Source organism: Equus przewalskii, chromosome 15 (genome assembly GCF_037783145.1).
Source record: "Equus przewalskii isolate Varuska chromosome 15, EquPr2, whole genome shotgun sequence".
Classification (NCBI taxonomy): domain Eukaryota; kingdom Metazoa; phylum Chordata; class Mammalia; order Perissodactyla; family Equidae; genus Equus; species Equus przewalskii.
In genome coordinates this window covers 21,233,000-21,377,178 of record NC_091845.1, presented here as the reverse complement: position 1 = coordinate 21,377,178, position 144,179 = coordinate 21,233,000, and the positions used below count along the sequence as shown (strand labels likewise).

The following is a 144,179-nucleotide window of genomic DNA, read 5'->3' as shown; positions in this document are numbered from 1 at the left end:
GAAGACTGGCCCTGAGCTAACATCCATGCCCATCTTCCTCTGCTTTATGTGTGGGATGCCTACCACAGCATGGCTTGCCAAGCGGTGCTGTGTCTGCACCCAGGATCTGAACCAGCGAACCCTGGGCCACCGAAATGGAACGTGTGCATTTAACCGCTGTGCCACCAGGCGGCCCCTGGAATCTTTTTAATGGTGGTAAATATCATAACATAAAATGTAACATTTTCACCGTGTAATGTGTACAATTCAGTGGCGTTAAATACATTCACATTGTTGGGCAACCGTCCATCCATGGAGCTCTTTCATCTTTCCAGTTTGAAACTCTGTTTCCATAAAGAACTCTTCGTTCCTCCCTCTGCTCAGGCCCTGGCAACCACGTTTCTAATTTCTGTCTATGAATTTGACTACTCAAGGAACCTCCTATAAATGGAACCACATTTTTTGTCCTTTGGCATCTGACTTATTTCACTTAGCATAGTATCTTGAAGTTTCATCCATCTTGTGATTTTTTTCAAGATATTTGTTCTCAGTACTAAATGGTGAAGATTTTGCGATACAAAAACTCTTCTTCTTGAAACTGACTTTTTTCCCCAAGGCAGTATTAGAGGTTATTTAAGGCAATATTCAGTTAAATTTAAATCAGAAAAATTTATTAATCCCTACAGACAAATCACTGTCCTACGCCTTCCAGTATAGTAATAACAGCAACACTCCTTAGGGCTTTCTATGTGCTAGGCATAATTCTATTCAAACAAACTCTGCCTGGATTCGTTTATTTAATTCTTACAATATCCCTACAAAAGTAGTCGATTATTTTCCTCCTTTTGTAGAGAGTAAACTGAGGCACAGGAAGGTTAAGTAACTTGCCTATGATCCTACAACAAGTCAGTAGTATAGCCAAGTGTTAAGCTCAGGCTATCTGGTTCCAGAGACAGTGGCTTAATCACTGTATTACGCTTCTTCTCATGCACCCTCGCACCAACAGGAGATGATACTTGAATTGGTTTGAGATGAGGTCTGAGCACTCACAGTGCTATAAAGCTCCTCAAATGATTCCAGCGTATAGTCAAGTTGAGAACTCCTGGAATAGAGCATAGGGAAATAATAGAAAACGAGCCTTGCCACCTGGCTGAATGGCCTTGAACATTAGTCTCCTCAGCGAAGCTTGGCCTTAATTTAGTTAGCACTGGAGGAATCACGGCCATTGAGGGGCGTTATATAAACAGGGTTTGTTTGAAGAAAGTTAATCTGGTAAAGTTCTCGGTTGCCAATTATCTCGTGGAACCTTATGGGAAGTCTTGCTGTTCTTGTTGACTTTGATCCGTGGAGAAGGCGCACCCTAACAGGGGAAAGTATGCACCAAAAAGGGAGATTTAAATATAGAACGGAGGGAATGATGCAGGGGAGAGACGATATCCAAAGCATAGGGCATCATGGCATGAGCCAGAATGGTGTTTCAGGACCATCCAAGAGGCAACAGAATGTATGAGAGGCATGGACCAATCAGATCAATTGACGAAATTCCTTGATTAATTCTTTAAAATTTATTTTTATGTTTTTGCAACTCAAATAAATTCTGGTGACTATCTTGCTTATATTATTCACTTTCTTCTCTCTCAAAATGCTATACTAAGTATCAGTATCTACAATCTCAGACATGTCACCTGTCTCATTTTCCTCCTTTGTAAAGTATGAAGTCTCAAGGGTCTCTAAGGGCATTTCTGCATTGACTTTATGCCTCTGAGATTTGGGGTTTATTCCTCTGGATTTTTAAACCCCTTACCTTGATGCAGAGCTCCAGGGGGCCTAAGGCCTGAGGAAGGGAGCTTTTTCAGAAGATAATGTTAGCACGTTAGAATTGGACAATAATGGAAGATAGAATCCTCGTTTCTCTTCTTGGTGAGACAGGCCTTGGTGATCTATCTTTTCCCTCTGTCACCCTAATTTAGGTCATTCCTATTGTGAGGCTTCTCAAATAGTACCTGTCTGGACACAAAATTTATGTTGAAGAAGCATTAATGCAAGCTCTTAATAAGATGAAGAACTTAACAGTATGCTGTTATCTGGGGATGATATATTTTATATACTCAAGACATGTTTAATTAGCTTTGCAAGAGTCAAATTGGCTTGGGCAATAACGAAGCTTTCTTTTTACGCCTTTCTATGAAATCTGCTATAATAACAGGCAATATATTCAAGAAATCTCGTTTCAGTTTTGGTGTATTTGTAAATCAGTCTCTCTCTCTCTCTCTGTTTCTGCAAAACTAATGTGTTTTGAAAATTCAGTTTTTGCTAAGGGTGGAAGGCAGGGAAGAGCTCCTTGAGAACTACACAATGAAAAAAATAATAGACCTGAGAGGTGTTAGAGCTCCTCAAATATTGAACATGCATCCTTTTGAAACAGAGTTACTAAATATTTAATATGCATTTACATCTACCAGCACTCAAGGGTTTTAAGACCTTTGATACTCACTCCCATTTTGCAGATGAGGACACTGACCAGAGTTCGAGTAATTTGCCCAAAGCTTTAAGTATTGGAGCCAAGACTCAAAATAAACCTTCTGCCCCAAATCTCTGCCTTCTTCCAACAGAAAGATCAAGTTTAATTTATGAAGGCCATTCCCCTACATAATGCATAAAGGAAAGGATGAAATCCACCAAGCCAGCAATACCTTTGAACTTCAGGGGGCGGATGGGGATTGTTTCTGGTGGGTCTACCCATCCAGAGCCGAGGAAGAAATGTAATGAGCATGAGGATTTTTAATTTTATCCCAAATCACTGAGATGTTTTCATGTTTGTGGTCTCACTTATTCTCTCAACATGCCTTTGAGGCAGGGGGGTTGGCCTTTTGATCTCAGTGTATTTTTGAGAGACTCTTGTCGAAGATCACACACAGAGTCAGTGTTGATGCACGGCCAGGAAAATGCTGCTCCCAACGTCCAACCAGGGCAAACAAGAAGTTTTATCAAAATCTTCAATAACTGATATTTTGATGGAGACAAGACTAACGAATGAAGCAGAAAAATGATGATTTGATCAAAAGTGGCAAAAAACGGAATGATGTCATCTGTTGTAACGTATTTTTAAAAAAAGGAAAGGAGCAATTTAGAAATCATTGGAAGAATAAAAATCTTAGCAAGAACAGTTATTTCCTTTGATAAAGACAGGTCTTTGGGTTGAAATTTTGATGTTTAAACTCCTGGAAAATGTCTGTTTTTTTTTTGTTTGTTTGAAAGAACTACAGGAGGTAAAATATGGGGAAAATCTCTTACAATGCATATTTCTATTTTAAGATATAGAGAGTTGCTACGTTGTTCATAAGGAAGACTAATTGGGATTACAGGAATGCATTGCTTCATTCACAAAGTGCCGCCAAATGTCTGCAGTGTAGTGAGAGAATTCAAGAATAGCGGGCTCAGAATTCCTTTACAAGTTAGGTATTTGACACACGTAAACTTATTTTCTTGCCTATTCCTGCTGAGTTCATTTCCTGGGTGTTTGAGCCTTTAGAAAGCTGAGTAAGCAGAAATAGGCTCAAATCTCTTTGTCTAGCAGTGAAAAACGATAGAGTAGTCTCCCCTTATCCACGGTTTCACTTCCCGCAGTTTCAGTTACCTGCGGTCAACAGTGGTCCAAAAATATTAAATGGAAAATTCCAGAAATAAACAATTCAGAAGTTTTAAGTTGTGCACCGTTGTGAGTAGCGTGACGAAATCTCGCGCCATCCTTCTCTGTCTGGCCCAGGACGTGAATCATCCCTTTGTCCAGTGTATCCGCACTGTATTCGTGACCCCCTCATTAGTCACTTAGCCATCTTGGTGATCAGATCGACTGTCGTGGTATTGCAGTGCTTGTGTTCAAGTAACCCTTGTCTTTCTTAATGGCTCTAAAGTGCAAGAGAAGTGATGCTGGCAATCTGGATACACCAAAGAGAAGCTGTAAAGTATTTCCTCTAAATGAAAAGCTGAAAGTTCTTGGCTTGATAAGGAAAGAAAAAAAAAATTATATGCTGTGGTTGCTAAGATCTATGGTAACTTTTATTACAGCATATTGTTACAATTGCTCTATTTTATTATTAGTTACAATTGTTAGTCTCTTGCTGGGCCTAATTTATAAATTAAACTTTATCGTAGGTACGTACGTATAGGAAAAAACATAGCCTATATAGGGTTCAGTACTACCCGTGTTTTCAGGCATCCACTGGGAGTCTTGGAACGTATCCCCAGTGGATGAGGGGGCACTACTGTGTAACAATAATTTGGGTAAGTTTTTAGAATGTATTGTATAGGCCTTTTACCTTTTCCAAAACATTTTTATTTATTTATTCCACAATCATTGAGCATTTCTCAGTGCAAACGTATTCCCATCAAGATTTAATCTAGATGCGGGGACAATAAACAATTGTCAAAGCACATACCAGTCTGGCTACCTGGAATGGTGGCATAGAAGGATTTAGAAGTTACATCTGAGCTTTCTAGGCAAGAGTCCCTCAATATGATACCTTCCATGGCCTCATGCATGGGGGGCATGGGGTAGCACATGAGTCAAATTATACTCTCAAGAAAATGTAGATGGAATAATGTGGTTGTGTGCTTATGAATCACGAGTGATATGCATGTAGTAATTTATAGAGGAGGTTAGAAGAGAAGCGTCTTTAATGGGATGAAATGCTCTGAAGAGATTAGTGGAGCTTGAAGAATAAGGAGTTTTGATGAGCAGGAGGGGTAGAGACCTTTAGTAAAGAGAATGCTAGTACAATATGCCAAATTAGGAACGTCTGGGGCAGTAACTTAACCAAAATAACTGAAGCCGAGCTCATTTTGGAAAAGCCTGGAAGTAATTTGGAAAGGTAGCTAATAATTCTAGCTACCAACCAGTGAGCGCTGACTCTATGCCTAGCTTTCCTCAGTGTTTTGCACGCCCTGCCTCTGATTCTCAGGATGATCTTGCAGGAGACACCATTATTAACCCTATCTTACAGACGAAGACTGTAAATCTCCAAGAGGTGATATCACTCACCCAAGTCACACAGCTGGTAAGTGGTAGAGTCAGATTTGAAGCCAGATCATTTTGACTCCAGAGTCCACACTCTTATACCCTCATGGGTTTTTTTTGTTGTTGTTGTGGGAGGATGAAACCAGACTTTGTAAGGTCTTAAATGTATGATTGTAAGGGTTTTTTTCAATTTTATTTGGCATATCAGATAATTCATCTTTTTTTTTTTTTTGATGAGGAAGACTGGCCCTGAGCTAAGATCTGTTGCCAATCCTCCTCTTTTTGCTTTAGAAAGATTATCCTTGAGCTAACATCTGTCCCAATCTTCCTCCATTTTGTATGTGGGATGTTGCCACAGCCTGGCTGGATGAGTGGTGTGTAGGTTTGTGCCCGGGATCCAAATCTACAAGCCCTGGGCCACCGAAGCAGAGCATGCAAACTTAACCACTATACCACCAGGCTGGCCCCCTAATTCACCTTTTTCAAGTGTACAATTCCAAAAGTTTTTAGTAAACTTACCAAGCTGTGCAAACATCACTCTAAACCAGTTTTAGAACATTTTTATCATCCCAATATGATTGCTCATGTACATATTTACTTTTAATTCCTTTCCCCTGCCCCCATTCCCATTCCCACCAACTACTAATCTACTTTCTGTTGTTATAGTTCTGTCTTTTCTGGGTACTTCCTGTAAATGGAATCATATAATATAATCCTACAACATGTAGTCTTTTGTATCAAATTTCTTTTATTGATCATAATATTTTTGAGGTTCATCAGTGTTGTGACATGTGTCCATAGTTCACGCCTTTTTATTGCTAAATAGTATTCCATTGTAAGGATATACCACATTTTGCTTATCCATTCACCAGTTGATGCACATTTAGATTGTTTCCAGTTTCTGGCTCTTATGAATAATGCTGCTGAGAACATTCATGTCCAAATCTTTGTGTATACATATGTTGTTTTATTTTTAAAAATTTTTTTATTTATTTATTGTTTTTGAGATTAGCCCTGAGCTAACTACTGCCAGTCCTCCTCTTTTTGCTGAGGAAGCCTGTCCCTGAGCTAACATCCGTACCCATCTTCCTCTACTTTATATGTGGGACGCCTAGCACAGCATGGTGTGCCAAGCCGTGCCATGTCTGCACCTGGGATCTGAACTGGTGAACCCTGGGCTGCCGAGAAGCAGAACATGTGAACTTAACCACTGCACCACTGGGCCAGCCCATATGTTGTTTTTATTTTTCTTGGGTATATACCTAGAAGTGAAATTGCTGGGTTAAAAATTGTATTGTTTTATCTCTTGCATTTAAGTTTATGATACATTTTGAACTAATTTTTGTATATATTATGAGGTAAGTGTCTATGTTCTTTCCTTTTTGATTGTTTTTCTTTTTTTGCATATAGATCGCTTATTGTACTGTTTGTTAAAAAGGCTATCATTTCTCCAGTGAACTTCCTTGGTATGTTTGTTGAGTATCAATTAACCATAAATATAAGGATTCATTTCTGGATTCAGCTCTGTTCCTTTGATCTGTGTGTCTATCCTTATGCCAATACCACACAGTCTTGATAACTGTAGCTTTTTAGTAAATTTCAAAATTGGGAAGCAAAAGTCCTCCAACTTGGTCTTCTTTTCCAAAATTCCTTCACTATTCTAGATCTTTTCCATTTCCATATAGATTTTAGCATCAGCTAGTCAATTTTCAAAAACAAAAAAAGCTTGATGGAAATTTGAAAGAGATTGCATTGACTCATACGGTATTTGAATTTCTCCCTCTGACTTATTTCACTCAGCATAATACCCTCAAGGACCATCCATGTTGTCACAAATGGCCGTATTTCATCATTTCTTATGGCTGAGTAGTATTCCATTGTGTATATATACCACATCTTCTTTATCCATTCGTCCCTTGATGGGCACCTAGGTTGCTTCCAAATCTTGGCTATTGTGTATAATGCTGCAGTGAACATAAGGGTGGATGTGTCTTTCTGCTTTTACGTTTTCAAATTCTTTGGATACATACCAAGCAGTTGGATAGCTGGGACATATGGTAGATCTATTCTCAGTTTTCTGAGGATACTCCATACTGCTTTCCATAGTGGCTGCACCAGTTTGCATTCGCACCAGCAGTGAACAAGGGTTGCCATCTCTCCACATGTGAAAGGCATTCTTAATTTTATTTTTGGATTGTTCATTGTTTGTATGATGAAATAAAACTGATTTTTGTATATTAATCTTATATTTTCTGACTTTGCTGTACTTGTTTGTTAGTTCTAAATTTTTTGTGTATATGTAGATTCCTTAAGATTTTCTAAACACAGGACGTGTCATCTGCAAATACAGACAATTTTACTTCTTTCCAATCTGGATGCCTTTTATTTCTTTTTCTTGACTGATTGCACTGGCTAGAACTTCCAGTACAACATTGAAAAGAAGTTGTGAGAAGGCATTTGTACCTTGTTCCCAATTTTAGGGCACTTCCTTCAGTCGTTCACCATCAAGTTTGATATTCATTGTAGGTTTTTCAAAGATTCCCTTTGTCATATTAAGAAAGTTTCGTTCTATTCCAAACTTGTCAAAGTTGCCTGTGGCAATTTAAAAAGTGACAATTTTCTTTTAGACTCTTCTACACTGAGTACTCACCTAGAACAAAAATTTAGTAAGTTCTATATCATTGGGATTCAGAATTTGTACAAGTCTCTTAAGAGATTTTCTCTTCCTTCTCCTCCAGCGAAAGAGAATATTGGAAATAGGTAACTAGATATTATTGTATTTTGTGGATACTATTTGCTCTAGTTGACTTCTGAGCTAGCCTTATCTTACATATCAGCACTGTCCAACAGAAATATGAGATGAGTCTCAAATGTGAACTATGTAGGTAATCTCAAATTTTCTAGTAGTTAACATTAAAAAGGTAAAAAATGCAGGTAAAATTATTTTTAATAATATATTTTATTTAACCCAATATATCCAAAATATTATCATTTCCAATGTCATCAATATAAACATTCTTTCTTTTTTTGTACTCAGTCTTTGAAATCTGGTGTGTGTTTTACACTTATGGCCTATCTTAGTTTGGAATAGCCATGCTTCCAGTGCTCAATAGTCACATGTGGCTAGCAGCTACTGTATTCATTGGACAGTACAGCTCTATATACTTGCATATTAAACTGTAGTTAGCTAACAAATAAAATAAGTAGATCAGTGGAAACATAAATGGCTTGTTATTTGCTGCGTCGTAATAGGTACAGAATATACAGTCTGTGATTTTCGTATTTAAGTAACACTTGAGCACAACTCTAGCATCTTCTAATAGATGATCTTCTTGTGAAATGCCATAAACGACAATAAAGACCATGTTTTAATGCAGTATTTTCCAAAATGCAACTTAGTCCATATTTTCACAGCCTTTGGACATGATGAGCAATATACGGTCTTTTGAACAATACAAATCTAGTAAGATGCCTATGAGAACGTGGTGACTGAGAGATTGAGCTGAGAAAAATATGGCGGGAGTACTCCTTTCAACTTCCGCTTAGGAAACTCTGGATTTTCTCCTGCTAGGAGATCTATATCTCTTGGATATTTGTTCAACGAAATGCATCAGCTTTCTTGCCAGCATAAAGAGTGTTAGGGGAACAAATGGGCATCACAGAACCAGATGAACATCAGCACCGATTGCCTATGACACTCTAGCTGCTAAATCTTTCATGGTAATGGGCTGTGCTGGAGATGGCTGCTGCGATAGACTTCATGCTGGAAGACGTCTGTGGTCATTGCAGGTGGTGCTAATGTCGTCTTATCACTGAATTTGAAGGATCGCTGGTAATGAGAGTGGTTAGAGCTATTGATTTTGGACTACATCTGAATGTGAAAAAGACGATGGTTTTGAATCTGGGAGAGCCACTCTCTCAGGGAACAATACCACCCTCAAAGAAGCAGTTTTAAGCAGTGAAAAATAAAGCATTGTTTCTGTGCTCAAAGATGCGCTCCATGAAAGACCCATGTATTCTGAGTCAAGGGTAAAGAGTGCTCTCCTCATGCTTTTGTATTTCATCTTTGCGTGTCTTGGTTAGAGTACTAGTTCGCAGGCTAGAAGAGTTCAAGGGCACAGGTTCAGTCATCACACAGGCCAGTGAACTTCAGTATTTCCCAGCCACAGATGCTCTTCCTTCATCCAGCAGCTGTCTTGAATGAGTGCGTAGTTGGTCCCAAGGGAATTAAAGGAGACAGGGGTGATAGATAAGAACCATCCATCACCCCTATTGGCAAAACAACTCATAACCTATGAAGTGTGGGCCAGAAGTGGTACCTTTTAAAGAAAAACAGCACATAGAGCTTATGCCATCAGGAAGAGTCATATGCTTCTAAATTGGATCATGGTGAATTTTAAATGAAAGCATTCCTTGGCGCTAAGGCTGAGAGTGGATGCAAAGCCAGTAAACAAGGCAGCAGAAAAGATTAGCTCTTTGAAATATGGGACCATCAGTAGATCCTAAAAGAATACAAGCCGGTGTGATCAATGAGTGCAGATAAGAATGCTGTTAGACTTAGCATTGGTAGCCAACATCAGCACTAATGTTTCCATATCAATACTTATTTATAGCCCCTCTTTTTAACATTAGGCTTACTTAGAGTGTTCCCAATAGATAGCATCATTTCTGCTTGTACATCAATTTATTAGCACATTTCTTGTTATGTTTACAGTGAATTTTAATTTCCTGTACTATTCTAAAGGGGGTTGTTGATTATATTTTACCAAAAAACAACAGGTTACACGTGGCACTCAAACCAATGTCTTTGCTGATTCTTGATTGAAGTTCTCCAGCTGTTTTCTGTGTTTGCTAGTTTCCAATTCAATAGCTGTGTGTTTATCACTGACTATGCTAAAATTGCTCTAGTAACAGAAACCTTGTAGCAACAAGGTGCAGACATCAACGTCCCTGTCCAGAAAGAGCTCAGTATCTAGCTGGCGAGGAAAACTCATTAAACAACTAAAATATAAAAGGAAAGTTGCTATCATGAAAAGTGGTTTTGCACACGTGTTTAATGTCAGAGATGTGGCGGAGAAAAGAAATTTTGGATAAACTTTTGGTTTTGCTTATATCGCTACCTATGAATAATCTTTCAAGGCAAAAATCCTTCTCAGTTTTTAAGATAGAAAATATCATTTGAAGAAGCTTAAAATAAACATAAGTATCAAATACACTATGAAGTCATTGAGTGAAGGCTATTCAGGCACAGCTTACAGGATATCAAAAAAAGCATACGATGTTTTATACAAGGAGAATTTGTGCCTTGTACTTCAAAAACTTTATGGATTTCAGAAAATGTTTGTATTTCTTATTTGGTATGATTTAGGGAAATATTTCTTTAACATCTCCTTTTCATATTGTGCAATTCACACTAGAGACATGACTATGAAATATTTACACATGATTTTTATTTGAAAAGAAGTAGCTGGTTGCTGCAGGAAAGCTTCATGGCGAAGATTCCTCGCTCTCAAAAGAAAATTGAAGCGAAATAAAAAGATTTCAAGGAGAGTTTAGAGAGGTTTTTTTTTTTTTCCTTTTTCAAGAGGTAATTGATTTGCTCCCCCAAAGGGTCTTTCTAGAACTCTAGGTAGACAATGCTCTAACCTTGTCAGAAGAGGATAATAAATTTAGAGGTAGACTGGTTTGGAAGGAAAGGCTTAGAATGAACTACATTTTATAGAAACAGAGCGCCGAGGGTCTGTTGTTAGTTTATAGGGCCTTGATTGGATAGGTTATTGATTTTGGCTGCTGGCGATACGGTTCATGTTCAGAAGGTATCAAACTCGTGCTGAATAAAATAGAAGCAAACGCTTTAAAAAAAAGAAAACCCAGAAAGTAGCGAGACACTGGCTCGCAGAGCAGTTGTAGTTTTTCAAATGGAACGGGCAGCTGTGCCTTACTGCCTTTAGCCCTCTGGAAGCAGTTATGTGTATTAAATACTGGAATAACTTGATATTTTAAAAGCTTATATGCTCATCCAAGTAAAATGGTTTTAGAAGACTACCGGGAGTTTTTGTGATTTTATAGTTAAATCAATACCCAGATTTATGCCTTTTGGACAGAGAAACTTGAATTTAATTGAGAAAATGGATCTAATGAGGATAGACATATTTTGTGCAGATGTAGGAGAGTTTTTTTCCCCCTTATTATCTGAAAAATGAAACAGGTACTTTTGGTATGAAGATGAATACAGCTTTACAGGAAAAATGACAAATGTTCAGAAACTTTAAAAGAAGATTTGTGATATTATATAGAGGTTGCTTATTGTCTGGAATCTGAAGGAATAATTTTTTGTCTCCTTTAAATTTTTGAATTTAAGATTCATTAATTATACAGAAAAGCACATAATATTTTACTTTGTGCTGCACAATTAATGGCCATATGGTATTAAATTGGCAACCAGACTTTCAAAAATAACAATTTTAAGCAGAATCACTTGCAGTCTAGATTTTACCTTTTCTTATTATGTATTTATTGTGCTTCACACAGACATTTGTATTTTATTCACTAGCTAAACAGAGATAAAATTTAAAAAAATTTAAAGGACATTGTTAATTTTTTTAGAGCTGGCTATAAATAAAAATTCTCTAGATATTACTTTCTGTGTTCTCAGAAGTCTTCTTGGCATTTTCCAAGTGGAAGGAGAAACCCTATAAGAAAAATTAGCAACTGCAGAGATGTTTTGCTGATCTGCAATTTATTTTCCACTCACCCTGACTCTCCACAGTCTTTGACCACATTTTGCTTTGGGAAATATTCAAATTCACCATTCTTACACAAACAAAAATTCAATTTCATGGTGATTCTGTCTGTGTAATAAGTACGAGATTAGACCTTGAAATGCAATGAAGCAAATTCAACTTCTAGAAACATATGGACTCAAGTAACTTTAAGAAAAATCATTGGAGGGCAGAATTTGGCTCTGTGATATTTTAATGCAATGAAAGAGTTCCAGAAATAACTGCCTGCTTTCCTGCTGTCCAGAAAACATACGTTTAAAAAAAAAATTTCCCATGTTACTTTTCTCTATACTCCTTACAAATTAAGGAGTCTCTTCTCTCAGGATACTCTATGAACATTATAATTTTAAAAGTGGAATTTGTATATCAAAGCGTCAACGATGGACTCTCCTATGTTTTTCACAAGTGTCGAAAGCTGATCACTGGTAAATTTGGGTGTACCTAAGAGTTATCTCTCGAAGGTTAGCGGAAGCTTTACTTCATTGCTATATATTTCTGCTGGAAGATATTGTGAATAGAAGCTAAAAAAAATCTTCAGACATATCAAACCCATACTGTTCAGAGCATTTACAGGTTTTATGTATAATGCTATAAATAAAAATACACTTTCAAAATGGGCACTGAAGAAAATGGAAAATCTGAGTATTACTTTTGGCTGAAATAATTTTGAAAAAGCACCAAAAAACTGGACACTGGTGTAACTTAAAAACCACAGTCTTTGGGGGAGTTTTACTCCTAGTTTTTTACTCGAATATGAATGATCTTCATGAAAAAAAGAAAACATGAGAGATATTTATATTCTTCTACTATAACTTCATGTAGCGTATTAAGATTTTTATATCTGTTGTCCTTTGAACCTTTTCTATTCTTTTCAAAGAACATAATCGCTATCCCAGAAAATCAAAATAAGAATCAGTGGATATTCAAAATGAACGAATTTCCCACCCTCCACCATGAATTTTAGGAAGGCACGTGGCATGTTAGACAGAGATACAGAATTAAGTTGAAGACACTTCAAGTTGCAAGTTTCTGTATTTTAAAGCTCTATTGGAAGTAATTCGGTTTGTGCCAACAAGTGATTTGAAAAGGAAGCAACGACTTGGTCATTTTGTCTCCAGAAAGTAACCTGACCAGTTTACCATCTAAATGACAATGATTTAATCTGGACAGCTGATCTGATCCCTTAGAACTACGCTTACCATTACAGAGAGCTTTCTATTGTTTTGTTCAACTCAATTTTATTTTTTACATATTTTGCCTTTATTCAATAGGTAACCACAGGACAAGTGAAATATTCTTAAATTCCTTATATGCTAGTTAGTTATTGGAACTCAAACAGATTTTCTCCCGTAAGTTGTGACTTTGTTTCATGAATGGTCTTTTTTTTTTTTAGGTGACAGTCTCCTGTTGGCCATGGGGAGTTTTCTGCGTCATGCTGGAAAGATTTTATGGTCCCACCTGCATCCATGAGAAAGAGAAAACAAAGCTTCATTTTTAATTCCTTGGAAATTTCGTGCCATTAAGGAAACTGCTATTGCCAGCTTTCTCATGTTATTTAAAGGGGTAAAAATTTCGTTACACTAGTTTGCTTGTACGTGCTATTTTATTTTCTGGTAATTTGAAGAGATATACTATTTAATAACAATAAATTGCTTAGAAGATGTCAGACTCATGTTTGGGTGAGTGATGGCTTTGGGCTGCAAGTAAGGAATCTCAAATAAGAATGGCTTACATATAAAGAAGGAGGAAGGGCTAAAGATAAAGGCATACGCCTGTGGGAACTGTCCCTTATAAAGAAAACCAGGTTTTCCCTAAAAGCTCATTGAACAGAACCGTTTCTCATGGCCTATCACAGCCCAAAGGGCACCTGGGAAATTCAGAATTTGAACTAGGCACATTTACGATGCTGAACAAAATCTGAGGTCTTAATCTAAGGAAGGGAAGACTATCAGGGAGATGTATTCTCCATAGTAGTTATTTACTTGTTTATCTGTAATAAACATCAGTTCAGGTCAAATATTAGTTTTACGTCTAAGTTGTTTTTTTCTATATTGGAACTTGATAAAAGTTCTAAGAATTTTCTATTTTTAGTTAAGTTCACCTCATAGCATCCTCAGGAATTAATTTCATATTGGTTCTCTCCTACTGAAGATGATCCAGTGCTAGGCAGGGATTAGGAGGGTATATAAATTATTGCTTGCATACTTAACCACTAACAGTCTACTGCATTTTTCTTCTTGGATAAATATAAGCAGCTTAAATTTAGACTGATAGAGACATTATTACCCTATCGTATTAATGCATTGAGAGTTTAATAGATTGTAATACAAGCTACTGTTTCTTCAGCCATTTATTTTTCAGCATGGATTCCCCTTAAAATAGTCTCTGTTCTCTTTGTCACATGGCCTGTGTGATGCCGCATTAATCAATTCAGTTTAATTCTTAAAAACATTTATCGAATGCCTACGATTTGCTGTGGCTTTTCAAAATCCATTTTTAAAAATGGCTTTTGAATATTTCAAGGAATGGTGTAAAATTTGCCCAAATTTTTCACAGCAGTAAAAAACAAAATCCACTTTAACTAAAAAAGCAAATATATGTCATAACTTGTAAGTCACTTTGTGTAGGCATTGTATTATCTTTGACACCCCTGCCCCTAACCCTACTGCTGTGTGTGCTCTTAACACATAGTAGAATTTATATATGCTCAAATGGAATGATTCTTGCAAAACATTTTAAAATATTTTTCTATGAGTTGTTGTTGATTGCTCACAGTAATCATACGCCAAAATGACAAAGCCTGATACTTCTTAAAATTTGGCCTAATGTGTTTTCACTGTCTTGTTAATCACATTTGCCAGGTAAAAACTATATGTCTGTTTAATTTTGTTCTCTAAACAGAATACAAAAGAGGGTTATTATCCTGAATACTCATAAAGCTTTCTCCTTGAAGTGATATTTCCTTACTTTTTTTTCCTTCTTTCTTAAAGCCTCTACTTTAAGACACGGAGAAAAATCTTACAGGTACATGTGGAAAAGTAAGACACGATCACAGTTGAAAGTCAAAATAAGAAACAATTTTAGGCATTTGAGGTTCTAGGGAAATAATCTAACTGTATCCTAACATGTTAGCAAGTTCTGCAGTTATGTATCTGGGAATGCAGAATGGCTGGAAATTAGAATGGCTGATTTAAAAATTACAACAACAAAAGAAAAAAACAAAAAACAACACAAACTCCCCAGGAATGTTACTCAAGGCAAGAACCCCAAACAACATCCTCCCTTTGATTATTTGGGCCTTGTTTTTGTGAGTAAGATTGGCTCTGAGCTAACGTCTGTGCCAATCTTCCTCTGTTTTATGTTGGATGCCACCACAGTGTGGCTTGACAAGCAGTGCCAGGTCCGCGCCCAGGATCCAAACCTGCGAACTCGGGACCGCTAAAGCAGAGCATGCAAACTTAATCACTACGCCACTGGGCCAGCCCCTGGGTATTCTTTTTATGAGGTGCCCCATCCAGTTTAATCTCTCACATATTTCCTAGGTGATGAGTAGGTGCTGTTTTCTTTTTACTGAATTTCATATTTTTGGAGGAATTACATTAATTTGTGTTTGTTCTCCGGCTTAACCCAAACACCTGTACACCTGAGTGTTTATAAAGATGGTATAGAGCATGGTGAAAACAGAAATTGTTTATGGTAGGAAACTGCATTATTTCATCTCTTGGAAAAAGTCTAAATGGTAAATTTAATCAAATTTTATATCTTTTTAAGTATGTTTTAAAGAACTTAGGTGGCTGAATAGGGAAAGAAAAGTGTTAGTTGCCTTATGAAGCAGTTGTATCTGAAATCCAGGCTCAGACTCAAGCCAAAATGTACAGCATGTGCTTGTACAGCCTTGGAGAATGTACAGGAAGGCATGCAGAGGAGAGGAGCTGAGAAAGATACAATGTGGAGATAAGGAATCTTGGAAGTGGCTACAGATATTTAATAACTCTAGATTTAGGTAAATAGCCATTAATTGTAAGAAAAACAATTATGTGAGTTAGAGGTACTTCATGGTATCTAAAAAGAATTATTTTTTTCAACTCTTCTCAATAGCATATCTATTTTTCTTATAGAACCTAGTTTCATTGTGTTCATAAGCCTACAAATGAAAAATCTAGAAAAGGTTAATCCTCTATCCTTTCAATTATCTACTCAATTAGTATCAATGAGGTCTAAGATTTTTTAGGCTGCCATCTATGAAGAAGTAGCCACTGAACTGGAACCACTTTTAATTATAGATCATAAATCCTAAGTGGACATTCTAATTTCAAAATCATGAACCAGGCCAATTCTAACATATTTTTGTATTATAGCTTATTTCCCAAATTCTACACCCCCCCTTTCCTATATATATTATAATGTTTTTAAATTGAAATACATCTTAAAATCAATAGGGACACTTAATGCAGTAGTGTTCCTTTTATATCACAAAAGCTGGTGTTTAATTGGCTTAAGTATAAGGAAATTTGTTATCTCACTTAGAGAGTCTAGAGATGAATAGATTTGCTTTTTAGTTGACACAGTGGTTTAACAATATTAGGGACCTTAGTTCTTTTCATCTCTTCTCTGCCAATGCCATGAGTATAGATAGGCATTGATTTAATCATGGCCATCAATTGGCTGTCAATAACAACCAAGACACCTTACTTCCTGATTCATGCCAAATGAAAGTGAGAAAGAGTACTTCTCCCCTTAGCCTAATAGGTATGTCCTTTCTTTCAGTCTGACTGGGTCAGTTGAGATCACCTGGCCACCCTTGGACCAATTAGAGTTACCAGGGAAATGCCTCACATTGATTGGCTCATGTTTATCAGGCTCTAGACCTGAAGCTTCACCTGAGTCCCATGGATCACGTGACCCATATGAGAGACAAGAGGACGATGACTGAAATTAGAGTTCAAGGAGAGAGGTGGAAAGAAGAGATCTGGAAAGACAACTCATAGTGTCCACCTTAGGGAAGTGGATATTTGGGAGCCAACCCTGATCCACAAATGTAGTGCACTTAAATAAATAAGTAATAAATAAATAAAGGCTGAGACCTCATAGATATTATCCAAGGATTTGGATTTATCCTTTCTTTAGCCCCACTCCCTCTGCAATCTCCTCCAGAAACTCTGCCAAATGACTGGATAATGAATTTCTGATGAGGTGATAATGGTTTGGAAAGACAATACGATAGCCTTCTTCGGATTACTGCATTGTAATAAGGAACTCTTGGCATAAAACTCCCTTCTGATAGTGGTAAAAATTTGGGTCCTGGGTCCCGCTAGGAGAAAGTTAGTTTGAAGATGGGGTGCCTTGACGATTCATGGTTGCTCCTTACATGGGCCCCCAAAACACCTTTGCACATAGTAATTAGGCTTGACTTTTTATTGTTTGCCATTCAAGAGCACATTTCATCCAGAGACATTCCTGTCCCTGCTCCAAGACTCAAATTCAGCATAGTCCTCATACCCTCGTGCATTAGGGATTCACACTTCAGGTAAGAATTTGAGTTCACCGAATTCACCAAGACACAAAATATTTACAAATGGAATGGAAAAGACGTTCATTGCTTTCATCATGCCTTAATATATTTCCTTAGGTGAAATTTAGGAGTAGGCAAATCAGGGAGGTAGAGTTGGGGGTGTAGGGATCTTCAAACCATTTGCACTTCACAGCACTATACCTACAAGAGGCCATTTGGTAAAATTCTCATTGCTCAGGGGGAACTGGGGAGATGTGCTGGAAGGGAACCCTGTAAGTCTTGGTTATGCCAAAGTCATCAGAGAAGGAAGAAAAGCAGAAGTATCTTGTGTGGGTAACATGGACTCACTGTATATGATGATATCACCCTTTGAGAATTTAGCCTTAGCAATTGTTCATCAATGCCTTGGCCTGACATGATTTAAAAAATATTTCTGTAATGTGAAATTTGGAATTTTCTTCTTCTTTCCAACTCCCCCCAAAAGAGATGTTTTATGAATTGTCCTAAAGATAATTAAACAAAAGCTTTCATATCTGACCCCGACTTAAGCAACCTTCCAGACTAGTAATTCTCTATTTCTTCTGGAAAACATAACTCTGATCACTTGGAATGACTAAGCTATTCTAATACCCCTATCATTTAATATGTATACTAACAAGAGTCAGAATCAGCTGACTACATTCCCAAATCTGTTAGTGCCTAAGGTACTTGTTATATACGTAACTAATTAAATATTACATAAACTGATAAAATAAAAGCATGAAAAGATTTTTTTTCCCTAAAAACAAAGTTACATATTATGGAAAGGTTTGCTAAGGGCTTAAATTTAAAATTTCTCTCCAATTAGGTGGACAAGAAGACTAAAAAGGCCTGGGGGTTTGAGTACCATAAATATGTAGAAGAATTCTTCACACAGGTTTTTTTAAAGGATCTATAAGATCCTTGCTTTGAGAGCTAAGGCTGAAAACTTTAGGTTATGCACTAAGGAGGCAGGAAATGCAAGTAAAATGATGCCAGACTTCAACAAACAGCCACTTGTCCTTTGGCATTATCCTAAAAGATTAGGGAAAATATGGACATCTATGTATTCTCAGTGAAAAAAGTGTCTAAAGGGAATATGTCTTTTCTTCCACTCTTTTGCTTTTTCTGGACTTCTTTGTTTAAGAGATCAGCTTTTACTGTGATAATTTATATTTGTACATCTCTCTGACTAACCAAATCTCGCACTTCCCACTGGCAGTTCTTTCTGCATAGGGGGTGTCATCATTCACAATAGTTTGTTCAATCAGCATTTATTAAGCACCTACAAGGAACCAGTCTCTGGTCCAGAAGATGGGCAGACAAAGATGAAAAATACGTTGTTCTTGACTTCAAGAAGGTCATAGTCTAATGAAGAGAGAGATCTACAATAGGGTAAGTACAATGATAGATGTGTGCCTGCGGTGTAGTGAGACCTACAGGAGGGACACTAAGTTGTCGAAGGCTCCAGATGGACACTGTATAATATCTTGCCATTTGTTTTGACCCCTCTTGGATCTGAAAGAGTTTTGGTGGTCACAACCTGGTACGGTATCTGGTATTAACAATACTAACATTTACTGAGAGTTTCCCTTGCCCTTGACCATGTGCTAAGTGCTTTGCATGCATAATCCCATGTAGTCCTCACACTTACACCATGAGGAAGACCCCAGTATTATTCCCACTGTATAGAAGAAGTCACATAGGCAGAAAAGGTAATGCTGGAATTCACACCCACTTCTGTTTGTCTTTAAAATGTGTGCTCTAAAGTATCTACTATGGCACCTTGAGCAACTTTTAGTAGAAAGAGATCCTTATTTGTTCATGCTATAGCTTAAAAATTGTTTGAACATATGGGCAATATATGTGCGTGTTTGTATGTCTGCAAAATATACAGTTGGATGGTCTCTATATGTACTTGCTGTGAAAAATGTATGGTGTATGTATATATCTATAAACACTCCCTCCCCATATGCTGAGCTTTATAGTTAGCAAGATGAACCAGTTGGCCGGTACACATGCTGGCAGGGCCATCCTAGGAGCAGTTGCTGGGATGGATAGCACCCCCAATTGTCCTATTGTCTTATGAGGGCTCTTCAAAAACAGTTCCAGGCGCTTCTCCAATGCCAGCATTTTCGTAGCCAAAGGATATTTTCTGCTCTTCTCTTATGCTGGGGATGTGTGGAGGGAGGAGGGGGTATTAAAATAATTTTCTGCCCTAGGCTCTGATACACTTAAGACAGCCCTCTTCCTGGAATATATAAATGCCAGCAAATCAGCATTTCTTAAGCTGCAGTATCCTTCCTGGAAATCCTGTTAAAGGACATACCCTGGCTACTTGTCTCGGACTGAATGAGAATATAGTGAGCCTCATGATTTCCACGGCTGAGATATTAGCATAAATCTCCCACTAATGCACCTCTGCCTGTTAGTGGAAGAGTCACTGCAACCCAAAGAAATACATTACATCGAGAAGGGGCTGATGTTTCGCCACTGGGCCATGGCACCGTGCAGGAAGCATTTGCCAAGAGTTTCCAGCTCTGCAAATACGACTGGGGAGGCCTTTAGAATTCTTCCCTAATTGCGTCATGTGAAAAGATTAGATGCCTCCCTAGGAAAAATGATTTTTGAGTCGCTCATGGAGCGATAATAAGAACTTGACAGCAGATAGAGCAGTTTCATCCGATGTTTTTTCTTCTGACACCACACATCACAACAAGCTCATGAAGAAGGCAGGGTAATTACTCCCATTTTAAAGATGGGGATATTGAGGTACAGGAGATTAAGTGAGGATGAAATTTAGAACGTCTAAACTGGAAGGATTATCCGAATTCTTCTAGACCCATGGTGCCCACCCTTGCGGCTGCTCTCTGTTTTCTTTCCTTTCTCTCTTTCTCCCTCTCCCTTCCCAAACCCTCGCTCCCCTTCTTTTTAGAAGGGACATTTTTAGGCACGTAAATGTTGTCTGCAGCATTGTACTCAATACACTGTACTTTTGGTGTGTGTTGAGTGAATGTTAAGATGAATGGAAATGAGGTCATATGTGGGACCACGGTACCTAAGACAGAGAGAAGGAGAGTTGCTGGGGCTGCAAGGGAAGGGCTGCCCAGTATCTTGTCCACTCAACTGCCCTTGGCCGCCGCCCGGTCTCCACCAACCGGCCAAAACACCATCCTGAGTACCCGCCTAATGGCATCCAATACCTCGGTTTATTGAGGCCGACTTATTTGCTGAAGGCCAGTATCACTAGGACCTTTACCCACCAGCTCAGGGCTTTGCTTTTAAGCAAGTCTCTACTTGTAAATGAGAAGGACTGTGTCTCAGAGCTGGAGGAAAACTTAGAGCTCACTGAACCGCCTGGTGCGTGTTGGAATACCCTCTGTTATCTCTGAATGGGGCTAATGGGCTTCTGCTTGAACTCTTGGGCTAAAGCGACAGGCTGGCTATGTCCAGAAGTTTTTAGGGAAAAGCTCAAATCACAAGGAAGATGTACTTCTGGAGTGGATGGATGGCTATGGCAACAAGATGCTCAGCGGACCGTTTCAACAGTACTGAGGCCTTCATCGTCCTGCTTTTTGTTTTTCTCTCATCATGGAACAGATTTTTATTGTTTTACTTAAGTTTGGTGTATTTGTGTGTGTATGTGCATGCAAGAAGAGAAAAGATGGATAAAGAGGAGAGAGTTTTGTATTTTGCTTTCTTTTGAGGGTCTGAGTGATGGAATAACGAACTGGAAGTCAGTTGTCTTTGATGATAAGTGATTTTGAATAAACTTAGATTTTAATCTTGGGTCTAAGAAATCTCAGTCAGATATCATAACTGTTCTAAGCCCTAATTCTTCAAATGTAAAATGAGAGCAGTAATACCTTTTAATGTATTTTTTTAATGAAGATTGAACTAAACAATATATATGAATTCCTTAGGCCAGTGCCTAGCACATAACAAGTTCTCAGGTCAATGGGGACTATTCCAATAACAGTAATAAAAAAATTATAACAAAATAATAATCAAGTTGATAGTTATTAATATATATGTATATATTACATATAACATACACACTATATATAGGCAGTATATATAACACCTATATACATACTAATATAGGTGTTATATATACATATATATGTTATATAACAACTGGGCCTTAGAAAATAGATATCTAATACCTTAGCCTTTTTACAGTCCAGACTCTCCTTTACATACCTTTTATATACCTAAAAGGTGCTAAGAGAAACAAAGGCCTCCTCATCTAAATGGAGGTTTCAGGGGGGAAGAGACCCAAATCAGTGAGTTGAAGAGTGATTTGGAGCTAGCCAGACGAAGGAACAGCAAAAGCAAACGGCCTGCGGTAGAAAAGAACTCCTTGTGTTGGGGGAACTGACTGCGGTCCTGCTAAGGCTGGAAGCTTTGTGCAAAGATCATGGTGCAAATCATGGTGAAGAGCTTGGAACTCATCAGGGGAACAATGCATGAACCTTGAGGTATTAAGCAAGGAGGTGACCAAGTTGCAGTTTACATTTTTAGGACTTCGTTGGCACCATGATCCCACCAGCAGCTGCTGTCCTCTTGTTCCATTCCAATATGTAGAAGCCCAACGATGCTTCTGCCCTCTCTATCTATTGAAACACTCCCAGAGAGAAGGACTCCATTTTTTCACTCCTGATAAGGTAAAGTGGCTGATGAAGCTGTATATTTTGTCTTAAGAGAACATTTATATCTTAACAGAGATCCAAGTTGATGCCAAAGGAATGAATCTCTAAGTGTGATTTTTCTTGCATCAACCACTGCAAGAGCTGAAGGGGCTTCTCTTGGAGAGGAACATGGCCAGCCTAACAGTATTTGAGAGCTGAAAGACAACGAGACCAGGGATCACATCCAAGCCCTGCCTCCTAGGAGTGTGACTTGATTATACTTAACCTTCTTAACCCTCAGTTTTCTTGTCTATAAATAGGGACAATAAGAAACCTCACACCCCTACCTTGTTGAATTAACTGAGACGGCGCATGGGAGGAAACACACTCCTGGGCAACTCTTTATATTCGATACCACTGTGCAGGGTCCGAGGGGGAGCTCCCTTCCCATGAATTCTCCTTCTTTTGAAAACATTATCGCAAGGTTCCAGGATAATTTCAAATTGACTTTCTCATGATCTGTATCATGTCATCTATGTTTAGACATTTTCACACTTTCATCCGAAAACATTTTGGGTGTTCTTCCCTTAAGAAACATATACTTTCTTCCACACATATTTTTGCATGTTACAAACTGTCTCAACGTGCAAATTATTTCCTTGAAATAATTGGCAATTTGGTGTCGACGATGGGCAGGGGTGATTCATCTGAGAGTTCAAGAAAGAGAGATGAGACAGATAGCCTGGATGGGGCAGGGGAGGAGGTGGGCTTCAGAATCCACGGTGACGGACGATGGGATGAGATGAATGTCAAGGAGGCTCAGATGCTCCGAATTCCAGTATCAAGATTGGCTAGAGGTCCTCATTTTGCCTTCAGAAGGGGGCCTGGGCAGGAACGAGTGTCTAATGGCGGTAACAAGTTTTTCAATTCCCATGGCATATGCCCTCAGAAAGCTTGCTTATCTCCCCAACACCCGCCCCGCACCCCCCTTCAAAAGGAAGGGGTAGGGGAGCTGAAAAACACTTGGCACAGGTGCAAGAAAGCTGAAAACGTCTGGCAGAGCTCACAGGCGTCTTTTTCCACTCGGCACCAAATGTTTTACAGTCTTCGTGAGCCCATATAGATCCTGGCTTCTGCCCAGTCGTTTGTTTGAAACTGTAGGCTCCGAGAAAAGGCTCCACACTGCAGCTGGCCTTTAAACCGTATTTTACGGCGGAGAGCGTTCAGGGTACAATTGGAATGAGGAGAGCTTGCCTTTGACGTTGGACGTAAAAGTAACAGATTGGAAAGGGGCGGAGCTAACGCTAAGGAATTGTTGGTCTGTTCATTTTCCCCACGAAGACTAAGCTTTTGGAAATTTCACCTCCATCTCAATGATTTCACAGGCTAATTTATAGTGAGGCCCCCAAATGTGACTTTAGCCCAATTTAGCTCAATTTTACTCAAACATAAATCTAACAGTTCCAAGTAATGGAGATGGCAGAGTGGTTCTCGGTGATGTAAATTTCTCGCTAATTTAGGACAATTGTGGCTTAGCTCCCACCTACATACAAGTTCATTATGAATGAACATTTAATAGTTAACGATTCGTCTTTCTCCCTCTCTGTAGCCTTTTTTGGTTCCTTATCAGGCTATGGCTCATAATTTCAAAGGACTAATAACTAATTGGTAACTATGTATTAATGATGCAAAAGAAAAAGACTCCAACATGAAAGTTAATCAAAACTGAAACTTGAACATGAAAAGTCCGTCTTACTCTGACAGTTTAGGGAAAAGCAGGGTTGAGTCCTCCTCAGGCCTCTGGATTTAAATAATGGTTATTCTTTATTGAATACTCGCTATGTGTCAGTCACTCTCCTAAACGCTTCCCACGCACTTTTTCATTTTATTATAACTATGAGGGATGAGTATGATCTCCATGTTCCTGGTGAGCAAACTGAGGCTTAGAAAATTTAAATGACTTGCCCAAAGAGATTATTATGAACATGCATTATAGATTTATTTGTCTGGTCCTTTTTAGTTTTTGGAAACCATGAACAAAATGTTCCACAATTCCCAGAGTGAGTGTGGCACCCACTTCTCTGTTCTCCGCGTTTACCCTGGAATGAAATTGCAAACAATCCCGATACCCCAGGGGTGAGGTGCTTCTCAGAGGTCAAGACTAATTTCTTTTTCAAACAGATGAATTATTGAATATGCGACTGAATCTCTGACAACGAATTAGCTAATATGGAAGTTTACAGGTTCTTTATTATTTGGGGAGCAGCTTTCTCTGAAAGCCAGCAGGTATCCAGTATACCCTAGGATGTCGGGATTGTGTGAAAAGCTGGGGGCCATCTTGAAACAAGCTAGTTATCACATAAGTGGCATAATGTGAATGAAACTCCCCAAAGTTGTGACTCCATTCTATTCTTACGAATTACATTAGTAAATAAATGAGCATTTTGCCAATTCTTAAATTGAGAGCAGTTAAAAGAAAAAATAATAAGAGCGTAGATATATACTTAGAGGCATGGAGAGGCTGAGGAGGGGAGAGCAAGTTGCATACCATGAAACAAAGAGAAAGATAAGAAAAGAGAGTGTCACTATTTCCCCGTGGCAGAATCAAAATCTTCTTTTGGATGTCATATTGAAAAGATTCCCAAATTTTAGTTCTGTGAGCTAAAGCAGATGGATGCTCCATGTTGGTGCAGATTCCTATTTGAAGCAGTGTGGTTACAAAGATGGGGTGGGTCATTTGATTTTCTCTGAAAAACTGTCTTGTACAATTATCTAAAAGAATTGCAATACCCAATGAAGTGCATCATCTGTATGCTTTAAAAACATTAAATAAATACTTCAACCAATGTTTCAAATACATTTGCCCTTAATAATAGGCAGGCTTCTTTATTTAATATATGTTTGGAAAATGCTGAGTTAAGTATATTTATACAGATTATTTTTACTGCAGGACTTCTCAGAGCCTTTAGTATGCCCTATGAGCCTCCAAGCAGGAGCAATATTATACCATTGATCTTAGAATGCTTCTTCCGCAAAGCATCTGCTTGAAATTCCTGTGCTGCCAAACAGCCTTAGGGAGATGCTGGAATACTATCGCTTAGCTAAAGAAGGGTTTCACTTTTTAAATTGTATTTAGAGTAATTGTGGCTAAGCCCCCACCTCTGTAGAAGTTCACTATGAATGAATTTTTTCACAGTTGACTCTTCTTCTTTTTTCCTCTCTTTAGTCCTCTTTGGTTTCTTATCATGCTTGTAGCACATAATTCCTAAGGATTAATAACTAATTAGATTTTTAGACAACCATAAATTAAAGATGGAAAAGAAGAAATGAAAACGGTAGGGTAAGTTAAAACTGAAATTTGGAGTCTCAGCTCCCACTGAATAATTTAGCTGTAAGCACTTGCTGGAATAACTATGTGCAATTATGTCACCTTTATGGGGAATCCTTGGGAAGAATCCTGAACAGGAGCCGGAGACACCTCTTGGCGCATTGTGTTTTACTTCTCAAGTTGTCAGATGAGACTGATGCCTGGGGTCCTGTTCTGAAGCACGATGTGCCAGGTTTGCTGTGCCCTTGTCCTGGAGGACAGAACTGTCTACGCCAAAGGAGAATGGGAACACATGCAGATCCCCTGCTGAAGTCCTTTCTGATTCGACGTCTCCATCAATAAATGGCAGGAGAATTTGTTCTATTGTCTTCCAAACAGAAGTTATTTACTTTGAAGCTAATGAAACTTAAGCTTCCAGGATCCTTGCTTGTGCTGAGCCACTTTCAACGTGCTAATATGTTTTTGTAAAATTGCAAGGCCAGGATATTTTTGTATTCATGATTCTTAAAGAGGTTGTCCCAAGTTTTAAACATCAAGCCCCACAAATGTGGATCTGCCTTCGTCCCAAAGAAAGCCTTAATTGGATTTTACCACCAAAGGGGGGGGCCATATTGAAATTTCACCCATGGCACACACCTAACCACAGGGAACATAATGAAAAGGCTCAGAACACCCCTTCCACCTGCTGGAAGGTTCACTTAAAGGTTTCATACAGGTGGTCAGCTGTAGCTGTGAATGTTCATTTTGTCTTTTCTCCCCTCTAATTATGGGGCCACACAATCTTCAGAGCCTAGAACTCTCCAGTAATTGAAATTTCCCACCCACCTCTAGACAGAGGATTGAAAACCTTGTAGAGAATATCTAGAGATAGTATAAGCTTTACAGGACAACGGAAAGCATGAAGAACCTCTGGGGTGTCTCTGGCACCTGCTTTTTGAAAACTCCCTTTTCGTGGCAAGTAAAAGAATCAAGTTTTGAGTCAGCCCTGATGGTCTAGTGGTTAAAGTTCGGCATGTTACACTGCGGCAGCCTGGGTTGAGTTCCCAGGCGTGGAACCACACCGCTCATCTGTCAGTAGCCATGCTGTGGTAGCAACTCGCATAGAAGAACTAGAAGGACTTACAACTAGAATATATACAACTATGTACTGGGACACTGGGGAGGAAAAAAGAGAGAGAAGATGGGCAACAGATGTTAGCTCAGGGTGAATCTTTCTCAGCAAAAAAATCCCAAAAAAGAATCAATTCTGGCAGATCCAGAACATAGCACCGAAAGTCAACTTACTTCTATTTTAAACTCTTCCATGGGACATTCAAGTAGGTGGTGCCATAGTCCTGACTCAATGATGCCAGGAGCTTGTGATACCACCTGCAGAGGCCCCTTCACTCCATCATCATCTCAGTACTCCCACCTGAAACACAGATAGATCCTTTCCTCATCACAAGGTATGTTATACAAAGCTTCGTATACTCTAATAAGCAGAGGATTTGTTAATACTACAGTTTTGCTTACCTTGTATGACCATATGTTCATCCATTGGAAAAGAAAAATCCTGATAATGTTCTCCTCGTATTCAATAATAAAATTTTTATTTGAAAAATAATAGTTTATTTTGACAAAACTAATAGTTTCCTAATAGTCAGAAGAGATTAAATTGGCAGTAGCGAGTTAGAGGATGGCTAGGAAGAAAATCAGAAACTGAACCTCTTGGCCCTTTCTTGGCTGAGTTGTGACATGATCGACACAGAAGAGCCCCTACGAAGCTTTCATGGGGTTATAAGAAACAAATGTCACCAATATGTTGAGCAAGTAGTATTTACGGCACACAATCATAAAAGCAACTTTATATTTGTCTCTCACCATCCTTTACATTTTTTCCACAGAGTGAGTTCTTCCCTGGCCCTTGGATGTAAACTCAGGGAGGCCCCATGACATCCTGTTTACTGTTCAGAACTAGACAACCTGTAAGTCATAAACACAGTCTCAATTCATAACTTTGACCAATAATACATAGTTCTGGTTCATTCAGCCAGTGTCTTCTCCCGCTCTAGTTGATGACTGCCGTGTGAACTGGCTGCTGGAGGAGAGGTATGTGGACCTTTTCTCTTTCTCCGGCTACCATTTTTCCTTCTGAACTCCTTTGCACACCGTGGTTGCTGACTGTCCCCAGGCTGAACAGGTTGAAGTGAGAGAGGAGGGGAAAGAAGATAAAAAGCTCCTAATTTGATTGATACCCTTGCAAGCTAGTGTCATCTCTGGATCTGGCATATATGTAAGGTGCCAGTTTCATTCATAGTGTCTTTTGTGGGTTCTTCAGAGACCCCATCATAGGGAATGTTTTCCCACCTGTAGTTTCTTTGACCTGGAAAAATTAACCCTATTTCTCCAGGATGTGGTGTTGCACACCTAATTTTGTTTTTGCTGAAGTCTCATACACACTTTGGGTGGCCCTATGAGACAGGACATGAGGTAGCTCTTGGACCAACTCTCTCCCATGTGCCTCACTCACATCTGAAACACCCACACAAATCCTTGCTCATGCTGACTTGGGAGGGCAGGCTTTCTCTGGGTGAAGGCCACTCTCCCTCACTCTGCTGCCCAAACGGCTCACCCTTCTGATTTCCTGAGTGGGAGTTGGTGCAGTCCATCTCTTTCCCATAAGACAAAGGGCACATGTCAAGCTCTCTGAGCGTTCACACTGATGCCCCTCTGATCAGGTTGAGGAGAAGGGCAGGCACTCCCACTGCCCTCCCTTTTTAAATCCCCAAAGTCTTGAATTGGCCAACCTGGCCTTCAACCACGGTCGTCTTATGGCTTAAGTGGTTAAGAACCAGGGCTTTGGAATCAGATAAACTCCTAAGTTCAAATCTCCACTCTGCCTCCTGTGACCTTGGTATTAGAAAGTTATTTAAATACTGCAAGTCTCACTTTCCTCATGAGAAAAATGGGCATGGTAATACCTTCCTCAGAGATTGTTGAGGAAATTCGATGAGATAATGCATGAAAGACTGCTCATACAGGGCTTGGCACAAAGTAAGTGCTGGTTAAATTTACCTACTGCAGTAAGTATTATCCTAATCTTGAAAGAGAAGGGTACAGTATCACAAGAGAAGGAAAAATAAAGAGATCCGGGAATTAGAGGTGCACACTGGCTGGAGAGTAACCAGGGAATAACGAAAAAGGTTGTCTTAAAAACTGGCTATGATGTGGAGCATTGCAGAGGTAAAGCACAGACATTCCTCATGTGTTATAGAAACAAATGAAGTGGGTAGTGATACTAATAATAATTATAGCTGAAATTTAGTGAAATTTACTGCATGTACTAAACCCACATTAAAGGTTTTGCTGAATTCTCTCTTTTACTTCTCACAAGGATCCATAGGGTAGGTATTATTAACCACATTTTATTGATGAGGGACCTGAGGCTCAGAGTGGTATAGTCAGGAACTCAACGCATTTAGGTAGTAAATACTTGGAGGCAGGATTTGAACTCATGAGGGTTTGTAGACCTTGACCTTCTTGTCTACTGTGACAGGCTAACATGAAGTCTTTTCATGGAATATACTTGCATTATAATAGTGTATTCTGGAGCAGGCATCTCCTAATAGCACAAACACCCCAAAGACTAGAAGGGAGAGTGCTTAAGACCGTGAATCTTTAGGATGCTCCTCTCGTCCAGAGTGCCTAGGAACTATTCGGCCCCCACTCACGGAGAAGCTAACCCTTCTAAGATAACATTAAACCAAAGGATGTCCTCTACTCTCCCACCTCCCTCTGCTCCTAGGGGGAACTTGAATGACTAATAGTTGCTGCATTTATGACAGATAAAACCAGAGAATTGACAGGGATTTTCCCTGTATAAATGGTATTAGTTATAAAATTTCTGCTCACTTGCTCTAGTGTTTCAAGGGGAATCCTGATCATGGCATTGGTCTCCCTCATGCAGAAAACCCTCAGCAAGGGCAGAGAGGGAAATTTCAGCCATGACCAATAATATATAGACTGGGTTCTAAGCCAATGCAAATGTGCTGAAAGTTCATCAGATGAATTTTCCCTGATTATTCCTATAGGACCAATCCAGCTATTGAGAAGTCAGTTTCCATTATTCTTCTCCATGCAGCAGAACTTGCCAGAGGCCTGGAATACAATTTAGGCTATAGTCTGATGGGATTTGCACTTCGTCCAACCCTGCAAAGTCACTCCTTGGCTATTATTTTTCACTCTATTGCAAATAGCAAGAGGCAGATGAAAAGGTAAAAAATATGTTGGTTGGAAGATACTTATTCTCGCCTACCTAGGTAATCAAGGGGAGACATCAGCTCCAGATTTGGTAAGTGATAACTCACATTTGACTTTAATACACTGTGATAAACTTTGAGGAATATATCTTTTAAAGCATAAAATGCTTTACCTCTGATTTAAAGTTTGGGGGATTGGTCCTGTACCACAGGCAAGTTAGATTTAGCATCTCTGGAAATTCCAGAGCAATTTTAAACCACTCTTTTTGATCACTTGCTGCAGCTCCAGCTTTCAAAGAGAATGAGATGTTTTGGGAATGAATTGTGATGGACTTATATGAAAATTTATATGACCGAGAATTGGATTTGTTCCCCTGGAATATTATAGATTATGTTTTATGTTGGAATTACATCAGTGTGCAGAGCAGCAGAAGGCTGGCTTAATGTAGCTAAAAATATACCTTGACTTTCCACTTGGAATAGAACTCCCCCCCCTCCCCAACTCATTTCTTCCCTAATGAAAATAATGGCTTCATGACTCATATATGTGATAGACAGTAGGGAATATTTGAGTCTTAAAATAAGAAGAGTTTGAGAAAGGACTAATGGTCCTTTTCTAATTTCTTTCCCATCCATCTCTTTCCTCCTGTTTTCGCTGTCACCATCCTATTTCAGGCCTTCATCACCCCATGCCTTATTGCAAATGCTCCTTTGTCAGTCTCCAGTCTCTCCTTGCCTTAATTTGTCTTGTGCGCTGCTGCATGGTCAGTCTTTCTCCCACACAACTTTAATCGTATAATCCCCTGCTACTCCTCAGTGTCTTTTCATCTGCTCCTAAATCAACAGCAAACTAGCATTCAAGGCCCTTTCTAGATATGACTATTGCCTCTTCTTTCTCCCCCACAACCACTCACCCCACAACCACCACCTTAGTCCAGGCCTCTGCTAGGTCTTGCCTGGAGTTGGTCAATAGCCTTCTGACTGGCCACCTAATTGGTCTCCCTCTTGCTTTCATCTAACCTAGCGTTTCCTGGTATATTGTGCAAGTATCATTGGTAGCACGCACAGTGGCTTTTGGTGCTACGTAGACTCCTTTATTCTCCAAATTATTTCTAATACATTGCTGGTACATTATTGTAAAAATGTGACTAGGAGATAAAAACTATGAATTTAGGCATATTACTGCTTAAAATGAGAGTCATCAAAAATGTGAGCTAAGAGACAATTTCATGAGGTCTGTGGATCTGGTGAGCTCCTTCTCCAACATGTAGAACCCGGTCTCCACCTCACCTCCCAGGGGTAGTTCCCTAAATCACCTCCTGAGCTGAGTGGTTTACTGCCCTGCCCACATCAGCAATTATTTGATTGTAACAATGGCAGAGTGACAGCACTGGCACCATCCTGCCTTCTTGCCTTCCTCCCCCATTGCAGGGACCTGCACCCAGTATTGCAAAGCTGTGCAGAAGTGATTCGAAACGTTAATGCAGCTTTCCGAAGAGCCTCAATTACAAATGATGAGTAGCTTAGCTATTCGGAGACCCGTGTTCAATATTCTTATTTTATTTTTTTAAAAATTTACGGGAACTTGATATTAAATGAGGACTACATAGGCAGAAAGTGCTGAAAGAGGAAACAAAGAGGATGTTGGAGAGTGCTGAACCTAGTGAAAGCTCTGTATCCACAAAATAAGTTGTGGCTTTGTAAATTCACTCTAAGTACATTTGAGGAACAATAAACCATAAAAGAGGTTACTGTGACCTTGGTTTCTGCATAGCTTTTGAGATAAAAGGTCTAAGTATCAGAATGCATTTCGTTGACTGTAGTGTTGTTGACTGATTAAAAACAACTTACGCTCCTAGAACCTCTCGCGGAATGCTGATGAGGGGCTGGCCTGGGTGCTGTGTGCGGGATGGACTTTGAGGCAGAGATCAAAGTGGCTCTGCTAAAATGGAATGCTAAAAGGTAAGCCTTCAGAACCGTAGATGAATGGGGCAAAGCTAGTGACATAAAGATTAAATTGCAATACATTGACTTTGCATTTATTACTTATCGGCTACATATCTTAAAAGCATTTTGAAGATGTTTCCAATTCTAATCATTGCCCAGGATAACAACTTTTAAAACATTTGCTATCAGTGAGTGGTTTCCTTTGAATATAGTCATTATATTTTTCTGATTACTTTTGCTTTAGAAATGAATACTTGAACTTTATCTTGATTTGATCATTTTTCGTGCGTACAACTTTTAGACTTTGTGATTCAAAGCACGGGCTTTGGATTGTACAGATCTGAGTTCAAACCTTGTGACAATTGCTTATTTGGTGTGTGACCTTGGGCAAGTGATTTAATTTCTCTGTCTCTATTTCTCCTAGGAAAAGAGGAATAGTAATAGAACCTATTTCACAGGACTGTTTAGAGAATTGCAATAATGTAAATAAAGTACTTAATCAAATATTTTGTACTTGATATTTTTCTCATCTGTAAAATAAATAAGAATAATTTGGTGAAGGGTAGATGTTGGGTTCTCTGGTTCACTCCTAGCAGTGTAACAAGAGTGCACGGTGAAGTTGAGTGTTAGGAGGTGGTACTGCAATCCAGGTCCAAGAAATGCTCAGTCTGACCCTCCTACTCACCCCTTTTCCCCACAGAGCTTTGACAGAGGGAGCTTTATGGAAAGGAAAGTAGCTAGATAAGGGAAAATTCTCCCTTATAGCTGTGCCAGACCAACCAAGATGGGTCTTTCTGACCAAGACTGAATCAGAAAATGTGGTTTAGATGTCAAGGCCTAAGTGAGGACTTCTGCTTTCTACCCCTTGAATAAAGATAGCCCTTGGCTGAGGGGCCTTCTCAGTTGCCAACAGAGATGTGAAGCGGAGAGAAGGAGCCGTGGCCAACTTAGTCTAAGGCAGTAGGCCCTCTGTAAGCCTGGGACAGAAGGGAAAGTGAGAGCGTCCTGCTTCGGAGCTGCTGTTGAAGCCAGGCTCCCCCGACCTAAATTACACTGCGCTAAAATGTAGGGCAATGAACATCCTGACCTCTGAACAAAGAGATAAACAACTCCTCCTCTCTTGGAGGCAGGGAGGGAGTTGAAGGGTCGCCACTTCCATAAACTCCTTCTCAAATTGTGGAGTCTTTTGAACAAGGGCTGCTAGACTTAGCAAATAGAAATGTAGGACAACCAGCTCAATTTGAATTTCAGATAAGAGAGGAATCATTTTTGTAGCATCAGTATGTCACAGGCGATGGTTGAGACATGCTTATATTAAAATGTTATTTGTTGTTTATCTGAAATTCAAAGTTACCTGGGCATCCTTTATTTTATCTATTGATAAGGCAACCCTGTTGCCAACAGTTTTTTAAGGTCAGTTTGGTGATGGTTCATGGAGACTAATAGAAATACTTTCAGAACTCTTTCTTTGTTGTTAGAGGTTGTCCTGGGTATTGTAGGATGTTTAGTAGCATTCCTAGCTTCTACTCACTCAATGCTACTAGCATCCTCCCTCCTTCCATTGTGACAACCAAATATGTCTCCAGACATTGCCAAATGTCCCCTCCAGGAGGGAGTGGGCAAAATCACCCCTAATTGAGAACCATTACTTTAGACATAGTGGCAAAAGCAGGACTGTGAAGTCTATCAAGATGGTAGACCAGAAGGTGGCACTTTTATGCAAATAATGATGCAGGTCCTGCCCCTACCTCCACTCCTCACCCCCTCCCTACAGTCTGGGTTCCTTCCCAGTAATGTGAGGAGCTGTCTTCCTCTGTAGAGGAGCCCAATGATACAATTTTAGTCCCATGTTGACTATAATCACTAGAAAATCGTTCTGCATCCACTTTGCCTTTCTAAATAGCTCACATGAGGCTATATATGGCAAGTGTTTAGATTTTAACTCAGATATTTTCTTCAAAGAACACCCAACAAACAAGTACTTAGATTTCATCACAGGTCATCAGTTCGTGTGGCCTGGAGGAACTTAGCATGCGATGGGCAAAAGTCTTACAGTCAAACCAATTTACGTAAGTGTGCATATTATTCTTTTGCTCCATTTTATAGATGGAGTGATTTGAAGGCACTGGATAAAGAATTCTGTCCTCCTAACACTTCCACCTACACATTTATCCTTGAAAAAAATGCTAATTTTCCACCACATGATGTTTCCTATTTGTAAAATTTCTCTGCCTGAATATGTTTTCTTACTCCCTTGGAAAAAACTGTAGCGACTTTCACTATATTAACTTTGTCCAGCATTGATAATTAATTTTGAAGGCCTATCAGCTTATGTAGTGGGAAAATTTCATTAGCAAGTTAAATGTAACTTGATTTCTTTCCATATTTTGTAGTGTTTTAGAGAAGCAAGGGTTTTATAAAAATCCATTGAGCAAAGCAAAGACAATGTAACTATCTGGTTATATTGCTATGGGAAAAAAAAATCTCTGTTCTCCACTCCCTACAAAGGTTGTATATTCTCAAATCTCTTTTGTCTAGTCTACTTCCTTAAATAGGAATACTCTGTTCCCTAATAAGCTCACCTTAAAGAATAACATTATCTTTATTTGTAATCACAGGCCTTCATCATTGCCGGAAAAAAATTGAGCTTTCTCAGATTCTGATATTTATATTTAATCAATAACCACATTCCTTTTTCATCTGTCTTACCTCTGCAATTGTATTTTCCCAGCTGCGTGTGTTTTATTGTGTAAGAATTCAATTGAAAGAGCCATTCATGTTTGCAAAAAGGATGATGTTTTATTATTGGTTATAAAGAAAAGAAATTTCACACTTTGTATAACCGACCCTTTCTGTGATAGCATGGTGAATTCTGGAAGTGGGGAACAAGTTAACAGACCATGGAAAGAGAGGCCACAGAAAGACCTTGTAGTATTCTGACCACCTTATAAAATAGGACCTGGCAATTTTTACGTCTCTAATTGACAAGCATTCAAGTCACATTTGAAATGTATAATCTTTGCACAATTTAAGGGTATATAGACCAGAAAGAATAAGGGGATGATAGTCAAAATATTGAACACCAGTATGGCATGGCTTGACCAATGACACCAGATACCATATTATTGGGACAGGATTCCAGAGACTCTCTGCAGGTTCTTTTCATGGCTGAACCATGGGAAGGTGGGGTGGGTGCTTAGAGAGGGGCCAGGATCTCTGGAAGTATGGGGAAAGCACTAAGGAGGTTCAAGGTAGCAACTGTTTATGAGCCAGGCTAAGGGATTTAACATTTGAACCATTGGAACAGCCGTACCACTGTGTCCCAGCTGGACTAAGAAGTGGAGAACTATGGAGCAGTGCCCTGTAAGTTAGAAAGTTAGACCTCCAGTAAGAGTTCCCGACACTGCCATTAACGCACTAAACAGTCTTGGATAAGTCAGTTCCTGGGACCTCTATTTTCTCTTGTGAATAACGAGAATATTGGATAAGAACAGCCCTAGTTTCCCTTCCTTTCTGAGACTCTACTTTTTTTCCCTCCTAATGATCTGCAAGTTCCATGCGTAGCATATAGAGCTGTCTGAGCTTCTGAAAAGCAGAGAGACTGCTTTCCAAAGGAGGGTGGGACACTCTCATGCTCTGTGGCTTGTGAATAATGATAGACAAGAAGCCGGCATTAACCACGGATGCACTGTGCTATCAGGAGCAAGACAGGAGCAGTTAGATACATTTTTAGAGGCAGTTTAAAAATATTTTTTTAAAGGTTACTAATTTTCAATGTTTGGAGGAATTTATTGCAGCACAGAAAAATGTGCTAGTTTGCTATAGAAACAAAACAAGTGTTTTTGCCTGAAATTACTAAAGTCAGGCAAAAACAGATATTTTGGAATTTGTCGTCGTTTGCCTAGATTGCAAAAAGTTCCTTCTAGTCTCTACTTCACTTTCATGTCCTTTGTTTTGATATTGATATCTTCTGCTTTTTTATATTCAATGAATATATTGAGATATCTCCATGGGAATATATAAGCACACATTAATGAGTAAAGTCATGCCTACCAAAAGTAGAGAAGATTCCAGAGTAACTTCAACCTACATGTGTTTTCCTCCCAAATTATTTGTTATAATTTGTTTGAGTTGAAAATCACTTTCCAAGTTTTTAATCAAATCTTTAAAAAACTGTTTTTGTAAGTATGAAGAAGTGCTTAACATAATTATGAATTACTTTAATTATCAGAAAAAGAAAACAAAATTATGCTTTTTGAAGCACATGCTGTATTAGGAAAGTCAGTGCTGAATACATCCCTGCACATGTATTTCTTTTGGGTGCCTATACAAATGATAAAGTTTAGTAAAATGAACTGATTCTGTTTTAATGTCCTCTTGCTTATTGTACCCAACAGAAATGAGGAAAATGAAGAATTGATTATCTGGGGTCATTTTCTTGAAACTTGCACATAATTCCCATTTATGCTCATTAGAATAAAGAAGAGCCTTTCTGTAACAAATTAAGAATATGCATAACCTGTTATGACATAGTCATAGAAGTATAATAATATGATCTAGAATTACAGTACTTTCTCGAAGTACATCATATTCAAAATTCACGGGAGATGTCTTAGAGACATCTGTTGTAATTACAGGAACATGGTTTCTAATTCATTTAATTCCCTTTCCTACCTAAACTGTACATATAAGTGAATTTTAAGAGACTGTATAAATAAATTTTTAATTACAAAATGATGTTATACAATACATTATTAATAATAACCAACAATGCATAATGTTTATGCATGAGTCCATTAGAAAGACAAGCTAATGTGTGTCAATTCTAAAAGAATGCACTAATTTGTCCTGAATTTGTGAATGAAGTTGAATCCATGATGCAAGCCAATGAGCGCAATAACAAGAGTGTTTAGCATGCTATTTGTAGTCAAGAAACATCTTGTACCTATGGCATTTAAGAGGTTTTTAAGATTGGTTCATCACGTGTGATCAAGATCTTATTTTTCAGCGAGCCATGCGGTTGTGGAATTTGGAATAAGACGGTTGAGTTGACAATACTAGCTTTCCTAGACAGGTGCAGAATAAAATGGTCGATAGCATCCAAAAAATGTGTACAGTCCTTACAGATCAGCACATGGAAATCACAGTCTCATTGCAATGCAATTTCCCTGTGCGGCCAAAGGGTCTGCCAGCACGTGGTTCCTTCGTGGCACTAGCGGTAACAGATTTCTGAAATCTCCATGGCCAGCTCCAGACACTCGCTGGTCTCGTGGCAAGATTCAAAAAGGCTGCAGTCCACATCACAGTTACAGTTACAATCATTCCGAGAGTGGCTTTCATCTGAGGTATGGTGATACCTGTGAGAGGGGCAGCACAGGTTGATACACACCGTTTCGCACGTATCCGGGAGCATCAGCAGACAGTCCCAAAACTGGCAAAACAGACAGGTGAGGATGAGAGAAGCGCACTCCTCTGTTTAAAGAAGAGGAAAGAAAATTAACAGGGGCACATACGGGGGTGTTGGGGAAGGGCAGGCGTGTGAGCTGGGATGCTTGATAACTTCATAGCCAACTCTTAATTATTTATCCGTATTAGGGGTTATGTACATCGCTAACCTCTCAAACTCCCCTCCCCCACACCAGCACTCACTCTACTTAAGTAATTGCTTTATTAACTTGCTGAGCATTTCCTATTGATTCTACATAATCTGGTTATTTAAAAAGTGCTGTCACTTTTCTAAACTCCTGTATTTACTTTGCCTGCAGAGGTGCTGGGAAGCCACACAATTAGCCACCTATCTGGAAAGCTTGCAACTGTCTGAAAAATCGCCAGTCCTCCCCAAGTGCAGGGAGCTTTCAGGAGCAATTAGAGTTGGGGACAAGGAGAGACTGTGCAAATTTCTGGCTTCTTGTCACAAGGCTTTCTTATTTGTTTGATGTGGATTCCCACAAATCTGCCACACCCAGATTCAAATGCAAGCAAAAAGCACATTTTGAAACCTAATATAAATGATTTTTTAAATAATCATATTTTTATTGTATTTTATTTTTAATCCCTGTCTCCTTTTTCCTCCAGTTATGTAAAACCTTGATTTTTATATTCAAGTTAAATGAATTATGTCATCATTTGCCTAAAAGGGTATAAATCTTATCAATCCTCTTTAAGAAAATTGGTTTAAAAATTTACTATGCACACTTGCAAAAATCTGAAAAGTATCTCTAAGGCATTGAAGGTAATTGGTAATTCAAGCCAAACAGCTGTGATGGGTTATAAATTATTGTATTTTTTGTTTCCATAAAGGGAATTAGTTAGAAGATGTAGCAGTTCTCTTGTTAAAATTATAACTTTTCTCTTTTTATTTTAAGTTAGCAAAGTCTCAGAAACTTGTGAAGGTTTTGTAAAGGGTGGCAAATGTTCCCATGATAGATCACCTAATTCAATAAAATCAGTATCCTAAAGATAGCCGATGGTCGAAGGTAACATTCTACCATGAATTGGAGCAAACTTTCTCCTCCTTGATAGGCTTATCAATTGATTAAAGTTAGATTTTCATAAGGATTTGTTTTTCTTCCCAGTAAGAATGTTTGCTTTTAGTTTTCGGACTTCAGTCGACTGAGACTGTGTGAGCCCATAGGAGAGACTTGCTCTCTGAGTCGTGTGGTAGGCTGTTCTAAGTGTTCTTAGAGCCCCATTGGTTTACTTCTAACAGTGTTTTCCAGAAAACGGTTTTTCTTTTATTATTCATATACTTGTTAATCTTTAAGAGAAGGGAGAACCTGGAAATTTGCTCTGAAAGGGAAAAAATGTTTTAAAGAAAGCCATTTTAATTTCTCTTAGAAACACTGTACAAAGGCCCAAAGCTAGACCTGAATGTAGGTAAACAGGAATCTTCCTTCCTCCCCCATCTCACCCTCCCTCCATCACTGCCTCTCACCCTCCTTTCCTTTCTTCCCAGTAAGATGGTGGTAAAGAACCACACCATGACTTTTACGACGACTTTAATTGCCATATATTGTTGCAGGTGCTGTGGCCATTACTCAGTATTTATAGTTTAGGCAGCATATCCCATAATACCTTTATGATGTATGTACTCATCTCTTTGCCAGACGGGGTGTATTTTATTCACTTGGAGCCAGCTTCTAGCATATGGCCAACTCACCCATATTTCATAAGTCGCCACAAGCCACCCACAAAAATTCAGGAGTGAGTGAGTACAGTACCTAGACTCTATTTTGCCTGTGCATTTCTGAAGAGAGCATGTTGGTGGTCAAAGATCGGGGGCATGAAGCCTCATCAAGTTTTACCAATGCCAAGACTGCTACTAGAGCAGCCCCTGGCAAGGAAGAGCTTCTCAGTAGAAAATATTTCAAGCAAATACTCCGTGATCCCTTAGGCTCCAGGCTCAAGAGACGTCCTCAGGCAGTGAGCATCTAAAAATGATGCCACTAGATTCTGTCCTTTGTAGAGGCGAGGTTGAGATTTTGGTTGGGAGGTTAAGCCGGGTTGGGTGCAGGGTGACTTGTGAGGATAGGAGCTGGTGTTTCCTCTCAGAGTGTGAAGAACCTGCTTGTAAAATGTCCTTACAATTTCCTGAGGGCATATAACCTTTTGGTTCAGTTCCTCTTGCCAAGGTCCCCTCAAGTTGGCCGGCTCTGGAGGGCTCCGCTTCTGATGTATACCCTAGATTTTATTTACCAAAAAATATTTTGGCCTAATCCTTTGGCCAAATTGGCATTTGTTTCCTTCCACTTCTGTATTTTGCACTTGAGAATAGAGCCCATTTTTTTTTCTGTTTATAAGTCAGTTCTTTTTATTTGGTTATAAAAGGTGGAGACTTTGCCCAAAAAAACACGGCCACATTAATGAATTGAAAACAGATTTTTCCAAACTTTCAAGTGTGTCCCATGCTTTTCCTAAAAGACAAATTAAATAATTCTACCCGAGCAGGCAAAACTGTTTTGCATATGGCCAATTTTTGTTTGCATAAAGGAACAGAAGCGGTTCGACGGAAAATCTTCAACTGTTTGAAAAGAGTGTTAGACTTCCCCTTCTCCTGAGAGGGTCTATTTTCCCTTGCCTGCACTATTTCTTGGGGCTTTAATGTTTAGTAAACAGGATATTTAAAGTCATAGCCCATGATTAGCACTCCTTCTGTCATACGAAAACGTATGCCGTGCGTCTAACCACCTGCTCCACATGTCGGCTGCAGTGTCTTCAAACATCCCCCACTTAGCAAGGCCCAATTGCATTATGAATCTCCCTAGCACCCCCATGGTCTGCAAACCTTGCCCTCCTCTGCTTTTCTCTTGGAAACAGCTCCTGAACACTCAGATGAATTTGGCAGAAAACTGGGACTCCTTCTTGTCATTTCTAATTCCTCATCCTACCCTCTCATCCAATTCTCAGCAGAGTTCTGCTGATTTGATTTCCAATTCCTACTTGGAATTCGTATTCTCTATCCACCTCCAGTGCCACCACCTTAGTTCGAGGCACCATCAGCCATCATCAGGGCAACAACCGTAGCCTCCTGTCTAAGATGCTGCTTCCGCATGAACCCATCTCAAATTCATGAGCACCTGTGATATTTTTAATCATAACTTAGAACCACTCACTCTCCCCTTAAAGTTGCAAATCCCTGCCCTAGCCAGCAAGACACTGTGTGACCAGGTTCCTGCCTATGTCTCTGACTTCCTGTGCTACTCTCCTCCTTACTTGCTGCATTCTAGCCACACTGGCTAAATTTCAGCTCCTGGGATGGGCCTAGCTCAGGGCCTTTGCACATGCTCTATTTTGGCCTGCGTCGCATACTCTACCCTCACAACTTTACCTAACTCCTACTCAACCTTTGGGTCTTTAGCTTAAAACACCTTCCTCTAAATCACATCCTTGCTGAAACTCTCACAACGCTCTGCTTTATTTTTTCTTTGTAGCACTGACCACAGAATGATATTAAACTAGTTTATTTGTTTCTTCCCTACTAGAACCCTAGTTACAAGAAAACCATATATTTTGTTGAATGAATGAATAAATGAACAATAAGATATAAAGAAAGTGCTCTCCATTTTTTAGATGAAAGGACTAAGCCTAGGAGATTATCACTGACTGTCCCAAATCTTTCAAGTGTAAGGTGCCGAAGCAAGGATTCAGATCTAAGTCTTTCTGGATCCAAAGCTTGGGCTCTCTTTCCCATTGTTACACATGTCAACTGTTTCATGTGAAGTAAGTTTGGGGTCCTCCACCCTTTATGTACATCTCACATAGGTCTTTAAATAACCCTGAGCTGAGTGCTATTACTATTCTTGTTTTATCAATGAGGAAACTGTGACTCAGAGAGTTTGAGAAACACTGGGAGTGGTGGGGCTGTCGTTTGAACCCAAACTGTCTCCTCCAGAGCCCGTACCTCTGAAGCAGACTGCCCTTCCTGACTCTCACACTTTCTTCCATTCACGTTGGAGCATGGCGCAGGACGCTACAGGCTTCCTGATCCTGCCCTCCCTCCATTGTCTGCTCTTACCCTCCTCTGCTCTGCGTTCCCAAGGCGGCTAAAGTCTGTCTTCCAGGTTCCATCGAGTGGCGTCTGGCTGGCTTCAGCTGATAGGAGACAGCGGCAGGAAGTGGAAGGGTGGGAGGAAGGGAAAGCCTGGGGTATTTCTCCTCCCGCCTCCCTGCTTTGAGTGGTGTCTTAGGAAGTGTTTGTATCTTCCCCTTGGTTTTATCTCTTTTTGACTGCCTTTTTCTCTATGGCTCCTGCTAATGCTGCCTACTAGTGGTATGTCCAGTAAAGGTTAGTTACTAGTGTTCTATGAGCTAATGTCAGTACTAGTGGCCTACTAGCGACTGGGAGGGACGAAGGAAAGAGGTGGCAGAGCTGTCCTGTTGCCGAGTTCTGGGTGGCCTCACCGTTCCATTACTTGGCTTTCCACCTCTTCTGACACCTTGGTGACAAGTTCTCTGTATATTAAATTCCCTTATGGAACCACCTGGTATCCTGGCATAGGCTCTCATCGCTGCTGTCAGAGAGCCCATCTCGCTTTCCCACTTCTTACTTTCTTAAACTGGATTAAAGAAGGTTTAAGATGGATCCAAGACCTGCAGGCCATACAGCCAAAGTGGAATTTGGCCGTGAGCAAGAAGCCATGACAAAACCCTCTTAGGGTTGTTTCACTTCCTTTTACACCCCTAGGGTACCTTCAGGACATCAGGCTGTAACGCGCTAAGTGATACCCTAATGACACTGAAGGACTAATGCAGCCTCCAGAAGTGCTAAATGTACAACTGGGGATTGGCTAATTAAGAGAGAGAATCTGCCTCATTAGAAAGAATCATGTTTAATTATAGCAGAAAAGGTAACAATGCAAAGAGTTTCCAAAAATGCACCTGAGCTCAGCCTCATGGAAACGGTCCTCCAATTCCCGAGTTCTCCCTCCCAGCTGTCCATCTTGACCCCATGATGCCTGGGATTAGGAGGAGGGAGGGACAAGAGACAGCTGTAGCTGCCCACTGTAGTTCCTGTAGCCTTCCTCAACTCCAGAAATGTCCCTCCAGCTGCTTTGGGAATCTTTGTCTAAAGCAGTGAGAAAATAGTTCTTCCAGAAGTGACGCCACATAAACCACAATCTCTCCTCCAGTCACCCCAAAACAAAGTAAGGAAAACAAAAGGCAAAATGAGCCTGACCCAGGCCCAGTGGCACAGCAGTTAAGTTCACGTGCTCTGCTTTGGCAGCCTGGGGTTCGCCAGTTCAGATCCTGGGTGCAGAGCTATGCACTACTTGGCAAGCCATGCTGTGGCAGGCGTCCCACATATAAAGTAGTGGAAGAAGGGCACAGATGTTAGCTCAGGGCCAGTCTTCCTCAGCAAAAATAGGAGGATTGGTGGCAGATGTTAGCTCAGGGCTAATCTTCTTCTTCTTCTTCAAAAAAAAAAAGAACTTGGCCCAAACCCAGAATTCTAATATGTTAGTGGTTAACATGCTATCATAGAGAATTTGGTGTAATAATGAGATTCATGATACAATGGCTCGGACTGATTCCTAAAAGTTTTTGGTCAAAAAGTATAAAAATTAGTTCCCACTCTCCCAAAATTATGTTCTTTGGGGGAAAAAAACCCTCTGTAATGTAGAATGGGAATAAATAAAGTATGACTTCATGCCTTTCTCTAGCTGGGGTATCATCCCTGATGTTATCAATTTTAATAGCTATTTAAATATGTCAAGATCTATTTAAGTTCAGACAAGCACAACTAACATTCTAGTCAATTCTTTAGAACTAGAATGACTAGATTTGGGTGATACTTAGTAAATTTGTGCTTATGTTTTTTTCTGAGCAAATGAACTGAAATAATTATAAAATTGAAACATTTTATAAGGTGACACTATTGCATTTAATTGTATGAAATTTACAGTGTAGAAAATGTAATCATTTTATTCAGTAGTCCATGGTGTAATTAAGACTATTCTTTTGAGGTATCTTGTATTTATGATTTTCCTCTTCCACCTGGTTGAGGCGTCTCAAATTCAAAATTATACATCAATTAGGTCTACTCTCAGGATTCTTTTTAAGGAGGCTGTTTTCTAAGATCGTGTGCATCCCTGGTTTTATTATCCATGGGGATGCTTTTGCAATCAGAGCACAGAAACAGAAGCAGAGACACAGACAGTGCTGTGGACTTTTTCCATTTTATTGGGGAAAGGGACCACACAGGATGAGCCACAATTTCATAATAAAGTAATGTTGCAGCACATAGCGTGTGATGTGCAGTAAAGATCCTTTTAAATTCCCATCAGAGCACACACCATGAACTGTGCTAATGGATGTAACACATTTTACAAAATCTGCATGTGTGAGGTTTTTCCATCCTGTTTTAAGTGGGGCAATGTATATAAATAATAGATATTAGCAATTAAGCATGCATTCCTATGCACTCATTTATACATTTGAAAATAAATTAACCACAAACTACATGAAAGTGGATGCAATCTTCTCTTTTCCCTTCTGTTTCCCCTGCTGTTCCCGAAAGATATTTCTGTATTTATCTCAGTACGAACAATGACCCCAGCTCTCAATTTCTGCATCCTTAAATTAATTACTATCAAAATTTCCCTAAAAGGAAGTGAGTCTGACTTAACTCTTGATTTCCTTGATGTTTGCTCTTTAGGATAATGAGAGTTTCTTAACACTATTTGTGAGCCTTAATCTGGATTTTTCACTCTTTCTTTTATCCAGGTACCAAAAACTCTTACCTCGGTGTTTTGTTGGTTTTTTTTTACATTGCAGAGGAGATGAAGGATGGGCTACTACATGTGTCGTCAGCTTAAAACTGGAATTTTTTGCATCCTATTGGTCTCAGCCCAGGCCTTAAGGAAACAATCTAATTGAACCATCCTCGTGAATCTCCTTTGATCTTTTGATGAAAGAGTAATTGGTTCTTTTCCTATGTGAAGGCTCCTGGATATGAGTTGCCATTTGAATGGAGTAGTCATTTTGGCCCTTCCCTAAGAATACAAGGGTTCAGGTATCATGCTAGCTGCCTCAGCCCTTCCCATTCCCCAGAATCCCTGAAACAACAAATCAGAGTGGTTGTGGAGGGACACTGGGTTGTGCCGTGTGGCTACATGCAATGGCAATTCCTAATGCTGGGACCATTATGGCCAAGATCCATTGCAAGTAAGATCCATGCGTCCCTGATACAATCTGATAAAATGCTCTAGCGTCAGAATGCTTTTGCAGAGAACTCTCCTGTATTGTCTGTTTTCTTGATTAGTGTCAAACTCTAATAAAGCCAGAAACTTACGAATCATCTTGGATTTGAGGTCGTAACCTGGCAGCCTACAGGCCAAAGTTGGCCCAAAGCTGTGTGTTGTTGGGAGTGTCTGGAGCTTCATAAAAGGAATAGAACTAATGTCAACAGTTAAAAATTTGGAGATTTCAAATAACACTCTAGATCTGGCAACACTGGGCCTGTATTTCCTTTTGGCAGCAAGCAGCTGGAGCTGAGTAGAGGCATCGACCTTTCGATGAGACATATGTTCTTCACTTTGACATAGTCCTCACCAATCCCTATTATTTACTTCCAGTTTACTTTATTATTCATATTATCTCCTGGCAACCACAGGCAATTGTGTCTGTAGCTTCTGATCAAAAGCATCCATGACAACATTTGAACAAGACACCACATATATAACATATGTTAGAAATCTTCTCTCCCCTTACTTTCTAAAACTGTAATCACAATAAAAGCAAAAATTGAATATCTATTATGTGACAGGTTTTGTACTAGATGCTTTACACATGTTATTTCATTTGATCTTCAAAACACCCTATGGTGTGTTACTAGCTCCATTATATAACTGAGAAACTGAGATTCAGAGATGGGGAAAAACTTATCCAATTTTATACAGCTAATAAATTTCAGAGCCAGGAGTTAAACTAACGTGATTCCAAAGTTCTGTTATACAAAGTTTATTTAATTTTTTTTCTGATTTTCAAAAAGTGGATATGAATTTAAATGTAAACCAGAAACTATACCATATTACATTTTCCTTTGGGAAACTCCTAGCGTTCTTTAAATGCAAATGTAGATATTGAACACTACAAAATTCTTGAATGGTTTATGTCTCTTGTAAAGGTTACTGCAAAGTTAACCCGAGTACAATTCCATGCCTTGGTGTGGAGACCATGACTTTGAACTTGACTATGCTGATCACATAGCACCAAATCAGTTTGAAATTGGCTTTGCAAATGGAATGTGCCTTTGATGTCGTATACAGGGATGGTTTGGTGTAGGTTTGCACTGATCGGAATGCCGAGGAAATGATATTACCTAGAGGAACCAACACTGTTTCACAGGTTGCTATTGTAAGCATCTTGATATTTTATACAGTCTGTATTTATACATTTCCAGCATCTCAATACCATTCCACTCTCCCTTCATTTCCTCTCATCCTAGACTCATGGACTGAATAGTCCCAGATCTGAGAAGAGAAAAAAGTTTGCCGTTTTTCTTTGTCCACTTCATAGCCCCATAGCAAGAATGATTACACCTCGCCCCAGCTTTTTAAAACACGTTGCCTCTGATGCCCAGCTTCAAGAGCAAACAATCTGCCAAGCACCTCATAGTTGCAAAGTGACCTTGACATCTGTCATTCACCAGGGTTTTCAAATAGAAGTCTTCCTGTTTAATATTCATAAAGACTTTTCTTTTTGGTAACAGCATATGTGATGATTTTACAGGGGCTGGGGGTTGAGGAGCTTTGTTTAGAGAAAGGTTGATTCTGAGAAACATACCATCAGTGTCTCTCTGATGAACTGAAGTATCAGTTTGGAGGTAGGAGAATTTCGCTTGGCATTCTTCAAGGGAGGACAGTGATGTGCTGGATTCTGACAGTTTTTTCTCACTGGGGGTTTCCTTGGCTGGTCCATCTGTGATATTGAATTCGGATACTGAATTTATAACGATAGCATTAATGGGTTTCTCCTCTGCATGCTTTTCATTTGTGAGCTGCGTATCTAGATGAGAAAAGAAAACACACATACACAAACCCACGATAGTTGACATGACCTAGTGATCTAAGAATGGACGTTTACAGAAAATTTCAAATTCTAGACTTTGGTAAGAATAAAGTCCTATTTAAAAGATTAAAGCATTATTGAGTAGGATAATTTTGAGTGAAAATATAAGTGAGAATAAAAGAGGGCAATAATCACAAAATTTTACACACAAGTTTCATGTATCACAATAATTTGTAACCCTTATTTCTACTGTGGACTTTTTGTTGATGGGTTGGGAGAATCAAGGAATTTATTCACTTGGATCAACAAACTCTCGAAGTATATTGTCAGCTTCGTGTCATAGGGTATTATGGATCTAAGAAGCAACAAAAGGGTCTTAAATGCTGGGTAGTACTATTCGGTAATGTATGTGATGTCAATCACATCGTTTTATTTCTTCGTTTCTATAAACCTCAGTTTCCTCCCCTGTATAAAGGAGGTATTTGCCAGGTCTCTTTCCAGATGATAGTCTAAATGGCTTTGGGAGTGTGCTTCTTGGGAACACGCTTGGTTTCCGTAGACCCACCTGGCACAATTGTTAGAGATGTTCAGGGAAACTCTAGCAAAGTCCTTGACTGAGATTCTGGTTTGGAGGGGCAGAGAGAAGGCTGAGAAGGCCTAGGTGCTTCGAGTCTTCCAGAGCGCTCGTCTTTATTCATTCATTCCTACATAATAATTGAGGGTCTGTTATATAACAAGCACTGGACCGGGCACTGGGGGTATGGTGGTGACTAAGAGGGCGTGGTCCCTGGCTTTCACAAGTATCAAACAAGTCAGCAGAGAAATAACCACTTAAGTTACAGTATTGAGGAGTGTGTAAAAGAGAAGCGTGCCGTGGAAACGTGTTAGAGAACCAGAGTGGGTAGTGGTGCAATTAATTTGTAATTTATCTATACTCATTAAACAGAGTCCTAAGATCAAGAAAAGTGTTAACAGAAGGTATTCTCAAACACACAGCCAGACTGATTCCCAGGGATATCTTAAGACTAAAACAAGTAACAGTCCTGGTGACTCGGCAGCACTATGAAGAGATGGTAAAAATGCGTTCTGGAGAATACATTCTCCTTGTTAGCCCAACGCCTGGTTAATTCAATAATGTTCATTGAGTGACTGAAATAAATAATAACATTGGCAACCTGATTTGATTTGACTATGCTTACACAGCTCAGTGCAAGAAATATATTTTTGCCAAGTCCATTTTCATTGTCCTTTCAAAAGTAGCTTCTTCGTTTGGGGCAGATAGAAATCGCTACTTGGTCCCATCTCCTAGGGCAGCGATTCCCAGACTTGTCTGCAGAGTAGAATTACCCGGGAAATTTTTTAAAAACTTGGAAATTTTGTTAAAGCTTGGACTACCCCTTCCCAACAGATTAGATCACAATTCCAGGGGATTTTTGAAGCTCCCCAGGTGGGGCAAACTTGCAGACAAATTTGGGAACCACTGCCACTTTTCAAAGTGGAGGAAGGAGAGAGAACAGGCCCTGAGCTGTGTGCATCAGTGATTTTCAGGAACCACTCATGAGATCATTACTCTCCAAAGGCTCCGAACGGGCACAGGAGCCTACAGTATGGCATACTCAATTGTCTTAGGCCATTTTTATTCTCTTCTAAGCCTACAAACAGCTTTGGCTTTCTACAATGTTTAATTTTTGTTCCCTGCCACTTATGCTGCTGGCTTTCAATCTCTTAGCTGCGATTTGACTCACCCTAAAAAGGATTGGCAGAAATAGGGGTTCAGGAAAACATCTATTGTTGATAGAAATTAACACAATATTGAGTAGATAGAATTAGCTCAACAAGTTGGGAAACTCTAGGCTTCCTGTAACCCAAGGGAGATTTACCAAATTAATGATATAATGATGATGATGATAAAAATAATAATTAGTTTATTTTTCTTACTTGTGTATCGAAGTGTCCAGTAACCAGCTAATATCACATACAGCCATTCAATTTATGCCTTAGAACACTTAGAGCAGTATTGATATTTTGGGCTAGATAATTCTTTGTCTTGAGGAGATTGTAGGATGTTTAGCATCATCCCTGTCCTCTACCTACGAGATACAAGTAGCGCCCATCACTCTAGGTGGTGACAAACAAAAATGTCTGTAGATATTGCCAAATTTCCCCTATGGGGCAAAATCGCCCAGGTTGAAACTAAAAGAACCCCTTTACACACACACGCACGCACACACACACATAGCTGCATGCACTTTCTATCAATTTCCGTGTTACCACTTATGTACCTTATTTAATTTAAGCATTACAAAGACTCTAGGAGGTAGATATTGTCAGCCTCCTTGAACAGATGGGAAATGTATAAATTGGCATCTTCAGTTAACAGATGAATGATGGTAACCAAAGCTTAGATAGTTTATTTAGATAAGTTGCCCAAGACTTCCTCATTAGGAAATGGTAGAACTGAGATTTGAACCCAGGCCTAGTGGATTCCAAAAGCTTTGCTCTTATCCTGGTCCCTTTATATTATACAACATTTTCTCTGATTTGTTCCTGGCTTTATCTCTGCTTCCTAGCTGCTGAGACTGCTCATCAGCAAACTGCTCTTCACTCTAAATCCAATGATATGTCACCTACCAAAATTGAGCCTTGCAAATAGCTCAGCTTTACAGATGCGTCTTTCTCTGAACAGTCTTTGCAAAGCAAGACTACCTTCTTGCGAACTCGGGGAACCCTGCCTGTTCAGTTGCAGCCGTTTTATACCGTATATTAAAGAGCAGCTCAGAAAGAGCTGATAGATAACGAACCCTTGATGAGTATAGAGATTGCAGCAGCTATTTACTTACAGAATTAATTAACAATCAGTTCAAATTATCACACGTAGTCAGGCTGCATGTAATTTAAATTGCTTTTGCACAAAGTAATTCAGTAACAAAAAAAAAGTTGGATAGAGGTTACTGGAATGTAAGAACATGCGGAGAATACAGTATACAGCCAAGTGGTATATGATTCTCTTTTTAATTTTGCAACAATTATAAGTATAGCATTTTGAATGTAAGTGGTATGCTACATTAAGCAACCATTTGGAGACACTGAGCTTGTACTGAGAGAATTTTACGGAGAAGTTAAGCTGCCATTCATAAAGTTATTTTAATTCTATATCTCTGTTTATATTTTTATTTTTTTCGTTACCCAGTAGGAACTATCTGTTGCTCATTAGAAAATCATCTGACATACACACATTTCAGAACCCAGTCTGTTCAACCCAGAATTCTGACATCTGAAGTGAGTCACAACTTTTGGGTGAATGTTGCTGACATCTTCCATCTTTTTTAGATGGAATGCTAGCAATAATTTCCCCAGATTCTTTCTTTTGCGGTGTTATTTGACATCGTACCCAAAGTATTATAAAGTAGCATAAGCTAAAAGGAGAAACACATGAAAAGTGGAATCACATCTTCTGCAGAGAAAACTATTTTGGAATTAAATAAGGAACTCGTGAAACTATATTTGGGATGTTATACATAGTTCTTGACATTAACTTAGAGAAAATAATTTTTTTCAACAGAAAAAAACCACCAAAATTAGGACGAAAATTAGAAACTCAACTATATTTCTTAGGAAAAAAATTAAAGTGTATCTTGAAGATCAGTGAAATAGAAAATTCATGTTTGGGCTGGAGGTAATTGCAGAACCAATGGGCATAAACTTAAGTAACAGAAAAGACAGACAGTTAATTAATATTTTATTACCATTGAGCAAATGTTATTAATTTAATTCAATTAACATTTATTGAGTACCCACATGCAATAGATGAATCAATGTGACAGGAGCTATTAATTTATTTACTTTAAGTTATTAAGGAAACATTTTAATGATTTTCATTTTTGCTCACTAAATGTGACTGTAATTTTTGCATCCATGTATTCTCTATTTAATTCTATATATATAAATGCATTCAAATTATGAATAAGTAGCATCTCTTCTTTCCCAGCTCCTCTGATTCCATTCTTGTTTATTCCTTCCCGTCCCTTCCCTTCCCCTTTCTCTCTCTTGGTTTAATTCTCTGACTGACCTTCCCTGTCTCTGTTATTGGTTTTCTTTTTTCTTCCAGTTCCTTCATTATATTTATTCCTCAAGACTTTGTCCTTTTTTTTTTTTTTAAAGATTGGCACCTGAGCTAATGTCTGTTGCCAATCTTTTATCTTATTCTTCTTCCCGATGCCCCCCAGTACGTAGTCGTATATTCTAGTTTTAGGTCCCTCTGGTTGTGGTATGTGGGATGCTGCCTCAGTATGGCCTGATGAGCTGTGCCATGCCCACACCCAGGATCCAAACCAGTGAAACCCTGGGCCGCCGAAGTGGAGCTCACGAACTCAACCACTTGGCCCCAGGGCCGGCCCCCTCTCAGCTCCTTGCTTTGTACCCCACCCTTGAAGGTTGTGTTTGTCCACACTCACAACTTAATTATTTTCTTGTTGAAGTTGGCCCCTGAATCTCTGTGCAGTCAGTCAGTCAGCCAGCCAGCCAGGCAAACTTACTGAGCGTAAACAATGTGCACAGCCCTGTGCAAGGTGCAGGAGAACTCAAACAAGAATGACAAATAGTCTTGGTCCCCAAGAGGCCCATGGTCATCACGAATTGCAGTGTCAATCTTGTATCTGACTACTGGATATTTTATTTGAGATACTGGCCAAATCCTCACAATTGTTATATCTCTTTCTACTTATCCCCTCCTTCTTCTCCCCAGACTAGGTAACTCTGGATATCCCTAGGCAATTCACAATTCAATTTCTTTTTATTGTGTTGTTTTTTTCCAGTTTCCTAAGCTTAAAAATAATCTTTGACTTGTCCCATCCCTCCACCCAATAATTTACCAGTTCTTATTTATTCTTCCTTCTAAATATCTCATAAGTCTATTTCTGATTTTTCATCCCCATCACTATCACTCAGGTGTAATTCTCTGTGTGCTCAAGTCTGGACTATTTCAGTAGCCATTGGTCTCAACTACAGTGACAACCCTCCCCAAGACATGTTATACATTATAGTCAAAATGATGTTTTGAGCAATATTCTTCTGATAATGTAACCAGTTAAAAAAAATAAAAAGCAAAGCAACACACACACACAAAATGTTAATAGCTCATTATTACCTGAATATTTTCCTAGTCTCACGTTCTCAAGTAACCTATCCATTCTATTGCCAAATTGCCTTTTGAAAAAAGTAGTTTGTTGCTAAGATTTTCTTGTGAATGGTAAACTCTGGAAGCCTATTTGAAAATTATTAGATAAGCTATTAAGGCAGGGTGATTTTAATTTTAATTCTACGCCAAAACACTTAATGTGAATGTGTATTTCAAATATATGGACCATTTTTAAAGCTATAATGGTGAATTATATTTTCCTTGCATTTAAACTATACTCTAGCTTAGAATTTAATACTGCAATTATATATAGTTGGCATCAGATCAAAGTAGACAAGTGACATTTCAAGGTATACTCTACCAAATCACTAATAAATAATCATGGTTAGTAAAAGTAGTTAATTGAAGTGACACTGTAGAGGGAAAAAAAGTTGTTTCCTTTGTATGTAAAGTTTGTAAAGTTTACACCAATGTCAGAAATGTTTTTTGTTGTTGTTATTATTAGAATATATGGACTGTATTCTCCAAAGCTTGATAAGTAACAACACAATACACAAAATATGGGAAAGCATTCAACATGATCAAATATGGTGGGAATTATTGGAAAGAACTAGAGTTACATTTTCTAGCTATGTAGAGTACTATTATCTTTACGTTAAGCAAAATTTGAGAACTGATACTATGGCTAAAGACAGAACAAAATTGGGAAGGTAAGAATTTCTCGGTACTGACAAAAGCATAAAGAAAGGTCATTGATACTCAAAGAAGCTGTGTTTTCAAAAAGAAGAAACCCACATTTTCTTTTTTGGAAACTGAATGGGATAATTTTCTCAAGCTGAGGGATGAAGGCTTCCTAAAATATCCTCACCTTTTTGAAATGAATGGAAATAATTCATGGAGTGTTCCATTTCTACATCCTGTTAGTTAGATTGGACAAAACAAAATCTTGGGTTCACTTAATTCATTTTTTGGAGGGGAAAGAGGAATAACGGAGATAAATAAATTGCACCTTTTTTCTTTAGTTTTCAAATGCCAGCTCTGGTTGGAAGATGTCCTTTAAAGACTTTCAAGTTAAAGCTGCAGTTTTATATATCGTGGCTTTAATTTGTCTTCTGCAGCACTTCAACTAAAACTCTGCCTCAAAAAAATGTTAGATGGAATGTTTATCAAGGGCCCTGACAAGAGGACACGTTAAGCCTTTTCCATCAGCCTTAGTAAATCTTCTTTCAAAAAAAGAGAAAAAAAGCAAAAGAATATTATTTCTCCAGAAATAATAGCAGTGAGTGTTCAAGGTGAAAAGGATTAAATGATAAGAAAGAACTAAGAGAAGAAGGGCGAACACAGCCCCTCCCCATGCTTCCTTGACATCTGCAAAGCAACTTTGATCTTTGGGGTCTGAAATGGGTTTTTTGGCCTAACTCCTCTAGATAATTACCTCAGTTTTCTGCTCATGACTATATTTTGCAGTGTAGACAGACATAGGCTAAGTGATATACTTTTATAGCCAGATCCTAAGCTGTAACAAGGAGTAATTCGCTCCTAGGAGGTGGTTGAATCTTCTTCAGACATGAAAACAGTTTGCAATTATGAGCCTCCATTTCATTTTTATGCAGTTACCTTCAGTTTAATGTTTGTATAAAGTGTCTCAAGAAATAAAGATTATGTTATTTCAGGAAAAAGAACTGGCTAGCGGTTTTTATAGCTTGGTGCACTTGGCTTGGTGATAGGTTTAGGGCTCTGAAAAAAATAAATGAAGCCAATCAGGCTATAAACTCACGCACAATTGGTATTACATATACAGTTGAATTTTTTTTACTGTCAAAGTTAAAATATAAATGTTAAAAATTAAACTATAATTGTTCAAAATATTCTCTATTATGTTAAAACCATCACAATTTATTCAACCCAACTATTTGAATGTCACTTAAGGTCTCTTACTTGCATTATCTCATTTGAGGCTCACAACAGTTTTGCAAAGTATTATTATCACTATTATATGAATGAGGAAGTAGATGGAAGGTCAGAGAATTTAGTGGTTTGTCCAAGATTGCCCAGCTCGTAAGGGGCAAAGGTAGTACTTGATCTTATGTCTTCTAATTCCTATGACAGTTCAACTTTACATTCACAAATTGCTTTATGAAACTAGGCACTCTGCTAAGAGATCAGGATTCTTTTCTAGGGTGTAACTCCTTTGTCCTCTTCTGACTTTGCTCTCTCCAGGTTAATCGATCTTGCTGATATCTGATTAGGAAGCACTGTACGTATGTGTTTGCTCAAAACCAAAACTCCTACTAATGATTCCGTTTTCCAAACTTACCCCTCAAAGCCCAACGCAAGTGTCATCGCCTGTGTGAAATGTCCTCCACTTCAGTTGAAATTAATTGTTCCCTTTGTGAGCCCCAAGAAGCCTGAGTTAACATCCCCATTCTAGCCCCTACTTCAGTTTATTGTACTGTGCTTGATTGTGGATGTATTTCTCTCCCCATTCTGTTGTGAGCTCCTTGAGGAAATGCATGCTCCATTCATCTTCAATTCCCCGGCACCTAGCACAGAGTCTGGCAGAAAGCAAGTGTTAAATAAATTTCACATGACTGATGAACTGACTGACAGATTGAATGTGGGGTGTCTGGGCTTTCAGTTGACAATTGACTCATTTTGCCTGGGACAGGTTTTCTGAGCACATCTTCCATCGGTCTTCCTCCCCCACGCTTGCTATGCCAGTTGATCCTGGTGCAAGTCTAAAAATTCTCTCTTTTGTGCTAAAATACATATTGATTTTTATTTTTATTTGAAAGCAACATTTGCATTTGTATCTGTAAAACTGTGAAGAATATAAAAAGACACATAAAATCCCCTATAATTCTACCATTATTAACACGTTATTGTATTTGTTTTCCAAAAGGAAATGGAAATATCTGGTGTACATATATCAGATCTGGAATTATATATAATATATATTATATTTAGAATATATATTCTAATTATAATATATTACATATGTGTCATATATATAGTGCTTCCAAGATATGTTACTCACTCTTCCAGGACCTTTGCATGTATTAACTTATTTAATACCCAGCAACCCTGTGTGGTAGTGTCATCCTCAGTTTTTGGTTGAGGACACTAGAGCATAAGGAAGTAAAGTAACTTACCTAAGGTCAAACAACCAGTAAGTGTTGGAGCTGGGATTTTATCGAAAGCAGCCTGGGTCCAGGTCCATTCACCTACCCATTGGGCTACAATGTCTGTCTAGATAGAGACTTAAAAGCAAAAACAATGTTGGATTTTTACTGAATATATTATATGTTACCATTATATCATGAGCATTTCCCTATATCCTAAAGATTATTTAAAAACATACTCAGGTCTCAGCTCAAATGTCACCTCCTCAGAGAGGCTTTCCCTTGCACTAAATCTAAAGCAATGGTTTTCAATCAGGGGAGATTTTGCCCCCCAGGAGACATTTGGCTGGAGACATTTTTTGTTGTCATAACTGGGGTGGGTACCTTTAGTGAGTAGAGGCCAAGGATGCTGCTAAACATCCTACAATATACAGGAACGCCCCCACTTCCCCCCAAAAAACTATAAAGAATATGCTATCAAATGCCAATAGTGCTGTTCTTGAGAAATCCTTGTATATGAGGGTCCCAACCCCTCACCGCCAGCCACTTCTATTACATACAGTTTCATTGTCTTCGTAGTGCTTTTCAGTATTCTGAAACTGTTTTTGCATTTATTTACTTGTTTATGGAGTATATGTCTCTTTTACTCTTCGCTAAAATATTGCCTTTATGAAAGCTTTGTCTGTATTAATTAATTGCTATATCCTAAAAGAGTGCCTGGGATGTAGTATGTACTTAATGAGTAAGGAATCAAAAAGTGCTTAGCATTTCTTGCACGGTATATCATAAATTATTTAACAATTACCTCATTCAATAAAAATGTAGATTGTTTCCAATTTTTGCTATTATAAATATTATTAAACATTATTTTGATAAATCTTTTCACATGTCTATTTGTTTATGTAGGTTGAATTCATAGGGAAGGATTTATTGAATTAATGACCAAATTTCTAAAGCTCTTAATATAATTTACTAATTGTCTACCAGAAAGATCACGTCAATATATACTCACACCATCAGTGATTGGGAGAAGTTTTTCTGCTGTTTTCTGGCCAATTCTAGGTTTTACAATAAAATAATTAATTTTTGTCAATTCCAAAAGAATTTTGATTCAAGTCTCCAATTTTCTACACCTGAAAAGATAGTCTTTCACCATCATGAGAGGTAGAAGATTTTTTCCGTATTCATTGCCTTCCTGGGGAATTTTGTTACACAACTAGATTCATGGGTAATTCTGAAATCTCCTGCATTATACGGAATTAGGCAGTTAAAGACACACATTCTGTGTTTATAGATCAATAAGTTCTTGTTGAAAAATATTTATTGGATGATTGATGATTGGATTTGATTTATTTGGCTGGTTCTTGTCTTTGTGTCATGTGGGCTCTGAGGTGACATATCATTTGACAGCCTTTCAGGCCCCCTGTGGGCTTCTAGGCCTTGAAGGGTTAGTATCCATCTGTGATATGCCTGTATAAATTTAAGATAGGGATAAATCTATACAGAGGCCCTGGAGAGGCCAGAAGTCAAGCCACAATAGAAGGAAGAGGCAAGAGGTAAGAGGAGGAAGTGAGTGGAGAAGCAATCACATGCTTGTTCACAGCTCCTTTTGCCCATCGTGTGCCCAATGTATCATGGAATCTATCAAAGGCCTAACTGGGGGCTTAAGATCTATTTTCCTGGTGGACCATCTGGTGAAAGTTTAGCCCAATGGTCTCCAAAGTGGCATATATATACCTAGGGAAGGTACCAGTCTATCCAACGGGGTTGGAGCATCTAATCTACATTTATTATTTTTTAAAATCCTGACATTGTAGGTATTTTCATATTTTATAATGTATATAGCAGTTAATACAGCAGCATATGTATCCATTGTGTGTGTGTGCATATACATATACATAAGATGGGCTTGCTATTTTCCCCTTTTTTTACTGACAAAGATTTACAATAAAAACTTTGGAGACTACTGGTGTGAGTAATAGACTCAACTCTCTACATCCCTCTTCACCTGAAGAAAATTCAATTTTCTTATGCTTGCATTGGTACCCAGGGTGTGGTTGCTGGAACATTTACAGCCACAGCAGCTGCAGTAGTGGCCTGAGTAGACTTTTCCTCTGAGTTTCTATAGTGGTAACCGGATTAACAGACTCTATTCTGGAAGTACTTGGGTGGCGTAACACCTCCCAGCAGAACTATTCCTGACAAGGATGTGCAGATGGAAATGCATATTTATGTCACTTAAAGCCTACCAGAGACACAAGGATTTGAGCTATAACAATAAATAGAAAAAAAAATCTCCAGCGTTTTTGGTAACCCATACTCAAGTGCATTGACTGTGCTTGGCGAAAGACCTACAGTTTGCTCTTTGTCCAAGCATAAAATATTCAGCATTCCAGCCTGTTAAGGTAGACTATTCTGAATATATTTTAGAGTGTTAAAACAAGCTAGCACAAAGTTAGGTTAAAATTTCAGGTCTTAAAAATAACAGGACAATTCTATGAAGTGTTTGGGCCATTTCAAGGAAAAAAAAAGTCTCCTTTATAAAAGAGTGTTCATTTGTTTCATTTACTAATAATGATAAGTTTTATAAAATTATTTCCAAAGGTCAAATAGTCATTGCAGTCAAGGCTTCCAAGTTTAAAATAGTCTTTACAGCATTCCTTGATACTCTTTCTTCTAGCTTCCTCCTATAACACCTCTGACGATAGAGAAAATGAAAAATGCTCACATCCACAAAACGTGGGTCTGGGAAAAATTTACACTTCATATCAAACCCATCAGAAGTGAGCTGAAGAATCCCATGAGTCTGGCTCTGCTGAGAGTGAGGTGAACATCCTTTGTGTCCCCTCTTCCTGGTTCAGAAATCACCAGAAAACTGGGCTGCCACCTTTTTGGAAGAGGTATGCTTTTTGATCTGACCAGAGAGCCACAGTTTTTTGTCACTCTCACCAATCCAGATATAGTTTGTTACAATAAACAGAAGAAGATTTTCAAAAATTGTTTGAGGCTCTCCTTAGGTTGCACAAAGAACTCTGAAGAAAAGAGGAGATATCTTAAGGAGCAAAAAATTGAGATGAAAAACCTACAGGATAGATCCAAAGGGACACGGTGAAGTAAGAAAGATTCTGAAGAAGTCAAAATTGTAATTACAGAATTAAAATCTAAATTAGGGGCAGTAAAACACAGAATTGACACTGCAGAAAATACCAATGGTAATGTGGAGAGCAAGTGTGAAAGCCCTTCCCATGGTTAAAAAGCAAAGGACAAAGTATTAAAGTTATAATGATAAAAATGATGGTGGATCTAGAGGTCAGGGCACAGAGATCTTACCCAAGACATAAAGAGTTTTCTAAAGAGGGAAAAACCAAAACAATTTAAATATAAACTTTGTTCAAAGATAATCCTGAAGTGTATGTTCTAAGTAGAAACAATTTTTGTGTGTACCTCACTGCTAAAAATTTAGTGAAAAGGGACCCACAGTCCTGGAAAGTATTTGAGTTATGAAAATAAAGATCATTTTCAAGCACCCAGACGAGCAAAACTAGGTCATGGAAGAGAAGTGTCCTGAGGTTGTCACCCAATTATTCCTGCACAAAATTAAATGCCAAACAATGGTGCGACATTTTTAAAACTTTGAGGGAATAAGATTATGCCTTGATAATTTTATCCTCAGTCAACTTGTCTTCTGTGTGAAAGTACAGTAAGGTGTTCTCATCATATGTGGTCAGAAGAAAATACACTACTCTTAAAATCCCAACAAAACCTTTCTTGAAAAAATTATTTGAAGTCATATTTTCACTTCCTGAGACAGCAAAATAAGATTAGGAGTGGAAGTTTTAAGAAGCTGAGGCAAGGAAAGAATGACTTACTGTCCTGAGGAACCATCAATTGGTACCAAATTGAAATTACAATGAAAGCGTTGAGGTGAGTTTCAGCATTCAGAACTAACTCTGACGAATGGCGACAGAACCAGAAACCAGAAATGTGTGGCAGTGTCGGGTCTCCTTTTAGGATGGTGTCTGGGTGTAATGTACAAGGCAATCTTTGCATCATTAATTTTTATTCTTCATTATGGCGGTAACCTGGAAATTGCATGTAAGAAAGATTCTCTGACAAAACCTCCACTCACGAAAGTATTTTCTGAATTTTCCAAATGTTTGTAATGAGCACGTGTTTTCCAAATTTCTCGAATCTTGCAAGTTTTCTTAAATGAGCATTTCAATGGAAAAGGCCTTCATAAAAGCTAAGAAAAACATTTTTCTTCATTGAAGAAATATTCCTTTTCAAAATAAGTTAAAAATAGGGATCTTTAAAATGAGTGTATTAAGGTACTAATGTGATGATATAGATTAGAAACCAAGATGGTCAAATGGAAACATTAGTGGCTGGAGTGGTCAGTGTGCCTACACTGATGCATTGATAGCTGTAGTCTTTGGAAAGCGTTATAAGTATTTCCTTTGTTTAATGAAAGGAATGATGAAGGTGAGTATTGTAGGTCTTTATTCTTTAGTGATTCTCCAAAATATTTTCATAAAGAAAGGAGGAAGAGAAAACTAGGGCATTTTGGAGAAGGCCCTGGAGCTAGTGAATATTTGAGTGAGGAACCCATCTCAGAATTATGCGGGATGCTAAAGAGGTCAGAAGGAGGGCAGCGACCAGCACAATAATAACAAGGCTGTACAGCACTTTCAATTCACACAGCGTTTTCATAGCCACAATCTCATCTGATCTGCAGCTCTTTTCCTCCGGACGGCACCCTCCCACACACATACATTTGCGTTTCCCAATTTTGTGAATGCCCTTTACAAGAATCATTCTTTCTGCTTAGAGTTCCCTTCTTCCTGTCTCACCTCTCTGGACTCCGAATCATGACTCAAGACTCAGAGGCAATGATATTTTATTTACACAAGAACTGTTTGTCAATTGCTACTGTACTTGGAAATCCTGCCAGGTACGGGGAAGATGGAGATGAATGAAACCGGTTTCCTGCCCTCATGGACATTTCACCGTCTCTGAAGCCTTCCTTGATTTGCTAAATAGAAGGTCACTTCTATGCTTCCATGGCGTTCTGTTATAAGCATGTCTTTCCCACTATGAGGGAAGCGGCCTATCCCTTGGTATCCTGAGCTTGGTGCAATGCTCGGCATAAAGGTTGAATGAATGTAGACATCTATCAGCTTACTAAGTGGTAGGTATGGAAATGTTTAAATTCTGGTTCTCTAGCTTCTACTCCTATGCACTTTCCCTGTGTTATATCGCATCCCAAACAGGCACAATAATAGCCAGCACTGGTGAAATATTTCCAGGTAAGAAGTTTTCAGGTATGAAGTTCTTTGGAAACTGAATAGTATTATAGAATTTTGGATGTGGAATAAACCGTAGATGTCAGTTATTTTCATCTCCTACACACCAATTCATCCATTCATTCATTCATTTAGCACCTGCTATAATAATAACAATAATGACAGCTAAGATTCACTTCACACTATGAGAAGCTCTGGCTAAGTGCTTTAAATGAATTCTCATTTAATCCTCACAGTAACCCACTGAGGAAGGTCTTATAAGTTCAGTTCTCCTAGTGAGGAAAACGCAGCTTAGAAAAGAAGGGGGCTGTGCCTTATTCATGGTTGTATTCCTAAACTAGTAAAGAGCGGAGCAAGAATTTGAATGTAGGCATTTGGAGGCTGCAATCCTTCCTCTTGACTGCTGTGCTATGTGCGGGAGAGACAAAGATGAGTGAGGCATGGTTGCGCCTTTGGGGACTTTGTGCTCTATTTACAGGAGGCAAACATGTCAACAGATAGACTGCCCACAGGCATCTCTTCTAGGCCATCTGTAACCTGATTTTTGTACCAATGTAATTCCCCTTAATGACTAATGGCTGGTCAGAAATCCCCAATGAGGCCAAGGTTCAAATGGAGGAAAAAAGGCAATGAGATAGATCTTGTATGATGGGAGAGAAGGCAATTTGGCTGTTGTCCCACTCCCTGGGACTCTGATGCATATGATTATGTCAAGCTATCATTGTTAAGGCGGTCTTCAGTATTTACAGGGCACTGCTAAATGAGATGATGAGTGTTGGTCCTCATCCCATCAGCTGGGTAGATTAATCACCTGATTCCACTTTAAGACCGTCTATCAATTAGGGTGTCCTAGAAAAAGGATCACTGAGCCTGGCTGAAGTCCTGTGTGTCTAGTAGGTGAGTTCTCTGGCTCTGTCCCGCTTAGGAAATAACAACAACAATATTAACCATTACCACAGCTGCTCTTTATGTCTTAGATTTCTCTAGGTGATTTTATGTTCCTCACACTCTCCCTCCGAGGGTATAGGACAAAGAAGTTCTGCTGGCCTCTTTCTCCAGACATCTAAGGTCTGAGGTAGGAGAGCAGTCAGAGCACTAAGAGTCAGAATTTTGGGTAAAATTGGAGGTGCTCTTTGCGACTGGAGATGAAGACTCTGAAATTCTAGGACCTCGGCTTCTGAAATACTTTTCTGTTGCCGTAAAGCTAAAGCTGGTCATTTCAGCTCACTGGTGTTTGTGTTTTTGTCAAGTGAGTTATATAAAACTATGCATTTTAAATAATTGATACTTATGGATTTGTTTGTGTCTGTGCTTATAATTTAGTACTTCGGATGGGTAGGCTTTCAACAAAGCGATTCTTTCCTACTACATCTGCTTTGGATTAATCTCACTTTAATTGAATGCCAAATACATTTGCAGAAGCTCAAAAGGTTGAAAACAGTAACAGAAGCTCTGAAGGAATAATACTTAAGATGGAACCGTAGGGCCTCCTGGGTTGCATAAGCTTCCTTACCACTGAGCTAATGGAATATTTCAACCTGAAATGAGCCAGCCATACTTTGTTTGAAGTCATCCCTCGGTGATGCAAACAAGCATAAATATACCAGGCGATTCCAATTCAATAACTGTGGCAGACTGGAAAGAGGATTTTTTCTCTATGAGAGCTCCATAAGTCATCCAAAGATATCGCTGATGTTTTAAAGGAAGTACATTTGCTATTGTCAAGGTTGCTCTCAGAAGAATACCTTGATGGTTGATCAGCTAATTGGGTCTAACTGGTATATGCGCATGGTTTATACATCATGCTGGCGTGAGCCCACCTCGATCTTGTTTGATCATACCTAGTATCACACCTAGATACCTAGGAACCAAGGACATACCTAGGTTCTCAAACTTCAGCATTCATCAGAATCACCTGGAGCGCTTGTCAAAACACAGATTGCTGTGGCACACTCTCAGAATTTCTGATTCTATACATCTGAGTTAGGGGCAGACTTCTAATTTTGAATAAATTACATGAAACAGAGAGCAATGGAAAACCTGGCATATCTTATGGCCAAAGTGCCACCTTCTTCAGATGAGTCTCACTATTCTGTACTATCCTTTTAGTCTGACTATTTCCAGCAGGATGTTAATATGTGAAAACGACACTTTGCGTCAAAGTTTTCATTTATTGTGCACCTGTTATGAGCCACAAGGGAACTGAAACTCAGAGAGATGAAGCAACTTACCCAAGGTCACACAGCTAAGACTCAAACCCAGTTTGTTGTAGCTCTGAAGTCCTATCTCTTGCCACCATCCATCTCTGCACAGCTTCCTTAAAGTCAGCTGAGACGGGGGTAGAGCACTGATAGAAATACTTGTATCCAGTACTGTGGGCCCATATATGCTTATGAAAGTGTTTCAGTTAGAATTAGAAATGATTCCATCTTTTCCTTTCTGAGCAAAATGTACTTTTCTAGACTTCAAGGAAACTAGTTGCAGTACCTCAATGCGGAAAGATCGACATTCTCTCCTCCTAGAATAGGAGAAATCTATTGACAAATTCTTGTACTCTGGGCTATCATAACGAGTCTTAAAGGCTGGTGCCCTGTCCCAGCTTCAACTCAAAAACTCAAGTCTGAGAAATTTCCTTTCCCGGCCTACTACCCAATTTTAAGAGCATCCCAGAACAGAACCAGGTTGCATGCAATCAATTTAATTCACATACAAATGAATATTTGGCTGCTGTGGATTCTTTCAGTGTGTTTTTCTCAGAGAGGAGTTTGTTTTTATCACTGTTTTACACCTAATCTTTGATCCTCTTTTATTGTGCTCTTCCTCTGACAGCACTTGGTCAATCTGACTTTTGTACTCTCTTTCCCCCCCACTCCTTGTGGTTGTCTTTCTTTCTTGACTAAAACCTGATTTGCTCTCTGCATTGGATATGTATAAGAGTGCAGCATCCATAGCCTTTGTATATTTCCCCTGTATCTTAACCTTTATTCTTGATCACAACGGACGCTGTAGGAAACACCAGGTAGGTGTAGAACCCCAATCCCCGTGTGTATCTTTATCACTACTAACAAGCAGAGGGAAAATAATTGAGTGTGGATAAAACCGAATTAGTAAACTGCAGGAAATAGCCAAAAGATATTTTCTTCTAAGTTTGTAAATAGGGCTTTGGCATACTGATTCAAAGTCCCACCTAAGGACTCGACATGGACCAGACACATTGCATTCTTCCTCCATCTTCCAAGGACATGATAATGGCAGATGGATAACCCCAGTTCACATGCAGAAATGACTCCATGCTGCAGCTGATGTTGCAGCCTCAATGGTTGAGCCTTTTTGCTTCATTATGTTCTATCACCTATTCTGGAAGCCATTTGGATGGGCTCCAGATGTTCCATAAAAGGTGGCACTTTTTATAAAGAAAAACGCTTAGTTTTCTTGTTGGCAGCACTTAATGAGTGTGTTCTCTGAAGATAGCAGAGCACCCTGCAGAGGATTCATTCAACACGCTATAATTTCCGCCATGCTTGCTCACTGTCTGACTTTACAACTGCCCCTTTGCCTTCTCAAGTGCCAGAGGCAGTAATGGGGTCAGTTAGAGAGCTTCCTTCAACACTTGCGAATCTACCCTCTGAGACTTCACTAGAGTTAAACGTCAGGAGAAAATTCACCCTTCTGTTTTTTTTTTTTTTTCATTCATTTAGAAGTTCACTCAGCAAAATGCCATTTCCAATTCTGTTCTCTATTAAAACACTGCCGTTGATAACATCACCGTAATTTTTACAGTTTTTTCCCCCTTAACCATCCAACGAAGAAAGGAGATGGGTGAAAATGTATGTTAAGTGAAAACATAATATTATATCTTCTTTTACTTTCGTAAAGGGTGTTAAAACAGATTCATTAGTTTTGACTAAATACAAGGTTTCCATGAGGATTTCGATAAGTGACATGACAATGTTGATACGTGCACTCAAGACAATGGAGATTAAAACTGTTTTGAAAATATATTTCTCTAATATAGCTTGCATGTTGGGAAAGTTACAGAATAAATATATGGTAGATATTTTTCAATGTAAGAAAAGGATTTTCAAGGCAGGTATGTCTTTTCATGAAACACCTTTTGTGCCATGATGAGCTAGCCAACAAAAGATTTTTTTTTTTGGTTTCATAAGAGAAAGTAATTTATAATACTGATATGTCAATATGTTTTTTCAATAAACTTTTCCCCAGATTTTCTTGAATTCTCGTCAATGTAAGAATTCTAATTATATGTCTTCCTCCCACTTTGAAAGTGGCACAAGGTGCTCATTTGCAGTTCTGCTGTTGAAGTCGTCACTAGAAGTGTCACGACTCAGTTAACAATGCTTTATTATTCACATTGATCTTTTTTTATAGTGTTCTTTATCTCAAAAACATTGTAAATCAGATATCTACCTCCCACTCTTTTGTTCATTTGCAAATTTTTATTATTCTAGTTTAAGAAAGCAATGGTGTGTCAAGAGTCAGTGTATACTGTTTATGTTCTCCTTGCTTCAGAATCCTTTTCTCTGTAAAAAGTGAAGATGCCAGGAGCACGCCTAATTCCAACTTCTTTATACACATTTGTAAGAAACTTTTGTTTCTCTTCTGGATCAAAAGAGGTTTGGTGTTTCTTGAATCCATGAAGATGAAACAATGGAGGGAAAATATATTTTAGTGATAAGAACAAAAGTCCTTTAGATTGATGTTTAAAAAAATATACCATTTGCTTCTGCCTCAGTTTCTCCCTCTTTATCTAAGTATATGGCTTGTACTGCGGCAATGCTATTTTACAGTTCAAGATATATAGTGGTGCTATTGTTGAAATAACTTTAAAATGAGCCCAATTTAGACAAATGGTGCTAGTGGAAAGAAGGCCGCCCTCCTAGGACTTAAAAATCGTGGTATCAAATCTTTGTTCCATCACCAACTACCAAGTTGTTCATCAATATGAGGCTTATGTAATTTAAAACAATTTGAAGGAGTTCATGTGAAACATAGCACCTTAATCCTGAATTCATCTCTGTATGGAAGAGTATGGTAATCATGTGAATTCATCAATCTTCATTAAAAAAAGATCTCTCAGAAAATGCCAAAAAATATCCAATCTAACAGATGAATTCAGAGCAACACAGCAATCAATAATTCACTCACTCGTTCAGGAAACATTTATAGAAGTTCCAGTAAATATCCTAACTGCTGGTAGACACAGAAAGATGAATAAGACCTGGTCCCTGCCTTCAGAGTTCACTCTTCAGTGAGGTGACAGGCACTAAGACAACTTCAATAGCAGGTGATAAGTGGATAATAGAGGTATGTACACAGTTCAACATGGAAGGATGGAAAACAGTATTTAGCAGAGCATAAAAGAGCTTTGTGGGGAGAGAGAGAGAAGGGACTGTGGGAGTTAAGGTGAAGCTTTTTATGTTATCTGTGGATTTTAAACTTTAGCCATTGGAGCTGTGGTTCTTGATCTCGGGGGGGTTTAGGGAGGACCCTAAGGAAATATGTGGATCCTCTCCTTGGAAAAATGCACCATATGCAGACATACAATACAGATTCCCCACCCGTGCCCACCCCCTCAACACACAAACTATATCCAAGTTTCCTTAACTCCTATTTAAGAGCCTGAAATAAAGGTTTTAAGTAGCAATAAAATAAGATCATATTTTTGTCTTAGAAATGCCAACATGGAGGATGAATTATAGGGAAAGTAGAGTGAAATCAGGATTCCAGTTATTCTTATTTAGCTAGTCTCCTTCAAATTAACCTGTAAACCAAGCACAGACTTCTCCCCTTCACCCACACTATTTTTCTCTGAGCTACTATGATGTCAGTCTTTCTGAAGTTTTCTGCACCTCTTTCTCCTCACCGAAGAAATAGGAGCATTTCAAGAAAAAGGACCAAATGCTTTAATGATTAATGGACCAAATGCTGCAGAGAAGGCAAGAATACTCCAGGCTGGAAAACAAACCACTAAGTTTGGCAATTGGGTGACTTTTGCTAGAACAATTTAAATAGCTGGGTAAGGGTAGAGGCAGGTTAAAATAGGATGAATGGGAGAAAACGGAAATAAGAAAGCAGAAAAGTTGAACATATATTGCTCTCTCAATAGGTAGTAACAGCTAAATACTTCTAGAGGCTTTTGATGGGCCACACAATGTTCTGTGAGGCTTTCAATGTGTATGCTTACATAAATCCTCACCTTAACCCCATGGGCTAACAGCTGTTATTATCCACATTTTATATATGAGGATGCTGAGACACAGAAAGGTAATGAAGTAAAGGTAAAAAGTTGTGAATTATAACTACAGCTAGTAAGTGGCAGAGCTGGGATTCAAACCCAGGAGTTCTGGTTCCAGAAAAGATGAGCTTTTAACTGCAATCGTGCACTGCCTTGGATAAAGTAGACTTCATAGGTAAATAGTAACATCATAGTAAAAGTAATATAATAAGTAATATTGATAATATAGTAGTAGTATAACAGTAATTAGTAAGCAATATAAACTATATGCAAAGGAGGAACTTTGATGATATCAGTTTGAATAGGTCACCCCTTTTATTTGGATAATGTGTGCTAAATATTTCAATATTTGGAAGTGAAAATGTGCAAACAGTAGTCTTTACTACCCCTAAGTTTTAGAAGTTTTGGTATGAAGAAAGACGTTTTGTAGAGGTGAATATCTACAATAAGATCTAAAATACTACAATAATTTAAAAATATTGAAGAAAATATAACACTATATTATTTTGTGTTTCACTGTGCCTGGAAAAATCTTTATAAACAAAAATCTTTTCTCTGATCAAAGTTTCATTTGAAATATAACCCATCTTCAGCATAAGTATTTTTTTCCTATCTCTTAGAAGGAACTGTTTGTCTTGTAACTGGTGTTAAGCTACCCAAAAAATCATGTTTCACTAACAGAGAGGTTCAGAGATGGTCTCTGTTTTTTTAAATATAGCACAAAAGTTTTGGAGAAGGATCCCTGGTATGTTTGTTCTAAGTTGTTTGTCCTTTTTCTGCCTTCTAGTTATATTGAATGAATACACATAGGAGAGGAAAATATTTCCAAAGTCAATTTACTGGAATTTGGTGAAACACTCAAGATTGTTTGCCTTTTATAAGTATAGTGCTAAAAATGTTAAAAATTAAAAACAAAAAAACAAGAGTTTCATACTTTTATAAAGCAAAATGTATATCCCTCCGATTAATTTTCTTCATTAATCATTCTTTGTTAGACAGCACTCAAGTTTCATTTGTATTATGGTTTTCTTTACCTACTAAGATATATAGCTGGGTTATACCACAAAATTCCTTAATTCATTCAGTAAATGGTATTGAGGTCTAATATGTGGCAGATACTGTACTAGGTGAGTAGAAACTCAGATAAAAGATGTAAGTCAGTTTTCACACAGCTTCTAGTCCAATAGCAGGGTCTAATAAAGAGATGCTGAGAATTCCATGTACTAAATGCTGTGACAAAGGTTATGGGGATACCAGTGAGAGGCACACAGCTCAGGCTCTGTAACAGAAGAGGTCTTCCCAGAGTAGATGAATTAAGAGCTGAATCTAGAGGAAGAGTAGGGAAGATGCCCTGTTTCTTTCATAAAAGCATAAAACTTTTTGCGAAAAATTTGTTTTAAAATTATCAGCATCCTGGTACACATGTTAGAAGAGGAACCAGCAAAGGAGACTGAGGAGGAACAGTCAGGAAGTAGAAGAAAAACCCAGAGACAGCCAAGGAAGGTGAGTGTGTATCAGAATTTAGTGGTCCACAGTGCCAGTGCATATATTAGGGACATTGTATATTCAGAAAGCTCCTTATTTGCGTATAATGGTGTAGCCAATGCTTCAAATATGGCTAAGGAAAATACTGTCAATTACTTTATCTTTAGCTCACAAAGATTTACGTTGGTGACAGAGACTGGCTGGATGCATACTGAGCCAAATCTACTTTTTCTTTCTGGACACACAGTGAAACTACATTTTCCCTCCTCTTTGCACCTAGGTGGGGTCATGCAAATAGTTCTGGCAGAAGGGATGTGGGCAGAAATGATGGCCCTCACTTCCAGGTTTGTCTCCTAAAATATGTCACATGTTTCTCCACATTTTTTCTTTACTTATTGGGAAACTTTGAGCAAAGAATACAGTAGTAAACCCTGAGAAGCCCCCTAGGGATCGCAGAGGCACAAGATGAAAAAGACCTGGATCCCTGAGTCACCACGTGGTAGAGAGCAACCCAGAAAGGTCTACCGGCGTTGAGCTTTGGGTGGCCAAGAAGGGACTTTTATTAAGTTAGGCCACTGAAGATTTGGGAGCTGTTTTTTGTAGCAGCTACTGTTAATAAATCTGAGTAATGTTATGGAATACAACGCACGTGTAAATTAATCAATAAATGTGTTTCAGTGTTTATTATAGAATACCAATGATAAAAAATATTTAGTATTTATTGAATTCCAGGATTTGTACAAAGTACAATATATTTATCAGATTTTATCCTATATGAAATGCTAGGAGGTAGGTACTCTTACTGCCATCCCCATTATAATAGTTAAGAAATCGGGGGCTTGGAGAGTTGGAGACATTTACTTAAGATCATAGAATTAACAATAGTGTGGCCAGGATTTGAATCCATGCTATAAGATATGAGAGCCATCCACTTAACTGTATATTGTCTCCCATTAGTGGATACCATAATACATGTTGAACAACTAATATCTTGTATTATTTCTTTCAAGAAAGTGAACATGGTTTACCAACACACAGTATAGTTCCCTTTATTCTGTAGATGAATGTAGGATATCCATTTCACCCTTAGTATAACAACAGAAATTCTTTTCACCAGTATCTTCCTTCAGAAAAATACGTATTTGTTTGTGGGCTGGTGTCAAACTCTTACTTTTGACGAGTAAAACTATTTGGTTCTCAAAACGTCTACCAACTCATTGTTATCATTAGGCAAATAACAGATGATTCATATATACACTCACTTTTCTAACTCTAGCCAAACGGATGTTTGAGTAACAACAGAAACCTCTCTTGATTTCCCTGATATAAGTTGTCTATTTATTATTTATCATTAGTATCTGGTTTCATTTAACAAAACCAAAAGGAGCTGTGATAACAGCAAGCTGTAATGTATTAGTCAAGGATTCTAGTGTTTTGGTGGATACTTCTTCCAAGTGGTGGTTTATCTATGGAACAAGTTATCTCATCTCTTCATCCTCCTTGGGCTTTGAAGGCAAGGCTCCATGATGACTCCAAGAGCCAAATACATATGCAAGTATGGGGCAGCTGCATGCCCCCGACCCCCATGCTTGTACAATAGCTTCCTCCTCCCAGGTGAGAGAAGAAAGTCTGAACAAACAAAGCTCTTTATTAAAAAGGTGAGCTTCAATTTGAAGAAAAAGACCACAACCTGATCACATTCTGCTCCTTTTCCCTGCTCACTGGCGGGATGGATTGACCCTTACCAGGGACCGGCAGCCCTTAAGCACAGCAACACTGACCACTGCTCTGCATTTGTAGCAATCACTTTTTTACCTCTCCTGCCCAAACAGCCCTATTGTTATCAACTGTAAATGTATTAAAAACACAAAAGGGCATTTTAGGATGTGTATCGTGCATGAAAAATATTATTGCCTAACAGGCTCCAATTGGCAAGGGAAAAGAGGTTTTACTGAAGGAAACAGCGGTAGCAAACAGCGAGCAGTGCACAGGAAGGTAATTGTTCCTGTAACATCGGCGGCGCACGTTCGCTTAAGACCGAGGCTCCTGCGCGGCCTCATCCACACCCAGAGGACCTGCTAGACGAGCCGCCGCCGCCTCTCTCCGGGATCAAGCTGTCAACGCAAACTTGCGTTCTTTTCCTTTTTCTGAGCTAAGCTCTGCCCCCAGAGCTCCCGACGCCTTCCTGAGTGAAAGCTCGAAAAGAGCTCCCTTCTAAATTGCATCCCGCGCGCCGCACTCTTCAAACTGACAGAACAAAAGAGCCAAATTCCAAAAGTCTGGTCTGAGTGACTTGTTAGTTGCGCGGGATGATTACCTCTTAATGGGCTCTGAGAACAGGCTGTGGTCGTCTCGACGTTGCTTAACTAGACCTTGAAGAGTCCTCTCCTAGTTAATTACTAATTAAGGTTGATTTCCTTAGTCAGCGAAACACACACTAAAGTGGGGGTGGGGGGGGGGAGAGAAAGAGAGAAGAGAGGGAGCAAAAAGAAGTCCCTACTACGCTCCCTCACCCTTCCCAATTAGTGGCAATGAAATTACTTGGACCAGGAGTCGCAAAAATTCTCATCTGGAAGGACTAAACAGGCTTGCCGTGGTGTGTGTGTGCATGTGTGCGTAGGTCTTTCTCCCTTTCAGAACTGATGCTACACCAAATAATAGCCCTGTTTTCTTGACGGCTGTTTAGCGCTGTGTGCTCCCAAAGCCTTATTGTCTGCTCCTTCCGCCCTGCTCCCCCCTAACCGTTAATGAATATGTTCGACTGGCCAGGGTCGCTTTATTATTCTGACATAATGAAGTGGGGGATGCGATTTCCAAGTTCTGAGGCTGACACTGGCAGGGTGATGCTTTCACCTCGAGGTGCCCCAACTGTATACTCGGCACACTTGGAAGAATAAACATTGATCTGCTTTCTGAGGATGTGCGCCATGTGAAATGTTAATGCTTTTAAACGACTTCGGACATACAAAGTAGCTATTATTACCTCTATTATTATAAGGTATAAAATCTCCGAGAGTAGCTCATCTTTACCCTTTATCATCATGATTAGTGCAACACGTGTTGCGCGCCCACTGTATTCACACCACCGCTCGTGGTACCGTGATGACATTTGGAGACAAAGACATCGATTCTGAGACTCCCCAACAACAGAGATAAGGACCATTCTCAACAATAAGGTGGATACATGTTGTTTTGTGGACTACCAATAATTAATGTTTATTCCTTCATGGGGCCTCGCGTGTTGTTATGGGGTGGGAGATTTTCCGCTTGTCTTCCCTGGGTAATTCATTCTTTTGCACAGAGAGAAGGAAAAAGTTGCCCATTGCCTAAAATCCTTCTTGCACTAAATTAAAATCATAATTGGCTATAAAAGTTTGAGGCCCCTAAAAGGGATGGGGTTAATATCCGATCTTTGGTTTGGCAAAATAATTTCCTGGAAAGTTTGAGGTCTAAAAGTGAGTTCCCCCCAAGCCTGGTGTAGGAGATGGTCATAGTTAAATTGCTCTACACAGGAAAAAGCTCAGATTTGTGGTTTGGGTGGTGCTGGTGAAGCTTGAGGGAAAGAGGAGTTCAGCAAGATGACAAGAGGCAAGGTCTCAGCGTGGAATAATGGCCAATGAGGAGGCCAAATGCCACAGTTAACAATATGGCTATCTAATACTTGATTTTAAGTCACTTGCTAGCTGGTGCTTTGATGGTAACACCCTCTTCCCTGTTATTTTCTCACTTTTGTTGAAATTTAGTAAAAATCTATTACACGCACAATCTATTGTTGATGGCATTAAGAATAAAGAGATTGAAGTCATATCCAGTGAAGCCAGCTGAGGCTCTAGGTAGACCTGAGTAAGATGTGGAAAAGTATTTGCAACGAGTGACTTGGGATCAGTTATGGGACAATTCTGCTTTCCTCAAGGATTCTAGACACTTGAAGAGAGGGCTAGGCTGACATCTGAGTTATACTTTTATTTATTGTTACTCATTCAACTAATATTTATTGAACATCTGCTATGTGCCAGGGGCTCTGATGGCATTTGGAAATGCGAAAGTGAACAGTACTGAGAAGATTCTTTTACTTAGTACAGCTGATGGTCATAAGTAGTGAGAAGCACATAAATCTACTTTGCTGCAATTTAGAAATTTGTAATGATCCTTTGCGATCTGCCCACAGGCCAGCTTTTCTATTTTCTTCCCCATTTCCTCCTTGCTTCCTTTGTTTTAGGCAAATTAATTTCTTCATTGGCCCCTAGTTTTTCAGATTTTGCTCAAGTTGTTATCACATGTAATGGCTTCCCCTCCTTTTCACCTAGTCAAATCTTTCCAGCTCCTCTTTAAAGCCTGCCTTGGACCCCCTCAGCCTGAAGAAACCTCAAGTTTTTCTGATTTAATTGGTCTGGAGTCCAGGCTGGGCGTCACAATTGGTAACAATCGCCAAGATGATTCTAATAGGTAGCCAGGGCTGAGAACCACAGTCCAAAAGTGTACATATAGTCTTATTGGTGCACTTTCCTACGCTTGCATTTTACTACAAAATTCCTCTGGTCCTTTGCATTTTATTCCATCCCCTATGGGAAGAGAAGGGGCCCTCCTCCTTTTAAAGATGAACCTCTACAAAAGGGGTTTGCATCCTTCTCTCTTTCACCATCCACAGGTGCGTCTGTATCCACCAGCATCCCCTTTCCCTGCATTTTCAGTCTCACTCTACTGACTCCTTCCTCCCTCTGCGTGGATGCTGAGGGCACCATAGCCTGAAACCCTCCCTGCACTAATCTCCCCATCACTAATTCCTCAGAGGAGTCCTTAACACATACCGCTTCATTATCCACTCATTCCTTAATCCCTCACAATTGGTTTCCATCCCTACGTAAATGAAAGCGATCTTTCAAAGCTCATGTGGCACTACCTGCCTATTTGTTTATTGGCTCCAAGTTAATCCCACCTGCCAAATATTATTCTTCCTAACATGTAGCTCGAGGTATTAGCTACCTGCCCCATTGACAACCAAAAATAATCATAAAATTAATTTTTAAAAGACCAGACTCCTTATCCTGCCAGTAATTTAACCCATGCTTTAATAGAAAGCTTTCTTTTATGTAAACAATATTTATTTATTAAGCAAGCAACATATAGATAGATTTTGGGTTTATTAGGAAGATTAGCCCTGAGCTAACATCTGCTGTCAATCCTCCTCTTTTTGCTGAGGAAGACTGGCCCTGAGCTAACATTGGTGCCCATCTTCTTCTACTTTATATGTGGGATGCCTGCCACAGCATGGCATGCCAAGCGGTGCCATGTCCTCATCTGGCATCCAAACCAGCAAACCCCGGGCCACCGAAGTGGAATGTGCGCACTTAACCACTGCACCACTGGGTCGGGCCCTAGATACATTTTTATTGTGAAAAAATAGCTCAAGCAATACAGAAGTGTAAAATTAAAAGAAAAATCCCCAATTCCCCACTGCTGCTGGCATCACTCTTTCTGCTCTTTACAGAGGTGATTCCTGCTATCAGTTGGAAATAACTCTTTTCCAGACCTTTTGCTTACATTAGTGAACATATGCATGTTTGATTTTCACTTAGTGCAAATGGGCCATCCTGTATTTATTAATGTGAAGCTGGATATTTTCCCTCATTAATATGTCTTGGAGGGGTGCTCATTTAGATCTGCGTCTTCATAGAGAGCTACTGTGCAGTCCTGCCTCATACAGAAGTGTCGTAACATATTTAGGCAGACTTTTATTGAGGAATGCTTAAAAGCTACCTTGCTGTTTATTTCCCACCCCTCTCATATGTGTGATCTTCTAACTAAATGAGAAAGCACATCTCACACTTTTCTCTCTTGGCCTCTTCGTGCATACCGTTCTTTACTTATTCCTGAAAGAAACTTCTACTTAGCCTCCAAAACCCAGCTCAAATGTTAACTTAGACATGGAGTCCTTTATGCTAACTCTAGCTTAACATGATATCTTTAAGAGATTTCCCAGTCCTTCGAGGACAGAGACTGAGGTTATTGTACTCCCACAAAACTTAACATAGGGTCCTACATGTGGTAAACTCTGAATCCATGTATTGTGTAAACAAGTACACAATTTTTAACCTTTTGTTCTCTAACATGTATGCACAGATAGGCTATAAGCACCTTCAAGGTAAAAACATATCTTAGTGTGCCTTGAACAATGCAGATACGTGATGACTTGTATGCCAGTGCTACAGCAACTGTACTGTGGACATGGGCAAAGATGGAGTTCTCCTCTCATCATATTGCACCAAAAGTGCCCGTCAGTCAGTATAGAAATGTATACACAGAAATAAGGATGAACCTACCAGAATCTGCAAGAGGATTTTGAATTGAGCTGGATAATCCTAAAAGAAGGGAAATTAAAAAGAATTATTTGCATGGATATCTATTGTTTTGTTTGTTCATTTGCTTTTGCTTGTCCAAGATCCCCTTCCATTATTTTTTTTCAGGAAGGAGAACCCCGCTTCCCACTGCAGGACCTATTCTATGTAGCTTGAGTGGAAAGGCCTTGCCCACCTCTGCTACATGCAGAGTGACGTGGTAACCCAAGTCCTCTGTATCCTAGCCATAGTGTTTGTATGGGATGGTTGAGAGTCAGGTAGTACCCATCAGGGTGTTCTCTGAGGCTTGAGATTAGCATGCTGAGGATGAGTCTGCTCCTGCTTTGTGTGGTGGAAAGATAATGTACGCTCATGACTGACAGAAACCATCCTTCCTACCATGTGTTAAAAGTCTGAGAACAAAGCCAAAACAAGGGGCCAAAGAGCCTAGAAAATAAGGTAAAGGCGGAGCACTGAATTCCTCTTTGGGTCCCTGGACTTACTTGCTTCGGAAGCTTGTCTACCTGAACATCCTAAATATGTGAGTCTACAAATGCCCTTTACCGAAGCTAAGTTGTCTTTCCATGATCCATAATGGAAAGAGACTCACAAAATTGTATAGGAAGTTTAATTAATTTTGGATATCTCTTCTGACTCTATTTTCTTCTTATCTCTTTTTAAAGCATGTATCCTGATGAAATTCTCTAAATTTAATTGTTTAGTCTCTGCTTTCTAACTCTGAAAATGTTCACAGAGTGGAAATGTTTAATTTTGTGAAGGTGTGCCAAAAATGATTTATAAAAATGGCTTCAAATTAAAGACTGGATCTTATGCTAAAATGAGTAGTAAGAAACTGAGATGTGGTATCTACTGACCTGGTCTTTCATCAGTCCTATTTAATTTACCTCAGTGAAAAGAGGGGATGGGACTTATATACATGAGTACCTACTCAGTTCCACTATTTCATGAAATTTACCCCTTTCATGTAGATACTGGTATCCTGATTTGAAAAATTTTTAAAAATCCAAATGATTTTGAGTTCCATTCTTGCCCAACATCACCGAGCTGGTTAGGTACAGAAGATTCAAGACTAGAATCCAGTTGAGTCTGACTTCTAAACACTCCCTCTTCACCATCCAGGATGCCATACAATTGGGGGATATTGACTGTGCTCTCTGTTCTCGAAGCACATTTCCAACTATTAGTCCACCGACTTGACTTTCATGGCTTGGCCATTACTGTTCTGGGGGGAAAAATCATTTTCTGGGGAAAAGTATATTGCTATACAGAGACTATGAGATTGGAATTGGGAGACATGAATTCTAGTCCTGTGATCTTTCCATTAAAGAGCCCTGTGATTTGAGAGCTCCACCTTTCTCGATCTTAGTTTCTTCCTCCATCAAATAAAAGATGTGAGAGCCTATCATCTCTTGAGTCTATTCCAGCACTGTTCCACTGCTAAGTGCTTCCCCAGAACCCTGTACTTCCCCATTAGAGATCATGTCGCCTGTATTATGATTATATGCCAGAAGCAGTGATGTCCTGTTTGACTCAGCATTCCCCAACCACGAGCCCAGGGCCTGGCAAATAGTAGACGATCAATAAATATTTGTTGAATAAATAGATGAGGGAATGAAGTCTATTCACTTTTGTGTATAAAACACTACTTCTTTATTTTATTTTTCAACTGACCAAAGAGTGATCTTTGAAATTGTAAAAAATACTTCTAATTTTGCTCATGAGAAGTAAAAATAGGTTAATGATAGATTTAAGGACTACCATACTCTAAATATCAGCATGGATTTTAAAGAGGACTTTCCTTTATTCAAGGTTCAAGATAAGCAGAGTTAACTCAAATTTTTAAAATACGAGATGTACTTTAAAGTGTAAAATGGTCATTTTAGGTGGCCATTGTAATTCAGCTTTTAAAGCTTGGTAACTGAGCCATCCTGGTGAACCTTCTGTGTGAATGAAACCTCGCTTAATCGGCTTTTCCTACACTATTTCATCCTGGGAAAGAAAAGCAGTAGCTAAGCCAGAAGCGAGCAGGATAACAAAAAAGGAAGTCTGCGGCCAAAGCAACAGAACTACTTTTTTTTTTTTTTATCCTTTCACTTGTGTTTGTGAAGGAGAAGTAAGAAACATAATTTTTTGTCTTTGTTTAGACATTGGACAATACAAATCACAAGAACATATATTTTTGACATACTATTTTTTGGTGTTCTTTGGAATTTGGACCCTAATTAAAAAATATGTGTTTCCTAGCCCTTCTTACTGTGAAAATGCTTGGCAATATAAACAGATGCACTGGTTGGCTTTTAATTCTGACACCAGACTGTCTGAAATAATAGCTCTAAGAAAGTGTGAATTCTTTCGTTCCTCAAGCTTTAATTATAAGTACTTAATTTGTTTCTCTTTCTATCGCTGACTATCCTACCAATCTGGTTTATTTCTCATCTGGCAAAACATGGTGCACCTTAGAAGCCCCTCATTTTGAAAAGTTTATTCTGCCTCGGAAGACAGAAACAAGCTAAAAGTTTGAGTTATTTTCATTCTCCAGGGCACGTCACTGTAATTTAACAATTAAGATATTAAGTGATGTTCTAAAAATTTCGGTAATATAGGCCTGTAAGATGACAGAATGAGGATCTTGATAAGCAGTTTGAAAACACTGAATATTTCTCATAAAAGTTGATTTGTCATTTGAAAAGTGAGCCAAGTTAATAGGTCACTAACTCATCTTGACCTTTCACAGTCAAAGATATTCCTCACTTTCTGTGTCCACCGTTTTTTACACCTCATCTCCAATTTGCTGCCACAATGTTTTTTAGCTGTGGGACTGACTGTGATGATACTGATTTCTGTAATTAGATGAGATACCACATATGGCACATTAGCCAAAAAATTCATCAGGTACTGAGAGTAGGGATGTCTTGGAAGAATCACTAAGTCTGATCTTCCTGAACATTGTCGTATTTCCACTTTTAACACTTCATTATGTAGAGATGTGTTTTTATGTTCTAAGGGCAAAAATAAAATCAATGAAAGGCAAATCATCGTTGGAACTCATGAGAAACGTAATGAAGAAAGGCTCATGCTTTTCCTTCCAATTGGTTTCTTTCCAAGTCTATCTCTATCTATGTATTTACATTCCGAGATACTTTCACCAATTATTTCGGACTCTACTACTAAAGATGTTTGTATCCTCATTGTATATATGCTGGAAAGAATGACTATGGCTAAAATATAATGAGATTTATATTAGGAATTGTTAAGCCCTATATTTTTATTATCTCATTTTAATCCCCATAACAATCCTTTAAGGTATTATTATTATTATTAGCTTCATTTTAGAGGTGAGGAAATTGAGATTTAGTGTGGCTAAGTAACTTACCCAAGAACACAGAACCAGGAGGCTGTGGGAGCAGAGATTTGACCCCAGGAGGGCCAGAATGTTTCGTGATGTCCCTGCTGCTGCTTGTCATTACAGCTATTAATACACCTAATGCTTTACACACATTCCTTCCTAAAAGGATTTTAGGAATCCTTCCTGAAGGATGCACCCTGTTTATTCCTTCCTAAAAACCCTTAACATGGGGAATATTATACCCATTTTACAGATGGAGAAACTGAAACTCTGATAAAGTAATTTGCCCAAGCTCACTTGTTTCATAAGTAGTGGAGAGAAGCTTAGAATTGAAGTCTTGCCTGATTTCAATAACGTGCTCAAAACCTTCATCCTAAACTGCAGAATAATAACATTTGTTTAAGGCTTTAGAGTTTATTACCGAAATATAGTAGACAGCAAAAAAAAAAAAAAAAAAAAAAAAAATTCTTCAGGGTACAATGACTGAATAAACTATCTTAGATGTCAGAAAGATTAGAGAGAAGGGTAAGGGCCAATGACGTGTATTGCTGTTTTTGACATTTTTACAACAGTAATGAAAAGGAGTCTTGGGGGACATGTATTTCCCGTGGTAAAAGCAGAGCCTGGGGATTTGGGCTCCTGGATCATCTTTACAACTCTCTTTTACAGGACACATCATTTAACTCGTTTGCCTCCAATTAATCTGCCCCCAAATTACGTTGGCCATGATCATATCTCTTCAGAAACATTGGGGAAAACACACGGTGAGACTCTCTTGATCTTTTTTGCAAAAATGCAAGTATTTCTTTGTCCATTTTTTCCTCTTTCCCATAAGTAGAAAATTTGTTTATGTGGAATTAGATTTTTGAGAATATGACGTCTCCGTGGCCCTTGGATTCCATGACACGCTTTGGGGCAATAGCTTGGACAGCAATGATAGCTTCTAAGTTGTTTCCTGTTTTTCTTGGTCTCCTTGCAATCCTTGCCAGAGCTTCCCTCCTTCTCTGCCGCATTAGTAATGCAAAATGAAATTCATTGTGCCCATTATATCTGTTAAATGGTTTCCATTTTAACTTGAGAAAAATGTATTGACGTTCATGTGTTTGGCATGGAAAATGTGTATATCTATCGAAGATAGCAACTTGTCTGTTGGAATTACAGTGCATTATGTATAATGCTGCTTTTAGCTGTGCATGTACATTTCCTGGAATCTTATTGTGTCAGAGCTTGGAAAGTTTACACAAGCATTGGTAATCTAATTTTTGTCTGGTGGGTGGCTGTGGAAATATGGAGTATTTGAGAAAGCAAATGTCTTGGCCATCTGTGCCAGGGAGTGGTTTGGTGGCAGGGGTGTCTAGTCAGGTGGGGTAAAAAGCATCCATCAAAAAAAGGTTTTAAAAATATTGCCCCAGGCCTAACCTAAATATTAATTTCCCAAGAGCAGAAAGATATAACAGTTATTGTGACATGGTTTTTAGCACATTTCTGGTTATTCTTTTTAGGAGTTCTGATTGTAAGGTTGAGGAATCTGTTTTATCTTTCTCCTGCCTCTTAACAGTAATCCTCCTCTAGACTACATTGTTTCCTATGCCTTTTGTCTTCTGCAGACATGAGTCTTTGGCTCATGAACATCTTGTTAAGGTCTGTTGAGGATTAGGGGCTGTGACACAATTTTCTTGCTGAGTCTTTTTATTGGGGATTTTTCAGTTGGTTTGTCTTGGAGGTCTTTGAAATGTCTTCTATCAAGCAATGATTTTCATTTTTCTTTGTTCTCCTCAAAATTGGGGTTATATTCTGCTCAACTGTTCCTGGGGTCTAGGTAATGAATTGTATTATTTAATAGGCGAGTGTGAAATTCTGCGTGCAGCTGCTGTACTGCTCTGTCTCTCAGAGTTGCTTAAATCTCACTGCACTGCTGCTGAACTGTGATGTCGTTTTTTGTTTTTTAGCTTGAAGTGTATTTCCGTCATCCATCTAAAGTAGGATTTCTTAACTTCGGCACTATTGTCATTTGGGGCTGAGTAATTCTTGGTTTGGGGAGCTTGTCCTGTGCGTTGTGCAATGCATAGCAGTGTCTCTGGCCTCTACTCATCAGATGGCAGTAGCACCTTCCCTCTGTGTCTCCAGGTGTTCCTAATGTCCCTAGGGGTGGGGAGTGGGGGATGAAATCATCCCGTTTGAGAATCACTGATCTAAAGCAAGGTTGAAAGACAAGGTTGGTGCAATGTAAAGGAATTTCCATAAAAAGCAGTGAACTCAAGCAATGTAATGACAATGCTGAGAGAGCTTTGTGTCTTGGAGGATACGTGGAGGAACTGTATCACGCATCCCTGGAGAAAATACTGCCATAATTGTCTATAGTTTTAGACTGAGTAATGGAGGAGGTAAGGGTCACCTTTTAACTGCTTTCCTTCTGATCTGCTAATTATCTCCCCACCCTGCGATGCCTTTTATCTCGGCTCTGCGAAACTGGACTCACATAAGGAAGATTCTAATTCTTCGAAGATTTTCTACCTTAACTACTTTTCTACCCTAACCTCCCTGCTCTTCTGTTTCCCTCACTGGTTTCCTTTGGCTCAAATGGGATCATGGTGCCCATTTATTTCTTTAATCCATTTCACCACCTAATAGTACATTCTCTTCTGAGGATGAATTTTAACAAGATGCTGTCTACTCATAATACACTTCAGTAAAGAACTAATGTTTACCATGATGAGTATCCTCTGTTCCGACTGAAAAGCAGAGATGCCATTGACCACTGCCGTATAGACTTTTTCATGTTGAACTTTTTCTCAATGCCTCTTTGAGTGAGTTCCATCTATTATATTTAATGGCAATCTTATGGGCCTGTCAAAAGGGCTTCTTCTTGCTACTGAAATTGCAATTAAGATAACAGGCAAACGAATGAAGTAATCAAATGCATCTGATGATAATATGGAGATTATTTTTTATTTTTTTTTAATGCTACAAAAGCTGTGGAGGTATGCTAACAAATCTATTTGATCAATATATGGGATGTAAAAAGAAGAGGAGACAAGATTGACTGATGAATAAAATGAAACTGACACAAACAGGCTGACAGCCAGCTGTAAGTCTCTTTAGGGCAAATGCAATTAACTTAGAATAATAGACTCAAATTTGATGGTTAGAAATGCATTTTTATTAACAATCACAGGCTGAATCATTATGCTCTTATGAATAAAATGGTACTTATATTTTGTGCATGTGTGTGCATGCATATATAAATACATATACATATGTCTCTGTACGTATATATCCATGCCTCTCACATTCCTATGTGCTCTGCTTACAATTTGGGTGGAAAAGTTGATTTCTAGAATAATGTACTTTAAAAAGGAAATTCATTCATAAATTGTCTCCAGGACTATAAATTCTGAATATTCTCCCAAATTACGTATATAAAAATCACGCTACTTATCTGGTGCTATTAGACATGAAGCCAGTGAGCCCTGGTCCCAGAACTGCTGGTCCTTTGGGGACTGGAATTGCAATCAGGGATTTACAGATTTCATTTTGAAGAGGAGAAGTCATTACTAGAAACCTAAGCTCATTTCCTCTCCTTTAATAGCTATTTTAAATCATTCATTTAGAAAATACATTAACTATTTAGGGTACTTGCAATGCATTTCTCTTGGCGTTAAGTCTGCATTTTTTAAAGAGTTTTCTTTTCTAAAATTATTTCAAAAGAAGATGAGAATTAGGAAAAAGAAGACCAAATGACTTTTTGGTGGTATAAAATTACTTTTGCATAAAATTTTCCTCTCTCATCACCTAAGAGGAAACAACTTAAAACTTTAACAAAATATTAGAATAGTATTAGCAAACTCCTTGAATGCCAAAGAGATGAAAAAAAAAAGTGTGTGACCCTTGGAAAATTACAAACTGGACTTTGAATATAATTAAGAAATGGCATATGGTCGACAGCCTGTTTAAATGAATTTGTTAATAATTTAAAGAGAAAACAGTTTTAATTCTGTAGTGTTTACTTAACATTGATTCCAACCTTAACCAGTAATTGGGTAATAAAAGGAAAAAAGATTATCGTAAAAAATAAGTAACTTTATAGTGGAAATAAGTAACTCAGAATGTGGAGTCTTGCATAAGACAGCAAATTGCTTTCTATATGTATTTTTTTTCAAATGCAAAATAAAGCTCCCTGAGTTTTGTAATTGCTATTCTTCAAAAGGACATCATGAAGGTTGACAATTTAAAATGTACTCTTCCTGTCATCATCCAATTTTTTTAAATGCCTACTGATGGTGTTAAAAACAATCTCCACCGAGGAGGGCTGCCATTGCCAATTTAGGACACTGGCTTTGTTATTAGCGTAGGCATTTTAGGTGATCCTCTTGCTCTTCCCGCCTGCTTTGTTCTTTTGATATGGCAGGGAACTGAAATTGACAACAGCCTCCATTTATATAACAATAACTTGCATTGTTAAATATATATGTGTAGATAGACAGATAGAGAGTTCTTTTATTCCCCAAAGATATCAAAGTTCACTACACACCCTGAAAAAACCCACAGAAATATGCAGATGCTTCTGGGGTGAACCATGGCAACTATTTAAAAGCATAAAGTATTGACAGCCTCGAGATTCTTGAAATAGTTCATAGTCATTTTAAATTTTCAATATTTTTATCCCTTTAGAAAATTTCTGTTTTCTTCAGGAGGAGGAGAGGATAAAGGTCACACTTTGTGACTTGTGCGATAAACCAGAAGCGTTTAGGAAAGAAGCTGGGAATATAATTGTCTAAGTCTACAAGCTTAGGAAACCTTTCTGCTGTATACACAAGGCTGAGGAGGCTGCTTTCTATCTCAGTCATCGTGTGATCCATTGCATCCATTAAAACAACAGAGAGTGACCTCAAAGTGGGGAGTCTGAGGACTGGATGGGCACCACTATAAACAGAGTTACCAGATTTACTAAATAGAAGTACAGACTCCTCAGTGAAATTGCAATTTCAGATAAATGACACATAAGTTTTTAGTATGAGTATGTCCTATGCGATGTGTGGGATAGACAATACTGAAAATGACAAAAGCCTACATTTATATTAAAATATGTGGGATATTCTTAATACTAAAAAATTAAACATCATTTATCTGATATTTAAATTTAACTGGTATTCTCTATTAAAATTTGGCAATCCTAACTATAAAAGCAAGGCTTAGTGTACTGTTTAGAAAGTAGGTTACAATTGGGGTAAAGAAAGTTTTTAGGAAAAAAATAGAACTTTATTTTTTGTTATCCTTAAAACAACATTGCCATCTTAAAGATTTGTAAATCTCTTTTTCTCGCAGAATAGTAACTCACAATATTATGTTTAGATGTGACTCTTTGCTCAACAATTCATGATTATAGGTCTCGAACAGAATATTCTTGAACAATATAAGGTTTGGGTCACAGCATAATAATCCATGGATGTCTGTCTGTCTCCCTGACTGCCCATGAAGGATAGAGAATTTTTTAAAAATTTATTTTCCGGAATACCAGATATGGTGCCAAACAGATGGTGGGAACTCAACCCGTGTTACTTGAATGAATTTATTTTCTGATCATTGAATTTATTTTCTCTTCTTTCCCTGACTTTTTGTCATTTCTCTCCATTTTCAGACATAATGATAATATTCCCCTCTATAGTTTCATTTCCATTTCAAGATATTCTTCAGCATGCACGAGATAAAATTTGACACCCTCTTGGCAGTAAGGTAGAGGCAGTATTTCTCTGGCAGCATTTCTTACAGGGCTGGGACTAGTTTAGGTTTAGATGGTTGAGGGTGACTCTCCTAGAGTTGGGGAGAATTAGTGAAGTATTATTTTTTAGCCTACCAGGAAAGTAGGATTATAGAAACATTTAACTTAAGATCGTCAACTGTACCCTTGGGCACTTCATATGTATTCTTACTTGTGTAACGTACGTTATCTATTATATGAATGTATTAAGAGTTTTCTTGGAAGACTTTAAATTTATAGAATTTTTATCTTAGGCACTGTACCAACTTTTGAACCACTGACCCAAGCTGAAACTCCATTGTGTTAGAATTTTAATATGTAAGATTATATCTGTCTTAAAACTCAGAATTTTATGACCTTTTAATAGAAAAAGTAAGTCTTTTTATCCCCATCATCATTGCCATTGGTTTTGTTCCTGTTGTATACATGCTATGGGAGTTTGCCAAGGAAATACGAAGGAGGAGGGGTGAGGGTAGCAAGAAGCAGAATGAGATAGAACCTTAAGGAAGAGTCAAGGTTACAAACACACAAAGTGAGATTACAGTCATCAAGAAAACAGAAACTAGAAGTATTCAAAGAACACAAAAATAACGTCAAATTTTTTTTCTCTTAAGTTGTAAGTTTCTATTTTCTGTGGTAAAGAGTTGCTTACTCTACTTTTAGATTATATTAGACATTACATTAACAAACGAAGTAAAATTTTCAGTCAAGATGATCAAAATGAAAGTTCAAACAAGTCAATTTAATCCATATTTTTTATTATTTGGAGGGCAGGGAGGAGAGTGGTAGAGGAGATGGGCTAACATTTATTGAGTACCTACTACTTTCAGGCTCTATGCCCAGCAGTGGGAATACTAAACCGTAATCTCTGACCTCAGGACTCTTTGACTCATAGTCTAATGGGAGAGACACACAAAGGAAGTAAATGATTGTAATGCATTGTAGTTAAGTGCTATAAAGACAGTATATTGTACTGCCACGGTCCCATGTAGAATGTTATCAACCTTCTAAAGAGATTGGGGGAATGTCTTCACAGGGGAGATAACACTCGAGTTGGGTTCTGAAGGAATTTATCAAGTGGACAAAAAAGCATTTTATGTAGAGGGTATAACAATTGCCAAAGCATTGAGTCATGAAGCAGCATTAGAAGCAGACTGATTCGATTGGAGTGTAAGGTTCAGGGTAGAAAGAATTCCAGGAAATGGGACTTGAGAAATCCACATAACTCAGAACTTGGAGGCCCCATATATCATAGAAAGGAGAATTTAAAGCAGGAAAATACATGGTCAAATTTAGAAAGAGAATGCTGGCAGCAGATTGGAAGGGACAAGAGCAATGTTTGGGCTCTTGCAATCAATGGTTCAGACAGGAGGTAATGAAGGCTTAAACAAGATATCCATTCAAAATTGGAGATGGACAGGATGCAACAAATTCGAAAGTTAATGAACCAAAGAATTCAAGAGCTGAACATTCTGGAGAGTGGTGATAAACCTGGTTAGTGTATAACAGGATCGTATTGAGTAGGCTGCCATGTGTGATGTGTTTGCTGATGGTGGCCTGTATGACTCAGATGAAAGGAAATCAAGAGAAAGAAAGCAAATTAACTTTGTTGATGGTAAATCAACTTAGAAGGAAATGGGCTGGGTTGTTTTACAAACATTATTCCAATTGATGACTTCACAGCCATCTTTTCTTCCTGTGAATTTTATCCCAGTTACCTGAAGAAGAAACTGAAGCTCAGAGACGCTATGTGGGATGTAATAAGTTCATAGAGCCAGAAAACTACAACGCGGATGTCTGTACTCAAGTTGGTCTAGCCACAACATCTCTGATCTTTCCTTTAAATTTCAAAGCCTCAGACTGACTTCGGACAGATGTGCGTGTTTGTACCAAGTTGAACAGAGATTTAAGTAATCTATCCAAAGGTATGAAGTAGGTTTCAAGAGCTTTGTGTCTTTAACATTTCCTAACCAATTCGAGAGGACAGAACTAGATTCATTCATTCATTCCCTCAAGATTTCTTTTCTGCCTTCTTTCTTATTTGAGTCAAAATTTAGAGCTACCTCAGGCTTTCATGTCTAAGGGAGGAAACTTAGCATGCTGTGAAAGTATGAACACTGGTTTGGATGAAATTTAGCAGAAACTAACAGATGCCGCCATTGTTGTGACCACCATGTCCCAGGAGAAAAGGGAGCAGAAAATAATTAAATTTCTATTTATTCCCTTATATCTTCTGTGTTCTGATTAATCATCCTTTTCCCTCTCTCCATCAGGGCTGTCCCTGTAGGTCTAAGTGAATTTTTTCCTGAAATATATCATTGCAGGTGCCCCTACTGTGAAAATGGAAAGAAATGTAATGTTTTTGGCCATGGGAGAGCTGCCAAGCCCAGAGTACCAGTGTGATGAGAGTCATCCTCCCTTTATTCCTCCCTTTCCCTTTTTTGGATGTTGATGAGACACTAGCGTGGCATGAAGCCTGTTTGCTCCTTGCTGTATTTATTTTGTTAAGATTAGAGTTGCTAAGATACGGTAGTTATTTCAAATGGTAACCGCTGATGCCAGTGGTCATAAAATAAAGAACTAAAATTCCTTTATTTGCTAACTCTAATGAAAAACATTCTTGAGGAGGCGAGGGAGTTTTCTGGCAAAAAAGTGAACAGTATGCCAAGTGGCCTATGTTATAGCACATAGTTAGATCCACTGATCCAGCTGATGTTGAGCTATTTTGGTTTAAAATCTAGGGAGAACTTCTAGTTTCAAGTTGCTTATTAAGTTATTGTTTTTAAACAAAGGGCATGGTCAGGTTGTGCAAATTTTATGTCCCCTCTTCCATTTACTGGTTTAAGCCAAGGGATTTCTTTTACAATCTGTTCTAGTTATTTTTCTCTGTTCAATAAATATTTTGAGAGATTTGGAGTTTCAACACTTTCTCGCAACTTCTTGAGTCAGGCCTCTTAATTCTTGAGTTTGGGATTCTTGATTCTTCTCATCTTGTGTAGCTAAAGTCTGAAATCTCTCTCATTGTACTTATTAATTCTATTCTCTTAGTATATAATTTTTAAATTACTTATAACTTTATTGGTGTCAATGACGCCTTTTTAGGTAATTGAGAAGAGGCCACACCCTATGTTTCAGATTTTATTGTTATTGACAAGAAAACATTCTGTATTTTTATTCATAATGAATCATTTTTTAAAAACTCAGAATGTTTTCCAAATTTCAATCAACTCCAGGACATTCCTTTGAGCTTGTAGGTAAATATTTTCAACTAATACTTAAAAGAAAAACCATTAAACTATTTGGGCGGAAAAATAGTCTCTGAGCGGCCAGTTTGGCAAAAGTTTGTTCTGTGAATATGTGTAATTTCAAATTACTGTATGTTTTTGTTTCACAAAAATTTCCAGCGTCCCCAGAACACTTCAAATACTAATATCCAGAGTTTCCACTGGCAATCCTTTGTTTGTCCTGGAAGCATCTTGCAATCTGGGACCAAGAAAATATTGTGTTCCCTTTGGATTTATAGACATAAACATATGTATTTTTCTTCAGCACACTGTTCTTTTCAGGGGAAGCCAGGTTTAGTGGGCAGATTGTCAAATAATAAGAAGACTTCATCAAAACTATATAGCACATTTGGCTAAAAAAGTGATCTTTGATAAAATTTAGTCTATTTAGAGAAAGATAAACCATAAAATAATGATATGTGCCGGTGTGATCTGATTAAAAGTAATATTTGTGAAATCACTGTTTAAATACCTTTCCAGAGACGCTTAGAGACTACGCTGTACACTATTGAATTGTATTCATTAAGCCAAACTTGTAATACCCAGTGGAGCCTTATTCCACAACAAGCCTGTGGTTAATTGTAATTCCATTAGAGAAATTGCAAAAAGGTGGTTTCTGCCCACATCTTTGGAGACAAAGTGACTCCTCAGGTTCTGTGGTTATTGCTGTCTCAGGATTTTGAGATGCCAGTGCTTTGTAGAGTTTCACTTCTACCATCTGCATTCTTAGAACTTCATGTCCAGAAGGTAAAGTGATTTACCACAGCCTTCAGTCTTCATATTCTATGTTGGGAGTTCATCTTAGCCGTAATAAGGGCACTGTGTGAATTTCGTTTGATCTGACTGTGCATAGTGAGGTCTAGGATTACAGGTATACTAGGTCTCTGTCTACTTGCATATAATAGAGTGTATATTAGATTAATTTATTAGTCTAAAATTTTCACTCACCAAAATAGCATTTTACTTGCACACTCTTGCTCTGGCTCATGATGGGTGGAGAACACATCCTTGCTACTTTTGGGAGAGTTTAACGTTGTGACTTGACTTGGCCAAGATCAAGAATATGATGAGAGCAATCTACCTGCAGATGTGGGCTCCTGCCCTTTGCGTTGAGAATAACATGCCTAGATAGTTGCTAGTCCAAGAAAGATGAGGGACATGTAGGGCAGACCTGGACCCAATCTGCAATTTCCAGCTAAGACCTACTGCACCCAGCCTAGATTAGCCAAATTGCAACTGACTCATAGATATGCAAGTAAGAAATAAATGCTGTTGTCACTTGCCATTGAAATCTGGGGTGGTTTGTTAGACAGTATTTTTATGGCAATATCTGACTGATACAGTGTGCCAATTCTAGTTCCTTAACCGGAGTCTTCAAAATAGCATTCTGCGTAGGTTAGGAGGTGCTGATCTAAAGGGTGACATCTTTTCTGTTCTTAATTAAGTCTTTTGGTTCTATGCTAGCTTTGAAGCTGCAATTTGACTTCAGCTCATATAGACTTGATTTGATTCAATGAAGTTATGTGTCATATGTAATTGATCAATCTTCAAACCTGTTACTTGGTGAAAGAGAACAAAATAGAAGGTTTTTGCAAACTTGAAATAATTTTGGAAATGGAAATACACATAGTCTGAGTGGAATTCTTACCCAATATATCCCTTAGGCTTAAAGTAAAGTAAAATATTACATGCTGTGATTTTCCATTTGGATATGGTGGGTCATGCTAATGTCACGTAAACCTTTCACAAGTGCCACCTCATTTACATCAATGAATAACCTTCTTTTGATGGGTAGAGCGGGGAGCGAGTCTCAACTGAGGATATAAGCTGTTATAGTAATATCTGTCAAATGGATTATTGAGCTAAGTAGTTCCCTTAAGACGGGTTAGAGAGTAATAGGTTAGACTCATGATTCCAAGGTTATCATCTCAAAAGTTAAACAAAGCCAGGCAAACAACATAAATCAATAAAGTGGGCCAGCTAATAGGAATGAGACATCCACGGTAAACTGGAGAACATGTGTCACACTTATAGGAGGGAGCTATTTGCCTCCAACTGGCTTTGTTGTGTAGGCACTGTATTGCCTTTCATTTATTCAAAAAAAATGTTTGGAACACCTGTTACATGCCTAGCACTGTTCTAGATTCTGTGGATACAACAACAGAAAAACCAAACAGAAATCTTCATAGAGTTAACATTCTGTTCATGAAACACACCATAAAAAAAATGAAAGTAAAATGAAAAATATTTTAAGTTGTGCTAAGTGCTAAGGAGAAGAAATATAGCAGAAAAGCAAGACGTGATATTTTAGAAAGGGTAGCAGGGTAGATCCTTACTGAAATATTTTAGTAAAGACCTGAGTGAAGTGGTAAAGTGAGCATGTGGACAGGAAAGATCATGTCATTCGTCGGGAACAGAAAGTGCAAAGATTCGGAGGTAGGTGTATGTGTGGTGGCCAATGGGAAGGTCAGTGTGGAAGGAGCTGAATAGATAAAGGTGAGTGCGACATGAAAGGTTGTCGCATACCCAGAGCCTTGACTGCTGTAAGTGGGAGAGGGCAAGGATTATCTGTCCACCTTATTTCCACATTGAAACTGTTTCATCCAGACCTTGAACTCTGAACACGAAACATCCAACAAGACCATGTCATAACCCATTTAGAGGAGTCTGAAACTCTTGCATCAAGTAAACCTAAGGGAAAAATTCTGTTCTAGGAGATAAAAATATTTAAATATATTAAAAATGTACAATCACATCTAAAAACAAAACAAAATAAAATCCAGAAGCTTTTCTATGATCATCATTGGTATAATATAGCTAGTTCAGCAGAATAAAAAAAAAAAGGGTTAACAAATGCAGAAATAAGGTTAATTATGAATCTATATAGTTTGATTTAAATAACAGTTATTTAGTAGGCATATTTATATTTTTAATATTCTTTTCAGAACACTACATTTTTTGGGTAATTGTACATAACAAAACCAAGTTCCAATTACAAAAAAATTGTATGCTAAATAGTAATGATAAAACATTAGTGTCAATTGCATGATTTTAACAGCTATAAAGTCGGTACTTGAATTCTGTTGAATTTAATGGATAAATTAAAGCCATATTTTAAGACTACTTAAAAGAATCTTTTTTAAAAAAGACTCAACCCCAAACATTCTAAAATTGCTTATTTTTATTCAATCTTGTGCAATTATTCTCAATTATTATTTTGTTTTATACGTTTTACGTTATTATAAACAGATGTGAGTACAAACTGAAATAACATAATCCATCTTAGATACAAAGGATATAAAAGCAAAAATAAACTTTTTGGGGGCTTTCCTTCCCCTGAACATTGGGAAAAATTACTTTTCACTTAGAAGACTTTTGGAATAATAAATACAAGTCTGTTTTCCCTAATAGGTGGCAGAGATAGTTGCGCTTAATAACCAAAAAGTGGAAATAAGTTTTCTTCTAAAAAATAAGGATTATCAAGAAGTCCATTACTTAAGTTAATTATAGTGGTGGAAACAGGTAGTTTTTTTCTCAAGATTATCAAATGAAAATGAGAAGTCCTACTGTCACTCAACCACCCCAGCTCAATGGGGTGACCAGTCACCTCTCATAGAGATTAAAGTGTGGGTAGTTTCTTGCGTATTCTTCTATACATGATTTATGCATATAATAGCACCCCTGCTTTTATTTAAAAAGTGAGAGCTTATTATATGCAATAGTTTTTCTTTTTCTTTTTTTCTACTTTAACATTTCTCTTTAATAATTTCATAATATTCCTATGCATGTGACCGGTAATAGACTTAGGGCATTTATATTGTTTCCTATAATTTTATAGTAATAATTTTTGGAATGAGTCGGGAACCAACTTGAAGAAGTGAGAAGCGCAGATGAAAGATATGGATCAATTAACGGTGCATAGTTCAGTTAGTGAAAATAACAAGCAAGCGAAGTTCTTAAACCAGGCTGATCCCTTAGTATCGAGGAAGTTATTGTGAGATATGTCATTACGAGAAAATTAAAAGGAATTTAAAATACATATTAATAAACGACAGCATAAAAAGTAGAGTGTACTAATGACTGATAATTTTCTTTTTTTAGTAAAACAAAACTATGAAAAATATTTTGTAATGTTATAGGCATCACAAGTACACAAATAAAGGGGCCAAAGATGAATCTGGGCTGTTCTTGACATTTGGTTCGTGATAAGCAGGAATAAGTCCGTTGGTTCTGTGATTCGGGAGTCTGTAAGCAGCCTGTTCCTCAACTGTGCTTCATGTTCTCTCTAAACACTGGGAATTAGGGACAACGCATAGCAACTGAAGGAAGCCTCTGTCAGCTTTGAAAAATACTTTAACTCCTTGGTTATGTCTAGATTGTGGAGCCTGAGAATTTTATGCAAAAAAACTTAATTATCTAGAGAATTAGTACAATTTGTAAATTACACTCAAAATCAGGATCTACCTTCTCCTCTCTCTCTATTAGAATAGAACCAATTTAAGGTGTGAAAAGGGTAACCGAAATTCTTTTTTTGTACAAATAATAATAATATATCAAAAATTCAGGGTTCCCGGTAATGGTGCAAAAACTAACAAAGTCAAAGAATTTTATCTATTAGTTTCCCCATGATAAGGAATAATTCTTTATGACAGGTACTTGCAATTCAGATGGAAATGTTAAGACCTTAATTATATTATAAACTGTTGCTAGTGAAAATAAAGTCACTTTCTTGGAATCAAGATAACATGTATCTATGTTTCAGGTTCTCTGAGTCATACATAGATGTGTATATCTATGTATCTATGTTCCAGATTCTCTGAGTCATACAGAAATGTACCCATAATTTGAGGGACATGGTTTGGCCTTTTTACCAACACTCCCTGTGATGATCTATTGTGTAAACTAATTTCTAAGGTTTCTGTAAGATGGAATGCTGACTGTAAACAGTAACTATTAAAAGCTTATGTTACCAATTCTAATTTAGGGAGGTATATTCACTCTTTGAGAATCTCAGGACCCAGTTGTTCAGTTAGTTCTTCTAAGTGTTGTATATTGGAACGCTAGTGACATTAAAGAAATTAGTATAATATTGGAAAATCTATGCCACTTTCTGTTCCATCAGTAAAATAAATAATGCATTATACAGGAAAGCCTAAGGTTATAAGATATGCCCCTCCTTTTCTAGAAGTGTGGAGAAGCAACGGAAATGGTCAAATGATAATATATTGGTCTTCTCGTTTATTCTGACTGTGAGAAATTCCCCTTTTAATAATTTACGTCCAAATTAAGAGCTTCTCAACATGTTTAACATAATAATACTACAATTCAATGTAGACAGGCTATTTCCTCTATGTTGGTAAATAGAAGCTTAAATAAACTTCTTTAGATGGATACTCGCGATTTTAGCAGATGCTTTTAATTCCCTGGAAGTGGATTAAAATTTGTCCTCACTGTGAAGCCCAAGAAAAGCCACACTTTGTGGGCTAAGCAAAGTCCACAAAGAGAGGAGGGCAAGATCAGTGGTAGGAAAAATATCTAGTCAATATAAAGTTCAGAGGTTTGATGATGAAAATCAAATAGAACATAGATCTATGAAAAAAGAAAGAGACTATTTGTACAGTGTTTATGGAAGTGTAAATCAGCACAACTTTTCTAGAAAGCAATTTGACAACATATGTCATGATTATTATAGAGGACTCGATTGCCTATCCTTTTGTCCAGTGCCTTTCATTCCAGTACTTTTCGTCCATATTGGAAAGGGGTTTCTTTGGCAAATTCTTTCCACTTCCTGAAAACCTGTTATATCTAGTCCCTCAGGCAGTTCAAGGATAGACTTCTTTGGGAATTTTTTGATGGAGCTAACAGGGAAAACTCTCTTCCTTTTGGATTATGAACTTTAAACAGTTACGGTTTAGGAATGTCAGTGGTCATTTTTCCTCTTGGAGAGAACCTGTTTGAGGCAGGAGAGAATATGAGCAAGAGGCAAAAAAAAAAAAGGAGAATCATAGACAGGAGGGCTGTAAGATGGAGGGAGAGAGAAAGAGAGAATTGGAAAATAAATTTGAAGTCAATGCCATTTACAATAGCATCAAAAACTGTTAAATACCGAGGAATAAATTTAAGGACATACGTGTAAGATATGTGCGCTAAAACCTACCAAACAACTGATTTTTGACAAAGATGCCAGGTTAATTCAATGAACGAAATGAATAGTCTTCTCAACAATTGGTACTAGAACATCTGGCTATTCATATGGACAAATTAAAAAAATCCTAACTTTCATCTAACATCATGCACAAAAAATTAACTTTAAGTGGATCTAAATGTAAATGCAAAAACTGTTCTTTTCTAGAATAAAGAAAAAGTCTTTGCCACTTGAATGTTAGAGTTGGCAAAGATTTCTCAGGACACTAAAAGGATGAACCATAAAAAAATTAATAAATTGGGCTTATCAAAATTAAAATATCTGCTCTTTAAAAGACATCATTAAGAAAATTTAAAAAGTCATATGTGGAGAAAATATTTACAGTACACTTATTGGACAGATAACTTCATTTGAGAATACCACACACACATACACATCTATATGCACACACAGATACTCATAAACTCTGGATGCAGCCATAACTCCAGATCAATCCCTAGACTATCCGGTCATACAAGCCAGTAGAGTCTCATCTTTAAGTTAGTACGATCTGAGTTTCTCTCAACTGCGGATGGAGAGTACTGATTGGCACAATCTTTTGAAATATTCATACGCTCTAACCCAGCTCTCACACTGCTGGAAATTTATTGAAAGGGAAAAGAAACTATGCAGTCGAAGCTTTATGTATGAGTATGTATCGAAGCATGTTTTAAATATTGAAAACTCTAAAATTATATAAATAGCCATCACTAGGGAACCTTACAATAAAATGTTATTTATGCAATAAAATATAAAACTGGAGAGAAACACACAAAAATGCTGACAGTAGGTGATGGCTATAGATAATTTCTTTCTTTAAATTTTTAAGGGCATACTCTAATGGTGAACCTGTTATTTTTATAATTAAATTTTATGTGTAAAATTGAGAAACAACTAAAAAGGTAAAGAAAGCTACAAGAGATCTAATAGAGAAAGATCCTGAAGTTAGCGTTAACTAACTAGAGCAAGATAATGCACGTATCAGGTCAGTCCCTACTTAAAATTGACCGGTGGCGCCCAGTAGTTCTCAGTTTGTATTCAAATGTCCCAGGATGGCAGACAAGATCCTTTATTATGTGGCCCTTTGTCCAAGGGCTCTACAGCCTCAGCTCTAGCCATTTCCCAGGATGCATTCTATTCGTAGTCAATGTTAGAAACCTAAAAGAAAGAGTAAGGGTTGGAACTTCACGTTGTCATTCAAGAACAACTGACCTGTATCAGTCTAAATAAAGCAATCAGTTGTCTTCCACTCAGGTCTTGGTCATGTTGGAAGAAAATGGAAGCACTTGAAGGGCAGGGACCTGTCTGCTCGATTCATGGCTGTCTCTGAAATTAGAGCTGAGCAGGGTTTTCTAGATTACCCCTCTCCTAGCTAATTTTTATTTGCTCCTCCAGATTCACTTTCTACCCTTTTCCAACCATCTCTGTGTAGTGAGAGTCTGATGTGAATGGACTGCACTGGTACACTCTTGTATTAGATTCTTGTGGCTGCCATAACAAGGGACCACAAACTAGGTGGCATAAAATAACCAAGATTGATTGTCTCACAGTTCTGGAGGCTGGAAATCCAAAATCAAGGTGTCAGCAGAGGCATGCTCCCTCTGAAACCTATAGAGGAATCCTTCCTTTCCTCTTCCTAGATTCTAGTGGCTTGCAATCTTGGGCACTCTTTGACTTGCTGTTGTGTAACTCATCTCTGTCTGTCATCATATGGCATTCTCTCTGTATGTCTCTGTGTCTTCATGGCCATCTTCTCATAAGGAGACCAATCATATTGGATTTAGGGACCCATTCTGCTCCAGTGTGACTTCATCTTACTAATTACATCTGCATGTTCCTGTCTCCAAATAAGGTCACATTCTGAGGTTCTGGGGACTAAACCTTCAACATGTCTTTGGGGGGACACAAATGAACTCATACCAGTTTCCTTGCCTTTCATCTTCTGATTGTGTTAAGGCAATGGCAAGGAGTTCCTATCATGAGATTAGAGGGTGGGAGGAGAGAAATGTCTTGGTATTTTATTTATTCCTCAATATTCTTCCTTTCAGGTTCACCGGGGGCAGCATCCCTCTGTGAAGGGTCATAGCCTCTGTCAGACCACCATCTCTATACAGCTGCTCTCTCCAGATGCAGCACCTGGGGGGCCCATAACTGCTGCCTCCCCTTTCACTTTCAGATGTAAAGATGCTAATGACTTTCTTCCCTATTTTTGCTAGCTCCAAGGTACTGAGCTCTCTTGTTGGTTTCCCTGACATCTGCCTACACTTTTGAAAATAGTCCATCTATAAAACTCTCTTCCAGTTAGAGAATGTGCCATCTTTTTACTGCTGGAAACCCGACTGATAATACTCCCATTTGATGGATAAACCAAATCCAGAGGAGAGAAGTAATTTTCTCAAGGTGATAACATTTGCAGAACTTGCAGACCCCAGATTTTTTGAAAAATTTCCTTTAGTACCAAACAGACCTTGCAGAAGGAGTTACTCAAACGGTAAGAATATAGGCACTTCAGTGCTGGATTTAAAGTTTAATTCCATCAATTCTGGATAAAAGCACAGAAATCAGATGTCCATAAGCAGAAAATATTGTATTTCAGTTTAGTTCTCTTTTGCCTTGTCTGATATTTACTCAAAGACTTGGAGTGGTCAAAGCTTTGAATCATTCACAAGAGTCAGTGCTAGATTTTTAAAATCAAAGGCATGACTATTGCTCTTAAGGAGTCAGTGCACTGTAGCTTTTTCCTGACTGCTCTGTTGGCTTGTCCCTTCTTCCTCATATTCTAACATCTATGCTTCAGAAACAGTGCATGTGGAATACACATCTGCTAGATCAGAAACCTCAGCAACTTCACTCTCTCTCACCTGTGGCCTCTCAGCATCTCAGTTGCAACTTCCCTTGATGGTTGTGACTGTATTTTCCTTGCTTCATTCTCTACCTCCTGACTGTTAATGTAGATTTGAATCTTCTTTTCTGGGTATTGACCCCATCATCACCCCTAATACTTTGTAATTGTTATACTCATGCACCCAGGATGTACAGAGACTGGATAAGATAGTGGTTAAAAGCATAGGCACTGGAGTCAGACAAACCTTTGAGCCCTGTGACCTTGGAACGTATCTAACCTCTCAAAGGCCTATTTTCCTTCATCTGGGTGGCAGAGAAATAATACCCCTTCCAGTGTTGCTGTGAGGATTAATGAGATGCTGCATGTAAAGTCCTCAGCACGGTCTTTGGTACATAGAGGAGTTCAGTGAATGAAAGCTGTTGACATAAACTGGTGTTGAATGGACTTTCTTCACATTCAATAATTTTTGCTTTCAATACAACCATTAAACAAAGATGAAAGAGCAAGAGCCAAATGAGGAAAGATTGGGAATCAATAGATGTACAAGTAACTTTAGAGTGAAAATAGGCACTGGACTTGGAATAAAATTTAACTCTGAGATTCCTGGGAGCCAAAGCAAAATGGAAAATAATGCGTTGTTAAAACTCATCATCTGATAAAGTAAGTCATGATGAGGAAAAAAATCTAAGTGGAGTATAACTTGAAAAGCATAATGGAAAATGTCTTCAACAAAATCTCTTTAAAAGATGTGAAAACATTCTTAATAGGTCTCTTTCTTTAAAAAGAAATAAGACACCTTTAGTAAATGCAGAGGGGTTTATCATGGGGGATGGTTTAGGGGGACCTGGAAGGCCATTTCATTTGGGCCTTATTTATTGTCAAATAATTTAAAAGTTATTTCTTTATAAGTTTTGTGTAACATACGTAAAGATGTACTGCCAGATGCAAAACAAATAATCATTCACTCTGCAGTTTTATACTTGTGTCACGTAACTGGACTTTATGATTTGTGCATGCATTATGCTTATCCTGCTTGAGGTTATTTGACATTCTTCGGTCTGTGGCTTTATACTTTTTATTAAATTTGGAAAATCTTTAGTCATTATTTCTTTAAATATATTTTTTTCTGTCTCTCACCTGTCTCCTCTTTTTGTAAACTCCAATTACACGTTAGACTGCTTGATATTGTCCAATAGGTCAATAATGCTCTGTTTTTGTTTTCAATATTTTTTCTCTGTGCTTTGCTTTGAATAGTGTCTGTTGCTATTTCTTCAAGTTCACTGCTATTTTTTGTCTTCAGTGTCTAATCTGCTGTTAATTACATTGGTGAAAATTTTTATCTTAGGCATTGTATTTTTCACCTCTAGAAATTCCATTTGGTTTACTTTTATTTTAATCACCTCCCTTCTTATTACATTTGTGTCTTCCTTTACATCTTTGATCATAAAAGCAAATTTATAATAATTGTTTTAACATCCTTGACTGTAAAAACCTATCATATTTGTTATTTATGGTTCTGTTTCTAATAAGCTGATATTTCCTTCTGGTTATGGATCACATTTTCCTGCTTCTTTGAATGTCTACTAATTTTTATTTTATGCTGGACATTGTAAATTTTATGTTATTGAGTGCTGGATATTTTTATACACCACTAGGTGTGTTAGACTTGTTCTAGTGGCAATTAAAATTAATTGTGATCAACATAATTCTTCCAAGTTTTACTTTTAAGTTCTTTTAGGGTAGGCCTATAGTAATATTGACTCTAGGGTTAATTTAGCCCTTCTTCTACGATGTGACCCTTCTGGAATCTCTCCTGAATGTCCGTGTAGTCACAGAAGTTTTTCCACTTTGGCTGATGAGAATTCAAGTAATTCTCAGCCCAAAGTAATGTCTGGAAAATGTTTGGCCTTCAGATCTTTGGTAATTGCTCTTTCCCAGGAAGTTTGTCGTGCTTAGGCTCATCGGGTTTCATCCTGCTATAGAAGGTATGCCTCGAGGGACTTGTATGCAAATTTCTCAAATATTTCTCTGCATAGCTTCCTCCTTTTGGGCTCTCTGCCCTGCAAATCCTATCCTATTTGGCCTCCCCAGTCTTCAGTCTCTAGCTCTTCAGCTCAATGACATTACCTGGCTCTATTTGGGTTCCGCTTTCTATACCACAGTCCAGAAATTACCCCCAGGCAGAAGGTCTGGGTGATGGTAGGATTCACTTTGTTTCCTTTCTCTCAGGGATCACAGTCATGCAATTCCTATCATCCGATATCTACAATAGTTATTTCCTACGTTTTGTCCAGTTTTCTAGTTGTTAATATTAGGTGGAAGGATGATTCAGATTCTCCTATTCCCTCATGTCTGAAAGCAATAAGTTCATTTTGAATTATTATTTCTTTAAAAATTCTCTAATTATCATGTGGCTAGCACAATCATTTTGCATTTTATCTTTTTGCATGAAGCCTTACTTTGAAATGATTAAAAATATAAATATTTAAAATGCAGCATAGATTTTGCAACAAGGTCTTGGTATTTCTTCATTTTTTAAAATATACAGATTGCTTCCGGAAAAATGGGAATGGCTTGAGCCTCTCCTGACCTCCCTTGACTTCTAAAAGGCTTTGCTATTGTCAGGGGGATACTAGTTGTTTCCCTTGTTCAGTTTATTTTGGTCATTTTCTGCAGGACCTCATCATCTTTATATTAGCAATCTGCTTTTGTTTAATCTTCCAAGCGTGTATTTGTTTTTCAGGGACCATCTCACAGCAACCAGGCTCATTAGGTGAATGTCTAAGAGCTGAATATCACTTTTTCACAGAACAACCACAAAAATCTAAGTGCCTGAGTCCACATGACCAGTGCCTTCTCTCCCTGTGGGAGAGGCAACCTGAAGACTCATTGGTGAGCACGGAATTTGAACAAAGTGAGTTAGGTGAATCAAATAGTTGCTGGCATCGGACTATACATTCCATCACTCATCTATGCAACAAATATTTACTAAACACCTACAATATGACATTTACTTTGCTAAAGACTCACTTTGTTAAATGCAGTGAGCAAGGCAAATACAGTCCCTTGCTCTCAGAGTTCTCAGGAAAACATTAGACAGGGAGTAATAGCATGTGATAAATCTTTTGATAGGGAAAGTACAAGGAGCTGTGGGAACTCTTGGGGGTTGTGTATCCAGTGAGAAATTAAAGTAGGCTAGAATTCAGGTAAGACTCTCCGGGAAAGTCATGTTTAAGTTGAGATATAGGGGATTAAAAAGAATTATCTAGATGAAGAAGGCAGGAAAACTAACCTATTAAAATATTCCCTGAAATATGATATTCTTTTCACTAATAGTAGGCAGAACCAGGGTAGAGTGCAGGTTTTGGAGCAGGTGTGAATGATGAAAGAGATAAGAGAGGAATTAGGCAACTCTTTTGACTTTGGGACTTTGATGAACACCGCCCCCACCTTCCCCCAACCCCAGCTCATGCCACCTCGCCTCACCACTCTCCATGCACATACTAATACACAGTTCATGAAAGAACCTTCCCAACCATCTTGTGACTTCTGAGGTGGGATTGAGCTATCAAGAGTGGAGATAGTTGGAGACAGCAGTGCATGGATCTCTAGACCTGAAAGGGCCCCGAACTATATCCATTCCTTGGTTCAGAGGTCTTGGGAAGACTCAGGAGGAATTGTAACCTTGAAATATGATTCAGCTGAGGGCTGTAGTTAAGAGCCCAGCTCTGGAGTTAAAAAATGTGTTGCACGGTCTTCAGCAGATCTTGCACTCAGTTTACTTAGATATATAGTGAGGATAATAATTGTACCTATCTTCTAGAGTTATTGTGAGATTTAAATGAAGTGATGTAAATGAGATTGAAATGAGATGTGTTAAACACAATGCCTTAGATCTAATGGGTGTCTAGTAAATGATAGCTTTGTTATCTTTTTATCCTGCACCAGGAACAGTACCCCAAGAGAGAGAGTCTGGAGAGAGACTGTCTGAGAGAGAGTCCATTAAAATCATTCATCCATTAACCAATCCACAAATATCAAAAGCTTTTTCCCCACTCTGAACAGCCTTACTTCACACTCATCTGAAGTGCTTTATGAAGATATTTGACACATTATGTAAAGACATTGGAAAGATATGATCAAGTTGCTTCATTAATATTTTTCCCAAACTGAATGGCAACATTAAATGGATAAGGGACATTTTCCATAATGTCCTTTGGACCTTTCTAAATGAGTAGGTATTTTTAGAAGAAAAAGAGAATGTGAGACTTCTGTCTTTTGAAGCAAAAGTTGATTCAACAAAAATCTCTAACATTATTTTGTTTTTTATATCTTTTTCTCCAATTATGTAGCCTTAAACAGGATCTCCCTTTATTACAAAGTATTTATAAACATGTCTGTTCTTTTCATTGAGGAACTTATTCTTAGCTACACATTTTTGTGAATTGATTCAATCTTTTATAACTTGTATTTAATTATTTATATCTACTATCAAATTTTTAATTTATAAAGTTGAATGACATTTTATTTAAGCTGTAATTGTTTTTTAATCTAAACTGTTTATGGCAACTATGACTCCTTTGCTGTTTTACTTATCATGGAGATATACAGTTTTCTTTTAAAATACATGTATTTATTTAATCTCTGAAATATGAATCAGTTTTTGAGAAAATTAATAACTATCAATCCAAATGGCATATGAATATGTCAAAAATCAGTAAGGTAGAAGTTTGGGAACATTGAACCCATGCATCTGTCTTCGTAAGAGGCATGCTCTGGCACTGGGATGGCCTTATTGGAGCTCTATTGGCTGAGGAGCCTTCCCATATGGACACACTTGGATGGATGCTGCCAAAATGTGCCTCTCGTAGATTTCCTTAGTCGAGTTCTCATGAATGACCAATTCTAGCTTCCTTCTGAGCAATTTTGTATCAATGGATTAAGTTGGGTCATTCCCCAAAATTGCTAGCTAGGAGGGTGGGGAGCAGAGAAGGGAGTGTGAAGCTTCTATTTTTATAAGTTTTTTTCTGACCAATTATACAAAGATTTTACACTTATTTTCCCTTATTTCTCAGATAGTAAAGGAAGCTTCATTTTTATCAAGGGCAGAATGAAAAGTAAGAACTCATACATCTTAGCATTGTGAAGGTATTTCTATCACATTTTAAAATAATGTAGTCTAACTTTATAGAATTGTGGACTGTACTCTCTAATACAGATTTTTTTAAAAAACAGTATTTTCATGGCAGCTGCATAGCAAACATTTTAAGACAAAGACCCTTGCCAGGTGAGAGCTAAGTTGCTTTTTAGGAAACAAATTTTGTTACGTAAAAATGGGAATCTGACATGAGTACTAATCTATTCAAAGGCTTATTTCACCTTCTGAAAGGTGGACTTGGGCATTTGAGCTTTGGCTCTAATTTCTGAGCCTTCCTTTTTAAACCATTAAATTCTCAGTGTCCCCTTTGGTTTTTTTTCAACTGATTAAAAAAAATGCTTTTGATTCTGGCAACTCCTCTGGAGAAGCACCTCAGTGAAGTTTGCACGTTATATTTGATTCTCTGCTTCAGAGATATTTTCCTTTCATTTACAAAAGAACTTAAATTATTATTGCCAAAGATTTTGTATCAATAGATTTATAAAATCTCAAATTATGAGAATTACTTTTTTCTGAAGCACTTATTGTGTGTGTCCTCTGTAAATAAGTAACAAGGGAAGCAAGTAAAACATGGTGCTTTCCTTTGGGTCAGAAGAAGGCTTCAGCCCCGTGTATATCACAAGGTTAAATGTAAAGAGAAATTGAGAAAAATACTGTTGTGGTGGGAGATCTTACTATCCCTTTATCAATCTGTCAAAAGTTAAAAAAATACATATATTTATGCATAAGTAAAGAAATAAAGATTGCAATAACAAAAGTTACTTGGCTGAATTATGTCAGAAAATACATATTCTTTATAAACATCTGTGGAATATTTATTTGGAATATCCACATTGAATATTTACAAAAATTAAAAGTTACTCACCCATTACATGTGAGGTCATAAGAAAAATACCAATAAATTCCACTAAGCAGAAAATGTGCAGGCCATATTTTTACTACAGTGACATAAAATTAGAAATTAATGATGGCAGTTTAAAAAAGAAATGCCTAGGGGCAGGTCCAGTGGCGCAGGGGTTGAGTTCCCACATTCTGCTTCAGTGGTCTGGCCTTCACTGGTTTGGATCCCAGGTGCAGACCTATGCACCGCCCATCAAGCCATACTGTGGCAGGCGTCCCACGTATAAAATAGAGGAAGATAGGCATGGATGTTAGCTCAGGGCCAGTCTTCCTCAGCAAAAAGAGGAGGATTGGTGGCAGATGTTAGCTCAGGGCTAATCTTCCTCAAAAAAAAAAAAAGAAAAGAAATACCTAGCCAATTGAAAGTTTAAATATCATCCTCCAAATTGTTATTAGGACAAATAAGAAATTAAAATAAAATTATACTGTATTTAGAGCACAAAAGCAGTGGTACTAAATATCCAAATTTAAAGCATGAATCAAATATAAACGTCCAGGGGCCAGCCCCATGGCATAGTGGTTAAGTCCAACACTCTCTGCTTCAGTGGCCTGGGTTTGCCGGTTCAGATCCTGAGCACTGACCTACAGCATTCCTCAAGCCATACTGTGGCTGCAACCCACACACGAAATAGAAGAAGATTGGGACAGATGTTATCTCAGGGCTAATCTTTCTCAAGCAAAAAAAGAGGAAGATTAGCAACAGATGATAGCTCAGAGCAAATCTTCCTCAGCAAAAAAAAAAAAAAAAAAAGTATGTGTATATGTGTGTATATATATATATAAAAGTAAACATCAGAAAATTCCTATTATTAGGACAGTAACTGGAATAGGTATTCAATTCAAGAAAATTGAAAAAGAAAATGATCCTAAGAAAAATAGAAGGAAAGGAAACAGGTTGAAGCAGAAATAAGAATTGGACAAGAATACAAAGAAAAATAAATCAAAGAGTTTATTTTCCCTCCAGGGAAGGAAAGACATCAAGAACACAGACAGAGTTCTGAGAAATATAATGCAAACCACAGAATTGTGCAAATAAATAAGAAATTTTAGATTATTTTAAAATTTGCAATACATAGACAAGCAGAGTAGACTAACAACTTTGGAAAAAGCAGTCAAGTCTCAATTACCAGTTGATTTTACAGATGAATCCTTTCAATTTCTAAGGTACAGCTAATTGCAGCACTTTAGAAAATATTTCAAAGCAGGATAAATAAGTAAGAACAGTTTCCAAAATGATTTTATAAAGAATATGTAATTCTGAACTCAAAATGATAACTTAAACAAAAAAGAAAAACACAGAGCCATCGCATATAAATACAGGATCTGTTTCAGGCCTGTTTTGTGTTTCACCCCCCTGTGGATCAGTGGCTGACTCAGAGTGTACGTCTTGGGCTGTTTTAATTATTGAGTCTTCCTCTGGCCATGGGTGACTGCCTCCTTAGTCCTATTCCAGAGATTGCAAAAGGCTGGCTGGAATTTCACAGCTTACGAGCGCTTTCAGTATGTATATACACGAGTGAAAGACTTCACAGGACAGATTTTTAATGCATTAAAATTTTATTCCTAAAATTAGATCATAGGTCATTTATCAAAGCTTGGGAAGTTGTTTACATCTTGAGGATCCCAGTTATTCATCATTGATCTAGCTTAGGGTTTCTAAACTCAAAATGACCAGGGTCTAGTCAGGTATGTAAATGGTGAAAAGGGCCTGGTAGGAAGCTAGGCACGCTGGAGAATATTATGCATGGATAAACAGAGTTGTGGCTAATCGGTTCCAGCTAATTGGTGACATTTGTGATGTAGATTAAGTATCATCAGCTATTTGCTTTTGAAGAGAAGCCAGAAGTCTGGAATTTCTATGAAAATTTTCTGATTCTTAAATATTGATGATTAATTCAAAGATTTAACAAGGATTATTCTGCAAGAATTACGTGGTACTGGACTTGCCAGTGTTGACCAAATGTGATCCACGGGCTACCAGTTTGCAAATTGTGACGGAGTCCATTACCCTCATCTTACAGCTGAGAAAACTGAGACCAGGTAAGTAACTAACCCAGCTAAGGAGTTCTCACAGAGAGTTGGGGGCAAGGATGAGCTTGAATCTCAGCCTCTTGACTCAACGGTCACCAAGGCTGTGTTACACTGAAAATCCTATGAGAAGGTACAAAAGAGTGACCTGCTAGCCCTCAAAAACAGTGATTTAAGTTGGGATGGTTCAAACACTTTTTTTAAAGGAATAATGACAATCCCCATCATAAGCCAAGGTTTGCCTGGCATATTTATTATGGTCAACTTTATTGAAGTATAGTTTACATACAAAACAATGTACCTATTCTAAATGTACGGTGGAGTCTTGACAAATGAAAATACCATCACGATTAAGATGCAGAACACTTTCATCTCCCCAGAAATCCCTCTCCTGCCCCTTTGCAGTCACCACTCCCCCAACCCACCACCAGCCAGCCCCAGGGAACCACTAATCTGCCTTCTGACACTATAGGTTAAATTTGCCTTTTCTCGAATTTCATATAAATGAAGCCATACAGAATGTACTCTTTTGTGTCTGGCTTCTTTCGCTCAGCATATTTCTAAGCTCCATCTAAACTGTTGAGTTCATTCATTTGTAATGCTGATGCATAGTTCACTGTATGAATAAACCACAATTTGTTTATCCATTCTCTATTGGTGGATATTTGAATGTTTCCTGTTTTTGCCTAATATAGAGAAAGCTACTGTGAATATCATGTGCAGATCTTTCTTTGGACAGATGTTTTCATTTCTTTTAAGTAAAAACCTAGAGAATAGGGTAGATTTGCTGGGTCATATGGTAAATGTATGTTTAACTTTGTAAAAAAACTGCTCAGCACATTTTAAATTGCGAGTTCAGGTAGAATATGTAGCATTTCTGGAATGTAAAAAACCCCTTTATCTTTCCTCTAAATTCTTCCATGCTTTTCTCCAAGTTCTCATTGAAAAGCCTAAATGAATATTTCCTGTGTCACTAAGTTAGAATTTTCTTTCAGCAAGATTTTGGGAAGGAAAAGAAATGGAAAAGAGACCAGAGGAGATCACTGAAATAAATCACTGCAGAGACAGCTAGCAAGTAAAGTTGTGCAAACACTCTTCAAAGAGCCATTCATGGCCATCTGCCTTCCAATTCTTGCCATTAAGGCCTCAATCCAGGTCAAATAGCATCCGCTCTCATTCTATCTCCAAATATTCTTCTCATAGTTCTGCCTACCTGTTGCCAAAGGAAGTCCAGCCAGAGACCTGAGTTTTGCCTGAGAAAGGCTGTCTGAGCAAGGAAGATGAATAAGATCGTACGAGGACTGCCAAATCTAAGATTTACCCCAGTGATCGGTGAGACTTGAAAGGCATGCATGAGGCTTCATGCAGATGCGAATGCTCATCCCAGAGGTGGAGTAACGAGTGTGCTAAGCCCAGCTAGTTCATTAACACTTACTTAACTCAACAATTTCTCTGAAGATTACTCTAAAGAAAATATGTGTTTATGTAGTACTTATCACCTCTTTTTTCTCCTTAAAAATGAGATGCTAAGACCTTTAATCCAAAGGAAAATCTTAAAAGCTCCAGGGTGAGATCACAGAATTGTTTCTCTCCAGGAGTATTTTAGGATGATTGCCATCACCCAGGAGATGCTTCACAAAAATCCTCCCTAAAACAGTAAACTCCAGATAATACAGGAACATCATCTAATTGGGAAAAAGTCTGTCTTTATTTCAAGTCCGAGTTATGAGGATATTTTTTAAAAAAGAAGTATGGGCTCTTGTTTTGGTTTATAAGAGCATTTTGATAGTGTTGGAGGGGAAAAAGCCGATGCACAGAGATACTTGGCACACCTATGCTGCCATTCTCCATGTACTGTGCCAGTGGCAGGCATTACTAATCGATTGTAGTTTTTGAAAGGTGGCTTTTCAAGATTTACTTAGTAGTCAAATGTACAATGTGGTCCACAATTTGCTTTTTGATACCAAAATTTATTGGCCTTTCAAAAGCAAGAGGTTGCTGTCAATACTGTAAATAAAATGAAGACATAGCTGCCTCTGTGTGTGTGTGTGGAGAGAGAGGTGATTTTTTTTCTTAGTCTCAGGGAGTTCAATTAGGCAATTCAGATTATAATATTTTGGTGCTTTTGATTGCAGATAAATTATGACTGATCAAAATAAAACAAGGTTTAGAGTCATCATATTCAACAAAATAAACAACTCTTTTGAAATATAGAGTGAATATCTGACAGAAATGAGCACTGATATATAATTTTTAATGACATTGTTCATCAACTTGGTGTTATAAGGTATATTTCAAAAATATTTCCTGCAAATAATTAACTTTAAACTGACCAAAGAGCTTAGGGGCCTCCAAATTGAATATGCATTAAGGAATATCCTGAAAATTATTAGATATTGCAAGTGATTTAATTTTAAAACCCAAATTTCTTACTGCTCTTCCTGTAAACTCTGGATTAGTTCTGTTAAAGATTTTTTTTTTCACCAGTGTTACAAAATGAGTTGTATAAAAAGGGAGAATAGGGACCAGCCCAGTGGCGCAGTCGTTAAGTTCGCACATTCTGGTTTGGCAGCCCCAGGTTCCTCGGTTCGGATCTTGGGTGTGAACATTTGCTCAGATTATCCAGCCATGCTGTGGTAGGCGTCCCACATATAAAGGAGAGGAAGATGGGCACAGATGTTAGCCCAGGGCCAGTCTTCCTCAGCAAAAAGAAGAGGGTTGGTGGCAGATGTTTGCTCAGGGCTAATCTTCCTCAAAAAGGAAACAAACAAACAAAAAAGGAGAATAAAATCCAGCACCATTTGAAACTACTTATCTGTAAGAACGAAGATTCACAGTAGTTTGTCTTCCAAAGCAAACTGCTGAAATAAGCGGTCTCTTTGGGTTGATAAAAGTCTGCAGCTGTCATCCATGACTTCCACACAAAAATTCCCATAGTTATCAGAAACGCCTCCACATCATTCTCACTCATCTTATATAAATGTTAGAAATTTTAATTTACCAAAAAGTTGATATTAATAAATTTTTATCTGTTTTATATATTGTGTTTCCAAATAGTATTTATGATGATTGAAAATACAGGCCCTGGAACCATATATATATATAAAATAAGTGCTATTTAAGAACCTGGTAAGTAAAATAAATTTCATTTGAAATAAGGACTTTCTGCTAAAAAATTCTAAAACCCAAGTTTGACCTGTGAGTGTTTAATTAGGCAATAATTACTTAAAATCAGATGATTCATTATTGACGCAATTCATGTTAACTAATCAGCTTTGATAAATATTCTTAACCAAAATTAAGTAAATAAAATTTCCCATGATTTTATTTCCCCACAATTAATTTTTTTAATGTTTTGGTGAAGAATAGTTCAAACTTTTAAAAAACATTTATGTATACTCTTTTTAACAAAATAACAATCATAGATAGTATGATATCAGCTCTATGTAGACAGAATTCTTGTCAATGTTGTTTCCGCTGTATTCCAGTGTCTAGAATAGTGCTTGATTTATAGTACGTATTAAATAAATATTTGTTCAGTGGAAAATACTTGTTTCTAATAAAATTTTTTACTTCATATATTTGAAGTTATTTTAAAGGTGTTAAATATTACTCTTCCAATATTACAATCATCATTTTTAATGGCTGATTAATATATCTTATTAATATACGTATTTTCTTCATCCTCTTCCCTATTGTTGGATATTTATGTTACTTCTATTATCTTGGTATTTTTAACAAATATTGTGACAAGTACTCAGAGCAAAATATTTGATTTACCTCTGACTATTTTCTTAAAATTATGCCCAGATATGGCTGGTCAATGAATTCTATGGACTTTTAAGGCTTATGATTCATTCAAGATTTATTTAGTAAATATTTACTAAATATCTGACCTATGCTCTGTGCTGGACACCTACCTGGGGATCCTATATGAATAAAGCAGATATAGTCCTGTCCACATAGACCTTATAGCCTAGGGCAGAGGTAAACTATGGTATGTGTCAAATGTGGCCTATGGCCTTTTTTGTTTTATAAATAAAGTTTTGTTGGAATACAGCTATACTCATTAGATTATGTACTGTCTATGCTCTCACACCGCAACAGCCAAGTTGGATAGTTATGACAGAGACTGTATAGATTACAAAGCTGAAAATAGTTATTATCTGGCCCATTACAGAAAAAGTTTGCCAACCCTTGGTCCAGAAGATTGTAACTTTGTCAAATTACGCTCCATAAAGTTTGTGTTTTCACCTATAATCTATGAGAAGGCTTCACATTAATAAGGCAAACATATCTTGGTTTCACTGGGTTTACTTATTTTTTCTTAAGGAACTCCTAACAAACGAGTCATTTTTAACATAGCATGCATGAGTAATTACCAAATCTGAAATTAGTCCAATCAGAATTATTGAGATTTGCTTTAAATGAAACATGAGAAATATTGGCTGAGCCTGTGTAATGGACTGAGCCCTCAGAAGCTGTATCAAACTTTCCTTACAGACTCATAAGGACCAAGAAGGCTTAAACAACTAATGTAACCCATATCTTCAACTGCCTGGAAATAAGATTTTAAAAAATGCTGGAATTATTGAAAGGGATAGTATATCATTTTACATACGAAATCCATTTTATTTATTCTGAAACTAACCAACATTACCTTAATGACTTCTGTAAACGGAAATATCAGTTATTTGACTTTTTTCCCTTAGCGCTGGCCTCACACAGGCACGCTAATGATTATTTGTCAAAGTCACACTGTTTGCTTACAGGGTATGCAGGCTTTTTAGACACTATAATGACGGCTCTTGATTCACTTGATAATATTTAGAATAAGCCATAAAAGCTGATCTCTGAACGAACAGACCGCTTTTATTGGCTTTTAGTGCTATTACTGCTGTCATAAGTGGAAAATTGGCCTAATGTAAGCAATACTGCTGTGTCACACTGCAAAGTTGCTGCTTGGTTTTATAGTTTATTTCTTCTAATTAAAGTATGGCCAGGGATGAGCATGGCTCCACCACCTCCCGAGCTATGGAGACAGATGCCACCATAGTCTGTCGTTCACCTGAGGAACAGGGAGAGATCTACTTAAAGATGGGTGGGAACTTGCTTAATGTCATAGGCGTGTGCTCATTTGTTACATAACGCTGTTGAGTCCTATTAAATGCCAAGTGTAGGGGATGAAAGAGAGAGACAGATCTGATTAAGATGGAACTCAGTTTTAATCAGACATTGATGATTGAGAGTCTGCTGGCTAGATTTCATTGACCTATTCAATGTTTTAAATTACATTTTTATTGAGATACAATTTTATATAGAAGAAAGTGCACAAATCTTAAGTGTACAGATTGGTTTAATTTTTTGTGTGCGCCCACGTAACCACTACCCATCAAGATAAAGAACACTTTCAGCACCCTAGACAGCTCCCTTGAGCTGCACTCGCAGTCAGTACCTTTGCCCCAAGAGTAACTACTATTCTGACTTCTACCAAAATAGATTATTTTTGCCTGTTCTTCATATAAATGGGATCATCCAATGTATAGTCTTTTATATCTAACTTTATTTGCTTAACATCATGTCAGTAAGAGTCATCCACATTTTTATGTGTACCAGTAGTTCATTCTTTTTACTGCTGTGTAGTATTCCTTTTAAGGATGGCACCACAATTCATGTACCCATTTTGTTGTTGGGGTACATTGAACCTTTTTCCAGTGATTGGCTGTTTTGAACAAACCTGCTTTGAACACTCTTATATATGTTTTTGGTGGACATAAACACTCATTTTTGTTAGGTATAGACCTGGAGTAGAATTGCTGCATTGCAGAATAGGCATATTTTTAGCTTTAGGTAGACACTGCTTAGCAGTTTTCCAAAATGGTTCCAATTTATACATCCATTAGCAGCATATGAGAATTCCAGTTGTTCTGTGTTGTTGCCAGGACTTGGTATTGTCAGTTGCAATATTGCTTTAATACATTTGAATGACTTTATTTTTTATTTTTATTTTTTTTGAGGAAGATTAGCACTGAGCTAACACCTGCTGCCAATCCTCCTCTTTTTGCTGAGGAAGACTGACCCTGAGCTAACATCTGTGCCCATCTTCCTCCACTTTATATGTGGGACGCCTACCACAGCATGGCTTGCCAAGTGGTGCCATGTCCGCACCTGGGATCCAAACCAGCTAATCCCGGGCTGCAGAAGTGGAATGTGCAAACGTAACCACTGCACCACCGGGCCAAACCCCATTTGAATGCCTTTATATGCTGCATATACAGAAAATTCAAGAAAAATATAGTTGACTTTAGAATACATTTTCTGTGTACACCTGAGCGTGGGTGGAGAATATGATGGTGGGAGGGGAGGAAGTGAGAACACAAGTTTTAGAATCAGAGGCATTTAAGTTCATGTCTCCATCTCTACCAATTTATAAATGGATAGTCTTGGTAAAGTCACTTATGTTCCCTATGCTTCAGATTCCTCTTCTGTAAAGCACGGCAAAACACCCCAAATCAAATGGCTGTCATAAAGACAAATAAAATAACACATGTAATGTAGAAAATTAGTGTCTGGCATACGGCTGGGGCTCAACGAATAATTTGCGTCCCCTTTTCCTAGTGGTCTGGGCAGTCGAGCAAAACAGTGAAGCTGCTCTGAAAAGATCCATTTCTATAGAGTTGCCTATCAGCACCTTATTTTCTACCTCGTCAAGTGTTCTGCACTCCTTAATATCCTCTCACTTGCCCAAGTCAGACTCCTGAATGTCTTCCCTCATTCTCTCCTCTGCCTCACTCACTACAGGCAATAATGACAACAATGAGTACCATTTCTACTTTTTATCTAGCAAATGCTATGTGCCAAACACTGTGAGAAGTGCTTTACAAGTATTCTTTCTTAAGAACTCTCTGAAGTGCATATTATTTTTTCTATTTTACAGATGGGAAGAAACTCTGAGAGATTGAATTATTGTTGATCACATATAGAGTGGGCAGTAGGACTAAGATTTGAAACCAAATCTGTTTGACTCCAATCCTTATTTGATTAACTACAATTCTATACAGCAAATTAGTCAGAAAGTCCCCTTGAATTGATCTCCTACACATCCCTGAATTTTATCTTATCCCTTATGTTGCATGCAAATCTTGTACACCTTCTCAGGTTCCCTTGACAATGTTCTTGCCAAATGTGTCACCCTGCCATCACCTTACTGGCACCCTTTGTGAGCTCCCAGTCTAGATGGAATCAGAGGCGAAGACTCAGCATTGCATGTGTCTCTCGTACCACATTCTGAGTCCTATTTGCATCAAGTAGCTCCTCTATTTCTGCACTTACATGAAATTCACACTATGGGGTACAGAGTCAAGTTTCTTGAGTAGTTGCCTAGGGGCTGGATGACGCACTCAGGCACATAACTCCTCACCCTTTTTCCTTTCATGGGATGCTCTGGAGTATGATTTCTCCTTGCATACCTTCTCAAGAAGTCTCTTGGGCTGCAAAACTCCACCCTCCAACCTGCCAACCCACCTGCCAGGTCATGTCATGATTCTAGTTCTTTGCAAAGTGGTGGCCAGCATGGTAAGGCAGCATAATACATTATATCCCATTGCTTTGCATCCTTTCCTTCCTTGCTACTATATTAGTTTCTTGGGACTGCTATAGCAAATTATAACCTTGGTGGCTTAAAACAACAGGAATTTATTCTTGAGGCTGGAAGTCTTAAATCAGTTTCACTGGAATAAAATCAAGGTGGCAGCAGAACTGTACTCTCTCTGGAGTCTCTGGGGAGGTGTCATTCCTTGCCTCTTCCAGCTTCTGCTGGCCATGAGCATGCCTAAATTTTGTGACTTCTCCCCTCCAATCTCTGTTTCTGTGGTTGCATCACCTTCTCCTCTTCTGTGTGTCACATCTCCCTCTGCCTCTCTTATAAGGACACTTAGGATTGAGTTTAGGGCTCACCCAGGTAATCCCAAGATAATCTCTCCAAATAAAGTTCCTTAATTTAATCACATTTACAAACACCTTTTTCCTTACAAGGTAACAGTTATAGGTTCCAGGGCTTAGGATGTGATATCTCTGGGTGGCCATTATTTAGCCTCCTGCTTTTACATTATTTCTTTACCTCCACCACCCTAGTATGCACCTCTCAAATAAGCCATCAGCACTTTACCCTTGCCTCAAGCTCTGCTTTCTAGAGGAGCTAAGCTAAGGCATTGTGTTTTTCATTAACTTAGTTCTAACCATCACTACTTCTTGCCTATATTCCTGCTACTCGAGGTCACGTGTCAAAACTCACATCTGGTCATTTCACTCCCAGTATAAATTTCTTCAAAGTAATCCCCCATGGATTTCGTGTCAACATGTGAATTCTTTGGCTTATACAAAGGCATTCAAAGGACTTCCTGATCTGTTGTGTTACTTCTCAAACTTCGTTATTTGACTCTCCTCGGTCTAATTAATGGTTGAGATCACAAGCTTCAGAGTTAAACCACATTGGCTTGAATTCTGCCTTTGCCATTTACTAGCCAAGTAATCTTAGGTAGGCCACTTAGTTTCTCTGACTCTTGCTCCCTTAAAGTCCCTTTCACAGTGATTGGGGTGATAAAATGAGATCACATAAATGCCTGGCATAGGGTAAAAGTTAAAAAAAAACTTTCTCCAGCTTTGTCAAATCACACGGAGAAATCTAAAGGTTGGGTGATATTTTATGTCTCTAGATATTTATCCATGATGGTTCCTCTCCCTGAGGGATCCTCACCATCATTACTCTCTTACCTCCCCCACAAACTAACTCTTTCTTGTCTTTGGAACTCAGTTCAAGAGTTCTCTTCTCTGCAAAGCTTTCCCTGACTCCAGTGGTTGTCCCAAATTTTTGCACATGGAGTTCACTGGGACTTGTTTGAAAGACAGATTATTTAGGCCCAGCCACAGAAATTCTGGTTCATCCTATCTTGAATGGAGCCCATGAAATCTTCAGTTTTAAAAAGCAGTTCGGGTGATTCCAGTGTGGGTGGCCCCTTGATCATACTTCAATACTCTGTGAACTGTACATGGCACGTCCTGGCTGGGAATAAGCTCTTCTGGACAGACACATCACTCAAGAAGATCTGTCCACACACATGGAATCTAATGAGTTCTCCCACCGAATTCCCAAATGTCCACATGTCTTATCCCTACAATCTAAATTTTATAAATCGGATCATGTTACCCACACATGATAATGATTTCCCATTCCTCTCGAACTAAAATTTAAAACTTTCTGTGATCCAACCTCTGATCCTCTGTGGCCTTAACTCCTTTCACTCAGCCAGACTCATCCTACCTCCCTGGCCTTGAACATGGCAAGCATTCTCCTGACTCAGAGACTTTGCACTTGCCTGTTTCCCATGCTGGAAATTCTTTCCCTCCAGATATAAATATGGCTCTTGCCTTCATTTTATTCTGGTCCCTGCCAGAATGTTACCTAACCAAGAGGCCTTCCTTCACTACCCTATTTATACCCTCCCTGTCTCCACTCCTTAGCACTTCTCATTATCACACATACTGTATACTTATTTGCTTGTTTGCTTATTGCCTATCGTTCTCCACTAAAATATAAACATCGAGGCTATTTTTTTTTTTCCTTCCACAGTGCCTAGAACAGTACCTGGAAAAGGGAGGTATTCATAATATTTGTAGAATAAATGAATCTGCTAATACTGTTTCACCAGTACAAAGTAGGAAAAGGGGGAATAAAAGATGAGGTTAGCAATTCAGTGTCCAAGGTAGGCCTGTTGCAAAGACTAACCCTGGTAACAAGATAAAATGGAGCAGGAGACTGAAGAAGCAGTTGAATACATCCTAAGCTCAAGGCTTTTGAGGCTAGTGGTTTGGGAACCTCAGTAGGATTCTCTCCACCCATGGCTTTTGGGGTGATTGATAATCAAACAACAGAATCCATTTATCTTGGCACTAGCAGCAGCACGAGGTGGTTGGCGAGTATCAGTGGTCCTGTGGCAGGAGATGCCCGTGAATCCCAGCTTCCTCAGGAAGGAGGACACTGGAATAGATCTGTGGAAGCCTTGTAAAATCAGCAGTCCTCTGATTGATTGCTCTTTGGTTGGTCTGTGTTTTTAATGCACTGTGCCTGGCAGATAGTATGTGCTTGGTAATGGTGGGATGAATGAGGCCTGGATTTGGCAGAAGTTGAGACTGGATGGTTGCTGTCGAGACTGATGGATATCATTATTCTTCCCGGATATTGTAGTCACGTGCAAAGAATAAGGACTTTGAAGACAGGCAGAGCTGAGTTTAGATCCCACACGTGTCTTTTACTAGCCTGAGCAAGACTCAGCCTCTCCTAGCGTCTGTACCTCGTCTGCATAATGGGCATCACTGTGCACCCCCCCCCCCCCCACCATGGTGTTTGCACAGATTAAAGGAATTGAGTCTTGGGTCAGGCTCTTTGTGGTTATTATCATAATAAGAGTTGGGGTTTGGGTGTCTGAATTTCAAGGGGGTTTCCAGTTAGAATGCTAATTTCATGCAGAGTAAGAGAGAATAAAGAGTAAGCGATCCTTATTTCTTAAAATAAAAAAAAAAAAAAGGAAAGAAAAGAAAAAGGATCTGAGGCAAATATGGCCAAATGTTAACATCTGTTAAATCTGGGTGGTGAGTAAATAATATATTTTTAAAAGAATGTGTAAAATGTCAAAAATTAAGTAGTTAATATATGTGCTGTTAATAATCTTGCAAGATTATTAACTCTGCTTCTGATCCCTGATCGCTGGTCTTCCCACCATCCTACCTTCTCACCAAACTGTTTTCCTTGCCGTTTCCTTTGGGTGGCAGAGATACCGGCTAACAGCTTTTTCAAATCCTGAACTGAACTTGGTTTTAAAGCCCAATTAGACTTGTTTTCACGAGTGCAACTCTTAAAACTGTAAACTTGCTCTGGTTAAAGTTCCATGAAAGCAAGGGTCACGTTGTGCTTCATTTATAGCTTTTTTCTCATTAGAGAGACTTAATGAAGGTTGACTAGCAGGAAAAGTGACAAGGCAAGGATATTTCTTGTTGCTAATCCCTATGATTTATTTCTGTAATCCTGCCCTATGATTTTATAGAGTGAGGTTAGCTCAATTCCAAATTGTAAACTAGTAAAATTTTAGTAGACTTTTCATATATTTCCTGCAAAACTCTGTTAACCTTTCTGGAAAAAAAAAGCAAAAACAAAACCAAAAAGAACAATCTCTGTCCTTGAAGAATGACTAACATCAAGGGTACATGGAATTGGTATAGCTGATCCATGTTTTTGAAGTTTCATTGACAATATTATGTGGATTGAATTTAAATCACTATCGTTCCAAATTACTTGTTTCTTACTAAGGAAAAGAATGTTCTTGAAGTTATTTTACTTATCTCTGTAGGAAATATACCAGTGCAAAAAAGTATTTTTCACATATTTTACTGGTTACCATTCTAGGGCTCTGGACCATCTGGGATTTGCACCCAGCTTCCCCACCTACCGTGTGATCTTGGGCAAGTTAGCTTACATTTTCTAGCGCTTAGTTTTCTCATCTGTAAGGTGGAGATGGTAATAGCAGCCATTTCATAGGATTTTTGAGAGAATTCAGTGAATTAAAACATGTAAGTGCTTAGGACAGTGCTAGGTGAATTGTAAGCATACAGTATATGTACACTCTTATTGTTATCATTATAACTAATAAATTGAGTTATTAATTTCTCCAAGCAGAACTCCTGTCTCACTTCTCTGGACTGACCCAGAATCTTGAACATAGCTCTGTTCCTGTACTTGTCACAGTGTATTGTATGTTTTCTCTTTCTTTGGCATTATCTCCCACTACACTCTGAGATTCTCCTGAGAAGGGACAAGATAATCCCCTTAGCACACTGCTGGGAAGATCAGTGGCCAAGAATGGCAAATCTTTGGCAAACGTGCTGTCCTTCTCCCCTCTGGTACTCGTGACAGTGTTGCTACCCTTATCCCACTCAGAGTCCTCGTCGACACAGTACTCCTAGGAGGCACTGAAATAGATGAGAACTAAGCAGTTCAAGATGCTATGTGTTTGTTACCATATAGTAGATGCTCATCAAATATTGAATAATATAAAGTATTTCCCTTGCCTTTTTATTTATAGTTTAAAAAATTTCAAAGATGATTTCTTTAGAGCAGTTTCAGGTTTACAGCAAAATTGAGATGCAGGTACAGAGATGTCCCATATACCCGCTGCTCCTACGCGTGCACAGCCTCCTCCATTGTAAACATTACTCACCAGAATGGCCCTTTTTTGTTTGTCTGTTTGTTTGTTTTTACCAAGGATGAACCTAACCTTATTCCAAGATGCATAGTCTGCAGATCTTGTCTTTGGCTTCCTGAAAGAATGTAGGAGTGTAATATCTTTTGTTCTCCCATCTTTCACCTCTGACTTAAATTTTGTCCAGTGTTTTATTTTTATTGAGTCATCATTCATTAAAGTTTGCCTGTCACATATAAGACCTGATAGTTTCAAAGATAAATAAATAAACGATCTCTTCCCTCAAGAAGGTCAGCATTAATATAATATAAAATTATTTTATGATTAATTTTGTGTATTTCAACCTCTCCTGTTATACTAGTAGCTCTGTGGCCCCCTTATGATGCGGGGCAAGTTACTTCATGTCTCTGAATTCAAACTTCTTTTTATGAAATGAAGATAATAATACCTATCTCATAGAGTTGCTGGAAGAATTAAGATCATACACTCTAGGATTTTCTTTCATAATATTGATAACAACTGTATTTACTGGATTATTTGTAATATATAGTATCTGCCTTACTAGACTTGAGCCTCTCAGTGTTGTCACTATGCCTGTGTTGTTCCCCCTGATAGCTATAGCTTCAACCATGGTACCTGACACATAGTAAACCCAATTACTGTTACTTACTGTTAATCACTATTAATGATAGTAAGGATGAATCTGGAAGCAATTGCAAAGACGGAATTCAAGCTGTGTGTGTCTGGCTGCTTTAGTTTCAGAGACATTGGGAAAAGAAGGTCATAAGCTGGTGGTTTTTTTAAGTAGGAGTATTATGTATCCGTTATGTATTTTTATGTTTTTTTTTAAAGATTGACACCTGAGCTAACCACTGTTGCCAATCTTCTCTTTTTTTCTGCTTTTCCTCCCCAAATCCCCCAAGTATATAGTTGTATATTTTAGTTGTGGGTCCTTCTAGTTGTGGTATGTGGAACGCCACCTCAACATGGCCTAATGAGCGGTGCCATGAAAACCCTATGAGCTGCAGTGGAGCATTGTCTGAATCAGCACTGGAAGGTGAGAGGGTGGCGCAAAAACACCAGGCAGGGTTCTGCTCTGCTGCACCCAGGGTCACTAGGAGTCAGAATCCCCTCAGGTCCTACCAACAAATTATATGATGGAAGGAGCAGATGTTCAGTGTTGGCCAAACCTGCCTCTGCCCCTTGTTTTTCAGATTTCTGGAAGTGTTTTGCCCATTTGTGTTCTTTAATTCAAGAGGCCTTAACATTATTTTTTGTACCATGAAAGCCTGGTGAAACCTCTAGACTCCTTCTCAGAATGATGTTTTAAACACATAAAATAAAACTATTTTTTAAACAAATAATGTTTTAAAAGCATAAAATAAAACTATTGTGATATTGCCTATATTTATGATCGAAGAAAATTCTCAGTTTTAATTAGAGGTTCGTGAAAACAAAACACTTGTGTTTTAGTTGGGTGTTAGAGTAATGTAAATCAGTGGTAGCTTGGTTTTTGTCTCCAAATGAGACTTTTTGTTGTAGATCTGCTCCTTTTTCCCCCATTTTCTCTTTTCAACACAACACTTGACTTCACTAAAAGTAACAGGATTTTTTTAAATGATATTAATATTCACCAGACAGTCTTAAGGAAAAAAAATAAAGATGAAAGAGTGTCTGAACCTTACTGAAAAGAAAGAAAGAAAACCTTCTTATGAGTGTGGTTATATTTGCTAATTGGTAGAATTAACTGTACTACTTTCTATTTGATCACTTTATTTAGTTTTGTGTTACACATTGAGACCTAAAGGGACTTCTGAAGCCAGAGAGAGAGCAGAGTTATCTAGTGAAAGAAGGAGCATACAAACATAAAAAGTTCAAGCTATCACTCAGGAATATGAATATAAGATCAAGGATGGTACTTTGGGCAACAGTTGAATGAATTTTTAATATTTATCCATTTTTATTACAGATACAGCTTGGTTTTACCTGGATATTGTCATATTTTAAGTTTTCTCCTCTTAGTTTCTTTTTCTCAGTGCTTTAGAATTCAAAATAATATCGCTCTAGCATTTAAAACTCAGTTCATAGAAATGTATTTTTTTTAGAATGAAAAATGTCATTCTTTAGAATGAAAATTATATTGATTTTTCTCATACTGTTCTTTATAAAATGTTCTCTCTTTTTGCTGGTGAAATCTATCCACTCTAGCTCATTAATAGACCTTACAGTACAATATGTGAGGATGTTTAGATTCAATTATATTTCAATTTGACAATATTTACAAGCACTTACTGTTGACAGACACTGCTGTAGGTCTGTAGGGGAATACAGAAAGGACTAAGAAACCACACATTCCCTGATGGCTTCAAAAGGGTCATAAAAAGGCAGAAGGAGACCTAAAAAGTTACTATCAGAAAAAAGGTAAAATAATAATAACAGTCATTCTTATTGGGTGCTCAGTACTGTTCATTCATTATTGCTTATTCTGCAAAGTAGCTTTCGGCTGCAAATAACAGAAAATTCCAACTCAAACTGGCTTAAAAAATAAGGTGATTTGTTACTCACAAGTCAATTTCAGAGATAGGGTAGCTCGAGGATTGATCAAATCAATGGCTCCACGACATTTATAAGAACCAGTTATTTTTCCATTTTTCTCTATGTCATTCTGGTTTCTATGTGTGGCTTTATTATCAGTCTTGCTTCCCTTTGTGATAATAAGAGGTTTCCCCATGTTCAGGCATCACATAAAGACTTGACAGCATCCAAAAGAGGAAAGAATGTTTTCCTGTGAACTCTTAGAAGCCAAAACAAAACAAAAACAAACCAAAAAGCAAAATAAGTGACAAACCAACTCACCTTCCCCCAAACAAAACAAAATAAAATGAAACAAAGCAAAACAAAAACCTTTACCAGAAGCTCTCAGCAGACAACCACTCATATCTCATTGTCCTGAATTGTTTCACAAACTGTTGTCTGAAACGATCACTGGCCAGGGTGATGGGACCACCACCACTGGGTTAGACCAATCAAAATTCATCCCACTCCTGGGACTCATAATGGAACCCGCCTCCCTGGAAATGCATGATTACATTGAGATAGGTGGGTTGATGAACAAAATTGAGCGTCCTTAAGAAGAAGGGGAGAGGGGCCGGCCCAGTGGTGCAGCGGTTAAGTTCACACGTCCCGCTTTGGCAGGCCGGGTTTCACCAGTTCGGATCCTGGATGCGGACATGGCACCATTTGGCAAGCCATGCTATGGCAGGTTTCCCACATATAAACTAGAGGAAGATGGGCACAGATGTTAGCTCAGGGCCAGTCTTCCTCAGCAAAAAAGGGAGGATTGGCGGCAGATGTTAGCTCAGGGCTAATCTTCCTCAAAAAAAAGAAGAAGGGGAGAATGGATGATGGGTAGGCAACAAACTCTGTCTGATGAGCAACCTTTACTATTTTTTATTTATAATTTTTGAAACTGAAACTCAATGATGTTAAGCGATTTGACTAAGATCTATGTTTAATTAGTAGTAGATCCAGATTTTAAATACAGGTCAGTGTGGTTTCAAAGACTCGACTCTTGACTGCATCATTCCCAAGGGTATAAATACTGCAATGGAAATATTTTAAAGTGCTGTATCTTTTGATCCATGATATCTTTTGATTCATGAGGAATATCTCGGGCAGAGATGTTGCATTTTGTTCTCGATATAAGACCTTATTTTATGAAACTGAATATAGTTTAACAAAAACATACATCCCCTACTTTATTTTCTCCTTACTGCCCATACTTGCTCATTATATTCCTTCATCTTCATGGGAATGACAAAGCTAAACTGTGTTTAAAAATAGAAACAACCCTGACTTGCAAACCTCACAAGCTCTTTCTACACCATTTAAGGTTGCATCTAAAGTGCGTGTCAACTTTTTGAAGAGATCAACAAAATCCTAAATCTGTTTTACATCTTGCAATTCATTCAAAGCAGCAGCATTTTTACTGATGGAGAGAGGGTGAAAGGCTTGCTCGTCAAGACATTTTCTTCACTTTGTAACAAGGCAAAGATAAAATGAATGAGTTGTTTACACCTATCATGAACCTTAGATTTCCTTTTCCGGTAAATCCCCAAATAAGTTGTCATTTAAAACATGAGATGCTGTGAAACTTAATTTAAACCCTATCCTTCTTTTGCCTCTCCAAATCTTCAGCTTATTCTTCCTGACTAAGAAAGAACTCTAAACATGAAACAAACTCTAAACATGATACTTTTCTCCCTACTAACTATTGCTTCCAGAGCCTACCAGAAAATATGATAGACCTCATTTTAGTTAATTAAAGTCCAAGAAACACTCAGTTCCAATTTCCAGAACCTTCACTTCTAACACCTTGACAGTGGTTAACATACTTTTCCAACTAAGGTAACCTAAAGAAAAATCATTTGTTATTTAACTCACACCGGGTGGCGTATACTCTATACTTCCTGTGTTTCTAGTTGAGCAAAGAGCTTCATCATTTACTCAATAGCTTAGATGCTGTCCTTGATGTCTCCATCTCCTTCATCCTCACAACCAATTTACCGGGAAGTCCTGGCTTTTCTCATTCTCAATGCATTTCAAAATTTCTCTTCTTCACATCATCATTCTTTTTAATTCCTACTTCAGCTGCTGCAAGGTCTCCTACCTGCTTTCCACCAATCCACTTTTTCTCCTCTCCAATCCACACTGCTACCAGAGTGGTCTTTTTAAAAGGCATATCTAAGAATGACCTCTCTGTGCTTAACACAGTTAATATTTTCCCATTGTCCTTAGAGCAACTTCTTTCCCATGGCTAATGAATACTGTGGGATCTGCCTCTCCGGTCTAGCCTTTTGCCAGGCTCTGGTCCAATACCTCCCAGTGTATCGTCACTTTACCAATGTTTATTGATTGACTAATTAGAGTATATATTATTCCTTATCAAATGGTTCTTCTGAAGTGACATAAACCTGTTTGTCTCTGAACTCTGCTTACTTTAAAGAAGAGAACAAACAATTTATATTTAAGCACAATTCTCTGCTTGTTGAATTTAATATTGGACAATTTTAATAAATGTCCAAATTAGTTTGCCTGGCTCTGAGTAATTAGTTACTGCAAAATGAGTCCTTACAAAAACAAAGTGAAAGAACCAAAGAGCCTACCTGTTTACTTAAATATGCTGGGGAAAGTTGAGATAGAGCTTGTAAGATAATTGCCACAGACCACGAAAAGACTGGTTGTCTTAGTGGAAATGAACAGTTTGGATATTTGAGCCACTGGAGGGCTGTAATTAGACTATACTTCTGTTTAACACCCAAGTTATTCATTTACTTTCTCTTACTACTAATGCCAAATTCACAAAATCTCTATAGTTTCAGTTGGTTAGACAGAAATATGAATGCTTATTATTGCATATGTCTGGGTGCTGTGTGGAGCAGTAAGTGTGTTTGTGGAATCAGAATTCTTCGAGTTGCATTAAATTTCTTCTTGGAAGGTAGAAAAATATTTGACTTAATTTCCTCTGTTATGTAGAACGAGGAATTAAAGTCCTTCCTTCAGCATTTTGTTATCGCTGTTGTTTCTCTTTTGTGGGAGAGATATTAAGAAATCAGGTGATTTGTAAAGTATCACTTGATTACCTAAAAACAAAATGTTTATAATTTTAACTAAAAAATATTGTTGTTGTAAACTCACGGGCTTCTGATTACCAAAGGATAATTGTATTCAATTCGTGATTGAAAAATACAATGGATTCAGTATTCGTGATGGCTCTCTGAAATACGTTATGTTTACCTCTGGTTTCAAGCTTTTACAGAGTAGTGTCTTTTATTCTTTGCTAAATCCTACTATTTAAAGATTTAAGAGAACAAATTTTTTAAAATTCTATATATAACAAGGAAAATCAAGGTCACATCTAAGGTTGACAATGGGGTGCTATCTGCTGAATATGAAAAAACAGGGCTGTGTGTAATATAATTTTCTTACTTGAGAGATGATAGGACCAGATAGGGATATTTGAAAATTAAAGTTAGATTTGGCATCCAAACATCCTTAGGTTTGCAGGTTTTTGATCTGTTTATTAGCCATGCAAAAATATATTGCTGTTTCTTAATCTGATCAGAGTTGATTTTGCCACTGGAGTTATTTCTCCCCCATACTTTGATGTGATATGTTTTATTTTCAAGTGCTTGTTTTACAAAGATCAGCAAACAAAATAAGATTTCCACTTTCCTCCTCCATCAGCCATGTCTTTTGTTGAGTGAGCCATCTTCAATGGGAAGATATTAAAATGATTAATCCTTATACCTTGCCTGTGTCTTAAAGGACTGGATATTATGAGAGCTGAACTCCAACTTTTATCTCTTAAATATGAATGCAGTAATATTACAAAGTTGTAATTCGTTCTGAACTATTTAATCACTACAATCTGTAGATAAGTCAGCTTCTGAATCTTCGCCTGATGTCATAACTAAGTCCTCTTTCCCATTCAAATCACCATGACTGCTGAAGAATAGGTGTGTAGAGAATCCAACTAAATGAATAATAGGTTTAAAGATGCATCATCTGTATGACTTCCCCCAAACTTTTCCAGTCTCCTTTAATTTTAGTTGTCAAAATGAGTGCAGATGAGGGGTTATTGGTTATCTACCTTCGAGTATATTTCAAAGAAGAGTCTATGATGGAAAAGCACTGGATTTGGGAGCAGAATATCTGGCTTGAGACCTGGTCCTGTTGTCTATTACTTGTGTGACTTGGAACCAGATTATTTCACCTTTTCTGACCTTGACTTTCTTCAAGTGTAAAACGAGAGCATGATAAGGCCTTCTGCACATGCCTTTTATGAAACTGAACTGAAGCGCTGATGTGCAATACGTTGTGAACTGTCACTTGAATGCCACAGCTAAGATGTGAGGATTCCACAAGGTGCTTTTAGTTAGTCCTCTTATAAGGAAATTCCAATACATGCAGAGTGTATTCCTTTGAAATTTAAAAGCAAAAACTTTGAAACAACCTGAATATTTCAAAATGGGGAATTGGTTACATATATTTTATTATTTCAATAGTGGAATACCATGAGTATACCATTTAAATGATGTAAATCTATGTTTATTAATCTGGAAATGTATTCATATTCATTTATGAGTAAGGAAGACACAATATTAAATATATTCCATCATCAGATTTTATTAAAATTACTACTTCATATGTGTGTGTATACAAACACACACATACACATTGATATGGGGAGATAAAACATATAAGAAAAGATGTACAGTGGATATCTCTGGGTGTTGAAATTTGGGATAATTTTTTGCTATATTCATCTTCTAATTTTTCTAAAATAAACATAGAATACTTACATAAGGCCACACAAACACACACACAGACACACAATCCCAGTTTCTTTCCAGAGGCTTTCTATAAACTCCCTCTCTCTCCTTCCCCTTAATACCTAGTCCATGGCCAAGGCTTTGAGGTCAGCACACTTGGGTGCTAGTCTCTTTGTTTCCAATGCCCTCGCAACCAGTATCCCAATCTAGAAATCATTCTTTCTCATCTGTAGATGCAACAACCTTCCAACAGGTTGCTCTATTTCTACCCTTCATCTCTGTTTCTACGCTTCCAACCCATCCTCATAAAGATCCTCAAACGATAAATGTTTTCTAAAGCACAGAGTTGATTCTGTTAGCTTTAGGTCCTGCCTGCCTTCCCTCTCCAAACCCAGATATATTTGATAACTTCTCTTCATTCTAGAACATTCAGTTTATGCTCTTCAGCCTGGCATTAAAAGCCTTTCATAATGTAGCCAAGGTTTATTTCCTGTTCTCCCATACATACCGTTTTTCCAGCCAAACATAACTGCTGTGCTCTAAACACCTGACATACTTTTCTGTGTCCACTTTAAACCATCATATTCCATCAGTTTGTTATGCTACTGTCTATTGAAATTCTACTCATAATTTACAGCCCAGCTAAATTCCCAATTTTTCTGAATTCTGGTTGTGCTCTTTCCTACCTCTGGATCTCATATCATCCTTGAAATTTATTTATTCATTCATGTGTTTATACCATGTTTGGGCATCTGCTCTGCTCCAGGGGCTATCTGGATGCTCAAATACAGAGCTAAGTAGCCAGATACCCCTTACCCTTGAACAATTAACAATTTAATGCTTAACATTTTTCCTTTATTTAAATCTATTGACTTATGGTGAAGTTTCCTTGATTACTCCCTCCCCCTGCAACACCACACATACACTAATTGCAGGTACCTTGAGTGTTATATATGTTTGATTCTCTCTCAGAAACTACTATGTTGTCTTACAAATAGAAGATAGTAAAAAAATGTATTGTTGGAAGGCCAGAGAGAAAGAAGGAATAAACTATTTTGTTTCAGTAAGATAGTTATTTATATAACGTATGTATTATATACATATATATATAATACCAATATGTATATATATTTTAACCATGTAACTTTTCCCTCTATGGTGTTTTTGAAAATTAAATTTGATTCCTAATTAGCATTATTAATTTGGTCTTTAAAATGATGAGAACAAGTTATTTCTGCTACTTGTATCCAGGAGAGTCCAAGATGAGATCGATTCCCTTAAGTAAAACTGAAGAAAAAAGTTCATTCTTCTATTAGAGAATAAGTTATGTTACAGAACTCATACTTGGCAATTTGGCCTAGAATTCAGAGGCCTGAATGTTGCTTCCTAATTAATGGGTTGGCCTACAGAATTTAGAGGTTTAGTAGCGTACTGAATTTGGACATTCCAATGTATTCATACCCTATAAATATACTGTGCTTCCAAGTTGTGTTGTTACTAAAGAAAAAAGTCCTTAGTGCAATTTTCCCTCCTCACTAAAGAAATGATTCACTTAGCAATTTTCCTTGGCAAACTGAGCTCCCTTACTATCTATTAAGTATATCTATTTCTTTCTGTTATTGTTTTTCCTCATTTTAAAATGAAGGTATTGTTTTCCTTTTTTTTCTAAAGAAAAAAAGATTGGGTAATAAAGAGTATTTACATAAAAATCTTTTAAGAAACATATGTAAGAAATCTAAGTTAATATTTTTAAATGAATCCTGCTCTTTTCAAGTGACTTTTTAGTATAGTTGTTTTAGCCCAAATTTGCTAAATCCATTAAAAAGAAACCAACAAGCTCTGTTTTAATCTCAAGGGAAACCTGCGTGTCTCTAAGGAATTGGCTGTACTCATATGGTTTGGTGTGTGAAATTTAACACTGACAAATTCCATCCAGATTGGTTGTGCACTTTCTACTGAATTTCAAACACAGCTGAAGAACTAGCTTTTGTCTGAATCATATGGCAAACAGGATGTGTTGTTGCTATTTTGTTTCCTCACCTGAATTATAAGTTCCTTGAGCACGGTAGTCATAGTATATTATTTGTGTAAGTCTGTTCCTTGCAGGAAATCAAAAGATTTCTTGATTTGGGTTACTTAATTTATATTATTTTATACAACAAATGCTTCTTTTATAGTATGAATGGCTTGTCTTAGCGATCTGAATTTTCACTTATTGGTCTAAGAAATTAGTTTTAAGACATAAGTTTAGAGTGGAATCTTTTTTTTTAATTAATTGTGGTCTGAAAATAACTTTTGATATATTTTTCATTCTCCAGAAAAGTTTATAGATTTAAGTATATGAGTGTGTGTATATATATATATATATATATATATATAATATATATATATATGTCTATATAAACTTTCAATATTTTTATGAAATTCACATTCAAGATGCTTTAGTCTTAATATATATCTTTTTTTAATTCTAGAATAAATATTATTTCCTATCTATGATGGTGAATATTCTAAATATAAAAAAGAAAATAAATTTGTTACATGAAAGAAGAGCTAACATGTAGATTTTCCTTTCCTATTGTCTGTTATTTGAGATTAGACATCATGAAGCGCCTTTCTTAACTTCCGCAAGGTAGCTGTTTCTTTTCAAATCGTATTGGTGTGGAATTTCAGCTCAAGACGAAGAACTGCCTGATGTCTTATTTAACGCTACGCCTCTCTGAGTTGTCCTCTCCATTTTTTCTTGAAGTTATACACTGGCAAAACTACTGTCATTGCCCTTGCTTTTCATCTTTGCTGCACATTTACTTTCCGACAGGCTTAAATAATGACTAAAATGGTTGAAGTGATTTATGCCTGTAGAGTGATGTCTTCATTTGCTCTGTTCACATTCCTTTTTTTACTAATGGTCTGGTGAACACCTAGTGTAGGTGCATTTTATTAGAGAGTATATTCCCTCTAAATGCTGTTCCTAAGCTGAAAGAAATGGGCCATAATCATATAAAAATAAAGTATCTCTTTGTAGAATTTACAAGAAATGGAATGTCCTTATTCCTGAGGCATAGAACATGAGGCATTTTTTTTCTTTCACTACAAGACTGCTCTTTATACTAATGTTGATTAAGTGTACCACATCAACAGCTGTTGTGACATATAGGAAAATGAATAAGTCTACCGACATCTCAGTTGAAAGGAGTAAATGTCTTGAAGTTTCTAGTTATCTATGATTTTCTTCTTCCTGTTGAGACGGGAGAGATCAGTTCCCAGTCTCTACAGATTGCTTCTCTCCTAGTTCATAAAATTGCAATTAATAATGGTGAGCTAAGATCATTCTGGATTTGATGTACTGCCCTATCATCATTGAAAGAGAGTCTTTAAATCTGCTGTTTAACAACGTATAGGGACTTTGCACTGATTAATTCATCTGGTCATAGTCTCAAGGCTGACATGGCATCTTCTAGGCCTTCCATTCCATTGGGATCAACGTCATCATTTTATAAGAAATGAACTTACTACTTTATAGGCTTACTTGGAAAGAAATTTCAACCGTCAGCTGTAGAATGTGCCACTGGAATTTAATTTGTTAACCTATGAGAACACAGAAGATCTCATCTTTTACTGAACTTTCTAAACATAAAATAAGATTATCAGAGAATCAAAATCTGACATTTGAACTTCAGTGGAAGGCCAATACATCTAAAGTAAGTACTCTCCTTCCTGAAATGTGGAGCACTCCATCAACAGCACATGTCAGATTTTTAAGAAAATATTATCCCTTGTGGAGAAAAGTACTGGAAATTGGGTCATGGGTACTGGCTCTCAGAATAGACATTATTTTGGGGCCATACAGCATCTGTTCATCCCTGATTCTGGTGCTAGGACCCTGTAAAGAAACACCTCTCTCCCTTTATGTGTAGTCTTGTGGTGCTGTCAGTCAAGGTTCCCCGCCTTGCCTAGCCAGGAGGGCGACTCTTGGCCAACGCTACTGAACCTTCTTCCTTGGGATTTAGAATCATGAGTATAGGGGGATGAGAGGACAAAAAAGCATGTGGAGCTTATTTGCTCTGGGAATGTTGACCTGAATATATTGTTAAGTCTTGTTATCTGAATCGCCAGAGCTAGATTAGTTTCTGCCTCTTCTGGACCTGGATTTTCTTTCTAGATTGTGAGCCACCTCCAAGCCTTCCAGTAAACTCCTCTTTTCATTAATTGAGCTAGAATCAGTGTCTGCTACTTTCCTCTCGAGAACTATGTGATGATTAATTTTATGTGTCAACTTGACTAGGCTAAGGGATCCAAGGTGGCTGGTAAAACATTATTTCTGAGGGTGTCTGTGAGGATGTTTTAGGACTAGACTAGCATTTGAATTAGTAGTCTGATTAAAGAAAATCCCACTTTCACCAATGTGGATGGGCATTACCTAATCCATTAGAGGCTAAATAGAACAAAAAGGCAGAGGAAGGGCGAATTTGCTCTCTCCGCTTCAGGTAGGGCATCCATCTTCTCCTGCCCTTGGACATGATCACTTCTGGTTCTCAGAACTTCTTACTTGGACCAGGATTTACATCATTGGCTCTTAGAACTTGAGACTTAGACTGGAACTGCACCACTGGCTTTCCTGAGCCTCCAGCTTGCAGATAGAAGCTCCTGGGACTTCTTAGCCTCCATAATAATGTCAGCCAGTCTCTCATAATAAATCTTTATCTATCTATCTATCTATCTATGTATCTATCTATCTATCATCTTTGTATCTATCCATCTTTTTGGTTCTGTTTTTCTGCAGAATCCTGACTAATACAAACTGTTAAAGCTTCATTTTGTAATTGCTAAATTTTTAAAATAGTGTATTATTCTTTGATAGTCTTTTATCTTACATTCTTTTGAGTATGTAAGGTATGTCCAGGGTAAAGAGTTTATTGGAATTCAAAATGCTGGCCAAGGTCTATGAAAGCTTCTAGGCTCTGTTCCTGGGCAAACTCCCCACACTTATCAAATGCCAACTTTATTTTGGGTCAAGATGCTCCAGCCACACGTTTTCATTCACTTCTTTGAGGATGAAATGTTCTTTTCTGCTCCATTTCTTCTACTTGAAACTTTGTTTCATTTCCTTTACTCTCCCCATCCACAGATGCATTCTCAATCTTCAGGTCTGAGCAAAATTTCTAGCAGAATTTCCCTGTCAACATTACTCAGAGTGGACAACTGATCTCATATATCCTATTGCCCAACTGACAATTTTCCTGGGGATGCCTCCTAGGCATTTCACCCTTAACCTGACCGACCCAGATCTGCTCGTATCCAGCCGAGTTTTCTCTCGTTCTTATCCATTCAGCATTATCATCATGCACTGTCTCAAGCCAGAAGTCAGCCCTAACTCATTTCTTTCTATTGCCCCACACCAAGGCACCAACCAGTTCAGTCAGCTCTACCTCCAAAATAGATCCCAAATCCTATTCTCCCTCTTTCACCTTCACAGTTTTATCCTACATTTATCATCTTTTGCTCAGTCAACTACAATATCCTCTATTGTATTTCTGTGTACGCTCTTCACCTCATACAATATAAGGGAGTGCTTATATTCCCCTGCTTAGAATCTCCAGTAGCTTCTAATTCCAATTAGGAAAAAATATCCAAATTCCTGACTGTGGCCAGCAAGCTCCTACATTATTTCCAACTTAAGCACCTTCCTTTCCCTCCCTCCCTTATTTTCTTTTAGCTTCCTTCCCTTTCTCCTTCCTTCCACCCCTCCTTCCTTCCCATCCAGCCATTCTGAGCCATCCTATCTTTGCACAGGCTCTTCTCTCTGTTGGAATACTCTTGCAAGATTTTTGCACAGCTGACTCCTTGTCGTTTAAGTGTCAACTCAGATATCTCTCCCTTAGAACTTCCTTGACCACTGATTCTAAAGTGCTTCCCCATGCCCATCTCTATCACATCCTCTTGTTCCAAAGCTTCAAAAACAATTGCCCTTGTGAAATTATCTTGTTCTTATGCTTACTTTACTTATTTATATGACTTGCCAGGGCATATTTTCACATCTAATTTCTCCTTTCAACTATGTTTAAAAACAAAAAAGCATTCTATTTGGCTGTTACTTTTTTCTCTCCTGTAATTTGGTTATTAGGTAACACATTTTCACAAGTAATGGAGACTACAGAAATAAGAGCTAATGATTCTGCCTCCTGCGTATACATGTAAAAGGAATCTCATGATATGCTATTTGTGGAAATTAACAATTTAAAATAGGCATTAGTGTGGCTTAATTTTTAAGCTGGACAGAAAAAGGAGCCCTTTTAAAAATGAGAATTATCTGAGTGAGGGAATTAACATGGATTAATATTTACTCGTTAAAATAAAGCACTTAAATACACGAGTTCCTTGAGGGCAGGAACGGGGGCATTTTCATTGTCTGACATCTTTGTTTCTTTACCTAACATGTTGTCTGTGAGTTCAAGAGGAGCCTCATCAAATGGTTGCTGAATTGAATAAAATACATATTTTGAAATTGTCTTAATGCTCATGATCTGAAACTATTTTTTGAGCAAATAAAGTAAATTGTCTTCACTTAAAATTAAGGGAAGTCCAGTGAACTTACGAATGTCAATAAATGGAGGTAAGATTTTCACTTTCTCCATCTCATTTGCAAACAGACATTGGTCAGGAATGAGATGGAATTCTTGTATTATGGACCTGAGGTTTTACATTATATTGAGAAGGGAATTTTTGGAACACGGCTTTAGGTACCTCTAGGCTATTTTGCAGTATCTTGGATAATCAGTCTCTAATGTTCATTAATTCTGATTAAATGATAACCAATGCATTCAAGATGCCAAGTCACTGATGACCCAACCCCTCTACATCAATACTAGGTAAATTTGGGGGAGTTTCTTCTAAAATGTATCTAAATGATGATTCTGAAATCACCAAAGACTATGGTCACCATGTCATTGCTTATAGAACAGAAGCTATACTTAGCTCAAAATAACTGCAGAATTCTCTTCTCCCATACTCTTTTATTCCTGGCACTTACGAAAGGTGGGAAAAAAGCTTGTTCATGGCCCTCCACTCCCTTTTTTTTTTAATCAAATCTTTTCTCTAAGTATGAATTTTCCCATTGGGGGCTTACGCAATTTAGCAGTTATTGGACCGAGTCAACACCTGGTTAGAAGATTACAGAACTACACTTTGGTACTTTGAGGCTGCATTTTTAACTCAGGATGATTTTGTTTGTCCCTCTATCTGTTACACCCATAAAGAGAAAGCTTCACTAAAACAATTATAGGTAGCTAGTCTTTTAAAGGCTGGTTTTATTGCAATGTTGTTAATTTCACATTTTTTAGTCAATTTCTTGACTTTGCTCATACATATAAATATGTGTGTATATCTATACATACACAAATATTTTACATATATTCATTTATTTTATGTGCCAGTGTAGTAATGTTTATGGAAAATTGGTTTTCAGGAAATTGTAATAGATTTTGTTTAGAGGTACAATCTCTTAGAACCAAAGTTACGAACTGGTAGCCTATGGGCTGAAATAGACTCACAGAACCTGGTTTCATTTGTCGTGCATGGTACTTTATTATTGTTATTGTTGTTATTACTTAACCTTTAGAAACCAAGGGCATTCACATAGAAACCCGGATTTCCAACTTTTTCTGAAAAAATCGGGAGACACTGTAAGAAACTGTGTGCAGTTCAAACAGTGGTGATGCTGTGATTTTAAACTGCAAATGACAACAATTTAAAGGCTTCCATCCCTTCATTTTGATATTTCTCTTCCGTATCAAATGGTGTTAGGTGCAGGAACTGAAATGCTTACCCAGAATGCTCCCTGGCTTAATGGGGTATTACATGCCATCTTATTCCACCTGTAATTTCCCCCCCAATTTCTATGTTATATCAATTTTTCCTTCATAAAGTTTTTCACATTCAGGCCTATTTTCTTCCTCTCCTTGTTATGACTTTTATCCAGGTCGTGTTTTCCTCACTTCAGGGCTACTGAATGTATTGCTGTCTTAGCCATCATCATCTCTCCTGCTGTCGCCTTTCCTCTCTGCCTGCCCCATCCCACTCTACACACCAGTTACAGATTTATATGCCCAAACCATTCTTCCGTATGTTAGTCCTGGTCCTCAGACCTGGAGTGACAACCCAGAATCCGTGTCCAACTACTGAACTATAGTTGGAACTCAGTCTGTCTTTCCCCCTCGTTTTGAGTTAATCCATCCACAAATAACTAGCCAATCTGCCCATTTCCCTAGCTCCAAAGCAGGCATATTCCAGCCTCTTGTGCCTCTGCTCCAGCATTATCTCCTTCTTTCCTCCTGTGCAAGTAGATCATGACTGCCTTCAACACTGGCCTTTCTGGTCCACCGTGGTCCACAGTTGCACAGTGCAGCCCCTCTTGCCTGGTGCCTATATCAAAATCACATTTTCTTTCTCTGATTGTCTTAAAACAGGGTTTGCCAAAGTCTAGTCCCTGGACATTTTACTCCAGAATCACCTGTTTGGCTCTTAAGTATTTATTCCTGGGCTCCACCTGTATCCTCCTGAATTCCTTAACTTGGGACCCAGGAATCTGATAAATCCAAAATTTGAGAAGTCTAGAATTTAAAGGCAAGATAACCAATAGTGGTACAGGATTGCCTGATGGTTTGATAGAAGGTAAAATAGAATTCAATTAATGTTATAATGAGTGCATTTTCAGGTCTGCCAAAGTGTTTCTCAGACACTGTTCATCCTAATTTTTGATAACAGCTGTGGGTGTGGCTTACACGGCTCTTTGACACCATTGCTGAGGCCATCAGGCCCATGATTCGTCCAAGGAAAAGTGGAAGGCAAATCAGAGCTTCTTTAGCTTTCAGGCAAAAGCAAGACAATTACATAATAAACTTGTTGACTGCGAGACTGTGGTTCTTTTTTTTGAAATTTTTCTCTACCACACTCATGCCTTATCTCCAGTAATGCCGCTATTAATAAATGTTGAATCGCATTGGATAAACTGAATGAATGTTTGAGGATGAGAAGTTAGAATGACTATCAGTACGAGGTTGGCAACGATGGCGATATTCTTGCTGAGGTTACATTGCACTCTGTGCTTTACGTAGCTTGTCGCAGTGGGTGCCTGCTCCAGCCCTGACAAGGCATTGCTGTGACTCCCTACATTTTCACAATGGGCAGTTTTTAGCTGAAGTTCCAGCGGGAGGCAAGAGACTGTGGTGTGAGAACCAACCACTTTTGTCATTCAGGAACAACTTTTTTGAACAACTTTAAAGCATCTATTTCATTCTTTTTTTAAAGGGGAAAGGGCTTGATAAATTTAAAATAGTGATTGATAACTGTTGGAGAAGTCACTGTGATAAAGCGGTTTAAGGCTAAGAACAGAATTTGGAGCTAGAGGACCCGGGTTCAGGATTCTATTTGCCACTGAGCAGCTCTGCAAGTTTGAGCAAGATCCAAAGTCTCTCTGAGCCTCAGTCCGTTGGTCTGTAAAATGGGGACAATACTACTACTGCGTACCAAGTTGTTGTAGGGACCAAATGAAGGAATTTACATAAAATACTATAAAAATATACAGTGCTATTCCTATTGCATATTGTTCAAAGTGTCAACCAGGCTCTCGAAAGACATAATATTATTTTGAAGCATGCTTTAAAAAGAGGGAAGGAAAGAGAAATAATGAAATGTCTTCTCCATAAATTCACAAAGAGCTGTTATAGTGCCCGGGTAAGGAATCTGGGGCTTGGGACGTTAGGTCACACGGCGAAGTCACACAAGTAGGGAATAGCTGAGCTCAGATTTAAAAACCATGCCTGCCTGCCTTCAAATGCTGTGGTCTTTCCACTGCACCATTTTGCCTTCTTTTTCTTTTTTTTTTTAACAAAGCAACATATATGCTTTTTCTTAACATTAAAAAAAGAGATATTTAAATTCGAAACCTACTCATCCTGATAATTCCCAATTAAGATGTTGTCATCTAGCATCTAGTTCAATTTCCTGTTATGAAATATAGTACATATAATTTGAGCGTAGCTTAAATGAAGTGTCCAAATGGGATAAAACAGGTCACCTGGGAAATTAGCATTTACAGATTATAAGAATTCAATGCCTAAATTGTACTTAACGGACACAATTTTTTAAAAAGAAAATTCTTCAGGAAACAGTTGATTAATCTACCAATTTCATCATTATTTCTAGATGAGACACCTATAGCATGAGCAATTAAAGCAAAATGAAATCATATAAATAACACAAAGTAGTTGTGAAGAACATCTCTGTCTTCACGGATTTTGGGTTCACAAGTAAAACAAAGGAAGATCAATTTCTTACTTCAACATTGTTTTTCAAAATGTTCTATTTAAAGATCTTTTTATAGAGAGAAGTTAGAGAATTTTCTCGCCCTGTGACTTTTTGAAGGAAATGATTCCTCAAATACTTCATGTCTGTACCAACTTTTATCCTAAAATAGGGTTTCTAGTAGAGACGAGCTCCAGCTATTAATTTTGATTACTGGGCCATAGGGCAGAAGGAATGATCTTTTTAACAAAAGGTAAACATTTTTAAAATGAGGGTGAGGGTAGGGCAGGATTAAGGATAAGAATGAACGTGAGGGTGTGCAGGAAGGAGGAGGTGATGATTTAAGCACTGTAGGAAAACTTCTGAGCACAGGTCATGCCTTGACAGGTAACGGAAACATCTTTCCTGTGGAACACAGTGTAAGGTGGTGGTTACATTCACGTGCTGTGGAGTCACACAGTGTGGGATCAAATCCCAGCTCTATCACTTCCTAATTTTGTAATTTTAGGCAATTTAGTTAAACTCCTTGAGCCTCTATTTTCTCATCTGAAAATTAGGAATAATTACTGCTTCCTGGGGTTGCTATGACGATTCAGCATAATCATTAATACACATTGTCAGTGTGGTTGATATTATTATTATTGTTTTGGTGTTATAGGCCTTACTTGACATTTATGAAAGATGCCTATGACCTTATAAAACAATTTTGAGAGATGATAACCACGTAAGAGCTGTCTCTACAAGTGAATGGATTCTTGAAACAGTGTAAAAGACACATATATCTATTTCGATAAAATATCAAATCAGTTTCCTTTAAGAGACATTAAAACTGTTCACAAAATGAAAAGATTATAAAACCAAACCTTCTAGTAAACAATCATGAGTTTATACATTTTTCAAAAGTGCCCAAATTTGTATTCCATAGGAGAACATATCGATTTGTGTGTGTATTTCAGGCAACCATCTTAACGCACGCTGTGCCTGTGGCCGACAGCATTGTCCCCTGGGAAAGCGGCTTCTCTAATTGCAGTGAATGGCGATTCTATTTGTAGATATTACTTCCTACAGCGTGCATGCCTTTCTGTCATTATTATTTAAAAAATACTTGTCCTCAACTTTTTAGTCTTCTTGACTGTAAAGGAGAAAATTCTACAGCACGACAAGAACCCCACAGATAATGTATATCTGTGTTGAAAATGTGTATTGTCTTACCAACAATTAATCTATATTTACTGCGACACAGGGAATACAAGAAACAGTTCAATACTGAAGGGCCTCAAACTACCACTTAGCCCTCTCCCCCCCAAAAAAGAAAGAAAAAGGAAAATCAGAAATACTAATATCATCTAAACTGCTGGGGCATTTTCCTCCTTCTCCCACACTATCTCTTGTTTATAAACAAAAGCACAGTTTTCACATTGATAGAAAGTTGACAGCAAGAGGACTTACCTTCCTTCAACCAAGAAATGTTATTTTTATCATTTTCAAAATGCTCAGCTGTTTTTACTTTTATCTTTTCCGACTCAGTTTCTGACATCTAAGTGGAAACAGAATTTGTGATATAAAAAATTCATTAAGAACCCAAATTTATAACATTGAGCTTTATATTTAGAGACTACTGCCGTGCTATAGGAAATTTTATCTCTGTAGTTTTTCAGTTCACTGTCTAATGCTAAGCCTTCCCTTTATCCACGTGCAGTATTTTAAAACATTGACATTGAAAACTAAACTTTATATGATATTTCATTTTTCCCCAATAAAGATTGCTATAAGATCTTATAATTTCTGAAGACGAAAGAATAACATTAACAACTAGCTACAGATTTGTAAAAAACATTCAGTTGCTGTTTTAATTTTTTTTCATGGTCTATAGAAAGCATGCTGCAAAGTGGCAGAAAAAGATATAACGTAACAATAAAACACAGAAGAACCTTTTTAGCAATTTATTGGGTCAAATAATAACCTTGCGACCTAAGCCAGGTCAAGTTGAGGTCCCCGACGGTGTTGGGGAGACCTATTATGCCCCTTTACGGCATTGCACTTGACTTCCATGGCACGCAACCAACAAGCTAGGATGCTCCACTTGAATCAGCACCTCAGTATACTTACCTGTGTGTTCCAAAAGGAGGAGGCCCAAGGCGTGGGACCGGGGAGCAGCGTGGCGATGCTCTGGGCAGCCTTCCTTGTTGTCTCTCAATGTCCAGCATTCCTCTACCCTGCCAGAAGTGAGCGAAGAAGCAAATACACTCCCTCCCTGGGTGGTGCTAGATTTGTATTGCTGCCAGAAGCATCCAACTTGCGGCTGAGAGGGTTTTTTTTTTTTAAGGTAATATAAAGCTTGTGGTTCAAAACAATAAAAACCTTCTCCAGGCTAGCACTTATTTAAAATGACACTCTGCAAAATAGAGTAAAAATAATGAACTCTTTTCAAATTGACAGAGTTTCTTCAGTCCCCTTCCTTCCACAGCCGCCATTCATCACTTAGGATTAATATTAAAGGGTGTAGAAAAAAATACACTGAAAAATATACACAGACTGTTTGGGTTAAAAAGAAAAGGAAAGGGAACCTCTATAGCTTTATTCTCTGGAAGTTCATCCTGCAGCCGATATTTTGAAAAGCAAGTTTCTCTAATATTTTATAGGCAAGAAGAAAACATTTCAAGTTCTTTTGCTAGTCTGCAGATATTCCAAAAAGGATTTGGAATAACATTCCAAAGAGGATTTGTCATTAGATTCTCAGTCAAAGATAACACTATTTTCAAAGAAAGGTTAAAAACAAAAAAAGCATAACCCTTAGGTATGCAGGCTGGTAAGTAGTCCAACAGTCCTAAATGTTGTCATTTTTTTACCTTGGAAATTAATCTTTATTTTTTGTCCCGTAATGGTTTGCTTCCTCCAGTGTCTTTACCTGGACCACGATCTGTTATCTGATCACCTTGTGTCCATTTCACCTCCCTTCCCAATTCATTTCTCATTGTACTTTGCTCCCAGTTTCCATAGTCTTTAAAAACTGCCTTGATCAGTGAGATAACGTTCAGTTCCTTCCATTATCAATAAGATAAATTTCAGATTCTTTAGAGAGCTAAGGAAGACCTTAAATGGTCAGATTCTATAACGTAATTTTCAAACTGTGGCTCAAAGTCTTAAGATTTCTCTGAGGTGACTAACCTTTTACTCCAAGCTAATTGTGATGCTGCTGTTCCTTAAACTTACCTGCATCTAACATTCCAGAAATATTTCCTCAAAATTCCCTCTCCACTCCCACTTTGAAGCCTTCTTGATCTCTCTGGTCTGGAAATGATCTTTCCCTTCTCTGATTGGGATGGACTTGGGACTCCTGGTATAGTTGTCTCCATTTTAGTCTTATGTAAACATGTCTTAGCTTCCCGACAAGACCCTAAACCCCTTGAGGTGTCAGCCTCTATCTCAGTATGTTATGCATCTTGCTCAGTGTTTGACATGATCACCTATAGATTAATAATTGTTGAATAAACAAATCCAGCGTATCAAAAACGACAGTGTTTTCCTTTGTCCCAAAGTCATAGGATACACCTGACTACAAAGTTCCTGTAGGTTGTCTCTTTTCTATAGTAACAACATTTTATGTCCTTGCTTCATACATTTGGAGACCTAAACTAATTCCTTTAATAGTTTAGTCTAAGGCAGAGAACCCGTTCCTGTGAACTGCAATGCTTCTGGGTTTATCGTGAGGCCTTTCTTCCGATTCTGTGATCACTTTTATATATTTACTGATGTCCAACTGAACTGTTTTCCAATGATCTGACCCAAGCGCAGCCCGTAACTCAAATCCTTATGTGGACAAGGATTTGAAGCTTGTATGGATTGCTCTTGATTATGGCTTATTCTTTGATTATTCTTGATTTATACATATTTTCCACTTGTTTTACTTTTGCACTTAGTGTTATACAATTATTTGTGGCCCAGCATTAAGAAAATTGCAAATTTTAAAATCCTTTTGCAACAACTGTTCTGAGGAGGAAATTTTTATGAAGATAAAATTCATTTCTAATTTGGAAATATCAAATATGGGCTAATAAATTTTCAACATGTCCTAACACTTGGATTTTTTCTAGTGTTTTGGTTTATCGTGTTTTTCTGTTTAGCCTCTCAGTTCCATTTGATTTTGCTTTTGTCCTTTGAATTGGCTTTTGTCTTCAAGAGTGTGTGCCATTACTTGAGTTTTCTATATGGGATTTTCTTTCATTTTGAAAAGCACCATTTTTCGAAATTAGACAACTTGTTTTGAATTCTATTCCTGTCTTTGTGAGTATTAGCAATCATTCTTTATGAGAGTTGTAGATGTTAATAAGCATCATATTCATCTACTTTGTCAGTAAAGATGATCAAAATAGGCACCAAGCACTTTTTCCCAAATCAACTCTATATCACTAGTGTCCTAGTTGGACATTAAGTTGGCCATACTGATGCCAACCTTTAAACCATTTATTCATCCCCCTAGAGAGGTACTTGGGCCACAAAATTCTCCATCTGGGTGATGGAGACTGGTGTGGATTGGAATTTTAATCTCTTGAGCTGAACTGGACCCTGGGATGAATGAGATGAACCACTGTTGATGGTAGCAAGTAGAAAGAAACCAAATCTGATGAATCCTAGGCAGGGCAGACTGGGAAACAATAGATAGTCCCAAACAAAGCTCAAAAGTGAGAGGCCAGCCTCAGAAGTCAAGCTAGTCTGGCTAGAATCCAAAGAGAATAAACATGTTTTTAAAAGAATTCCCTGTCCCACTTATGTTCGTTGCACCCATTTGAAATAATAAGCTAAATAATTCAGACCCAGGCATGCAGTCCTGAGGCCCAAGTTTTTTTGTTAAGTTCTATTTTCATTTCTTTTCTAAATGGAGATAGTTCAAATGTACTCTTATTTTATAACTCTGTTCCTTTTATTTTGACGCATGCATCAATATTTCTAGTTCCTAATCAAAATCTGATCCAGAGATAGAATTTTTAAGGGCAAAGATTCCAGCAGAAGGCAATCTTTGCCAAGAGAAAAACCTGCAAGATCATCAGGTATTTCATGTTTTTGCTTCTGTTAAAATTATACAGAATGCGGGATGCTAGAGCCTTCTTTAACAAACAAATAATTATGTGTTATCATATTAGTCTTTTTTGATTGTCTTCAAAATCATCACATTGTCACTTGCCATTCTTTGTAAAACACTAAAATTATATGTTTAATGTAATAATATGATATTAATCAATGTGTAGAGAGGTCACCAACTCAGATTATTGGATTTGAGGACTATAATTTGTAGAGTAGAGCTTTCTGAAGGATTAGTGGATTGGATCCAAATGGAAATGGTATAGGAAGGTGTCCTTTGAAAGTATGTTTTTGCTACAGAATGGAATCTCTATATTATTTGCTACAGTTAATTAAAATATTTTCAATAGTCATTCTAATAACCAATATCTGCAATTAAATATTTCACATTTTTAAAATTGTCTTTGAAATTTTGTGGGCTTGATACAAAAATACATATGGACTAATAAAAATTGGCCCAAAGAATCAAAGGCAAAGGTAAATAAAACAAGAAGAAAACTCCTTATTTGTAATATGGCCTTTCCCAGGAAAGGTCACAGAAAACACCACAAGGCATACCAATTCAAGGATTTATTAGATGTCAGATCTTGTCAAAAATTTGGGTTTCAGAAATAACACTCAGGGATATAAAATGCATTAAATTTTATCCTTGTTTCATGCCAGATCATTTTCAAAAGCTGTTTACCTTGACCAAATGACTTTTACGCCTTCTAGAGTTGCTTTTACTAACTTAGACCTTCGCTGGCATTGACAAAATGTGGAAGAATAGACACGTGAATGCCATTGCTAGTGGGTTTAGCATGAAGACTTTTGGTTCCTCAGGATTACGGTATGCTTCCTTAACTTAGCACAGTCCACTTAGTGTAAATATTGTTTCAAGTCGTGTTAAATGTAATAGCTTTACAGCTGTATAATTCCACTTACACACTCTTTCCTTTGTCCTACTATTTTCATATATTGTACTTCTACAAACGGTATAATCTCACAGGCAGTGTTTGTGGGTGTGTGTCTGTGTTTAAACAGTCGGTTGTCTTTTAAAAAATTAGGAGAAGAAAAAATATAATATTTTTAATGTTTACTCACATAGTTGCCATTTTTGGTTCTCTTCAATTCCTCCTGGTGGATCTGAATTTTCATTCTTTTTCAGCCTAAAGAATGCTTTGCCTTTTCTTGGAGTTCAGGTCTGCTGGTGTCAAATTCTTTCAGCTTTTGTTTATCTAAAAATGTCTTTAGTTCACTTTCATTTGTGAAAGATATTTACCCTGGATATAGAATTCTTGATTGCTAGTTTCTTTGCTTCCTTCTTTCCTTCCTTCCTTCCTTTTATTTTGCCATCATTCCTATCATTGTTCTCCTTTTTTCCCCTCTCTGGTCATTTTATTTTTTTTCTTTTCCTTTAATTTTCAGCAGCTTGACTATGATGTGTTCAGGTGTAGTTTTCTTTGTATTTTTTTCTGCTCAAGTTTTGGTGAGATTCTAGGTTCTGCAAGTTGATGTTTTCCATCAAATTCAGGATATTTGGGGCCATTATTTCTTCGAATATTTCTTCTGTCCCCTTCTCTGTCTTCTTTCCCTCTAGTATTCCAATTACACATTTATTAGACCTCTTAATATTTTCACATAGGCCACAAGGGCTCTGCTCACTTTTCTCACAGCCTGTTCTTTCAAATCTTCAGATAAAATAATTTCTGTAGATTTGCCTTCAAGGTCACTAGCCCTTTCTTCTATAGTCCCCAATCTACTCTTAAGGCAATCTTGTACGTTTTTCATTTTAGATACACTTTCAGTTCTAGAATTTGCATTACGTCTGGTTCTTTCTAATAGTTCCAACTTCTTTGTTGATAATACCTATCTCTCATTTATTATCACCATCTTTTCCTTTAACTTATTGATCATATTTATTATAGCTAGTTTAAAGTCATTATCTGATGACTCCAACATCTGAATTTTCTATTAACTGCTTTCTTGATTATGCATTACCTTTTCCTGATTCATCTGATGTCTAATAACTTTTTACTATATCCTGGACATTTTGGATGATATGTTATAGAGAGGCTGGACTATGCTGCATTCTTTTATAGGATGTTGAATTTTGTTCTACCAAACAATTAAATTGCTGATGTATTCTTTGTATCCTGTCAGACTTGGTTTTATGTTAAGGTTGGGTCAATTTTAGTTATTTTCTTAGTCTTATGATGTAGTTCATGCTAAAGGATCTGTTATTATGACCAAGGAGTGTGCTTTCCTAGGTCTCAACTAAATGGCCAAGGTGCTCAGTGAGATATCTTTCCTCTGGTTGGAACAGACTGTCTTCTAGCACAGTATTAACTGTGTTACATGCATTTAGTGTTCAGCCCCACAGAAGCTACTTTTTGCAAGATACTTCAAGTCTCATCCTATGCATGAACAGCCCAGCCCTTAGGCAAGAATTCTTGTGACAATCTCTGCCACATCCCTGCTTTGTGCAGCTCCCTCCTCTCCAGAACCCTGTACTGAAAATTCTAGACATGTCAGCAGCTCAAACTCCAGTCTCTGCCTCTTCAGCTCATCAAGTCTGCTGCTCTACTTGGACTCCATGTATTCACGCTATGTTAGGGAAAGGGCTCACAAGTCAAGAGCTGGAGCAAACGTGTAGCTCATCTTTGTGTTTCTCTAACCTTAGGAATTACAGTACTGTTCTACCTGTTGTCCAAACCTTAAAAATAGCTTCCTCACTTATTTTGTTTGGTTTTATAGCTATATATGAAGAAATGCAAGTTCCATACCATTTATTCCATTGTGACCAAGAGTTGAAGGAATTTTAAAGATTTCTTTATCCCCATCCTTCCATTCAATCACACATCAGAGATAGGTTTCTTTCCCCTTTCCCTGGTGCACGGCAGATGCATCTAGGACAAAGGGTGGCTCATCTTTGAGATTCAAATTTCACCCACAACTAGAAGGACCTCCAACTAAGATAGACAACTGTGTACAAGGGAGGTTTGGGGAGATAAAGCAGAAAAAAAAAGGAAAAAAAAAAAAAAGCAACAGTTGTTAGCCCAGGTGCCAATCCTTTAAAAAAAAAGGAAAATTGGCAACAGTTGTTAGCCCAGGTGCCAATCTTTAAAAAAAAAAACAAAAAAAACAAATTTCACTTTATATTGAGTTCACAGAAGAATCAGTAGTTTTGAAAGCAAATCCTTTTTATAATAAGTAGCAAAGAAATGAGATCACATTTAAACCATAAATCATATATTAGGTAACAATAAAAATTGCTTAAAAGTAATGCTTGAGCTAATCACCCCACCAAATTAAATTTTGACAAGTGAGTAGGAAGGGAATTTGAAGGGATGTGTGACTATGGTTTAGATGCTGGATGTTCATTAAAAAGGAACTTGGTACATTATTGTCTTAGATAATCTTGGAAAGATTAGGACAATAGGATCGCCAGATAATCTGGAGAATACTGGAACAGAACAGATCTTTGCTCAGTTTCCTAGAAGTCCCTTAGTGGTTTCCAAGACATAAAGAAAATCTCTACATCTATCTTGACATCTACATATCAATAGCAGATGGACAGACTTGAGTATTTCCATAATATAATGTATTATGAGACACCTAAGGAGAATCCCAAACTTCTTCCAAGTTTGAGAGAAGTCCTAAGGGCCAGCAAACAGGCAGGAACAAGGCTCTTGGTCACAAAAAAGAGATGCTGTTAGTGGATGCTGCATAGACAATGTGAGCTAGAGGCAATTGAGGGGTTACTGATTTGTGGAGAAAGAGATGATCCCCAAAAGCTAGCAGGAAGTGCTCACCCTAAGTGAAGACCAGCACTGACAGAGGATTATCTGTACTAGATTTACTACCCAGGGGGAAAGCAAAAAGGAATTGTATGTAGCCTGAAAGCCCCTTTTTGAAGCTGGAAGAGATTGAATTAACTTGAATTTGTAGGTCTGTTTTCCACCGTCAGCAAAAATGTGGGCTCAAATGCTAAGTTAATATCAGTTATGGAGAAATAAAAAGATTATACGTTTTGCTGATCTGAATACATAGCCTTGCTCTGTACTTACTTTCCCTCTACTCTCCTGAGACCTGTAAGATGAGTTCACCAATGTAGTCAACACTCTAGGAGTCCTCCTTAGAATTGCTTCCTTCTTTGATAATGACCGCTATCACAGTGGAGGCTCCAGCACCCCCAGGTGACCCTGTTCCTTGGCTTTAACAGATTGTATCAGAAGTAGGTGATTCAAGCTGGCCAATCCAGTTATCCTCTTTCCCCAAAATTTGGAACTGGGATCCAGTCATTAGGATTTAGCAGCTTAAATCAGCTAGGGTTGTCCGTGTCATCTAGGGTAGCCTGTTTGAGCTGTGGGAAAGTAGAGAAATTGGGCAATTGGGGGAGAGCTACTTTGTCCCAGTTTTGTCATTTGTGAAGTAGAGAGAATAATAATGGTATCTACTTAGGAGCTGTTGGGGAGTTTAAATGTTAATGAATGTAATGCGCTTGGAAAAGAGCCTGAGCCTGTAGTAAACATTCAGCAAAGACTTAGCAATTATGTTTATTATGAGTGATTTTTTTCAACTTTATTGAGGTATAGTTGAAGTATGTATTCTTGTTTAATTCTTTTATTTAGTACAATGATCTTGAGATTCATTTGCATTGCTTTGTCAATAGTGCATTTATTTTTATTGCATTCCATTGTATGGGCATACCACAATTTCTTTATCCGTTCATCCGTTGATGGATATTTGAGTGGTTTCACATTAAATCTATTACAAATAAAGTTTTTATGAACACTTGTGTACAACTCTGTTATTTTTCTTTTTTGTGGTTTCAGTGTTTATCATATTAAAAATTTTTAAGGGGAAAAATGAGAAAAACCCTAAAATAAATTAAACTGTAACTAAAAAATACAGTTTTAAAAATAGTGTCCATTAATTTGCAAAGTTAATTTTAACCTAGAATATACAATTTTACTTTTAAAGGACTAGTTGACACCCATATGGAATTTACTACTGTCTTGTCTTTATATGTGACTACTATGAGATCTTCGCTTAACTAAAATCTGCTGAAAAACCCTCTAAAGGAGAAAAAGGTGGCTTATAAAAATAAAGACAATAAGACTAGATATTATCCCTTAATCTCTCAAAATTGCATGGTAGAGATGAAGAGATACAATGCCTTCCCATAAATGTGGATGGTTTTGTTTTTAAGATATTGAAGTGTTAGTACATCTGCAAGCTCAATTTATTTTATTTTAAAAATAAATTATGGAAATAGCTGCCTGGTTTCTCATTCAAAACCTAGATATTTTGAAATATTTGAATGATAGTGATTGCCGCAATATAGAATGTTGCTTACTGAGTTTGTATTAGAAATTACTTTAAAATTATTTATTAATAAGAAGATATTGATTTATTGGATTCTTACAGTACAGTACCTTTTGCTAAGTTCTTAATAATTATTTAAAATAACTACGTAAACTAATAGATATTATTGATGGAGGTATGATGATGCTTAAAACAAAGACCTCTTTAATCAGAACAATATATCAGTAAAATTTACCCTAATGTTAATATCTGGAATACCTCTCTCTTTGAGAGACGCATTTCTTGACTATATGTATTTATTTTCCTCCTGTTTTAGTCTCCTAATTGTCAAGTTCTTTGTCATCTTCTTGACTATGTCTTTGCTTTTGTAGTTCTAAGATCTCCTCTGCCAAGTAAGACACAAATATAATTTCTTTCATATAGCACTTGGTTTTCTCCCTACATTAGTGAGGAATAATTTTTTTTTCAACCCAGGAGAGAAAGAAAGAAAATATGTTATCTTGATCACTCTTTTCTCTAGACCACCTCTCATGGGTCAGGCTTAAAGCAGGACATTTAAATAAATTGAACTTCAAATACAATTTCAGTTTAACAGGACTTTTGAATCCAAAGAGAAATTCTAACATTTGATCAGCTATTCACCAATGATGTCTTTGTATCCTTTAAAGAACTATAAAGCAAATAAAAAATTGTAAGCTGTTTTATTTGATGTTATCTGAGATAAAATAATTCTTTGAAGAGGCATAGAGACTAATTGGAAAAGAATATCAGTATATCCCTA

At 37.8% G+C, this 144,179-nt stretch overlaps 1 protein-coding gene across 3 annotated transcripts; it reads right to left on the bottom strand.

The window, feature by feature from the left end:
* Window positions 1-34,225: 34,225 nt before the first annotated feature.
* Window positions 34,226-135,702, bottom strand: MDFIC2 (MyoD family inhibitor domain containing 2). 3 transcript variants are annotated; one of them, XM_070576818.1, is made up of 5 exons: window positions 135,119-135,618; window positions 134,459-134,546; window positions 73,584-73,622; window positions 45,736-45,957; window positions 34,226-36,883 (listed from the first exon to the last, which is right to left on the bottom strand). In XM_070576818.1, the coding sequence occupies exons 2-5, from the start codon at window positions 134,544-134,546 to the stop codon at window positions 36,789-36,791; spliced, it is 444 nt and encodes a 147-aa protein (XP_070432919.1). In that variant the 5' UTR covers window positions 135,119-135,618; the 3' UTR covers window positions 34,226-36,788. The 3 variants fall into 3 exon arrangements, with proteins under 3 accessions (XP_070432919.1, XP_070432916.1, XP_070432917.1); XM_070576815.1 differs by having other exon boundaries at window positions 34,226-36,924; window positions 135,119-135,607; XM_070576816.1 differs by lacking the exon at window positions 73,584-73,622 and having other exon boundaries at window positions 34,226-36,924; window positions 135,119-135,702.
* Between the last annotated feature and the right edge of the window lie 8,477 nt (window positions 135,703-144,179).

What these genes read in the sequence shown, in the direction of transcription:
- MDFIC2 (XM_070576815.1), bottom strand. Translation starts at nt 134,546, where the DNA reads ATGTCAGAAACTGAGTCGGAAAAGATAAAAGTAAAAACAGCTGAGCAT. An exon ending in AAATCCTCTTGCAGATTCTG is followed by an intron (nt 45,958 to 73,583) that starts GTAGGTTCATCC and finishes TTTCTCATCTAG; the next exon opens with ATACGCAGCTCACAAATGAA. An exon ending in TCATCAGAGAGACACTGATG is followed by an intron (nt 36,925 to 45,735) that starts GTATGTTTCTCA and finishes TTCTTTAAACAG; the next exon opens with AGGAGTGCGCTTCTCTCATC.